General features: G+C 39.9%; 2 protein-coding genes and 1 pseudogene across 3 annotated transcripts; 1 reads left to right on the forward strand and 2 right to left on the reverse strand.

The window, feature by feature from the left end:
• Positions 1-306: 306 nt before the first annotated feature.
• On the reverse strand, positions 307-70,454 carry Tnks2 (tankyrase 2). 2 transcript variants are annotated; one of them, XM_090346274.1, is made up of 27 exons: positions 70,063-70,454; positions 56,430-56,654; positions 55,063-55,158; positions 54,616-54,652; positions 54,084-54,159; positions 53,237-53,331; positions 49,386-49,452; positions 45,921-46,107; positions 44,879-45,000; positions 42,694-42,785; positions 42,527-42,605; positions 38,158-38,329; positions 34,494-34,573; positions 33,501-33,646; positions 31,107-31,272; positions 29,509-29,728; positions 26,689-26,798; positions 25,976-26,164; positions 23,725-23,977; positions 22,293-22,375; positions 19,092-19,212; positions 13,572-13,669; positions 12,451-12,525; positions 11,068-11,173; positions 9,065-9,251; positions 5,320-5,476; positions 307-2,923 (listed from the first exon to the last, which is right to left on the reverse strand). In XM_090346274.1, exons 1-27 carry the CDS (start codon positions 70,259-70,261, stop codon positions 2,861-2,863), a joined length of 3,501 nt encoding a protein of 1,166 aa, XP_090202400.1. In that variant the 5' UTR covers positions 70,262-70,454; the 3' UTR covers positions 307-2,860. The 2 variants fall into 2 exon arrangements, with proteins under 2 accessions (XP_090202400.1, XP_090202398.1); XM_090346272.1 differs by lacking the exon at positions 25,976-26,164 and having other exon boundaries at positions 70,063-70,307.
• Positions 70,455-79,136: 8,682 nt separating this feature from the next.
• On the reverse strand, positions 79,137-80,155 carry LOC150054077 (nucleophosmin-like; annotated as a pseudogene).
• A 46,030-nt stretch (positions 80,156-126,185) lies between these two features.
• Positions 126,186-131,619, forward strand: Ppp1r3c (protein phosphatase 1 regulatory subunit 3C). Its single transcript, XM_090346275.1, has 2 exons — positions 126,186-126,285; positions 128,930-131,619. The coding sequence occupies exons 1-2, from the start codon at positions 126,272-126,274 to the stop codon at positions 129,867-129,869; spliced, it is 954 nt and encodes a 317-aa protein (XP_090202401.1). The 5' UTR covers positions 126,186-126,271; the 3' UTR covers positions 129,870-131,619.
• The last annotated feature ends 12,560 nt before the right edge of the window (positions 131,620-144,179 follow it).

Genomic DNA, 144,179 nt, shown 5'->3' on the forward strand with positions numbered 1-144,179 from the left:
TGTTTTATATGACATAGAAAACAAAAATATATTCCTCTTTATAAGAAGACATTTCCAGGAATGAGTTTTAAGGTGTAACCAAACATTGTGTTGGGTGCTATAAATATCTAAACACATTTTACAGCTATTTCCATGTTACAATATGTAAATGTATCCACAGCATTCAACAAATTTAAACTGCACTCTTTGTTACTATTAGACTCAAAACTATCTTGTTTTCCTGTAATTGTTTTATTGTAATAAATTTTCATCCATTTTTCAAAGACCACTCAACACATTTATACTACTCCAGTAATTATCATGCTACCCAGGAAAATAAATGGTTTATTTAGAATTAAATGAGGGTATGGAATGTGATACAAGTAAGACACTCAAGATGGGTATAATAGCACTAGTCACACAAAAAATTAAATTCATACAAAAAAAATCACAAGACAAAAACCAGCAATTCCATCATTATAAAGGAAGATGTTTCATGCAAAACATTAAAAATTCCACCCAAAACCCCGACTCCCAATAAACAAAACAAATACTTGAAAATATTTCCATGCTAACATGTTAATCACAATACAATTCATGGAAAAACATACAACCGTTAAACAATGCATTAGATGAAGTAACACAGTTTGCAATACTGCCAACTAGACCACAATGATCTCACATAACAAACAATTCCACTCATAGGGTGAGTAATATGGGTTAAATATTGAAAGAAGGTAAATGTAAGCTATTAATTCATATCCTCATTTTCTAATTATAGAAACTAGAACTTTAGAGAACCTGAAAAAATTATAAAATTTGGCATACTCCTGTGTTTCAAGAAATGACTTCAGGATCATATTTGCAATTAATAGACAGTTGTATAAAATCACTTCAAGTCAGGATTTAACCACTTAAACAATGATCACAAATTATCATAGAAACAATTCCAGAAATACACTTTTATCAACTCTTGTTCAGGACAAGAAACATGAAATTCTAGCACTGTATGTACAAATTTTAAAAGGCAAGTTAATTTAGGGGTTAAGTAAAATGCAAAACAAAGGTGAATTCGTTCATAGAATGAAGGGAAAGGTCTTCATTTATAAAGACCTAAGTGGGTAAAATGTCTTCTTGGTTTCTGAGGAAACTAGAAGTCAAAAAGTAAAATAGACCCTGCAGGCAATAGTTCAGGTCTCTGTTCCATGATTCATGAGTCCTATCTTTTCATAGAAAAGATAGTTTTACATTAAAAAGAGTCAAAAATGGCATTTCACAGGACAGCAATTCCCTGCACAGCTGCCATATAAAACATAGGCCTGGTAACCACAACTCCCACACTCTTGCCAAAGGTTGTGGTTCACAAACTGAGAGCATATTTCCAACTGGGCAGAACACCACAGGAGGCAACCAGGAGCAGGAAACACCTGTCTTATACTTGCCCATTCAGGAGGCAAAGACAGGAATGAGGAACCTCTATTTATGGTTCTGGATTGAGTTTACTCACAATGTACATACAGATTGGCTATAAATAAAACAGATCAAGGAAAAATGCTCAGGATAAAAAAAAAACCTACCCACTTGTTTTTTGCTATTGTTCCTCTTTTTAGAGTTAAGGTAATTAGAATTGATTGGGAGATTATCCAGGATTACCCTTCGCAACCCTGAAATTTAATTTCCTATTTACATTCTATGAAAACACTTAAAGCATTCAAAAGAGGATTTGCCTTTTTTAAAAAATTGTTATTATGAATTTGGCCTTTTCTTAAAAACAAACAAAAAAGGAGCACTTGCTTTAATTTTCATAGAATGACAATGAAAAAGTTTCCAGAGCGACAGAGAGTTTGAGTTCAGTAAACAAGCTTTTTTAGAATCAGGGTCTATCATAGTTCAAGTTCTTTGGAATGTATATCTTTTATATAAAAATGTAGGACAAATAAGACCCTAGAGAATTCATAAAAATCACAAGTGAGTAAGATTTTTTTTTTGTCGGTCATGGGGCTTGAACTTAGGGCCTGGGTTGCCATCCTTGAGCTTTTTCACTCAAGGCTAGCCCTCTACCATTTTGAGCCACAGTGTTACTTCTGCTTCTCTGGTGGTTAATTAGAGATAAAGAGTTTCACGGACTTTCTTGCCCAGGTTGGCTCTGAACCGTGATTCTTAGGTCTCAGTCTCTTGAGTAGCTATTATAGGCATGAGCTACTGGCATCTGGTGAGAAAGATTTCTAATGAAGGATGCTTCCACCAGCAAATTAAATCTGATAAATTAGTTTTTCCCAACTAAATATCAGCTAACAACTCAATATAGCCTCTGATCAAACATAAAGATCACTCAATCTTGGATGATGATCTAAGGATAATAACAAGATGGAATACAGACGAGCAATAGACATGAAAATGTTTGTAAACCGCTGCAGTTCTAAAACAGTAGACATATTACAAAGCAATGTAAATAAATATTGGGCTAGTACAAAAGCTCTTATTTACAGTTTTACAAATGAAACTGTATTCAGTGTAAATGCTGTGTTAAAAGAACACAGTACGGTATTAGTAAATGAGTTCTGTTGAGGGCATTACAGTTTCTGTTAGAATCAATGCACAATATATAAAAGGTTCAGGTAACTCTGTTTATAATTTAGTACAGACAAACCCAGTTAAACCTGGAATGGCATCTGTTAAAGTGCTGAAAAACAGGAAATATTTAGAAAACACTGTACATTATTAAAGCTTTATCAAGTCAGAATTGTTAAAACTCCTTTCACATTTTTCTCCTTTTGTTACAAGCCATGTGCAAGATGAATATAACCAGTAAAGAAATAAAACAGACCACTAGCTGCTTTGGAGATTTTAGGTTTGGTGGAATTAAGTTTCCTAAAACTGTTTATCCATCAACCATACCTTCAGGCCTCATAATCTGGTAAGTAATTAAATATTCAGGATAAGCCTGGAAGAGAAAGATTGAGATGGTTAAAAACAAATTTTGTTTAAAGTTAAAACTTTTAGGGAGAAGGTTCTAAATGAGTCCTAAAAACATAACCTGAGGGTAGGGATGGGAGGGAAAACAATGGGGGAAAATGACAAAAGGAGTGATATTGATCAAGACACACTGCAACCATAACCTGACTTATAAAATTATAACCTCTACATAATAACAGTAATAATAAAAAAGGTGGTTCCAGTGGCTTACACCTACAATCGTACCTATGAAGAAAATTAAATCTGAGAATAGAGGTTAGAAACTAGATCAGCCAGGAAACTCCATGAGTTTACTCAGCTCCCCAAAACCTAGAAGTGGAGCTGTGGCTCAAGTGGTAGAGAGCTAGCCTTGAGTAAAAAAGCTAGGCCCTAAGTTTTACCCAAGGATCTGGGTAAAAACAAAACAAAACACTCCAGGAGTTGGGTGCCAGTGGCCAACTGTAATCCTAGCTACTCAGGAGTCTGGGATCTGAGGATCACAGTTCAAAGATAGCCCGGGCAATAAAAAGCTTGAGACTCGCATCTCCAATTAATCACCAGAAAACCAGAAGTGGCACTGTGGCTCAAGTGGTAGATGGCTAGCCTTGAGCTGAAGAGCTCAGGACAGTGCCTAGGTCCAGAATTCAAGTCCCATGACTGACAAAACAGCAACAAAATCCACGATTCTTCTAGGGACAGTCTCTCAAAACAACATTATTTCAACTCCAATCCTTCAGACTGGTAACCAGCAAGTAGGTCTACCATGGGTAGTTAAGCACATGCCCATCTGTTTTTCAGTAATGGATACCTATTCAATTTAGAATACTCTGGGTCCAGTATTTTATTAATAGTATGAAAGGATTATACGCTTCTTCCCTATAAATCTTTTTTTTTTTTTTTTTTGAGTCAGTCATGGGGCTTGAACTCTGGGCCTGGGTGCCATTCCTGAGCTCTTCAGCTCAAGGCTATCGTCCTACCTCTGGGCTTGTCCAGGGCTCGTCAATTCTAGGGTACTGCCATACCCATTGAACCACAGCTCCACTTTCCATTTTCTAGTGATTAATTACAGATAACAGTCTCTCATTCTCTAGTGCCCAGACTGGCTTTGAGCCTAGATCCTCGAATCTGACTCCTGAGTAGCCAGGATTACAGGCGTGAGCGACTTCGCCCAGCTATTAATTACATCTTATAGAAGCAAAAGAAATATCCAGTGTAGTTGGCCAAATTTAAATAGTTTACATATATCAGTATATTTCTTTCTTTCTTTCTTTTTTTTTTTTGGCAGTCGTGGGGCTTGAATTCAGGGTCTGGGCACTGTCCTTGGACACTTTTTGTTCAAGGCTAGCACTCTGCCACTTGAGCCACAGTTCCACTTCTGGCCTTTTCTGTGTATGTAGTACTGAGGAATGGAATCCAGGGTTTCATGCAAGGTAGTGAGCACTCTACCACTAGACCAAGCTCCTGGACTCTCAAGACATAACACATTCAAGGTGCTCTTTTACCACTTGAGTCATATCTCCAGCTCTTTTCTGGTTATTTTTTTTTTTTTTTTTTTGCCAGTCCTGGGCTTGAGCTCAGGGCCTGAGCACTGTCCTTGGACTTTCTCAAGGCTAGAGCTCTACCACTTGAGCCTCAGCACCACTTCCGGCTTTTTTCTATGTATGTGGTACCGAGGAATCGAACTCGGGTCTTCATGCATGCTAGGCAAGCACTTTAACCACTAGGCCAAACTCCCGGCCCCATCTTTTCTGGTTATTTTTTTAAATTAATTTATTTTTTTTGCCAGTCCTGGGGACTTGAATTCAGGGGCTGGGAACTGTCCTTGGACACTTTTTGCTCAAGGCTAGCTCTCTGCCACTTGAGCCACAGTGCCACTTCCAGCTTTTTCTGGGTATATGGAACTGAGGAATCAAACCCAGGGCTTTGTGCATGGTAGGCAAGCACTCTCCGTAGGCTATGCTCCTGGCCTTGGTTTATTTATTTATTTATTTATGTATTTTTTGGTAGGTTGTGGGACTTGAACTCTGGGCCTGGGCATTGTCCCTGAGCTGTTCAGCTCAAGGCTACCACGCTACCCCCTGGGCCACAGTGCACTTCTGATTTTCTGGTGGTTAACTGCAGATGAGAGTCTCATAGACTATTTAGTGCCCGGCTGGCTTTGAACCTCAATCCTCAGATCTTAGGCTCCTGAGTAGCTAGGATTACAGGTGTGAGACACTGTACCTGGCTTGGTTTATTTATTTTTTTTGAGTAGGATCTTGAGTTTTTGCCTGGAGCTTGCCTTTAGCCTCAATCCTCCTCTGCATTCCTAATATTTAGAATACAGACATACCACCACACTGGTCCTGCAACATTTTTGAAGATAACCAAATAAAGCTGAATTACCTGTTCTCCTCTGTAAATCACATATTCAGCTAATGCTAGGCCATTGACACTGGGCCGACCAGTGACTGAGTGATGTCCAGGAGGTGAATGTGCCATTTTCATTGCACTAAACTGCAGGAAAGACTTTCCCAAGGTTACCCGGCAAAAGAGCAGTTGTCTAAAACACAAAATGGAAAAGGGCATTCTGAAGACAAATTTAACACAAATATTTGGAAATCATTATTGCATATATTAGATAAGCTTTACAGGCTGAGATCTGGAGAACTATAGTCTGAGGTTAGTCCAGTCAGAAAAGTCTTGGAAACAACTACCATAAGGTAGGGTGGCATTGCTCAAGTGATAGAGCACTTGCCAAGTCCTGAGTTCAAACCCCAGTACTGCCCCTGCCAAGAAAGTCTATTATTCTCTTTAAGATAAAGTTGCAGGGGCCGAGAGTTTGGCCTAGTGGTTAAGTGCTTGCCTAGCATGCACAAGGACCCAGGTTCGATTCCTCGGTACCACATATATAGAAAAAAGCCAGAAGTGGTGCTGAGGCTCAAGTGGTAGAGCTCTAGCCTTGAGAAAGTCCAAGGACAGTGCTCAGGCCCTGAGCTCAAGGCCAGGACTGGCACCAAAAAAAAAAAAAAAAAAGGTGCATTAAAAATAATTGGTTAAGGGACCGGGAGTTTGGCCTAGTGGTAGAGTGCTTGCCTAGCATGCACGAAGACCCGGGTTCAATTCCTTGGTACCACATACATAGAAAAAAGCCAGAAGTGGTGCTGAGGCTCAGGTGGTAGAGCTCTAGCCTTGAGAAAGTCCAAGGACAGTGCTCAGGCCCTGAGCTCAAGCCCAGGACTGGCAAAAAAAAAAAAAAAATTGTTAAATTATTGGGAATTGAACATGTTAGGCAAATGTTCTACCACTGAATATAAATCAGACTTATTTGTTTTTGTTTGTAGTGGGGCTTGAACTCTGGGCCTGGGAACTACCCCTGAGCTCTTCAGCTCAAGGCTATAATTCTACCACTTGAGTCACATTGACACTTCTGGTTTTCTGGTGGTTAACTGAAATCTCATGGACTTTCATGGCAGGGCTGGCTTTGAACAATGATCCTCAGATCTCAGCCTCCTGAATAGCGAGGATTAAAGTCTGAGCCACTGGTGCTCCTGGCTTTTTATTTATTTTGAGACCAGGTCTCACTGATTTGCCCTGGCTAGCCTTTAACTTGTGATCCTTCAGACTCAGCTTCCAAAGTAGGTTTACAGTAGATTATAGTGAAGTCACAATATCTAGCTAATTAATTTTTCCTTTTTTTGTAGGTCATGGGGCTTGAACTTGGCCTGGGCACTGTCCCTGAGCTCTTCAGCTCAAGGCTACCACCCTATGCTTGAGACAAACCCCACTTCCTGTTTTTGAGATGTTAATCGGAGATAAGAGTAACAGGTCCTTTTGTGCCCTGGCTAGCTTTGAACCTTAATCCTCAGCTCTCAGCCTCCTGAGTAGCTAGGATTACAGGCACGAGCCACCATGCCCGGCTTAATTTTTATATTTTTAACTTTAAAACCAGAATGTTAATGACTTTATAGAGATTCAAACTCTTATCATCTCCTTTACATCACAGCAAAAAAAAAAAAAGCAAAACCAAAAACCACAGACCAAGTTGGAAGGAGGGAATTTAAGGAACTTCTTTGGTAGACTGCAAAAGAATCACTATTCAACAAAGTCCAGTGATTTTACTTTTAAGATACATTTCAATGTCATTTACTTCTCAATTTGTTACCATTATGTCCAAACCATTAAAATTTCCACCTGGACTACAGTTTCCTACCTAGTTTTTTGCTTCTACTGTAATTTCCTATTTCTTATCAATCAGTGATCAAAACAAACCACTGCCAGGCCCTGATGGCTAGTATAATTCTAGCTACTCAGGAGGCTGAACTTTGAGGATTGTAGTTCAAAGCATGAAAGTCCTGAGAGTCTCATTTCCAACCAATGAGCAAAAATGTAGAAGTAGAATTGTAGCCCAAGTGGCCAAGTCCTAGCCTTGAGCACAGAAGCTCAAGAAGAGCATCCAGGTTTTGAGTACAAGCCCAAGCACTTGTGCAACAAAAACTTTAAAAACAAAATCATTTTGTCTTAAAGTCTTTTAGAGGCTGTACTTATGAGGGAAACCCTAATTCATTACAATAGCTCCATTTTCTCTAATTTTATCTTACTTTTTCATGCCCTAGGCACATTAATTTTCTCTGTTCATAAACACCAATCTTGCTTCCTGGCTGTTACTCATTCTCTGTACCATCTGAGATGGTGGTTATTTTACGGATTTTTCATTGGTAAACACTTACTCACTATTTAGAATTTATTAAAAATATTAACTTACTCAAGTGTCCTCTTACCATGAGTTTAAGTAGGTATTACTCCACTCTCCTTAGGCATGTGAATGACTTTCCTTAGTTTCAAAGAACCTTTCAATATTATTTCACTTTTTTTCTAAGCTTACTGTACATAGTCTTTCACCTCAATATTATTTTGTATTCAAGTTTTTTTTTTGGGGGGGGTTGGTTGTGGGACTTGAACTCTGGGCCTTGATGTTGTCCCTGAGCTCTTCAGCTCAAGGATATTGCTCTACCTCTTGAGCCACAGCACCACTTCTGGCTTTTCTGGTGGGTTAATTGGAGATAAGGGTCTCAAAGACTTGAGTGCCTGAGCTGGCTTTGAATCCTGATCCACAGATCACAGCCTCCTGAGAAGCTAGGATTATAGGCATGGGCCAACCATGACCAGCTCAGGGTTTTTTTGCCAGTCCTGGGCCTTCAACTCAGGGCCTGAGTACTATCCTTGGACTTTTTCAGGGCTAGATAGAGCTCTACCACTTGAGGCATAGCACCATTTCTGGCTTTTTCTATGTATGTGGTATGGAGGAATTGAACCTGGATCTTCATGCATGCTAGACAAACACTCTACCACTAGACCACTAGGACAAACTCCCAGCCCAGGTTTTTTTTTTTTTTTAAAAGGCACTTGGGTTGGGAATGTGGCTTAATGTTTGAGTACTTGCCTAACAACCATGAAGCACTGGGTTCAATTCCTTAGTACCAAATAAACAGAAAAAGCCAGAAATGGCACTATGGTTCAAGTGGTAGAGTGCTAGGCTTGGGTAAAAGAAGCTCAGAGACAGTGCTCAGACACTGAGTTCAAGTCCCAGGACTGACAACAAACAAATAACACCCTTCAAAAAAAACCTCCAAAACAGGCTCTTACTGGGTTGACCAACGTAATCTTAAACTTGGGTTTGCCTACTTTTACTATATTTGCCCTACTCAACACTTTATTTTGTCTATTTCTATCTTCCCCACTAGTACTAAGATTGAACTTTGGGTTTTTGGAAATGGAGTCTTATGAATTTTTCTGCCTAGGTTGACTTTAAAATGAGATTATAATCTATAGATTTTAGCCTGAGTAGCTATGATTAAAGATATGAAAGCCACTACAGTTAAGTGAGCCACTCAGCATTTTTTTTTTGTCAGTCCTGGGCCTTGAAATCAGGGCCTAAGCATTGTCCTTGGTCTTTCTCAAAGTTAAAACTACCACTTGAGCCACCATACCACTTCCAGCTTTTTCTACGTATGTGGTACCAACAAATTGAACCTGGGTCTTTGTGCATGCTAAGCAAGTACTCTACCACTAGGTCAAACTCACAGCACTCAAATTTCTTAAATATCTAACCAATTCTTATCAAAATAGATTAGAACAAGTGACCTCTTACCTGTGACAAATATAACAAGATCTGTCTTTGTGAACTGGACATCCAGTACCTCCTCCAATTCCATATACATACTGATTGCTTTTGGAAGAGTTTTCAGCAAAATAAATCCCAGCTCCAAACATGCCACCTATGTATGCATGCCTTTCATCAAAGCCTTTATGGATAATTGCATTCACAAAAGGAGACCCTGAAATACATATAGATTGGTAACATCAATTTAAATATTTTCTTGGAAGAAAAGGATAAACTAAAGTCTCTTAGAAGTTACTTTCTTTTTCTTATGGAGTACTGGGGATTCAACTTAGGGCTTCACACACACTAGTGTGAATCCTAAATGTTACTATTTTTTTCTTTCTTTTTTGACAGGCTCGGAATTCAGGGCCTGAGCCCTATTCTTGGGCTTTCTCAAGGCTAGACCTCTACCACTTGAGTCACAGCTTCACTTCTGGCTTTTTCTATGTATGTGGTACTGAGGAATCGAATGCGGGTCTTTGTGCATGCTAGGTAAGCAGTCTGCCACTAGGCTAAACTCCCAGCCCCCTAAACATTATATTCTTTTTTTTTTGGTGGTCATGGGGCTTGAACTCTAGGTCTGGGCCCTGTCCCTGAGCTCTTCAGCTCAAGGCTACCACCTACCCTGAGTCTGGGCATTGTCCCTGACCTCTTTAGCTCAAGGCTAATGTGTTACACCCCGGAGCCACAGCCCCACTTCCCGTTTTCTAGTGATTAATTGGAAGTAAGAGTCTCACAATTTTTAGTGCCCATTTTTTAGTTGGCTTTGAACCTTAACCTCAGATTTCAGCCTCCTGAGTAGCTAGGATTACAGGCATGAGCCACTGGGCCCAGTCTACATGTTATGTTCCTCTCTCTCTCTCTTTCTCCCCCTCCCTCTCCCCCCCTCTCTTTCTCTCTCTCTCTGGTGGGTCATGGGGCTTGAACTCTGGGCCTGTGCACTGTCCCTGAGCCTGGACACTGTCCCCGAGCGCTTCAGCTCAAGGCTACTGCACTTCCCCTTTTCTAGTGATTAATTGGAGATAAGTGTCTCACGATTTTTAGTGTCCATTTTTTAGTGTCCAGGTTGGCTTTGAACCTCAACCTCAAATCTCAGCCTCCTGAGTGGCTAGGATTACAGGCGTGAGCCCCTGTGCCCAGCCTACATGTTATGTGCTTAACACAAACCACCATCACAATCATTACCATAAGTAACATTCCAAAATAAATCTAAAAAACCTAACAAGAACAATATGTTTAACTGTTAGCCAATTTACCATTTTAGAATAAAGAATTTCTAGTTTGAATCAATATTTCTAATAGGTGGTGGTTCAAATGCCAAAGTTAGGACAGATTCAATTATAAAATTAGACTACTTGAAGTGTCAATGCAAAAATGATCAATATGATCAAATTCTAGACTCTAAACACATACAAATTCAGAATAGGGGCTGGGAGTTTGGTCTAGTGGTAGCGTGTTTGCCTAGCATATATGCAGCAATTCCTCAGTACCACAGGAAAGGCCGGAAGTGGAGCTGTGGTTCAAGTGGTAGAGCTCTACCCTTGAGGAAAGCCCTAGGAGAGTGCTCAGGCCCTGAGTTCAAGCTCCAGGACTGGCAAAAACAAACAAAAAACAACAACAAACAAGAACAACAAAACACTGATTTTTATATTTAATTTTGCTATAAAGTTGAAAAACCAATCAATACTTGGCAATTAGTGAAACTTAGAACAAAAAAAAAATATATCTGTGATGCTATAAATTCAATAATGATCCAAAACCTTTATAGATCTAATGAAAATGGCTCTTTTTGTTGTTGTTGTGGGTCTGGGCTTGAACACAGGGCCTGGGAACTTTTCCCTAAGCTCTTCTGCTTAAGGCTAGAGCTCTACCACTTTGAGCCACAGTTCAAAGTCATTTTTTAAATGATAAAGAAAATATTATTTAATACTTGCCAAAAGCTATCTTAATATGGAGAACAGTAGTAGAATTGGGGGGAGAAGGAATCTTACCATGAAATAGCATTCGTTCATTTGCATGGTTGTGGTTTTCTTCAGATACTTCTTTTCTCCGGTGAGTATACCTTTCCCACAGTTTCTTGTTGCAAACCTTTTGAATCTGTAATACCAGAACAATCAAATCTTTAGGTGTCCATAATGACCTTCTTCTTATCCAAAAGATGGGCCTCATATTTAGCCTCATGTTTTTTGAAATGTAGTTCTTAGTCAAATGAAGGTATTGCTTATTAAAATATATTTTATAATATCTTACAGAGTTAGGAGTATAATACCTTCTAGGAATCAAATACTTATAAAAAAAAAAAAGGGGGACCAATATATTCAGCAAGTTAAATCTGAAGATTGTGGTATGAATCTAGCCTGGGTAGCAAAGTCATCTTATCTCCAGTGAACCACCAACAAAGCCAGAAGCAGTAGTGTTAATCGTTGAGCAAAAATGCTTAGGCTCCGACTTAAAACTCAGGACCAGTACACACGTACCTATACACAAATCATGGTTTAGCTGGGAGTCGATGGCTTAGGTTTGTAATCCTAGTTATTCAAGATCACAGTTTGAAGCCAGAGTAGGCATAAAAGTCCAGGAAAAGCTGGCCAGGGTGGCTCATGCCTGTAATCCTAGCTATTCAGGAGGCTGAGATCTGAGGATCATAGTTTAAAGCCAGCCCAGGCACTAAACTCTGTGAGACAATTAATTGCACCGTCCTTGGGCTTTCCTCAAGGCTAACATTCTTCCGCTTGAGCCACCACGTCCAGCCTTTTCTATGTTTGTGGTATTGAGGAATTGAACAAAGTCTTTGTGCATGCTAGGCACTCTACCACTACGCCAAACTCCTGGCTCCAATTAATCACCAGAAAACTAGAAGTGGCATTGTGTCTCATGGGGTAGAGCAGTAGACTTGAGCTGAAGAGCTCAGGGACAACACCTAGGCCCAGAGTTTAAGTCCCACAACCGACCAAAAAAAAAAAAAAGTCCATAAGACATATCTCCAATTAATAGGCAAAAGTCAGAGGTGAAAGTATGGTTCAAATGATAGTGCCAGTTATTAGTAGAAAGGTGAAGCAAAAGAAAAGCCCCAGAGTTCAACTCTAGTACTGATATACATGGATGTATGCGCATACACACACATTCATGCAAAGGTCTTGAATAGATATTTTTCAAAGATACACGAATGGCTAAAGATGCTTATTATCACTAATCATCAGACAAATGCAAATTAAAACTGTAACTGCTACACCTACCCACAAAATGGCAATTAAATAAATAAAAAACAAAACAAAACAATCCCAAAGCCATAGACAGTTCTGGACAGATAATTATGTTCTTAACATTTTGGAAACTGCACCAGGAAACTTTATTTTTACTTTTACTAATTTTACCTTGAGAATATTGTATCGATTGAAGATGCCACCTGCGTGTCCACCATCTCTATGCTCTCGGACTGTACTTTGCATCTGATGGGAAAGTAATTTAAAACATGGGTATTAATTTTTATGTTTGACTTGGGGAATACAGTTTCTGATTCATCTGACTCTATTTGAGAATGTTAAGTCTTTAACCTTTTGTTGTTTAGAGAATATAAATATTATAAATTCATGAGTACTATCTTCTAGAGGTAGCTATTGGTCAATCATTTTAAAATATTATATAATGTAAACTAAAGGAAGAAAAAGAATAGGAGGTGATTAAACATATAGCTAATTGTTAATCACTTATCATACTAAAAATTAAAGCATTGATTTCTTTGGTCCTACTGATTTTAGACAAAACACAACCTGTATTTCAGTAAGAACTGGCCTCTTTTGAGTTTTAGAAATGTCTTACTGTGGCTGGGAATGTGGTAGAGTGCTTGCCTAGCACGCATGAAGCCCTGGGTTTGAGTCCTCAGTATTAAACAGAAAAAGCTAAGTGACACTGTGGCTCACATGGTAGAGTGCTAATCTTGAGCATAAGTAGCTCAGGGACAGTGCCCAGGCCCTGAGTTCAAGCCCTGGGACTGGCAAAAACCAAAAAATGATTGCATATTTTCTTACTAAACTTTCTGTGCTCAATTCACATGGCAGATATACTTTAATATGTAAATAGGGCATTATTCAAAACTTTCAGTGGACCTGAGAGCTCTTTATAAAGTATGTTAGACATCAGAAATATCCTGAGTTTGGGCAGGGAGTTTGGCCTAGTGGTAGAGTGAGTGCCTAGCATACACAAAGACCTGGATTCAATTCCTCAGTACCACATACACAGATAAGGCTTGGAGTGGTGCTGTTGCTCAAGTGGTAGAGCTTTAAGACTTGAGAAAGCCCAAGAACAGTGTGCAGGCCCTTAGTTAAGCCCTTGGATTGACCCCCCCCCAAAAAAAAGAAAAGAAAAGAACTATCCTGGGTAAATAATATCTACATATTTTTGTCTGAGGCACTTGGCTTTGTACATGCTTCTCCAAAAGAATGTTAGTCTGTACGACTGATCTATCTTTTCCATAATCTAGGGAATATGAACATACCTCTTCTTCCACAGACTGAAATTCTTTATCATCAGGAGACAGATCAATGAGAATTGTTCCACTACCAGAGTTGTTCAAAGTTAAATATGGGTTAAGACCTATGAAACAAAATTAAAATTTGAAGATTTAAGAAAGGCTAGGAGTACAAAGGGTTCCTATATAGCCTCTATCCGACTTGCTTTTGGTTATATAGTGTATGAGTATAGTACACATTTCAAAATTATCAATAAAGGCTCAATTTGGATCTCACTAGTTTTTTCTATGCATGGTCCCTTTCCTGATCAAAAGTAGGACATCACATCACTAATTTATGACTTGACAAATTCTAAGGGTTTTGCTGGAATATTTCAGAAAATTATTTTCTATATTTTTTGAATGTTTGGGGTTTTTAAAAGAAATTTGTGGTAAGATATATGTAACATAAAAATTTACTATTTAAGCCTTTTTTCTTTTTCCAGTCCTGGGGCTTGAACTTAGGGCCTAGGCACTGTCCTTGGATACTTTTTGCTCAAGGCTAGCACTCTGCCACTTGAGCCATAGTGCCAGTCCTGGCCTTTTCTGAGTATGTGGTCCTGAGGAATCAAACCCAAGGCTTTGTGCATGCTAGGTGAACGTTCTACCACTAGGCTACATTCCTGGCTCCAATGTGAGCCATTTTTAAGGGCTCAATTTAGTGATAGTAAGTATATTCACACTGGTGTGTGGCCACCTCCATCATGTATCTCAAGAACCTTCTCATCTTCTCAAACTACAATACTGTTTCTATTCATGACTTTTTTTTTTTTTTTTTTGCCAGTCTTGGGGCTTAAACTTAGGGCCTGAGTACTGTCTTTGGCTTTCTTAAGACTAGAGCTCTACCATTTGAGCCACAGTGCCAGGTCTGGCTTTTCCTATGTATGTGTTACCGAGGAATCGAACCCAGTTCTTCATGCATGCTAGGCAAGCACTCTACTACTAAGCCATGCTTCCAGCCCTCATGATTATTTTTTTGTAAGTTGTGGGGCTTAACTCAGGGCTTAGGTGCCTCAGCTGGTCTGTTCTTAAGCTCTTTTGCTCAAGTCTAGTGCTCTACCACTTTGAGCTACAGCTCCACTTATGATTTTCTGATGGTTAATTGGTGATAAGTCTTATAGACTTTCCTGCCAGGGCTGCTTTTGAATTGCAATCCTCAGATCTCAGCCAACTGAGTAGCTAGGATTGCTGGTGTGAACCACCGGCACCTAGCTTATCTGCTATTCTTTTTTTTTTTGCTAGTTCTGGGGCTTGAGCTCAGTGTCTGAGCACTGTCCTTGGGCTTTCTCAAGTCTAGCGCTCTACCACTTGAGCCACAGCACCACTTCTGGCTTTTTTTTTCTATGTATGTGGTACCGAGGAATTGAACCTGGGTCTTTTGCATACTAGGCAAGCACTCTACCACTAGGCCAAACTCTAGACCCCTCTCTGCTATTCTTACTGAGTTGCATATTTTCTTCTTCAAATTATTATTATTATTATTATTATTATTATTAATTAATTAATTTATTTTTTGGTGGGTCATGGAGCTTGAACTTGGCCTGGGTGCTGTCCCTCAGCTCTTCAGCTCAAGGCTACTGGCCTAACCTTGAGCCAAGCCCCATTTCCCTTTTTCTAGAGGTTAATTGGAGATAAGAGTCTCAGGTTCTTTTGTGTCTGGGCTGGCTTTGAACCTTGATCCTCAGATCTCAGCCTCCTGAGTAGCTAGGATTACAGGCATGAGCCTCCATGCCCGGCTTCCAGTTATTTTCTTTAGTGTAACATTCAATTATCCTATTTATTTTCTGTAAAATATGAGACAGAAATATGATAAAAGCATATAGTCTCAGGTAATTTTAAATCCACATTGAAGTCCATCAAGTTTCCTTCTGTTACTAATAGAGTAATAGATTCCTTACTGCAGCGATGAACTTATCCCTTTCTAAACATCAGTGGTCAAGATAATCCTATTTTTTTTGTTACCTTTAGTCTTATAAAATCCTCAAAAATGAGGGCCTGGAGTTTAGCCTAGTGATAGAGTGCTTGCCTAGCATGCAGGAGGACCCGGGTTCAATTTCTTGGTACCACATACATAGAAAAAAGAAGTAGAAGTGGTGCTGTGGCTCAAGTGGTAGAGCTCTAGCCATGAGAAAGTCAAAGGACAGTGCTCAGGCCCTGAGTTCATGGCAAAAAAAAAAAAAAAAATCCTTAAAAATGAAATTTCAGGGCTGAGAGTATGGCTTAGTGGTAGAGTGCTCACCTAGCATGCAAACAGCCCTGGGTTTGATTCCTCAGTACCATATACATAGAAGATGCCAGAAGTGGCACTGTGGCACTAGCCTTGAGCAAAGTGTCCAAGGACAGTGCCCAGACCCTGAGTTCAAGCCCCAGGAGAAAAAAAATGAAATTTCTAACAATCTTCTGATTTCTCTGGCATCTTTGTAATACAGCTCTATTTTAATTTTTACTCTATTTTAACTTCCAAACCTCTGCTGTTGTTGTTGTTGTTGTTTTATTTTTGTTTTTTTCCAGGTTGGGCAATCTTTTACCTCAGGGCTTCGACATGGAGATTAAGAGGAAGGAATTTCAGTTCCTTCCTTCCTTCCTTCCTTTTTTTTTTTGCCAGTCCTGGGGATTGAACTCAGGGCCTGAGCACTGTCCTTGGGCTTTTTCCTAGTGCTCTGTCACTTGAGCACAGCACCACTTCTGGCTTTTTGATTCCATGGAATCGAACCTGGATCTTCATGCATGCTAGGCAAACATTCTACCACTAGACCAAATTCCCGGCCAGACTACTCCAGTTCTGAGCTGTAGTCCAAAAACCGACGATTATCAAGAAGCCAGTCTCTGAGGAAGATTGAAGATAAGCAACCATGAAGACTATATGCAAACTATTATGCAGAATAAAGACTAGGGCAAGTGTTTGCCTAAGCCATAAGCACCCTAGCCAAGATATTCATCAGTATTGGAAGACCAGTAAGCACTATGAATCTAATGACTTGATGCACTGAATGACAAGTAAGGCTGGTAAGTTAAGAATATTAGAAGATGGGGCCGGGAGTTTGGCTTAGTGGTAGAGTGCTTGCCTAGCATGCACGAAGACCCAGATTTGATTCCTCGGTACCACATACATAGAAAAAAAGCCAGAAATGGTGCTGAGGCTCAAGTGGTAGAGCTCTAGCCTTGAGGAAAGTCCAAGGACAGTGGTCAGGCCCTGAAATTAAGCCCACAACTGGTAAAAAAAAAAAAAAAAAAAGAATATTAGAAGACTACTACAGGCATCTACTGGTTCTATTTTATAAGTAATTCTGGCTTTAAATGAAAACTAGGAAGGTGGTAACTTCATGCAGGAAAGTGACCCAGAAGTATTATGTTAGAAATGGCCATTGTGTCAACATCATGGAGTAGATGTTTCTACTCAGTTGTATAGCTGGATGTAGCAGGGTAACTACAGGACCAGAGGGAGTACATCTCTGCCATCTGGAGGTAATATATCTATTTCTGTCATTGTTTCCTGAGTCTTTCAATACAATTATAACTTGGATTTGTTCATTTTATATATACATTGCCTGCTTTTCTTTTTATTGAGCTCCTTCCTAAAAGACCATTGTTATCCCACTATTCACTCACAGCCACTATCAGATGAGTTGTTATTTTATTTTATTTTATTTTATTTTTTTTTGCCAGTCATGGGCTTGAGCTCAGGGCCTGAGCACTGTCCTTGGACTTTCTCAAGGTTAGAGCTCTGCCACTTGAGCCTCAGCACCACTTCCAGCTTTTTTTCTATGTTATGTGGTACCGAGGAATCGAACCTGGGTCTTTGTGCATGCTAGGCAAGCACTCTACCACTAGGCCAAACTCCCGGCCCCGAGTTGTTATTTGAATAGCCACAAGGACAGTCTACAACAGAGGTTCTATTTCCTCATTTTTTTTTTTTTTTTGCCAGTCCTGGATCTTGAACTCAGGGCCTGGGCACTGTCCCTGAGCTTCTTTTGCTTAAGGCTAGCTCTTTATCACTTGAGCCACAACACCACTTCTGGCATTTTCTGTGTACATGACACTGAGGAATCGAACTCAGGGCTTCATGCATGCTAGGGAAGCAATCTACCACTAAGCTACACTCCCAGCCCAATTTCTTCATTAAAAAAAAAAAAGGTAGTTATTTTACTTTTATACTAAATAACTAAGATTTCTCATATTTTAAGTATTTTGTCCTAGTTCATACTTGGCATGTAAAATCCATTTATGTTTTTTTTGTTGTTGTTGGTCCTGGGGCATAAATTTAGGGCCTGGCTGCTGTTCCTAAGCTTTTTTTTTTGCTTAAGTCTAGTGCTTTATCACGTGAGTGTGCTAGACCTCTACTTCTCTGGGTGGTTAATATGAATCACATAGACTTTTGTGTCTGGGCTGGCTTTGAACTGCAATTCTCAGATCTCAGCCTCCTGAGTGGCTAAGAGTACAGGTCTGGATGCTACCAGCATCCAGCTCTATTTACTTTTAAGCAACTGTATTCAATGACATTAGTTTAAAACATTCCTTTAAACATTTCTTAGCTTGAATCACCTAAATTTTTACAAGTGCTATTTTTTGCCTTAACAAGTGGACCCCATCCTGTCTAGCATACACTAGTCCCTGAAAATTCCATCTTTGCTAAGAAAGGTTTCTCTTTAATCCCAGCTGTTTCAAGTATAGACACTTCAGGGTAAATCACTCTTTCAGTTTAACAATAAAGTTAAAATGTGGTTTAAGACTTAAAACATTTTATTCACTATTTTTTTACCTAGACCTGATACACAAGAAATTTTAACGTCTGTTAAGTGAATAAAATGTGTGCTTCTCTTAAGCCCTAAATACTATTAAAAAACAAAAATATTATCCAACTTTGTATTCTTTAATTTCCTTGGTTGCCACATAATTCTTTTAATTCCAAGCTTAGCATTTTTTTTTTTTTTTGCCAGTCCTGGGCTTGAGTTCAGGGCCTGAGAACTGTTCTTGGACTTTCTCAAGGCTAGAGCTCTACCACTTGAGCATCAGCACCATTTCAGGCTTTTTCTATGTATGTATGTGGTACCGAAGAATCGAACCTGGGTCTTCGTGCATGCTAGGCAAGTACTCTACCACTAGGCTAAACTCCTGGCCCCAAGCTGAGCATTTTTTATGAGACTTACTTCATTATTTTATGTGATACCCTTAATGCCTACCTGTTATTAAGTAAAAAAAATGAGATAACTAAATTCTAGATCTTTTAGAATCACCCAAATTGAGAGATAGAATAACTTCAGAAATCATCACAATTTTCAGTAATTTGGACAATTTTCAAATTTCTGTATTGGGTAGAAATTTTACACAAGTAACACTGGTAGCTCATACATATAACTACTAGCAGATTCTTTATCACAAGTGTCCTGAATTTTAGTTACTGCTTTTCCTATTAAACAGATATACAGATTTTCATGTTATTATTTAGTACACTAAGTGATGTCATTATATAAACTGCTAAACTGATAACAAGCAATTAAAACAAAATACCTTGTTGTCCAGAAATAAGTCTTTCTACTCCTTTAATTAGTTTGTGTCTATGTCCATAAGCATTGATTCCAATTTCTTTCAGTTCCTTGTGTCCCATCTCCACTAACACATCCAAGGTGATCTTATAAAATAAATAAATAAAAAATTAAAATTCTTATTAATTTGGTAGACATTCATATATTGGGTATTGTTATATATAAGACATCTTCTAACATAAAACATTCATATATTTACTATATTTGCTTGAATAATTTAAAAACATTAAAATAAATCATCTACTAAACTGAATTTGCAAAAAATGTAAGTTGGCTTAGCAGCTAGGCATCAGTGGCTCACATCAGGAGGAGATCTGGGGATCAAGGTTCAAAGCTGGCCCAGGCAGATAAAGAAAAGTCTCTTATAGTTCTAGATACTAAGTCTCAGAGATTGTAATTAGAGATTCCCTCATTGACCACTTGTTTGTTAAACTTGTCATTTAAAATATGATGTAAACATAAGCCATATAATGAATGATTGTTGTTCTTTTTTTTTTTGCCAGTCCTGGGCTTGAGCTCAGGGCCTGAGCATTGTCCTTGGACTTTCTCAAGGCTAGAGCTCTACCACTTGAGCCTCAGCACCACTTCTGGCTTTTATCTATGTATGTGGTACCGAGGAATCGAACCCGGGTCTTCATGCATGCTAGGCAAGCACTTTACCACTAGGCCAAACTCCCGGCCCCATGATTGTTGTTCTTAAGGTATTATGTTATCTCTCATCACTTTCACTGTCCCTTGGTTATCTCATATTGTTACACTATCTCACTTTGTTATCTGACCTATCAGATATATTTATATTTGTTATCTGAAATTGGATAGGGCATGGGGGAAAACAAGATGAGGGGTGGGGGTGAGGGGGAGGGAAATGGGGACCAAGACATGTGAAAGGGTACCAATGTATGGGAATTAATGCACCATCTATCTGGCAAATATCATGTAACCCTTCTATTAATTACAATAAAAAAATATATGGAAAAAAAAGTCTCTTATATCCAAGTAAATAGCAAAAAGCTTATGAGAAGGCATGGTACAAGTGTCAGCCATGAGAGAAAAGGTGAAAGTACAAAGTAGATAGAGTTCAAACCCTAGTACCAGCACTAATCAACCAACCAACCAACAAAAACTTGGGAGTAAAATAGAAGTTGAGTTATATAAATGGTGTTTTCTACTCAGGTTGGCTTTGAGCTACAATTCTCAGGTCTTACCCCCTGAGCAGTAGGGATTACAAGCACGAACTATCAATATTTATAGCCATAGGTATACTTTTAAATTCATCATAGGTAAAAACATTTTATTTTTTACACTGTACTTTTCTATTCTCATTCTACAACTAACCATAGTTACGCAATTTTTCTATAGTTCCTCCAAAGTCTGGACAGCATGCTAAATGATACTTCCACAATACTATTCAAATTAACTTTTTAAAATCTGAAATGTATTATCACTTCATAAAATGGAAGCAATTCAGTCACTAATGACCACTCTCTTTTTTATGGTAAAGGATTTGAACTTAGATCTCTACTTTCTAGGAATGTACTTCACCACTAAAGCCACATCTCCAGCACTTTTCTGTTTTCTGTTTTTTTTTTTGTTAGTCTGGGCATGGGAGCTGTCCTTGAGCTCTTCTGCTCAAGGCTACCATTCTACTACTTGGCCACTTCTGTTTTTTTTTTGGTGTTTAACTGGAGATAAGAGTCCTATGGACTTCCATGTCCAGGCTGGCTTTGAACCGCCATTTTCAGATCTCAGCCTCCTGAGTAGATGGTATTACAGGCAAGAGCCATCAGCACCCAGCTCATATTTTCAGTTATTTTTCAGGTAGGTCCTGACAGTGACAGCCTGTATGCACATGTATGCACAGGCATGTACTACCATGCTTGCTTTATTTATTTAAAATTTATAAATTCTCTTTCTTTCTTTCTTTTCTTTTTTTTTTTTTTTTTTGGCCAGTCCTGGGCTTGAGTTCAGGGCCTGAGCACTGTCCTTGGATTTTTCTCAAGGCTAGAACTCTACCACTTGAGCCTCAGCACCATTTTCGGTTTTTTTCTATGTATGTGCACTCTACCACTAGGCCAAACTCCTGGCCCTAAAATTTATAAACTTTCTATGAAACTATCCCTTGACAGTTCAGTTCACAGTCATCTTTTTCTTCTTCCAGTTTCTAAACTCTATGACAAACATTAACTCTTTGATCAGTCTTATTTTAGCTCTATAACTAGACTGAAAGCTTTTCTTTTTCTTTTTTTTTTTTTGCCAGTCCTGGGCTTGAGCTCAGGGCCTGAGCACTGTCCTTTGACTTTCTCAAGGCTAGAACTCTACCACTTGAGCCTCAGCACCACTTTTGGCTTTTTTCTATGTACGTGGTACCGAGGAATCGAACCTGGGTCTACGTGATGCTAGGCAAGCACTCTATCACTAGGCCAAACGCCTGGCCTGACTGAAAGTTTCTTCAGGCACTAGTCTATAGTAGCTACATTTTCTAAATGGTAACAACAGCAAAAATATTCAATTTATTCTGACAGAACCGTTTTAATATGGGAATACACAGAAAAGTCCAAGTGGCATATTCCTCTCCACAGGAGCAAGCTAGTAGTGTCAGATTTAGAATGGGTATCAACTAACAGTTCAAGGATAACTCATGTCAAGTACTGAGTATCATAATTCTGCCATCCAAAAAAGTTGTCATACTACTATACATTTAATATAAATTCTAAGATCAAGCCAAATCTGGAGACTGACTAATTAAAAACGTTCTTGGGGCCGGGAGTTTGGACTAGTGGTTGAGTGCTTGCCTAGCATGCACGAAGACCCGGGTTCAATTCCTCGGTACCACATACATAGAAAAATGCTGGAAGTGGTGCTGAGGCTCAAGTGGTAGAGCTTTAGCCTTGAGAAAGTCCAATGACAGTGCTCAGGCCCTGAGCCCAAGCCCAAGCCTGGCAAAAAAAACCCCCAAAAAACCCAAACAAAAAACAAAAAAAAAAGTTCTCAAAGAAATGAGAGTAGCTTCATAGTAGAGTGCAAATTCAATCTCCAACCCCTATCAAACAAAACCCCATCAAAAACACTCTCCTTCACAGATTACAAAGGTCAAGAGGGTTCAAGTATGTCTCAAATTTTCCAGGATTTCCCATAAAATACTAAACAATATAATTCATCTACCTACCTGTTCTCTCTCGAATATGTCCATTAGGTGCTCAAGTCCAAGATTCCTTACAAATTGAGTTATGCTAAAATCTACTCCTGGAACTGGGAAATTCAAAAAAAAAAAAAACAAAACAAAACAAACTTTTACCTCAGAATGATACATATCAGCATTGTAATAATACAGTTCTGTAATGTCCCCACATATGTGAAGAAAATAAAGATGAAGCAAAATACTAGTAGCCAGTTAGGAAGAATATTAACTCAAGTCAGAAAAAGCAAGACTTGGAACATTTCCATGTTCATGGATATATTTAACCACTGGAGCATTCTCAGGTTAAAAGTTTCTCATTTTTTGTCTTAATTTTTCTTTCTTTTTTTTTTTTTTGTCGGTTATTGGGCTTGAACTCTGGGCATGAGAGCTGTCCACGAGCTCTTCAGCTCAAGGCTATTGACTTACCCCACCCCTGGAGCCACAGTCCACTTTTGGTTTTCTAGTGGTTAACTGGAGATAAGAGTCTCATGGCCTTTAGTGCCAGAGTTGGCTTTGAACTCGGATCCTCAGATCTCAGCCTCCTGAGTAGCTAGGATTAGAGGTGTGGTGTGAGACACCACTCTGGCTTGTCTTAATTTTTTTTCTAAACCTTATCTTTAAGATCAATGATTTAGGGCCGGGAGTTTGGCCTAGTGGTTAAAGTGCTTGCCTAGCATGCATGAAGACCCGGGTTCGATTCCTCGGTACCACATACATAGAAAAAAGCCGGAAGTGGTGCTGAGGCTCAAGTGGTAGAGCTCTAGCCTTGAGAAAGTCCAAGGACAGTGCTCAGGCCCTGAGCTCAAGCCCAGGACTGGCAAAAAAAAAAAAAAGATCAATGATTTATCTTTCAAAATGTAGTCTCTTTTTCAAAACAAAATCCATAATGTGGGCATGTTAATACATACTTGTAATGCTAGCATACAGGAGTCTGAAGCTATTTCAAGGTAAGGGGGTTGAGACAAATATCTTTGGATAAGGTAAGAGGAATTTTGACAGGTAAAAGGTTTATATCTAAAAATTAGTTAAGCAAAGTAAGATCAACTTTCAACTTGGAAGGACAAAATTTCATAAGGAATTCTATTAATAATGTAAAAAAAGAAACAACAGAAATCTATAATTTAGATTACGTTAATAGTTAAGTTACGGTTAAAAAATGACTTTCTACCATTCTAAATGACAATTATGAGGTTACAATGCCATTTAAAGTTACTGTTAAGTTGAACATCATGGTTTGAAGTCAGCCTAGGCAAGAAAGTTTGTGAGACTTTTTTCAATTAACCACCAAAAAGCTGTTTGTGGAGTGGAAACCCTGAGCAAAAAAGCTCAGAGACAGTGTACAGGCCCTGAGTTCAAGCCCCAGGACCCACCCCCTGAAACAAAACCAAAAACCAGCAGTCAGTATTACAGAACATCTTACCCTCCTTTCTCTCTAAACTAGAAGCACCCTCTGGTCCACTTGAACCAACTACTGAAGATAGTTCAGAAAAACTCCCAGACAAGTTGTCCAGACTGCTTGCTGCAGAAAGGCTTGATGGGCTGGACGGACCAGAAGACAGAGAATCTGCAGTGGCTCCAGGGCTTCTTACCCCACTGAGCACTTGAGGCTTATAGCATGAAGGCAGAGCAGAAGGAGGCATGGCTGCTGTCAAGAGGGCACTGACATCATCAGCCTAGGGTATATTCAAATAGAGACAAAATCGGTTATAAGCAAAATTTAAAATTCTATAATATCCAGTAGGATACAGTTAAAAACATGACAAAACTCAGTAGATGTGCGTTAAGACTGCTATCATATAATACTGATAAACACTTATTTTCAAGGTGAAGTGAACAAGTTGAAGCTTAGCTAAACTGTTATTAAAATATAATTCAAAACATCAATTCTAGGCCACAAATAACAAAATAAATCTTGTCAATGTGACAAAACATGAACAAATTAAAGAAAAATCAAATTTAAAAGGTCAGTTTGGTTTTTTTTGTGTGTGCGTGGGTCAGGGGGCTTGAACCCTGGGCTGTGTCTCAAGTGGTAGGGTGGTAGCCTTGAGCCACAGCCCCATTTCCCATTTTCTTTTCTTTTTTTTGGTGGGTCATGGGGCTTGAACTTGGCCTGGGTACTATATCTGAGCTCTTCAGTTCAAGGCTACCACCCTACCATTGAGTCAAGCCCCACTGCCCATTTTCTGGAGGTTAACTGAAGATAAGAGTCTCAGGTGCTTTTGTGCCCGGCTGGCTTTGAACCTTGATCTTTAGATCTCAGCCTCATATATTACAGGCATGAGCCACAGCGCTTGCCCACTTCCCATTTTCTAGTAATTAATTGGAGATAAGAGTCTCACATTCTTTAGTGCCTGGGCAGGTTTTGAACAGTGATCCTCAGATCTCAGCTAGCTAGGATCTGAGTAGCTAGGATTACAGGTGTGAGCCACTGTGCCCACCTGGCTAAAAGGTATTTCACCCTATTATAGTTACTCTCTAAAGCAAGCAGTTCAACATTTATGCATACACTAGTTAATGTTTGTATTTCATAGAAAATAGTGATGCATTTATTTCTCAAAATTGAAAACAAAAAATTTTGGCAATAAACATAATAATCTGTCAAATCTGCTAGAATGGAAAACTTTCCCAAACTTACTGATACATTAACTTGTTTCATTAAAAACACAAACCATTCTTTCACAATGTTTGGTTAAGATACTACGTAAAAACATCCAGCAAGAAGCAAATCAATGTTTCCAGTTTATACCCTACACAACACAATCTTTAACAATACTATCAGTTACTGTGTGCTTTTTATGTATCAGATGCCATACCAAGGACTTTAAGCATTAACTAATTTAATGCTCATATTGAGTAGATATGTTTTCTTCCTTACAGATAACATATCTAAACCTAATCAGTTAGAAAACCTGGTAGAATCTACAACTGCAAGTGATAGAGCTAGAATTCTAGGAGAAATTTTGATTTTAAAACTCATGCATGAACTCTTGGGGCGTTTTGTCTCTCTGCTACTTAATTAAGCTTAGAACGGAAAGAACTGAAGGAATCAAGCTATAATTACGATTTGTCGGCCTGCTGAGGAAAATCTATTTAAACTACAGATGCAGTTGAACTAAATTGGCTTCTCAATGTGGCGTCGAACAGTGGAATCTCAGTAGAAAACAATCTGTAGAAGAGACTCTTTCCTTCCCATCTCAAAGGCTTTCTTGTTCTTTTACTTTACTGCTCTGGCAAGAGAAATTATACTTGTGCCACAGAGGTCAAAGCAGAGGTGGAAGCTATGGTTGACAATCCTATTTAAATTCCAGTGGGAAAAGGAAAAATTATGCAGAAAGAAGTTGTGTGAGAAGAACAGGAAGTCTCTACTAGTATGCTGTGTGGGTATTCCTAAGACTGATGGTCTATATAATATTGTACTATATTACAGCATTCTTGAGGGGCTTGTTACTATTGCCTAAGCAGTTAATACTTCCATAGTACTTAGTTCAAAATTACTGATCAATAATTCTATTATTTAAATTTTAATACCAAAGTATTTCAAGATTTAAGTTCATAGAAAACCAGATTTTGCTACATTCACTATAAAGACATTATATATATATGTATATCTATCAAGTGAATTTTAAAAGGTGAGGAAAGCATTACGATTTTTCAAAGAGCCCATCACTTACTGAAACTAAATCTAAAGGTGTTTGTCCTTCCTGATTTTTAAGAGTAGGATCAGCTCCGTGGGCCAACAATAAAGCACAAAGCTGTGTTCGTCCCTTTTGGGCTGCTTCATGCAAAGGTGTGAAAGCCCATTTGTCCGTGGCATTGACACAGGCATTGTACTTTATTAGTAAAGCTGCTACGTCTACATGCTGTAAAAGAAAATACTACTGTTATGGTCTGACATATATTATTGTACTTTAGTTCTTAAGAAGAAATGAGGTCTGTACCTACCTCCACATTTTCAAATTTAACTCTGAATATGACACTAATTTCTGGGTAGCTGCTTAAAAATTACCAATTCATAAACTAGCAGCCTTCCTCAATTATTCAAACTATACCACTGATATTGGTCAACACTGACTATGATACTCAGGGTTGTTCATAGTCAGAAAGCAGGTACCTGTATCCCTATAAATTCCTCCAAAACCCTATGGATTTCCTGGGCACCAACAAATAAACACAATTGATTGTATCTTTCTAAAAGTAAGAGGGAAGTGTTAAGCAAGATAATAACAGCAACACAGCAAGCTTATAAGTATTTTAAGAGGTAAAACAATATGTAATTTAACTTTTACTTCTCTGTAAAATGAAAAAGTCAAACTAAATTCCATATGCACTCCAATACTGACTTTCAGTTGGAAAAATAGATTTTAAAAGGTTTCATAGAACTTACCCCATAAGATGCCGCATTATGTAAAGGAATAAGCCCTCCTTTGTCTTGAGCATTAACATCAGCTCCATGCTGTAACAAATACTCTGCAACTTCTAAATTATTGTAACCAGCTTAAAAAGAAAAATACACATCACTTTCAGTTGTAAATATAGTCATATACATGTTGTATATAAGCCATATATATATATATATATTTATAAGGCATAGATACTAAAAACAAAAAAATTAATGTAAATCTGATTTTTTTTTTTGGTGTGTTGTTGGTTGTGAGGCTTGAATTCTGGTCCTGGGCATTCTCCCTGAACTCTTTAGCTCAAAGCTAGTGCGCTACCACTTAAGCCACAATGCCACTTTCAGTTTTCTAGTGGTTAACTGGAGATAAGAGTCTCATGGACTTTCATCACCAGGCTGGCTCTGAACTGAGATCCTCAGCCTCCTGAGTAGAAAGGATAACAGGCGCGAGCCACTGGCACCTGGAATCTGAAATTCTTTTTTTTTTTTTTTTGCCAGTCCTGGGCTTGAGCTCAGGGCCTGAGCACTGTCCTTGGACTTTCTCAAGGCTAGAGCTCTACCACTTGAGCCTCAGCACCACTTCCGGCTTTTTTCTATATGTGGTACCGAGGAATCGAACCCGGGTCTTCATGCATGCTAGGCAAGCACTTTAACCACTAGGCCAAACTCCCGGCCCTGGAATCTGAAATTCTTACATCTATTAAAACTTAGCTTCTGAGGTCAAGTGTGCTGGCTCACACCTAAAATCCCAGCAGAGACTGGGAAGCAGACAGCATTATAGTTTAAGTCCATATCTGAGGCTGGCCCTGGGGAATATCCAAAACTGTTGCCAGGTGCCTACCTCAAGTAGTAGTAGAACGTTTGTAAGGTCCTGAGATCAAAGCCCAGTACTGCTAACCCTCCATCCTCAAAACAAAACAAACTTTAGAAAGCAGAAGAGAGACTGATATTGGTCTAAAAATGCTGGAATTTTTTGGTTGGTGGTAATATTCATTGGTTTTAGAGACTCCCAAAGCTGTACCTTCCTATCAAAGCCCCCTGCTTTCATGGTAACTTTTTATATAACAACTTCTTAACTTAGGTTTATTTTTTCAAGAATTTCAAGTCACAGGCATCTAAACACATAAAAACCAAGTTAGGACTATAGCTGCAACATGGGAGGCAGAACACCAGGGTGAATCAGAGTACTCATTCTCAGAAGGTCATATATATGCCCATGGTCTTTGCTGGAGAGAACTTAATTGTTCCTATCTCTGCTAGTCTAGTCTAATGAAGGAATCTACTCAATGCTCAAACTATTAAAACCATGAAGCAAAGTTTTTTTTTTTTTTTGGCTAGTCCTGGGCTTGGACGCAGGGCCTGAGCACTGTCCTTGGGCTTTCCTCAAGGCTGGTGCTCTACCACTTGAGCCACAGCACCACTTTTGGCTTTTTCTGTGTATATGATACCAAGTAATTGAACCCAGGGATTCATGCAAGCCCTCTACAGCTAGGCCAGTCCAGGCCCAAAGCTTTGTAGTTTGGAAGCACACATAATCTCCCAAATGCCTTTCTATCAGTAAAGTATGTTTTATTTGACATATAGTCTTAAGATAGAAAAAGCAAACTTTCAACTTCACTCTGACAACATAAAAACAGCTATCACTTGGAACTTTAAATGGAATTCTTTCTAGGTCTCAAGTATAGCATTTAATATTTCAGAAATATGTTGAGAGAAGTATCTTGTACACTCAACATTAATTTAAATATTACTGCTAAATGTTCTACTAAGCTACATTAAATAGACTGACAAGATTTTCATTTCTTATGGTATACAAAACAGAAGAAATATCTGGATTACTTAACTTTTGCTTTTGTTTTCAACAAGGTTTAGTTAACTGTGTCATTATGGAACTCTCCATAGGTATTAGCTCTAGCTCTACGATTTTCTTAACTTATTCTCTAGTATCTGCAATGCAGCTGATAACATTATACCAAAACCACATTACTGTATACCTAAACTAAAACCAACAGCACAATGAACAACAATTTCATGAATAAAAGTTAGAACACAGGTTATAGGTTCCTCAACTCAAGTGACTTAGATGTGAGGGTATTTGGAGATGGAGCCTTTAAAGAGAGAAGTGAAAATGAAGCCATTAAGGTAGCGACTAATCTAATCTCATCAGTGCCTGGTAAGACCTAAGAGAAAACAAATTTCTGTTGTTTAAGCCAGCTGAATGTTGATTCTGGCAAAGGTTTATAAAACCTCTTCCAGATTTAAAAGGTTATTTTGTGGTTTGTATTTAGCAGCAATCACCACAAGAGTGAAGCTTCAGTTTCCCATGAGGAAGGCTAGCTGAAACAAACTTATTTTTCATCTCAGCAAAGATCACTCAATACAGGATTCTTAATAAAAGATCCCAATGGCTGGGAGCTGGTGGCTCATGCCTGTAATCGTAACTATTCAGGAAGCTGAGATCTGAGGACTATGGTTTAAAGCCAGCACAGGCAGGAAAATCTGTGATTCCTGTCTTGAATTAACTACCAGTAAACTGTTGCCCAGGCCCCGAGTTTCCCAACGACTGACAAAAAGAAAAAGATCCCAAAGCATATGCTGTCTGGAAGAGCCTGTGTTTCAATTGTTCTCACTGAATTTAACATACAAGTACTTTAACTGGAACTTAATTAACAGCTTGAAATAGTGCTACCCTGGGAAGAAACATTAGAGTATTTGACATTAGAAGAGGCCTGTTTGGAAACTTCGAAGTTTAATTATAGACAATATTTTACTCTACCAATCAAAATCTGTGAAACTTCATTCACATACCTGCTAAATGTAAAGGGGTAGAATGTCGGCCTTGGGTATCACGGCAATTTACATTATCAGGTGAAGACAACTTCTTCACTCTGGCTAAACAACCTTTCTTGGCAGCGTCTAGCAAGGCTGCATCTCCCCTAAGTAGGTCTTGGATATCCGTATCTCCATCTTTAACAAGATCCAAAGGAGTATTCCCATCCCTATTTTTCTTTGTAGGATCTGCACCATGCTAGAGATGTGAAAAATAAAAAGGGAGAAGGAAGGGTTTTAGGTGAACCTTTCATAAATGAGAATAGTCAATGCAATCAAGCCAACAAAAAGCATTTTATACCTTAAGTTAAAACAACTGTTATTACTGTAAAAATGTATTGCAGGGTTTTAATAAGGCATTAAAGAAAAATTTGAGACTACATTAAAAAGAAGTATTTCTTTGAAAATTAATTGATGTATAGTCATGCTTTAGTTAATGGCAGGGAGAGATTCTAAAAAAATTGTGTTCCTATGTGATTTCATCATTGTGCAAACATCATAGCCAATACCACTTAGACTAATGTAAATAGTAGAGCTTTCTATTCATACATAAGCTACATGAAATAGCCTACTACTTCTGAGCTATAAGCCTATACAGTCTGTTAATGTACAGAATATCACAGGTAACTGTAATACAATGCAAAGTATTTTTTATTTTGCCAGTCCTGAGGCTTGAACTCAGGGCCTGGGCACTGTCCTTCAGCTTTCCCAAGGCTAGTGCTCTACTAGTTGAGTCACAGTACCATTTTTGGCTTTTTCTGTGTATATAGTACTGAGGCATCGAACCCAGGGCTTCATGCATGCTAGGCAAGCCCTCTACCACTAGGACACACTCCTGGCCCTGCAAAGTATTTTTGTACCTAGATATCAAAGACACTTTCAGCAATCTACAATAAAAATGTTTGCAGTCTAGTATTAACTGAATCATTATTTTGTAGATCATGGTTTTATTTTTGCCTTTCACGAAGTGTCAATCTATCTTCTAATGTTTTTGCTGTGAAATATCTGTTAATAGCTATACCACAATAATGCCATCAATTTTTTATTTTTTTGGTGGGTCATGGGGCTTGAATTCAGGGCTTGGGTGCTATCCTTAAGCTCTTCAGCTCAAGTCTATCACCCTACCCCTGGAGCCACAGCCCCATTTCCAGCTTTCTACTAATTAATTGGAAAGAGCCTCACAGTCTTTTGTGCCCTGGCTGGCTTTGAACTGTGACCCTCAGATCTCAGCCTCCTGAGTAGCTAGAATTACAGGCACGAGCCACTTCACCTGGCTAGTGTCATCAATTTTATCAATGTTAAATAAATTGGGTTTGTAAACTATATACTTCAAAGCATTTTAAAGTTAAATTACTAAGCTATACAGGAAAACAAACCTACAAATGTTGAGTTTGTCAATTAAAGTAAAAATGTTCTTGACATTTTCTCTCAAATCTACTCATTGAATCTGATAAGCTCATTTAATTATGTAACTTACTGCACTCTCTTATTAGTATAATTTCATACTAGAATTTCTATAAAAATAGTTAACATATGCTAAATAATTCACACTGTCCTTAGAAGTACTTGAAAAATACCTGGAGCAGGAGTTTGCAAATTTCATATTTTCCTTTGGCTGCAGCTTCATGTAAAGGTGTAAATTTCCATAAATCAGCTACATTAACTACTGCTCCATGCTTAACAAGAAGCTCTGCAACTTCATAATGCCCATAAGAGCATGCATTGTGCAACGGTACAAGGCCTCTGAAATGAAAAGGTAAATAAGTAAAACCAGGGAAAGATATGATTTAATTTCAGTAATTATACATAATGATGAAAGACATTTCTTGAACTAATCATTTTACTTTAAAGAACCTAAATCTTCTGGGTGCTGGTGGCTCATGCCTACAATCCTAGCTACTCAGAAGGCTGAGATTTGAGGATGGTGGTTCAAAGCCAGTCTGGGTAGGTACGTCCATGAGATTCTTATTCCAACTAACTAGAAGTGGTGCTGTGGCTCAGGGACAGTGCCTAGGCCCAGAGTTCAGGCTCCATAAGCAAAAAACAAACGGGCTGGGAGTTTGGCCTAGTGGTAGAGTGTTTGCCTAGTGCGCACAAAGACCTGGGTTCAATTTCTCTGTACCACATACATAGAAAAAAAAGCCAGAAGTGGTGCTGTGGCTCAAGTGGTAGAGTTCTAGCCTTGAGAAAGCCCAAGGACAATGCTCAAGCCCTGAGGTCAAGGCCCAGGACTGGCAAAAACACAAACAAACAAAAGAAAAAAAAAAAAAACCCTAAATCTACAGAAAGCAGAAGTATAATTTTTGGGGATGAGAGCTTAAAATTTTTTTTTTTTTCCTTTTGCCAGTCCTGGGGCTTGAACTCAGGGCCTGAACATTGTCCTTGGGCTTTATCAAGTCTAGATCTCTACCACTTGAGCCATAGCCATTTCCAATTTTTTCTATATATGTGGTACTGAGGAATCAAACTTAGGTCTTTGTGCATGCCAGGCAAACACTACCATTAAGCTAAACTCCTGCCTTAAAAAATTTTTTTTTTCTTTTGCCAGTTCTGTGGCTTGGGAACTCAGGGCTTGGATATGAGCTTTCTCAAGGCTAGTGCTCTACCATTTAAACTACAGCACCACTTCCAGCTTCTTCTATGTGATATTGAGGAATTGAACCCAGGACTTCCATGTATGCTAGGCGAACACTCTACCTCCAGGCCACTCCCAGACTTAAAATTTTTTTTTAAATGCAAAAAATGTGGCAAACATTCAGGTAACTCAATAGCATTATGTGTGTTTGTATATAAAAATTTACTTGAGTGTGCTTGTACTGGGGTCTGAACTCAGTACCTTAATAATGTCCCTTAGCTTTTTCATTCAAGGTGAGCAGTCTATGACATGAGCCACAGCTACATTTCTGTTTTTTTTTTTTTCTTTCTTGTTTCTATTTCACCTCTGGCTTTTGGGTGGTTAATTAGAGATAAGAGTCTCAATGACTTTGCTGTCTGGGCTGGCTTGGAATCAAATCTCAGCCTCTAGATAGCTAGGATTATAGGCGTGAACCATTGACATCTCAGTTAGAATTGTATTATTTTTTTAGTAAAAATGATTTCAAGGTAAATTTCAACATCTTCAATGAACAATATAAACATTTACTACATTAAAGATCAATACCACTCTGGGTGCTAGTGGCTTATTCCTGTAAACCTAAAGTCTGTGAGACTCTCATCTTCAATTAACCACCAGAAAACTGAAAGTGGAGCTGTGGTTCAAGTGGCAGAATGCTAGCCTTGAACAAAAGGCTAAGGATAGTACCTTGGCACTTAGTTTAAGTCCATGATGCTCCCCTCCCTCGAAACAAGACAGCAACACAACACCTAATAATGTCATCACCTTGGCTATTATAATGGCCATTATAAAATTTAATAATTTTATAAAATTTTAAGGTATTAGAGCCTTCATATAAATGCTAATCCATATAACATCCTGAAAGAGACACTACATTTAAACTGTTTTTTTTTTTTTTGCCCCCTTCTCTCTCTCTTTCTGGCCCCGCTCGCTCCGGTCAGGCTCGCTCCCTCACGCTCCTGGCCCCGCTCGCTCCGGCCCCGCTCGCTCCGGCCCCTTCTCGCTCTGGCCCCGCTCGCTCCGGCCTCGCTGGCTCTGGCTCGGCTCGCTCCCGCACGCTCCGGCCCCGCTCGCTCCGGCCACCACTCGGTTGGGCTCCGCTTGCTTGCTTTCGTTCTCTGTCGCTTGTTGCAGTCTCCTCTCTGTCACTTCCGGCTTGGTTGTGTATGTGGGATACCGAGGAATCGAACCCGGGTCTTTGTGCATGCTAGGCAAGCACTTTAACCGCTAGGCCAAACTCCCGGGCCCCTACATTTAAACTGTTATTTAAACAGACTATCCTAAAGAAAAAAGTTGGCAACTATCCAAAAATATTTTCCTCATAAGGCAAGGGACATGCGGTAGTTTTGATGCTTACCCTTTATCTTTAGCATGCACATCAGCTCCGTGCTGCAGCAGATATTCTACCACAGACACCCTGTTATACCCAGCTGCAAAGTGGAGTGGGGTAGACTGACGTCCTTCAATGTCTCTGCAGTTGACACTTTGAATAGTACACAGTTTCTGAAGGATTGAACACAATGCTATAAAAATCTTACTTGCTTCAACTCATATAGCAGAAATTTCAAATGTCTGACTTATTTTTTATCATTAGTTTTCTCAAAACCATTTATTTTTCTTTTTTTTTGTGCTAGTATTACGGCTTAAACTCAGGGCCTGAATGCTACCCTTTAGATTTTTTTTTTGCTCAAGGCCAGAACTCTATCACCTTAGCTACACTTCTACTTTTGACTTTTCGGTGGTATAAATTGGAGATACAAATCTCAGGTACTTTCCTAGGTAGGATTATAGGCAAGAGCCACTGGTTCCAGGCCTAAGTAATTTGGTTTTTGTTGGTTGTGGGACTTGAACTCTGGGCCTGGATGCTGTCCCTGAGCTCTTCAGTTTAAGCTAGCATTCTATGACGTGAGCCACACCCCTCAGTAAAAACTACCTGGTATTACATAAAATTTGTTTAAACTTGTGAATGTGATATTTATTGAAGTCGGAAACAAATCTTTCTTTCAATACTCAGTGTTCCCTATTTTCAAAAGTAGGTATTTCTTGGCTTTTTAAAGCAAGGCACACCTTCATTATAACAGTACAAATTCATTAAACAATGTCAAAAGAAAAACTCCAAGGTTGAGCTGGGGGTATGGCCTAGTGAAGAGAGCTTGCCAAGCATACACAAAGACACAGGTTCGATTCCGAAGTACCACATACATAGAAAATGCCAGAAGTGGTGTTGGTGAGAAGGCCCAAGGACAGTGCTCAGGCACTGAGCTCAAGCCCCAGGACTGGCAAGAAAAAACAAAAACAAAAACAACAAAACAAACTCCAAGGCTAACAGAAACATTCAATCTTATCTTACTTTTACAGTTTCCACATCTCCAGCCTTTGCAGCTTCCAGCAATTGTCGGTCTGCCTCTGAATTACCTAATGGGATACCCTCTAAAAAAAAGAGAGAGAAAGAGAAGAAAAGTTATAATTAACTTCTATTTAGAAAATAGGACCAAGCTTCAAGGGAGGTATCCTTCTAAAGAGTACAGTTTACTAGATTATATAGGAAATCTCAAAGTAGTAAGGAAAATTATTAAAGTTCCTAACAATTTTCTGAAACATACTGCATATAAATATAAGTGTAGTTACAAAATGTGAGCTGAGTGATACAAAAGAAAATAAAATAGATGACTGAGGTTGGTATGCCCTATAATCAAGCCATGAAATGCTGGCAAAAAGTATTAAATTAGGAGAATAATTTTGACATTAACTAGTTACTGAACTTGAATAAATCACTTTCATTTCCTGAGCTTCAATTTTTTTTTTCTTTCCTTTTTTTTTGCCAGTCCTGGGCCTTGAACTCAGGGCCTGAATACTGTCCTTGGGCTTTTTTCAAGGGTAGCGCTCTACCACTTGAGCCACACAGCACCACTTCCAGCCTTTTTATGTATGTGGTACAGAGAAATCAAACCAGGGTCTTTGTACATGCTAGGCAAGCGCTCTACCATTAGGCCATGATCCCAGCCATTATTATTATTATTTATTATTATTATTATTTTAACAGTTCTATAGAGTTGGAACTGGAAGCTAGGCGCAGGTGGTTCATGCCAGTAATCCTAGCTACTCAGGAGGCTGAGATCTGAGGATCGTGGATCAAAGCTAGCCCCCACACAAAAAGTTCATGAAACTTTTTTTTTTTTTTTTTTAACCAGTCCTGGGCTTGAGCTCAGGGTCTGAGCACTGTCCTTGGACTTTCTCAAGGCTAGAGCTCTACCACTTGAGCCTCAGCACCACTTCCAGCTTTTTTCTATGTATGTGGTGCCGAGGAATTGAACCGGGGTCTTCATGCATGCTAGGCAAGCACTTTAACCACTAGGCCAAACTCCTGGCCCTCATGAAACTCTTATATCCAATTAACTGCCAGAAGTGGCGCAGTGGCTCAAGGAGTAGAGCACTAGCCTTGAGCAAAAGAACTCAGAGCCAGGGCCTGGGCCCAGTTCAAGCCCTACAACTGACCCTCCCCCCAAGAAAAAAAAGAGTTTGAACTGGAGGCATGGTTCAAGTGGTAGAGTACATTCTGTAAGTGGAAAAAGCCTAACAGTAGTGCAAGGTACTGAGTTCAAAGCCTAGTATAGGCACAGAACAAAAACAAAAACTAAGCAAAACTTAAGAGAATAGTTAGGTAAATACTTCTGTATTTTAGAAATATTTCCTAGGGTATCACTTCAAAACCAGAAACTAAAATTGAAAACTCACTTAAAAGATATTAGGTAATGGGGCTGGGAGTTTGACCTAGTGGTAGAGTGTTTGCCTAGAATGTACTATAATGGGTGATTTTACCCAGCAACAGAAAAAGAGGAAATGGCCAGGTACAGTGGCTCATGCCTGTAATCTTAGCTACTCAGGAGGCTGAGATCTGAGGATGGCTATTCAAAGCCAGCCCGAGTACTAAAGAACATGAGACTCTTCCCCCATCACATACTTTTTTAAAATTTTTTGGTTGGTCATGGGGCTTGAACTCTGGGCGTGGTCACTGTCTTGAGCTCTTCAGCTCAAGGCTACCCACCTACCCCTTAAGCCACAACACCACTTCTGGTTTTCTAGTGATTAATTGGAGATAAGAGTCTCATAGACTTTAGTGCCCAGGCTAGCTTTAAACTGTGATCCTCAGATCTCAGTCTCCTGAGTATCTAAGACTATAGGCGTGAGCCTTTAAGCCCAGTGGTTATTTCCAATTAACCACTAGAAAATGGGAAGTGGGGCCACGGCTTTAGGGGCAGGGTGGTAGCCTTGAGCTGAAGAGCTCAGGGACAGCACCCAGACCCAGAGTTCAAGTCCCATGACCCCACCCACAAAAAAAAAAAAAAAGGAAAGAAAAAGAAGAAACGGGGAGCTACACAGACCATATTTCTAATTTGGACTAAAAAGTTTTTTTATTGTTGTTTTTTGTTTTGACTAATGCATGTTAATCTAAGGAAAATATTAAGGATTATAATATCTAGTGCTGACAAGGAAAACACAACATTAGTGTTAGTGGGAATGAAAATAGTACCTATTTCTAGAAGATATTATATACCTTTAAAATTCTAAATTATTCTAAGAAATGAGTTGGAAAGGTAAGTAAAGCTATATAATACAATTTAACATAAAACTGTCAAGACTATAAATTCTATCATTGGGGATCTGAGCAGGATAAGTACTCTTAATCTCTAATCAAATGTAGTATTTGGGAAAGTAAAAGTAAACCTGAAAATAGATTTGTAGTTAAATCAGTTTTGGCACATCCTAGGAGGCTATACCTATCTGCCTTCATCTAGTTAAAGCAGGGCATTGCGAATTGCGGTTCTCAGAAAACAGGCATAAGATCATCAAGAATGATTGTTAAAATGAGAAAGTAAAGGCTTGATTATCTGAGTTTTCTTCTCTTTCTTTTTTTTTTTTTTTGGCCAGTCCCAGGGTTTGGACTCAGAGCTTAAGACTGTCCTTGGGCTTTCCTCAAGGCTAGAGTTCTACCTCTTGAGCTATAGCATCACTTTTGGCTTTTTCTGTGTATGTGGTATAGAGGAACTGAACCCAGGGCTTCATGCATGCTAGGCAAGCACTCTACCACCAGGCCATGCTCTTCCCTCCTGAGTTTCCTTTTCTTTTTCTTTTTGTCAGTCCTGGCTTGAACTCAGGGCTTGAGCACTGTCCTTGGGCTTTCTCAAGGCTAGAGCTCTACCACTTGAGCCACAGCACCATTTCTGGCTTTTTCTGTTCATGTGGCACCGAGGAATCAAAATTGGGTCTTTGTGCATGCTAGGCAAGCATTCTACCATTAGGCCAAACTCCTGGCCCCTATTATTTGAATTTTGAGATCTGTGTTCAATCTATGTTAAGTGTGTAGATGTTTAAGTATTTTAAAATAGTGAATACAACACTCAATAAAATGTTTTAGTAGCTTCACATGCCTAAAATATGTAGGATCTAAAAGGAATGAAGCATACCTAGTAGTTATATTACTAGGACCGCTATATTAAAAAACTTACATACCTTTGTCAGTTGTTGGGCTTGAACTTAGGGTTCAGAGTTCGATTCCCCAGTACCACATAAATAGAAAAGGCCACAAGTGGCGCTGCTTGGCTCAAGTGATAGAGTTCTAGCCTTGAGCAAAAAAAGCTCATGCTGAGTTCATATCCCACAACTGGCAAAGAAAAGGAAAGAAAGAAAGAAAGAAAGAAAGGAAGGAAGGAAGGAAGGAAGGAAGAAAGGAAGGAGGGAAGGAAGGAAGGAAGGGAGAGAGAGAGAGAAAGAAAGGAAGGAAGAAAGAGGGGGAGGGAAGGAGAGAGGAAAGGAACTTCTTTTATAGAAAACTGAGAGCCATCTATTTAGAGAAACTGGATTAAAATGCTACTTGAACAAAATCATATGAATTAATGACTTTTGAGTATTAAGTATAATGAAGTGATTAGAGTAAGAAAAAAAATTTTCTTTTCCTTATCCAATCTTACAACACAGTACATATATAAAAGGATGATGATATAAGCACTTAATACCTTGAAGGAGTTGCTGCACATTTTCATTTCCCATCTGCAAGGCAGTAAAGCCCTGAAGGGATATAATGTTAGGATCACATCCATAGCTCAGGAGTAGACGACAAGTTTGTAGATGTCCGCAATGTGCAGCTCTGTGCAGGGACGTCTGACCAAGATTATCCAATGCATTAACCTTAACAATGCAGAAAAAGTTGAAGTTAGTCTGTAGTGCAGTTTTAAACTGGATACTACCAGTGTTACAACACAAGCAACTTGAAGGAAAATTCCTTTTAGATACTCCTATCTGTAGTTCTGCTTAAGTGTCCCAAACCAAATAAAACAAAAACATCTGCTAACATTATTGTAGGTTTAGTACCAATGCGTTTCAATCTCTTACCATTTTTGTTTTTGGTTGGTTGTGTGTCTTGGGCTCAGGGCTTAGGAAGTGTCCTCGAACTTTCATTCAAGGCTAGTGCCCTGCTCTACCACTTTGAGCCACAGCTCCACCACTCTGAGCCACAGCTCCACTTCCAGTTTTTAAGTGATTATTTGGAGATACGAGTCTTCAGGATTTCCAGCCTGGGCTGACTCTGAACCATACAGATCTCTGAGATCTCCAGATTTCAGCTCCTTGAGGAGCTAGGATTACAGCTATAAGCCACCAGCAGCATCAGGCTGGAAAACTCCAATTTTGACTGAAAAATTTTGAGACATCAAGTAATAGATGCTAAGTCAATGAATTTTACATGCTCTCCGGGAGATGTGGAGATTAACAACAGCTAGGAGCAAAACTAGATATTAATTAGCATTAAAATGCCCATGTCTTTTTCCTGTTTTTTGTGGTTCTATGGATCAAACCCAGGAGTTCAAGCTAAGCAAATTTGCTACACCATTAAGGCACAGCCCCTACCCTAAAAATTTTTATTTACTGTCTATCTCATTATCATGTAAAGTATAATCTGTATAAATGTAAGAGAACATCCACACAGTGGAATACTTCTCAGCAATTTAATGGAACAATTGTTGATATGTGAATGAATTTCTGATTTATGTTGAGTGGAAAAATCATTACATAAGAGTATATGATTCCATGTTTAACATGGCCTCAACAGGAAAATCTAATTTATGTCAGAAAGTAAAAATGGCTATTTTGTCAAGAGGTGAAGATTATCTGGGATGGGGTGTTAATATTATCTTTATTGGTGGGTAGGGGGATCTTCTGAGCTCTGACCACTGAACAATAATAACAAGCCCATTTTCTTCACCTCAACAGTTTTGGCTACACAGATGTATACATTTGTCAGAATTCATTTAAGATTTATACCTTTTCAAGGTACAAAATATAAATACGTATGTATCTAAACAGAACCAAAGAACATGTTAAGTTCTTACTGATGTGCATTTGGAAGTATCTAGTGATAAATCAATAATTGCAATTTACCTTGCTATATAGAAAAAACAAGATATCGATGGATATGTAATAAAACAAGATAATAAAATGTTAGTGACAAAATGTTATTATTTTTTTTTTTTTGCCGGTTGTGGGGCTTGAACTCTGGGCCTGAGCGTTGTCCCTGAGCTCTTCAGCTCAAGGCTATCACTCTACCACTTGAGCCACAGTGCTACTTTCCTGGTAGCTAACTGGAGATGAGAGTATCACAGACTTTAGTGCAGGAGCTGGCTTTAAACTGTGATCTTCAGATGTTAGCCTCCTGAGTAGCGAGGGTTACAGGCATGAGCCACCAGTGCCCAGGTTTTAAATTCTTTAAATTTTGAGATTCTTCACAAGGAAAAAATACTCGTACAACTCTATTTCATCTTCAACTCTGCCTCCTGACCTTAGATATAATTCAAAACATAACTGAGGAAATTAAGTTCTTCAGTAATCAACCCAAGTATCCATAATGTTTTTAGATATTGGCTGATTAATATTCATGAAATCAGAAAATAGCAACACCTCAATGAACATGAGAACTAGACTACGAAGTGCTACTCTCTATTCTTTGAGAATCTGAAAGGCTTATTTTAAATGTTGGGGGAAATTGAACTATTTACATACTCCAACTCACTTCAGTGTGAGAAATATCACTTTAAAACTGTATTTGGATACCACGGTATTATGAATAGGGTGACCAACTTGTCTAGTTTTCCCAGGACTTTCTAAGTTTTAGCAGTTAAAGTCATGTTTTTTGGGGAATCTCCATGTCCTGGGTAGAACTGAGTGCTTGGTCGCATGACTGTTTTGAGTTTCACAAATCAAATTTAGATTAAGTATGTATGGCTATATTCTTCAAGTAACATACCTCATATATGAAAAAAATGCAGTCAATGAAGGTACAGAACAGAAACAAATGAGATATGCCAAGCAGTCAAGCAGAAATAAACTTTATTTTATTGAAAAATTTACAATAGGAAAGATTAAGATTTGCCCACTATTAAGAACTCCCCCAAATCAAAGTGAAAATCAGGACAGTGAAAGGTAACAGAAAAAGAAACTGGAAAATTCTAAGCAGTTCTTTGAGTAGAAACCCAAGGAAGGGCAGATAATAGGTGTGGGTGGCTCACTCCTGTAATCCTAGCTACTCAGGAGGCTGAGATCTGAGGATCACTGGTTTGAAGCCAGACCAAGTAAAGTAGAAAAAAAGTTTGTGAGACTCTAACTACAATTAACCAGCAAAAAGTCAGAAGTAGAGGTATGGCTCAGAAAGTAGAGTAGTAGCCTTGAGCAAGAAAGCGAAGGAAGACAATGTGAGGCCCTGAGTAAAATCCCTAGTACCAATAGAACAAAAATTATCTCCCCCCACCCCCCCAAAAAAAAGAAAAAAGAAAAAATTTGGTTAGGAAAGAATTCCAAGGGCTATTTAAGGGAAATAAGGCCTCTGCTTTTTTGGTCTCCCTTTATCCTGAGTAGCTCCATTCTTTTATTATAGTACATTTTCAGTAAAGGTTTTGTTTGAAAAAGGCAATGATCTGAAGTAAAAAACTGAAAAATGAAGCAGGGTGCAGTGGCTCACACCTGTAATCCTACTCAGGAGGCTGAGATCTGAAGATCATGGTTCAAAGCCAGCCCAGGCACTAAAGACAGTGAGATTCTTATCTCCAATTAAACACTAGAAGATGGGAAATGGGCTGTGGCTCCAGGGGTAGGGTGGTAGCCTTGAGGAGAAGAGTTCAGAAACAGCACCCAGGCCCAGAGTTCAAACCCCATGACCCACAAACAAAATAAAAACAAAACAACAAAACAACAAAACTGAAAAATGCTGATATAACTATCATCTTATTATCTCTGCTTTGTGAATTTTAAGTGTTTTTTTCAAGTTTCTGAATAAGAAATAATTTCAAGCCTTAATGGAAGTAGTTATTCAGTGAATAAAATGTTTTGTACACAAATGCTAATGGACATTAATTAAGATAGGTAGATATTCTGTTCTTAGTCAAAGTATTTCTTTCTTTCTATTCAAGTTCTTTGGTTTTCTTGCAGAATCAACAGATTATTTCTTTTTATTTCTTTCTCTGTGTGTGTGTGTGGGGGGGGGGTCATGGGGCTTGAACTGGGACTGGGTGTTGTCCCTGAGCTCAGGCTACCACCGTACCCTTGAGTCAAGCCCCACTTCTCATCTTGTAGAGGTTAATTGGAGATGAAAGTGCCCAGGCTGGGTTTGAACCTTGATCCTCAGATCTCAGCTTCTTCAGTAGCAAGGATTACAGGTGTGGACTGGCTTTGAACCTTGATCCTCAGATCTGCGCCTCCTGAGTAGCTAGGATTACAGGCGTAAGCCACTGCACTTGGCACAAAGATTATTTCTGTGGCAAGTAAGTTATCATGGTAACCAAAAAATAGAAGATGAAGGTGAGAAACGACAATTAGAAAAAGATGGGTCATTATATATCTCTTGCTGGGATATGGCGTATGTACTGTTAGAAGTCCTTAAGCACTAAGTACTGGTAGCCAATATCTGTAATCCTTGCTACTCAAGAAAGCCGAGACCTGAAGGATCATAGACAGGCAGCAAAGTCTGCAAGACTCCATCTCTAATTATTCAAAAAAATGCCGGACTAGAGGTATGGCTCAAGTTATATTGTGTAAGCTGACCTGAATCTAGCCCTAGGAACATAAACACATGCACTTGCACATGCACATGCACGCACACTAAGAAAGTGAGAGTACTTAAGGATGAGTTTGGCCAATGGCATATAGTTAAAAGGAATGGAAAAGAATATAAATAATATGTAAATCTTGTAGCAAAAAAAGTATAGAAAAAGTTACCTGTGGGATTGTTCTTAAGTGTAGATTAAGAGGGGAAAAAAACTAAGAAAGTTTTAAAAAAGTCATCTGCTAAATGAAAAATAATATACTGAGTTACCAAAGATTACCAAAAATGAAATATACCTTTGCTTCATGTTTGACCACTACTTCAACAACATCATTGTGCGCTTTTTCAGATGCCACGTGCAGAGGAGTCAAGAATCTTAAAAGAGAAAAAATCAGCTGGACAATGAGTATATTTTCTAAAAACCAAAATATCAGTAATATTTAAATATGCAAAGTATACTTACTCTTTAGTCTTTTCATTGATGTTTGCTCCTTTTCTTAACAACAATTCACATATTTGCTTTCTTTTAGGATACGGAGATGCAGCAGCACAATGCTAAATAATTTAAATTGCAGCATTAATCAGATGATTTATAACTGATTTTATTTAAAAATACTCATGTTTCTTGGTGTTGGAGACATGGCTCAAGTGGTAGAGTGCCAGCTAACGGGCAAAGTGTCAGATACTAAGCTCAAGTCATAATACTGGACCGAAAAACCCTAAGGAACTTGTGTTTCCAATCAAGAATAATCAAGTAGGAACAGGGTGAGGTGGCTCACATCTGTAATCCTAGCTACTCAGGAGGCTGAGATCTGAGGATCAAGGTTCAAAGCCAGCCTAGGCACAAAAGGACCTGAGATACTTATCTCCAATTAACCTCTAGAAAATGAAGTGGGGCCTGACTCAAGGGTAGGGTGGTAGCCTTGAACTGAAGAGCTCAGGGACAGTACCCAGGCCCAGTTCAAGCCCCATAAATCACAAACAAACAAAAAAAGAATAATCAAGTAAAGGCCTAGAATTTGGTTTCCATCCTCAGATCAAGAATGGAAGGAGGGAGCAGGAGTTTTTGGTTTAGTGGTAGAGTGCTTGCCTAGTATGCACGAAGACCTGGGTTTGATTCCTCTGCACTACATACACAGAAAAGCCAGAAGTGGTGCTGTGGCTCAAGTGGCACAACACTAGCCTTGAGAAAGCCAAAGAACAGTGCCCAGGCCCCAAGTTCAAGCCCTGGGATTGGCAAAAAAATAAATAAATAAAAAAAATAAAAAAATCAAGTAATTCAACTTCTTTATTTTTTTTTACCTTTCTGCTCTTAGAAGACTTTTCATGTACATCACTGATTCTGAAAATCCTACAATTATGACATTATATCATTTATTGGACATTCTGGTCAAACTTTTGTTCTTTATTGTTGAAAATGCTGCTACTGTTGTGATGGAAAACTTAATGTGACAAATCAACTTTTATTGTTCTCATATTGCATGGTGACTGTGCTTTGTTTAGAAAGTTCTTTCAGTTTTGAGGATCAAACAAAGGGCTTTCATGCATGCTAGCAAGTGTCTACCATTGAGCTTATATCAACCTAGGCTGGGGTTGCTTTACATGACGAATATTCACTTGGCTTATATCTGTAATTATGGCTATTTAACAGGCTGAGATCTGAGAATACTGGTTCAGCCACCTTGGTCAGGAAAGTCTTTGACACTCTTATTTCCAATTAACCATTAATAAGGTGGAAGTAAAGTTGTGGCTCAAGTGGTGGACTTCTAGACTTGAACACAAAAGCTCAGCAGCAGTGCCCAGTCCCTAATTTCAAGCCCCCACAACACACACACACACACACACGCACGCACGCACACACACACACACACACACACACACACACACACACACACACACTCATCTGTTCTGAATTCTTTCTGCTTAGCAGTACTTATAAAACCATTGTTAAACCAACTAGTTGTGGCAGCAAAATAAGAATCTTGGATTTATCTGTTTGGAACAGTGTTAGAAAATAATTATTCTTGGTTGGAGGATACAGAATCTATGAGTATCAAAGAAAAGATGCTAGATGCCAATTGCTCATACCTGTAATCTTAGTTACTCAAGAGGCTAAAATTTAAGGATTACATTTGAAGACAGCCCAGGAAAGATAGTCCATGAGACACTTATTTCCAATGAATCATTCAGAAAAGCTGCTTTGTTTTTTTGGGAAGTGGAGCTGAGATGCAAATAGTAGAGCACTAGCTTTGACCAAAAAACTCAGGGACAGGGGCCGGGAGTTTGGCCTAGTGGTAGAGTGTTTGCCTAGCATGCACGAAGACCCGGGTTCGATTCCTTGGTACCCCACATACATAGCAAAAAGCTGGAAGTGGTGCTCAGGCTCAAGTGGTAGAGTGCTGGGCTTGAGAAAGTCCAAGGACAGTGCTCAAGCCCTGAGCTCAAGCCCAGGACTGGCAAAAAAAAAAAAAAAAAAAACAAACCTCAGGGACAATACTTAGGCCCTGATTTCAAGTCCCAAGACCAGAAACAATACCCACCCACCACCAAGAAAAACCCCTCCCAACTACATATATATATATATATATATATAATAAAACATATGTATATATATATATATATAATAAAATTTAAGTCTGAAACATTACCAATGCTGTTTCATGAGTTTGAGGATGTTTGAAATTGACCATTTCCAAAGAGAGGTGTTTTTTAATTCGTGTAACATCAGCTTCCCGGGCAGCTTGCAGCAATGAGTGTCCTTTAAATTCATCTAAATGAAGAAGCATTTAAATCTGTATGAGAATTAATGCAATTTCCATAATAATTCCTTTCCTGGAATTAGGATCTAAACAACTTCCCAAAATAGCTAGACTGAAGCTATACAGGTATTTTCTAAATATAATTCTTTTTTTTGGGGGGGGTACGGGGCTTGAACTGTGGGCCTGGGCGCTGTCCCTGAGCTCTTCAGTTCAAGGCTAGTGCCCTGGATCCACAGCCCCATTTCCCACTTTCTAGTGACTAATTGGAAATAAAGAGTCTTACAGTCTTTGCTGCCTCGGCTGGCTTTGATCCAAGATCCTCAGATCTCAGCCTTCTGAGTAGCTAGGATTACAGGCATGACCACCCCATCTGGCTAAATATAATTCTGAAAGACCCAGGGATTATTATCATTTTTTGGTCAGTACTGGGGCTTGACTCAGGGCCAGGGCCCTGTCCTTGGACACTTCTGCTTGTTTTTTTTTTTTTGCTCAAGGCCAGTGTTCTGCCACTTGAACCACAGCGCCACTTCTGGCTTTTTCTGTGCATGTGGTACTGATGAATCGAATCTAGGGCTTTGTGATACTAGGCGAGCACTCTACCACTATGCAACACTCCCAGCCCCCAAGGATTATATTTATATGATAGAAATCTTACAAATAAAAATTTTAATTTAATAGCTGATTAACTAGAAAGTCATATAAAAGATAAAACAAAACCCTAAAGTATGCCATAATACATATAAAAAAAGAGCATAATTTGATTTCAAAGAATGACTAGGTTGTCTTTTGACAACACCTAGAGTAAATACTAGCTTCCAAATTATTAAATATTAGATAATAATAGCCACTCATAGTTAAAGAAAATACTCTTTAAATATTTTCCCAAATAAACAGGAATTCAGCTTAGAGACACATCAATTTCTATACTCACATGACAATCTTTCTTTTAACTGTGGTGTGGGAGCCAAGTCTATAGCACTTTTATTGTGACAATTCAGCAGTGTTGGATCTGCACCATAACTTAGGAGAAGAGAACACACTTCAACCCTGTTCTTAGAAGCTGCTTCGTGAAGAGGGGTAAACTGCCACAAGTCCATTGCATTTACACAAGCACCATGCTAGGGAGGAAAGTGTATTTTAATGTAAATTTTTTATTTTGTTTTTTTCCAGTCTTGGGCTTGAGCTCAGGGCCTGAGCACTGCCCTTGGACTTTCTCAAGGCTAGAGCTCTACCACTTGAGTCTCAGCACCACTTTCTGGCTTTTTCCAATGTATGTGGTACCAAGGAATTGAACCTGGGTCTTCGTGCATGTTAGGCAAGCACTTTAACCAGTAGGCCAAACTCCCAGCCCCTTAATGTTAATTTTTATGACAATTTATAACCGCAATTTAGCACTGTGTAATTTACTATCAGCATCATTTACAAAGATTATGTTTCTCAGAAAAAACAAAAAACCCACATTTTTCCTGTTTACTGTTAACCTGCTAACAAGGATCTGTTCGAAATCTTTTTTTTTTTTAGGGGGCCGGGGGAAGGTCAGTTCTGGAGCTTGAACTCAAGGCCTGGGCACCATCCTTGAGCTTACTCAAGGCTAATACTCTACCAATGGAACCACAGTACCAGTTCTGGCTCTTTCTGTGTATGTGGCACTGAGGAATAGAATCCAGAGCTTCATGCATGCCAGGAAAGCACTCTATCACTAAACCATACTCTTGGCCTCCCTGTTTTAAATCTTAAAGTTAACAATGAAGTTTTAGAGTTAACCTGCATCTTCATCAAAACATTTTTTCCCTTTCTGGATGTATAAATACAAATACAGAGAAATGAACAGCTCTTTGTGTAATTAAGTGACTTTTGACAGATGTACATATCCATGATATCATCATCCACATCAAGAGTTAGACTCTTGGGCCAGGAGCATGGTAGAGTAGTTCTCTAGCATGCACAAATCCTTGGATTGATTCTTTAGTACCACCTATACAGAAAAAGCCGGAAGTGGTACTATGGCTCAAGTGGTAGAGTGTTAGACTTGAGAAAAAAAAATATCAAGGACAGTGCCCAGGCCCTGAGTTTAAGCCCCAACACTGTCAAAAGAAAAAAAAAAAAAGATTTAGATTCTTCCATTACTACAGAATTCTTCCTTGTGCTCCTTTACAAGCAATTTCTGGCCCAATTCTGACTTTTAGCACTATAGCAACATGCTCTCTAATTTTAAAAAAAAGGGTGTGTGTGCGTGTGTGTGAAAGCACAGCTATCTATATGTACTAAGACAATCAAATCTGATGTTTCACTACTACTCCAAATGTTTTTTTATAATTAAAGAATTTATTAACATTGAGTTTTACATCATATTTCAAATGACATGTTTAACAACTAAGTATTCAGGAAGGGAATCTCTATATACAATCACTGGCAGTTAGATTTTAGAACGTAATTAAAATTAGGATGAGGGTTTGTATATCACAAATACATATTAATCTATGTAATAAAACGTTATGCCTATGGAGTCATACATTTTTATGTCTATGTAGTTATGTTTATACTACCAATACCATGTCCATAACATTGGGTATGCAAATATTGAGTCCTCGCTCTTGTACTGTTTGGATCTAATAGCCACAGATTAAGGATACCATGTACCTTTTGTTCCTTTGGTATTGACTTGTCTCACTCTACACGATTTGCTCTAGAGTCATCCACTTCCCTGTAAATGCCATTATTTTATTGTTGAATTCCATTGTGTGTGTGTGTGTGTGTGTGTGTGTGTGTGTGTATATATATATACACACACCCCACATTTTTTATATCCATTCATCTGCAGTAGGGCATCTGGATTGTTTCCATCATTTGGCTATTATGAATAGTGCAGAGATGAACACAGCTGAGCAGGTGTCCTTATCATATCCTAGGTTATGATGTTCAGGATAGATGCCTAGGAATGGTATGGCGAGATCATAGGGAAGGTCTATTTTCAGTTCTTTAAGAAACCCCCACACTGCTTTCCAGAGTGGCTGAACTTGCTTACAATCCCACCAGCAGTGCAGTAGGGTTCCTTTTTCTCCACAACCCCGCCAGCATCTGTCATTGTCTGAGTTCAAAATCTTGGCCACCAAATGTTGTTTTAAAAGAAGCAAAAGTATCACTGCTACAAATGCATGATACCACAGGTACATTGCCAATTAGAAAGCGCTTGTACAGTACATTACAAACTACCTATTATTATAATGTTGTTTCTATAGGAAAAATGTATTATTACATGATGGCATATGCCCAAAAGGAAATATAAAGGCTCCCAAAACAAATATTTTCCTTCTTTTCCCTTGTCAATTGCTAAAAGTAAGACAAAAAACTGAGGGCCTAGAGAACTGGATTCAGGGCAAGATAAATCATAAGAAGGTGGAGGCAGGCATACATGAGCACACACATTCATATGTAGAGAAATTGGAATGAGTAATCTTGGATGGGTCAATCTTACAGAAATAACAGGTAGCTTAATACATGATTCAGTAAAAGTTGCTGGCTGGGAGTCGGGCGTAGTGGTAAGAGTGCTTGCCTACTATGCACAAAAACCCAGGTTTGATTCCTTGGTACCACATTCATAGGAAAAGCTGGAAGTGGTGCTGTGGCTCATACAGTAGAGCACCAGCTTTGAAAAAGCACAAGGACAGAGCTCAGGCCACGAGTTTAAGCTGAGGGACTGGTAAAAAATAATAAAAAAAAGTTGCTTCCTCACCTTTATAAAGTATAGAATCAATTTGCTATTCACATGACAGTTGTGTTATTTTATATTTAAAATTATACAGTAATCTCAAAAATTTGAAGGCTGCCAGATCAATCCCATATATTTTATGATTATAAATATTCCTCTGTCTACCAAGCACTCAGAACAGAAATGAACCATGTATTTTTAAGAACTTTGTATAACTATAGTGGCTCATATCTGTAATCCTAGTTACTCATGAGGCTGAAAGCTGAGGACTGTAGTTCAAAGCTAGCCTGGGCACAAAAATCCGTGAGACTTATCTCCAATTAACTGCCAGAAAACTGGAAGTGGATCTGTGGCTCAAGTGGTACAGCACCAGCCTTGAGCTGAAGAGCTCAAGGGACAGTGCCCAGGCCCAGAACTTAAGTCCCATGACTGACTAAAAAGGAAAGAATCAGAGGGCCAGGAGTTTGGCCTAGTGGTAGAGTGGTTGCCTAGCGTGCAGGAAGACCCAGGTTCGATTCCTTGGTACCACATACATAGAAAAAAGCCGGAAATGGTGTTGAGGCTCAAATGGTAGAGCTCTAGCCTTGAGAAAGTCCAAGGATAGTGTTCAGGCCCTGAGCTCAAGCCCAGGACTGGCAAAAAAAAAAAAAAAAAAAAGGTCTCACAGAAAGGTAAAAGAGAACTAACCTTGACCAGAAGTTCAGTTACTTCGTAATGACCGTAAGAACAGGCATTGTGCAATGGTACCAGGTCGCTACAAAAGAGAAGGGGGATAACTGTGTAATAAGTGATTACAGATTCTCTAGCCCTAGGGAAATTACAAATTAAAATTTATTTAATTTGAATTAATTCTGCTTTAAAGGTCAGATGATTTGGTGATCTCCTAATAAAAAATTGGTAACATCCATAGGGAACTTAAGTCCAATAGGGTTGTAAGTTAAAATAGTCCAAATATTCTAATTCCCAAGTTTCTTCAAAACCATCTTCCTCCCATCCTGCTACTGCCATTGAGTTAATTTGGTCTTTATTGCTCTGTATTACTGAAATAGTCTCCAAACTATAGCTAAAAATTTCTAAGCTGTCAATTACTCCTTTTTCAATATTCCTATAGTTTTTCCTTGCTTTTTGGAGACAATTCTAAGGCCAGTTCTGAGTTTGAGCTCAGGGCCTGAGCAATGTCCTTGGGTTTTCTCAAGGCTAGAGCTTTACCACTTGAGCCACAGCACCTCTTCTGTTTTTTTTTTTTTTCTATGTATGTGGTACTGAGGAATGGAACCCTGGTCTTTGTGCATGCTAGGCAAGCACTCTACCACTAGGCCAAACTCCTGGACCATTCTAAGGTTTATTTGGAGATAAGATCTTTCTGTAGAGCCTAGGCTGGCCTGGAACTTCCTCCAGGGTCCTCCCACTGAGTAGAATGCTGAGATGACAGATATCATTTTGTCTGGCATGGTTCTACCTTCTTCACATGTACACTGCAGACTCATGAGAGTGTTTTCTTTTTCTGGCTTTGCCCTTCAATAATAATATGCTGCTGGGGCTGGGAGTTTGGCCTAGTGCTTGCCTAGCATGCACGAAGAGTGGGGTTCAATTCCTCGGTACTACATACATAGAAAAAAACCGGAAGTGGTGCTGAGGCTCAAGTTGTGGAGCTCTACCTCTAGCCTTGAGAAAATCCAAGAACAGTGATCAGGTCCTAAGCTCAAGCCCAGGACTAGCCACCCCCCTCCAAAAAAAGTATGCTGAACTCAGTTCTATGTATATCTCTACACATTCTGAACACTATAGATCTCTCTCCATCTTCTGATCTTTTATATATTCTTTTCTTACACAGCTCCAACATTAGCATTATTCCTTGAAAAAAAAAATTTTTTTTTCCTGTGCTGGTTTTGGAGTTTAAACTCATGGCCTGTGCTCTATCATTTGAGCCACAGCTCCATTTTCAGGGCTTTTTTTGTTTTGGTTGTGGGACTTGAACTCTGGGCCTGGATGTTGTCCCTAAACTCTTCAGCTCAAGGCTAGTGCCCTACCCTTTGATCCATAGCATTACTTATGGTTTTCAGTGATTAATTGTAGATAAGAATCTCATGGAGTTTTTAGTTCCTGGGCTGGCTGTGAAGCATGATCCTCAGATCTCAGCCTCTTGAGTAGGTAGGATTACTGGTGTGAGCCACTGTGCCTGGCTTTTTAAAAAAATGGTTAATTGGAGATGAGTCTCTTAGACTTCCCTTCCCCTGCTGACTTGGAACTACAATCCTCAGATCTCCAGTAGTTAGAATTATAGGCATGTGTCACCCACAATAACTTACAAACATTTTTGAACTACTGTAACTGCTACATACCTCAACTGTAACATAATTCCTTTATGATTACAGCAGAAGAACTTCCAACTTAACAAGGTACAGTGAAACCTTATAATCCTGCTTTCTGTCTTTAAGCTTCTCCTTGAGCATCACTCATGAAAATTGCCATAGCCATTACCATAACAGCTTCTAGTAATTGATGGCCACTGTGATTTCTTTTCTGGAAAGGTTAATGGCTTTCTACCTTATCATGTTTAATAGAAGACTCTTTACTTGCCTGGGCACCAATTTCATTCCCATTTTACTTGAGTTCCATCATGAAAGTATAACTGCTCTTTCCAAAACAATTTTCTCTCTTGTACTTCAGTATGTATACTGGTTCTAACTCATTTAGCTTCAGAATTTGAAATACAATTTCCTTTTTATTCCTTTCTCTCACATTACATCAGACTAAAAAAATTTTATGCTTACATCTATCAGATATTGAAGCTCTAGGTTCAATTCCTAGTACCAACCACCCCCAAACAAATAACAACAAAACAAGTACATAAAATCCAAAACAAAACACTAACATTGTAAAACTGACAAAAGAATCTATAGTATAACTTAGTTGAACATAATCATTAATATCATCATGAAAACTGCTTTGTTCTATCTAGGTCTTCATTTTTTTCTCTCATTACTATTACAGATCATCACTACATCTAAATTTCATACTCTTTTTTGCTTCTAGCCTCCTTTCTCCAATTTACCTTACATACTATTCCAGAATGCATGTTCTTAACATCCTCTTCGAAACATTATTATCCTTCTTTGTGATTACAAAATGCTTAGGGTTGTAGAATGAAGTATGAATATCTAAAACCTGGTTTTCATGTATTTCTCCAAACCTAATTTTGTTTCCCATGTGAATTACCTGCTTCTTCAAGCTAGTCTAGTCACCTTTTTTTTTTGTTGTTCTTTTAATTTTTTTTTTTTTGGGGGGGGTCATATGGCTTGAATTCGGCCTGGGCATTGTCCCTGAGCTCTTCAGCTCAAGGCTATCACCCTACCCATGAGCCAAGCCTCACTTCCCGTTTTCTAAAGGTTAACTGGAGTTAAGAGTCTCAGGTCCTTTTGTGCCCAGGCTGGCTTTGAACCTTGATCCTCAGATCTTAGTCTATTGAGTAGCTAGGATTATAGGCGACAGCTACCTCAGATGGCTCTAGTCACTATTTCTTAAATGGGTTATACTATCTCCTTCTCTTGCAATGTGATGTTTCCCCAACTCTTTGCTTTTCTCAAATGAGACTACATCAAGTACCCAAAACCATTATTCTGAGACTTCCCAGCCATTTTCTACCCATTACTGACAGTAACCTCCCAAAAACTCTTTTTTTTTTTTTTTTTTTTGGTTGGTTGTGGGACTGGGCCTGGGTGTTGTCCCTGAGCTCTCAGCTCAAGGCTACCACCCTAGCCCTTGAGCCATTCTGGTGGTTAACTAGAGATAAGATTCACATGGATTTCATGCTCGAGCTGGCTTTGAACTGTGATCCTCAGATCTCAGCCTCCTGAGTAGCTAGGATTACAGGTGTGAGCTCTACCACTTGAGCCTCAGCACCACTTCTGGTTTTTTTCTATGTATGTGGTACCGAGGAATCAAACCGGGGCCTTTGTGCATGCAAGGCAAGCACTCTACCACTAGGCCAAACTCCCGGCCCCTCCTTCTCCAATTCTTAATAAGCACTGAGATAAGAACTCTTTGGGTCCAGAAGCATGGCCTAGTGGTATAATGTTTGCCTAACATGCACATGCACAAAGCCGTGGATTCGATTCCTTGGTACCACATACTCAAAAAAAAGAAAAAAGGTGTAAGTGATGCTGTGGCTCAACTGGAAGAGCGCTAGCTACCCTTGAGCAAAGTGTCCAAGAATGGTGCCCAGGCCCTGAGTTCAAGCCTCAGGACTGGCCCCCCCCCCCAAAAAAAGAGAAGTTTTTGACTTGTTTATAATAACTTATGGTTTATAATTCCCTATGACCACAGAGCAACCTGTATATCATTAAAGCTCAAATATATTAATACTATTTGATTCAAAAATGCTTTTTGAAATGTACCCATTACCTTATGAAATGGTAACTCCTCTGTACAAAACCATAACAACAATAAAATTTAGAAAACAATGTAAATGCTTTTCATTAAGTTACAAAGTATAAGGATTGTTAACACTTAAGACCTCATTTTCTTCATAGACTTACCCTTTATCTTTAGCATGGACATCAGCTCCATGTTGCAATAACAGCTGTACAATCTTCACTCTGTTGTATCCTGCTGCCAAATGTAATGGAGTTGACTGGAATAGCAATCAAATCAATTAATAAAACTTATAAAATGATGGCTGAATAATCTGTGTGAAAAGAAAATAAAACTAGAAATCTAATTATATTTTTGTTCTTTAATAAGTAATTAGGTTTTATAAATCTAATATGTGTTAAAGGCAAAAAAATTAAGTTCACAGTGGCATACAAGAAGCAAATAAATATGATCAATCAAGTTTCACTAAATTTAAGAATTTGAAGGTCTGGGAGTTTGGCCTAGTGGTAAGAGAATTGCTTAGCATGCTCGAAGACCTGGGTTCGATTCCTCAGTACCACATACACAGAAAAAAGCCAGAAACAGTGCTACATGGCTCAAGTGGTAGAGCTCTAGCCCAAGGACAGTGCTCAAGCCCCGAGTTCAAGGCTCAGGACTTGCAAAGAAAGAAAAAAGAATTTGAGTACAAATTAGTGACTAAGAATTGGAAAGGAAATATCAATGCTCTTATAAATTAATGCTTTAATTTATGAAAGGATAAATATATCTTCCTATTACCAGGAAGCTTAAAAAGAAAGCACCTTCAGGGCCAGGAATTTGGCCTAGTTGTAAGAGTGCTTGCCTAGCATGCATAAAGACCTAGGTTCGATTCCTTGGTATCACATATATAGAAAAAACTGGAAGTGACACTGTGGCTCAAGTGGTAGAGTTCTAGCCTTGACAAAGCCCAACGACAGTGTGTAGGCCCTGAGTTCGGCCCCCATGACTGGCAAAAAAAAAAAAAGAAAGTACCTTTCTGCCATCACTTGCATGGCAGTTGACATTTAATGGTGTAAGCAGTCCCATCATTTTCTCTTCATTGCCACTCCTAGAACACACAAAAAATATATTAGCTGTTTGTATTTTATTTCGCCTACCTAGGAACATATATTGCAACCAGTAAATAAAGTCCTCTTTTAAAGTGTGTTTATTGTAGAGTTTGGGGTATGGTTTGTGTGGTAGAGAACATTAATTTGATAAGCACAAGGCCCTGAGTTCAAATCCTAGTATTGTTAATTTTTTTTTAAATTAAACACATTTCTCTCTCTCTCTCTCTCTCTCTCTCTCTGCCAGTCCTGGGCTTAAGCACAGGGCCTGAGGACTGTCCTTGGATTTTTCTCAAGGCTAGAACTCTACCACTTGAGCCTCAGCAACACTTCTGGCTTTTTTCTAAGTATGTGGTACCAAGGAATTGAACCCGGGTCTTCGTGCATGCTAGGCAAGCACTCTACCACTAGGCCAAACTCCCAGCCCAATTAAACACATTTATAACATTAGTACATACCTGGCACTTTCCAAAAGCTCATCTTTCTTATAGTCTCCTGTGAATTAGAAGAAAATAAGCACAAATTAAAAAAAACCAAAGACAATTTTATGCAAGAAGATGCTCATTATATTACATGTTTGTAAATAAATTTCTAAGAAATGCAAAGTGGTTGATCATTAGCATAGCATTAAGTTTAAAAATACTTATGGGGGACTGGGAACATGCATGAAAACCTAGGTTTGATTCCCTGGTACCACATACACAGAAAAAACTGGAAGTGGTGCTGTGGCTCAAGTGGTAGAGTGCTAGTCTTGAGAAATCCCAACAACAGTGCTGAGGCCCTGAGTTCAAGCCCCAGGACTGGAAAAAAAAAAAAAAAAAACCAAAAAGCAAAAAAACAAACACAAACACAAACTTACAGGAAAACAAAACCAGAAAAACCCCAAGGAGGGTACATATACTCACCAGTCAGTACTGCTTTGGCAGATGGGTCTGCTAAATCCAATGCTGTCCTTCCATCTGTATTTCGAATGGTTGGCTCAGCTCCATGCTGTAGAAGAACTGCAAAGCAAAAAACAATTCAAAATAGTAATCATGACAACTTGATTTTGATAAGTCACTTTCTTAAAGATTCTGGTATATTTTCACAGATTAGTCACAATTAAATTTCCTGAATTAAAAAAAAATTCTGGTATAAGTGGGTGCCAATGCTCATGCTTTCATCTTAGCTACTGAAAAGGTTGATATCTGAAAGTCAAAGTTTGAAGCCAGTTTGGGCGGAAAAATCTAAGATCACCTTTCATTTTAAAAATTATCTTCAGTAGTTGTACAAAGGAGCTGGCATTTAACAAAGTAGTTTATGAATACAATATATATTGATTAATGTTACCCCTTTTAACATTCTCACCTATTCTTATCCTACCTACTCCTTCCCTCACTCTTCTGTAGGATATATACTGAATTCTTGTCTGCAATTTCCCCCTCTTTTCATCTTCATTTGTCTACCCTTTCTTATCTCCAATTAACCAAGAAAAAAAATCATAAATAAAATTGTGGCTAAGTGGGAGAGTGCCAGCTTTGAATGGAAAAGCTAAGTCATGAGTTTCAGACTCTGAGTTCAAACCCTAATACAGACAAAAACAAAACAAAAACTAATAATATCAAGCTTCTTAATCTAGAATGAAAAAAATCTTTAAAGAAGTCCCTACCTGCCTTTCTCCCACTAAAAAGACTCCAGGTAAGTGGCCTTTACAACTTGACTCCAGTTACTTCACTAATCATTATCCAATATCACTCAACAATTTCCTCCATCTTGTCTTTATCGAAGTCTTTGATTTTATCTTCTAAAAAAAAAAATCCAAGTTTCAAGAGGAAGGGAACTCTATTCTCCAAAGAAGTTTAAGTTTAGTAGCATAAAAAGGACATTCAGTGAATAGCTCCTCCACACTCTTAGTACTGGTGTTTGAAATCAAGAGCAATCTACCACTTTAGCCACAATCATATCCCTTTTTGGTTTCCTAATGCCTAGGCTGACCTGGCCCATAAGACTTATTTATTCTTTAGGCACAGCTGAAGTGATAAATGTACCCAGCTTTTTATTGGCTGAGATGGGGTCTTTTGAACTTTTCGACAGGACTAGCCTCTAACTGTGATCATCCTGAGCTCTACTTCCCAAACAGCTAGGATTACAAATCATGAGCTACTGTATCCAGTCTGAAGTGTTCATAAATATTTAATTTCAGTCTGGAAGAATTTGATGCTATCAACAATAACATCATTTTAGACTTAGTAATGATAACATTTGGAAAATTCTGAAATTATAATAGTCTTACCAATGCAAACATCTATTTTCCCTTTAATTGCGGCTTCGTGGAGAGGAGTGTAATTCCAATTATCTCGAGCATTTGGGTCTGCACCATGTTGCAAAAGGAGATTGACTACTTCAGCATGACCAAAAGAACATGCATTGTGAAGGGGGATAAGACCCCCATCATCACGTGCTTGGACATTTGCACCATTCTGAAGCAGATACTCTACTACATCTTTCCGTCCAAAACCTAGGAGAAAGCAAATTATATATAAACTAGAATCACTAAGTGTAGATCATGTTAAAACATTCTAGGATGGACAACAATAAATTCAATCAAGAGCACTCAACAGTTTATTACTGAATTGTTGAAAGGTGACTCTGAAATCTTTCTTTAGTAGTTTTGGTAACTTAGTAGTGCCTTATCTGGTGCTGGCACTAACTTCAAAGAGATCATAAAATTAATAGAAAAACTCAAAACTTCAAATGTTTTTCAGTTTGCAGTTTTCTCCACATCTACCTCATAAAATGTTTCTGTCAAAAGTGAGAGGCTATGAAAGCAGGAAAAAAAAAATGAGCTTGGAGTTGGGAGGTTAAGCTCAGTGGACAAGTACTTGCCTAGCAAGTGCAAAGCCCTGAGTTCAGACCTTAGCTATGGAAAGAGGGGAAAAAAGGCTTACAACTCTTATTTGTCTATGCATTGACGTAAGAGAGAGGTGACATAGGTAAAGAGTGAAATCAATTATCTTCAAAGGAGCTCTATACTGCCAATTATAGCACTGGCAATGTGAAGAAGGAACAGTCCCTTTAGAGATAGATTCGCATCTCTAGTTCTGCTCAAGTGCTCCAAACCAAATAAAACAAAAACATCTGCTAATTGGTTATTGTAGATTTAGCACCAATGGGTTTCAAACTTATCATACGTTAGTATTTAATAACTTTTTTTGTTGTTGTTGTTGATTGTGGAGCTTGGACTCGGGGCCTGGGACGTGTCCCTGAGCTCTTTCATTCAAGGTTAATGTTCTTCTCTACCACTTTGAGCCACAGTTCCACTTTCAGTTTTTAAGTGATTAATTGGAAACAACAGTCTCACACTCTTTTCTGCATGGCTTTGAACTGTGATCCTCAGATCTTAAGTCTCTTGAGTAGCTAGGATTATAAGTGTAAGTCATCCAGGGACTGGCTTAATAACTTCTGAAAGCTAATTGTGAAATGAAAAGATATTTCAGTGATATGAGAAAACATGGAAGGGTGTGTGTGTGTGAGTGATATGTTAAAACATGGAAGGTATCTGTGTGAATGAAATACTTTACCCTTCTAAAAATTCTTAGAATCAAGTCTACATACAACCTTTTTTAAGATGACCAGCATAGAAGTAGATAAGAAAGACTTAAGTTTCAGCGGGGCACTGGTGGCTCATGCCTGTAATCCTAGCTACTCAGGAGGGTGAAATCTGAGGATCGCAGTTTAAAGCTAGCCAGAGCACAAAATGAAATTCTCATCTCCAATTAAGGAGCAGAAAACCGGAAGTGGTGCTGTGGCTCTTGGGGCAGATCAGTAGCCTTGAGCTCAAGAGCTCAGGGTCAGCACCCAGGCCCAGAGTTCAAATCCCACAACGGACAAAACAAACAAGAAATCCATGCATGCATATTAATGAAGCTGACTAGAGAACATTTATTTTCTATGTTTTGTTGATAGTACACTTTCAAATTCTCACCTTTCACTGTAGCTCTTTCTCATATTTTCAGTCATTACTCTCTTTATCAATCTGTCCCTTCTCTATTAGGTTACAACATAGGTATGCATTCAAATTACTTTCATTTTATAGAATGTATTCTCTAAGAACTCACATTCCCATTTCTGAGTGGGAATAACAGTTTGTACAGACCTATTTATTCCTCTCCAAAACCCAACTGGCTTCCGAATCTTTCCTGCAACTACTTCCAACAAAGGACATTTAATTCTCATATTGCCAAATGCAAAGAACACATCTGAGCCAGGCACTGGTGGCTCACTTATGGTCCAATATGAGAGTGATGTTTTACCAATGTAAAGGTAGACCAGTAACATAGTGTTAAGAAAGAAAAGTACAGACACAAAGAGACAAAATATGCCACAAAGCCAGGTGTGGTGGTTCACACCTGTAATCCTAGCTACTCAGGAGAGGCTAGATCTGAGGATCGTGGTTTAAAGCCAGCCTGGGCACTAAAATCTGTGCCCCTGAGGCTCTTATCTCCAATTAACCACCAGAAAACTGGAAGTGGCACTGTGGCTTAAGTGGTAGAGTGGTGGCCTTGAAATGAAGAGCTCAGGGACAACCCCCAGGACCAGAGATCAAGCCGCATGAACAACAAAAAACATACCATATCTGATCTGTATCTGATTAGACAATTCAGTGAGATTCAATAATCTATTTTCTCCTTTCCTGAAACACCGATTCAAAGAATCCACAGCAGCATACTCTCTTGATATTCCTCAGTCACAACTGATCAAAGACTTGAAAAGAGTTGAGTTAGCCATACTGTAATGCCTTTGATTAAATGTGACAATGTCACAGAAGCCTATGGTGACCATGAAAATTCACATCCATATGTATATGCTGGTCACTCCCTACCCTACTCTTCTTTTTCTTGTCATCTGGAAATATTCTTTTTTTTTTTTTTTAAATTGGTTGTCTTTCTCATACTCATAGAAGAGAAGTACCTCAAAAGCAAGGATTTAGTTTGTTCAGTGGTGTGGCTTAGAACACCAGAAAACTACCTGGCACACAGCTATTATTTCTTGGCCTTTTGCTAAATGAATGACTGAGGAATATCAGGAGAATGTACTGTTGTGGATTCCCACTAGGGGGAGTGTGGGAGGAGCTGGCCTACAGGTCAGTGAAGATGAAGAAAAAGAACAAATTTAGTTAAAGATGCCTTTGAAATATCAAGGTAAGCATTCTGGAAATTAGACTGCAGATTTAAATTTGAGGGTTGTGTAACTAGATAGTACTTTAGACTATAAGTATAGATAACATCATCTAAGAAGAGAATAGAGAATCAAATCTTAAGGAATCTCAGTGTGCAGAAACTGAGTAGAGGAAGCAAGAACCCCCAGGGAGACACTGTTAGGTCCACCTGGAAGAAATGACTTCTTCCCTTGGCTCTCTCCCCCTGCACCCCAGAATTCCCTAGCACCTGTAACCCTGGCTACTGGGGGCACGGGGGTTTGGGGGCAGTGGGAGGTTCCCCAGTCTGATGTATTTCCCTACATCCACTTCCGCTGTGGCCACACCCTTCCCCCTATATAATCTCTCACTTCCTGAAATAACCGCTTTTGCTCACCCGACTCCATGTTGGGTGGCAGGTCTGCTCTTTCCTCACACAATAAACCCTCTTCTCGTGAACTGCGTGGAGTTTCCTTTCAGCAGACCTTACAGATAGGACATGTCCAAACTTGAACTCCTTGTTTTTCATCACTAGTCTGTTTCATCTGCAGCTTTTCCCCATTTTAGTTGATGAAAAAACTGCAATCAATCCCCAATTACTCAAGCCAGACATCTTGAGGTTATCCATGACAATTTAATCTTGCTCCTGCTTTCTCATAGTCATAGTCCGACCCTATCCAACCCATTAGGCAACTGTGTTGGCTCTACCTTCAGTTTACCCAGAATCTGCCACTTATTATTCTGCCAAATACCACCAAGCTGTAGTCTAGGCCACTACAATCTCTTGCTTACTTCTATCTATCCCAACAACAGCCATATGGCAATATAAGTCATGTCATACTACTTATCAGGTGAAAACTCTCCATATTCCTCCAAGCTAAAGAGGAAAAATAAGGCCGGGAGGTTGGCCTAGTGGTTAAAGTGCTTGCCTAGCATGTATGAAGACCCGGGTTCGATTCCTTGGTACCACATACATAGAAAAAAGCCGGAAGTGGTGCTGAGGCTCAAGTGGTAGAGCTCTAGCCTTGAGAAAATCCAAGGACAGTGCTCAGGCCCTGAGCTCAAGCCCAGGACTGGCAAAAAAAAAAAAAAAAAAAAAAAAAAAAAGAGGAAAAAATAAAAGGCCAAAGTTCTTACATAATGGTGTCTGTATCTGGCATCCTCACATAGCCGCATTTCCCATTATACTAAACTCATTTCTCACTCCACTCCCCCTAGTGGAGGAAGCCTAGAAACAGATGAAGAAGACAGACATTGTCAATTAAGAGGTATTTGTTCCAAACATTAATAATCTAGCTAAAGACCAAGTAGTAATCTCTGCCAAAACATCACTGGAAAGAATCCAGTAAAATGGCTCATACCTGAAATTCAAGCTACTTGAGAGGCTGAAATTGTGGAAAACCACAGGACAGCCATGTCAAGTGTTCATGTGTTCATCTCAAGCAGTAAAAAGCTGAGTACGGTCATATACCTGTCATCTGAGTTATGGTGATAAACATAAAAAGGAAAGCTATGGTCCAGGTAGGCCTGGGCAAAAAGCAAGAATCAATTTCAGAAATAACTAAAACAAAAACAGCTGGACAGGGAGGATTTAAACAATAAGTCGTCTGCCTGCCAAGAATGGCGACCCTGAGTTCAAACCCAAATTTGGGGGGAGGGAGGAAGAAGAAAAGGAAATAAAAAGTCACTGGAAAGAGAAGAGGGTTGCTTGAAGTCCATATTAAAGACAGATTACTGAAACTAGTTTAAGCTGAGAAGGAGTTTTGGGTAGAACAAGTCAAGTGACTATGTCTATATAGTTACCAAAATTCCAAAATACAAGTATCTTCTATGCATCAATATGGTTCTCCAGATATTACCAGTTTTTGTGTGTGTGGGGGGGGGAGGGGAATCACAGGGCTTGAACTCGGCCTGGGCGCTGTCCCTGAGCTCTTCAGCTCAAGGCTACTGCCCTATCCCTTGAGCCAAACCCCATTTCCCCTTTTCTAGAAGTTAATTGGGTATAAGAATCACAGGTCCTTTTGTGCCTAGGCTGGCTTTGAACCTCAATCTTCAGACTTCAGACTCCTGAGTATCTAGGATTATAGGAGCGAGCCACTGCACCCAGCCAGATATTATTAGCTCTAAAATCAGCCAGCCAAAGTGGTACATGCCTATAATTCTAGCACTAAAGAGGCATTGAATCAAGAGTTTTTGGACAATGTGAGATACACAGCAAGACCCCTGTCTCAGAAAATCAGAAAGACACCTCAAATTAGTCCAGAGACAGCAGAGATCAGTGTGTATTTAGTCACATGTAAGTGGAAGTGAGATAGTAGAGTATAAAATTTTAAATGTTTAAAGCTACATTTTGAGTAGTAGCCACTGCCTCTGCCGCCACTGCAGCCACCACCAGGTACCAGGGGATCACAAGTGTAATCCTGGCTATTCAGGAGGCTGAGATTTGAGGATTTTAGTTCGAAACTAGTCCAGGCAGAAAAATCCTTGAGATTAACATCTCCAATAAATGACCAAGAAAGTGGAACTGTGGCTAAAGTGGTAGAGTGCTAAGCTTGAGCAAAAAGAAGTCTGGGGACAATGCCCAGGCCATATGTTGAAGCCCTAGAACTGGCACAAGAAAGAGAAGAAAAAGGAAGTTACGACCCTCACTACTGGGAATTTGGTAAAGCCTTTCAAGGACTTCACAAATTCTCAGGGGAAATCCCTTAAGAAAACCTCTCTTAGAGGTCTTCAAGTACTTCTGTCAAGTATCCATTTATTATTGAAAAGTTAGCTTTACCAAATATATTTCAACCTGGAACATGAACAGGTATATTCTGAGTCAACCTAATACCCTATAGATCTTTTTACGAAGGAATCAGAAACCTAAGGTTGGAGGGCTTCATAGATGTTTAGAACACAGTTTATTTTATAATTATGGAACAACGCTTATCTTCAAACATTGCTTTATGTGTAAAAACCTCAATGAAATAATTTATCCAGTATAAATCTATTAAAAGGTCCTGACAGTGTCACAAAGATAGCCAGGTTCAAAGTATACTTGTTGAGCAGTAAACTGTATCATTTAAAACCATGGTTGGTTTTAGGTCCTGTTCATTTCTATTTATACTGACAAAGTCAGGGTCTGGCACACAGTAGGGGGTTTGAAAAATATCTGTTTCATCCTTGTTTTGTACTTTGTTGAAATAGAAGGCAAAGGACTCTTTACAGGGAATATGGAGGTAATGACTAAGAAAAGCCAGGTACAGTGCGGCTCTTAGCTACCTGGGAGACAGAAATCAGGAGGATCATAGTTTAAGGCCAACCTGCACAAAAAGTTTATGAGACTTCATCTCAACTACTAGCTATGTTGATAGTAGATACCTGCCATCCTAGTTATGTAGTAAGGGACAATTAGAAAGAATATAATAAAAGGTCAATCTAAACATGGTATGAAATTCTACCTCAAAAACAAACACACAAAAGACCTGGTAGAGGGTATGTGCCTTTGTAAGTCTCTGAGTTTGACATTCAGTACTGCTATTTTTTTTTAAAGTAATTTATTCATTTCATTTTTCTTCTTGTCAAATTTCTTTACTACATAGATGAAATTAGCTTCAGCAGTTCTAGGGAACTGTCTTGCCAGCCATGACTACTGTTAACATGACTGTATTTTGCTGCTATATTAGAAACATGCTTTCATTTCAATGGCTTCCAAAAAGCTTTGAGGCAGTTATAAAGTCACTAAAGAGAAACCAACTTGGAGGTTCCATGAGTGTCATCCCCAACTTCTCTTTCATAGTCCAAAGGTGGGATCAGCTATTGATAACACTTGTGGTCCAATATGAGAGTGATGTCTTACCAATGTAAAGGTAGAGCAGTACCACAGTGTTAAGAAAGAAAAGTTCGGAAACAAAACATGCCACAAAGCCAGGCATGGTGGTTCATGCCTGTAATCCTACCTACTCAGGAGGCTGAAATCTGAGGATCACGGTTCAAAGCCAACCAGCCCTGGCACTAAAGTTGGTGATACTCTTAGCTCCAATTAATCACTAGAAAACCGGAAGTGGTGCTGTGGCTCAAGGGATAGGGCAGTAGCCTTGAGCTGAAGAGCTCAGGGACAGCGCCCAGGCCCAGAGTTTAAGCGCCATGACCAACCAAAAAAAAAAAAAAAGAGCCAGGAACAGACAAGTTCTGTGGTCTGGGAGATAGAAAGATATATTTAAGCAGCCTTCATCTTTGACTTAAGATAGCCAGGACTTGGGGCTGGGAGTGTGGCGTAGTGGTAGAGTGCTTGCTAGCACAGATAAAGTTCTGGGTTTGATTTTACAGTACCACATACACAGTAAAAAGCTGGAAGTGGTGCTGTGGCTCAAGTGGTAGAGTGCTAGCCTTGAGAAAAACCCAAGGACAGTACCCAAGCACCAGGCCTGGCAAAAAAAAAAAAAAAAAAAAAAAGATAGCCAGGACTACTGTTGACAGTACAGTTGTCATTTTAAATTTTTGAACTAGGGGCATAGCTTAAGTGGTAGACTACTTGCTTAGGCAGCATGAGGCTGTGAGTTCATGCCCAGTACTGCTAAAACAAAAACAAACTTATTTAATTTACCTGTTTAAGTAGAGATGGAGTTTAAACTCAGGGCTTCACTTTTTGCTTTAGCTAATTCTCATGCTTTTGCCTGAGGACAGCCTCAGATCTTAATCCTCTGCCTCCCAAGTAGATGGGATTATAGGGGTGTACTACTTCATCCAGCTTGCTCTTTTTATTTTCATTGCCAGGGTAAAGTATAGAGAGGTTACAGTTACATTCATCAGGTAGTGGGTGTATTACTTCTCACACATTGATAACCCTTTTCATGTTTTTGTCTATTTCTCTCCCTCCATCCTCTCCCAAACATCTTGTTTCCCCTCTCCCATCCAGCTTATTCTTTATGTTTTTGTTTGGGTTATTTAGAATAAAAATGCCATTTGGTGGTAGGTAGAAATAGTGACTCCCAAGAATGTTCAAATCCTTGGACTCTGAATGTGACCTTACATTGAATTGAGAAATGTGCAGGGCACGGGTGGCTCATGCTTGTAATCCTAGCTACTCAAGAGGCTGAAATGTGAAGATCATGGTTCGAAGCTAGCCCAGGCAAAACAGTCTCTATGAGACTCTAATCTCCAATTACTACTCAACTATTAGAAGTGGTGCTGTGGTTCAAAGTGTTTAAGCACTAGTGTTGAGCAAAAGAGCTCAAGGACAGATAGTACCCAGGCCCTGGGTTCAAGCCTCATGACATTTTTTTTTAAAACTGTGTTTACTTATTATTTATTCATTAATCTGCTAATGCTTAGGTATGAATTCAGGGCCAAATTAAAAAAAAAAAACAACAAAACCAAAACTCAAACAACAAAACCAAATCCCAAAACAACTCATGTGACTACATCTTGTGTACCTCTCATAATGACAACATTGGGTAACATCCAAAGAAGGACCATACCAATAACAATAACATCCTTAGTGACTGACTTCTCAAAACCTTGAAGTGAGTCAGGCATGGTGGCTCACACCTGTCATCCTAACTACTCAGGAGGCTGAGATATGAGGATCACGGTTCAAAGCCAGTCTGGGCACTAAAGTCCATGAGACTCTTACTTCTAATTAATCACCAGAAAAACTGGAAGTGGAGCTCTGTGGCTCCAGGGGTAGGGCGGTAGCCTTGAGCTTAAGTGCTCAGGGACGGCACTCAGGCCCAGGGATCAAGTCCCAAACTAACAACCCCCCAAAAAACCCCCCAAACAACAACAAAAACCCCTGAATTGAGAGGAACATTCCACCTTTCTGAGCCAGTCAGATAATAACCTATTGGTTAAACTGCCCATGCTATGCAGAAATCCTCTCTACAACTAATCTGGAAAGATGTCATTCAGCCAATGTTGAATGTCAGTTTCATACCTAAACAGATTGTTGAGGTCTGTTTGACCTCTTGTGACCTTTCTCCTACTGGCATTTAGTTCTTACTGTTGAAGCAACACTAGTTTTTTCCCAAGCTTTTCCACCTATGTGAATAGTAACACAGTCTAGTCTTCTTTCATCTCTACAATAACTTCAGCTTTTTTATTTGTATTTTTTGCCAGTCCTGGAGCTTGAACTCAGGGGCTGGGCATTGTCCCTGAGCTTTCTTGAGGCTAGTGTTCTACCACTTGAGCCACAGCACCACTTCCGGCCTGCACACTACACTCCAGGTGCTCTGATTTTGCTTCCCTCCTCTGAAAAACAAAATATCATATATAACAACTCACAAAATAGATCATTTAAATTCACTCTAACAGCCCAAACAAGGCATATGGAACAATAACATATTACACATCAAACAAAATACGTGTCATTTTACTTAACCTAGATTCTACAATGCATTTTCAATTTTTTGTTCCTTATAAAATTTTAATGTGTATCATCTCTTTTCATCATTTATGGGTTTTTAAAACCTAATAAATAACTTATATTTTTCTCCACTGAATATTTCTCTGTACACTCAAAAGAATATTGCTGTGTATGTGTGTGTGTGTCCTGGGACTTCAACTCAGGACTTATTCACTGTCCCTTTGTTTTGTTTTTGTAGGTCAGAGTACTTGGTCTGAGTACTGTCCCTGAGCTCTTCAGCTCAAGTCTACAGCCCTACCCCTGGGCTTGGGCACTGTCTGAGCTCTTCAGCTCAAGGCTACCACCCTTACCTAGAGTACCCATTTCCCATTTTCTAGAAGTTAATTGGAGATAAGAGTGTCAGGTTCTTTTGTGCCTGGGCTGCTTTGAATGTGATCCTCAGATCTCTGCCTCCTGAGTAGCTAGGATTATAGGTGTGGGCCACTGCTGGCTCCTTTGATTGCTTTTACTCAAGGCTAGTGCTCTACCATTTAAGCCATAGCTATACTACCAGCATTCTTGGTGGTTAACTGACATAAGAGTTTCATCAACTTTCCTGACTTGTTTGGCTTTAAACAGTGATCCTCAGATCTCAGCTTCTTGTGTAGTTAGGATTACAGGCATGAAACACCAGCAACTGGCCATATACTTCTTTTTGAATATTTGATTCTTAAGGGCACAGTTCTACCTTTTTAACTCTTGACTTCTAAAAGTCTAAGAATTTTTCTTTTCTTTTCAAATTATGAACACCCCAACAACTTTCTTCCCAAATTTGTTACCTCTTATTTTTCAGAAGTAAGTTCAGAGCAGATACTTCCCAGGACTTTCAGATACTCTTCCTTTTATTAAATTTAGAACAAAAGCTGTTATCTTTACCTTGCCTTTACAAGAGTTGTGATACATCACACAAAAAAATAAGCAAAATCATATCCTATATGTGTCTGTGTATGGTGGGGACCAGATAAAGAGTGAATGAAAATATTTTTGTGTTTTTTTTTCCTCAAGAAATAACTTCATTACTCCTATTCATTTATAAGTATACACACACACATTAATGAACAGTTAACATAAGAAAATTTCCTGTTTATGTCAGTTACCTTTTTCATTAACAGAATTTAACTCCCTTAGGGTAGCAAATGATTAACTGAACCAACTTTTTTGGAGGGAGATGAAAGGATAAAACAAATAATTTTCTAGGCTGTTCATCTTCTGTGGCCTGTATACATTTCTCATTCCTACTTTGTGGGGAAATAAAACAAACAAGACATAAAGCATGAACAAAATGCTCTAAATTTTAATTGCCTACTCTGGTATTGATATCATCATCTTCTTTTTTCTGTGTGTGTCAGTTGTGGGGTTTGAATTGGGGGCCTGGGCGCTGTCCCTGAGCTTTTCTGCTCAAAGCTAGTGCTGTACCACTTTGAGCCCTAGTGCTACTTCTGGTTTTCTGTTAGCTAACTGGAGATAGGAATCTCAAAGACTTTCCTGCCCAGGCTGGCTTTGAACCTCAAACCTCAGATCTCAGCCTCCTGAGTAGCTAGAATTACAGGTGTAAGCCACTAGTGCTTGAAGGAACAAGGAACTGCAGATAGTCACACAGTACTACGACCTATGGTTAAGCAGCCATTATGCTTACGTACATATAAATATTACTGATAACTCACTGCTCACAAGAGATTATAAAATGCATTCTCCAAATACTAACAGAAAATGCAGCTGGATACATATGCTTAAGAAAACTGCTGAGGGTGCAGTTCAGTGGTAGATTAGGTGCCTGGCGTGTATGTATGTGTAAGGCCTTGGGTTCCATATCTCGTACAGGAAAACAAGTACGAAAATAGGTGTTTCTTGTTAATCTAATAATTTAGATTAAAAAAGTGACAATGTCATCTTTTTTATTCTGGGAAAGGGGAAGTATTGGAATTTGAACTCAGGATTGTGTGCTTGCTCCATCACTTGAATCACATTTCTGGCCCACTTTTACTTTTTTGTCCCATTAATTCGTTGTGTATGTTTGTGATATACATGTGTCCTTTCTGTTTTGTTTCTTTTTGGTATTTTGGTCTTCCATTTTACTTAAACCACGTGAAATCCCCTAGGATGACAGGTGTGCCTTACCACACCAGCTTTTCATTGATTGATACACCCCCCTCACCTCCAAACGTACAATTCTCCCAATCTCAGCCTCAAGTAGCTGGAGTTATAGTCTCTGTACCTGGTTTATAATGTCAACCTTCAAAGCTTTACCGAATGTAAACACTTCAGTATTCCTTTTTTGTATCTTACTTCTTAATCCTATAATCAAAGCCTACGAGATATGAATTTGGCTCTTAAAAAGTTCTTCACTTTGGGGCCGGGAGTTTGGCCTAGTGGTAGAGTGCTTGCCTAGCATGCACGAAGACCCGGGTTTGATTCCTCAGTACCACATACATACATAGAAAAAAAGCCAGAAATGGTGCTGAGGCTCAAGTGGTAGGGCTCTGGCCTTGAGAAAATCCAAGGACAGTGCTCAAGCCCTGAGCCCAAGCCCAGGACTGGCAAAAAAAAAAAAGTTCTTCACTTTGATTTGAACCGATGTGAAATTACAAATGCGCTATGAAAATGTTGAGACTGAACTGAAGGTAGGATAGAGGTGGACAAGGTCAGTGAGAAGTTAATATCAGAACCTCACACTTCTAAATATTACTATTTTCAGATATGAACTAATTAATACATCAAATTCTTGAAAGGTAGCAACTAAGATCATTTTGGTTATTTTTATCTCATAGGTCAAGAGAACATAATCTAGGTAACTTTACCCTTTGGATTATGTATCAGTTGGCTGCAACAGTGTGCCAAATCAGTTGGCTAAATGGTCAAGCAAGACAATTCAAATTAGCTGAAGGAAGACAGGCAGCACTAGCCACCAAAATCTTATGAAAAAATGACTCAGATTTGACTTCAAGACCCTTTTCCCTGGCCACAAGCAGTTTGTAGTTCTTCTTCCAAATATGGATCTCCAAAGGGAATCAAACAAAGGTTTAAAAAAAAGTGCTACAAGGTAGCATTTATATTTAAAAAATGGAAACAGGTTAAAGTACACAAATCTCCAACTAGCAGAAGTGTAAAGCAAAGTCTGTGGACAAAGAAATCTTTCTCCTAGTCCTCCGCTCAGCATTCCTGAACTAGATGAATACGACCTATTTAAAATCTCTGATTTTTTCAAAATAACTGTTTTAGACAATCATGATATATTCCAAATAAAACACCAACACTCTCCTAAGTATAAGGGCCTACTCCTGTTTCCAACCACACTGGGGATTTATAAAGTTAACATATCCCCAAAGTGAAAAGACATAAAGGCTTTTTATGGAAGTCAGCAGTGTCTTCCATCACTAGCTGTTTCAAATGCTTAAACTGGGTCAGGAGCATGCCTAGTGGTAGAGTGCTTGCTTAGCATGCATGAAGCCCTGGGTTCCATTCCTTGGTACTACATACACAGAAAAAGCCAGAAGTGGTGCTGTGGTTCAAGTGGTAGATCACTAGCCTTGAGGAAAGCCCAAGGACAGGGCTCAGGGCCTGAGTTCAAGCCCCAGGACTGGCAAAAAAAAAAAAAAATCAAATCATTTAAATACTTAAACTAAATTTAATCATGAACTGAAAAATGATATAAATCTTACAATCAAGGCAAAGTGAATCCTAACTTAAAATTCTACATCTAAGTTACAGTACCGGCACCATCTTTTCCCTCATCCTAGCCCATTCCAACTTTGTATGTGTGTGTTAAGAGACCACAAACTCAGTCTAAATCATAAAATCATACCTCAGTTCCTCCAAACTTGCCTATTTCCAGTGTAGTCTCCAAACGATTAGCTACTCTGATTAACAGGCAACATTAACGTGTCAAGTGCCACACATTTAATAAGGGCCTGTAGGATCTTAACTCAAAATGCGATTAAGAGTCATACAGTGCACGATGGGCAGTTTGGAGACAGTTAGTCTTACAAATCCTTGCGGGTTAGGGGGTGTCTTCCAGGGCAACAAGACCGGAAGTTACTTCCAGGTACTGTTGACGCTGTAAAACAAAACAATGCCCAACCTCCAAGCTAATCAAACAACGCCCCCATCCCAAGAACGCAAAAGCAATCTGTAATGAGAGAGAGAGTGTGTGTGTGTATGGGAGGGGTCGTTCGGGAACACCCCTAACCTTCTCCAACCCCCCCAGGAGGAGAGCCAATCGCCTGGACCAGCGTTCTGGGAGAAAGGTCCGGGGTCAGAGGGGCCTCGCGTGGTCTCGGGCTGGCTGGCGAGCCCCGGGAGCACAGGCCCGGGGGAGGCCCGGCGGTGCAGGGCGGCTCCGGTTACCTGCGGCGAAGTGGAGCGGCGTGGACTTCCTGCCGGCCGTGTCGCGGCTGTTCACCTTCTCCGGCGTCACCAGCCTCTTGACTCGCTCCACGTCGCCGTTGCGGCACGCCTCAAACAGCTCCCGGGCGGCCGGCTCCGCGGCCTCGGCCCCCGCGCTGGCGCAGGCCGCGCCCCCGCCGGCACAGCGGCGGCCCGACATGATCCTGGCCGCCGCTGTCGCCAGCAGCAGCAGCAGCGCCAGCAACGGTAGCAGAAGCCCCGGCCCCGAGAGTAGGAGGAGGGCGAGGCCCCCGGACGGAGACGCGCTCAGGGCCCGGGCTTCTCGGCTGCCCGCTGTCACCGGACCTGGTGCAGCAGTCCCATGGCTACGCCGTAGGGCTCCTGGGGTTCGGTTCGGTGGCCCCCAGCAGCTGCCCCGCGGCGACGGAGGCAGCGTGAACGCGTCGCCCGACCCCGGAGCGACGCGGTGGCGGAAGCTGGCCAGGCCCCCGCCCGCCAGCTCGAAGGAGCGCTGGGAACTCACGTGACGTCACCCCGCGCGCGTGCGCAGTCGCCGGACCCGGCGTGGGGGCAGGTGGCTTTTTTTTTTTACCCCCCTCTTGAGTCTAGCGATGCGGAGGGGCTTGTGGGAAATCCGGGGGGAGAGCGCCGGGCGGCTGGAGGACCAGGGGGGCTTCGCCCCGCCGCCATATTTACGGCTTGCTCCACGGAAACCTGGAGACTGCCTAACGTCTTTTATTTTTTTTTTTAAGGCCTAGACTTCCCAGGGTGAATTTCCTTACTGCTGTTGTCTCGCTGGAAAAAACAAAAGTTTTGTTCCGGTGTTGGAAGTAACTCTGTTGCAGGTCTTAGTGCGGACGTTTCATGCATTCCCAGCTTCCCCAGTACCTCTCTCCGGTGGCATTCCCTTTTCCTCCCTTGACCCTGCCCGGGCTTGGTATCTTGCGAACCAGCCGCCTCTCAAGAGTTGAAGGGATTGGCTTTTCGCTTATTGAGAAGTTGGGGTGAGTCGCTGCGAGGGAACTGAGGCCACTCGCGGAGTCCCCGTTGTAAGGGACTGGCCGGGATGGCGGCCCCGACCAGGCCCTGGTCAGTGGTGATTCCGGGCGAGGGTCGTTGGTCCGGGGCCGCGTACGGCCCGGTGTACAAGCCAGTGCAGAGCCGATCACGGCGCGGGGGGGGGGGGGCTGACGCTGAGCATGCACTCCCCGCCCCCCGGAAAGTTTTCTGGGTTGTAAATCTTTCCCGGGACCCACGAACAGCTAGCACATCTCATTCCAGCTGCAGGTGGTGACATCGACATACCTGACCTTGTCTCAAGTACATACAAAATCACACGTGCCCACCTTTGGCGTGCCGGCAAGCATACCCCTCCTCCTTCCCTGTGACTTAACCTGTTTTTCAGGAAATCCAGTTTTTGTTGGTGAGTGTTGACTCACTCCCTTCCATCCCCCCCTCCCCAGCATTTTTATAAATGTGAGCATTGTGTGTACTCGATGTATTTAGCATAAATTTAAATTATGTTGCATATCGACAGAATGAACATCCCTGAATGCACTTCAGAACTAGAACTCTCCCGATGTGACTGATTTTTCTTGCCTATGTCATCCATTTGCCAAATATATTTACAACTTGTATTATTAGTATTCATAATTTAGTAGTTTCTGCTTCCTGTGTATTCACTTCTAATATGTATATCCCTAAATCACATATTGTTTAGTTTTACTTGTTTATTTTTTTTCACGTAGTTGCTTGTGAGATTTATATATTCCTTTATATTGCTTTACAGATCTGCACTTTGTGAAAACACAGATTTACAATTCCATTGGTCACTTTTTGATTGCCAATTTCGTTACTTTGAACAACCGTGTTGTGAACATTCTTACATGTTTCTGGTGCATATGTGCAAGAATTTAGTAGGAGATACTTTCAGATATTGTGACCACTACTCATGGTATAAGAAATGCAGTTCACAGGAATGTAAGACAGGTCTTGTCCCAGCTTGTGAGCCCTAGTAGAAAGGTGAAGGGCAAAATACTTTATGTACATGTTTGAAATGGAGTAATGAAGCTTGTTGAGACTGGTTTGGGAAGAGGTTAAGGGGATCAAGTCTGATTAAGTTATATTGAGTGCATAAATGGACATGTCACAGTGAAACCTCTACAACTAATTGATGCTAATTTTAAAATATGGGGGTGAACCAGGCACTAGTGGCTCACACCTGTAATGCTGAGATGTGAAGATCATTGTTCAAAGCCAGCCCAGGTAGGAAAGTCTGTGCAACTGTTTATCTCCAATTAACCATCCAAAAGGCTGGAAGTGGAGCTGTTGCTCAAATGGTAGAGTGCTAGCCTTGATATTTTTAACCAGTAAACATAAATCTCAAAACAGCATTTGTCCAATGTCACTAATTACAATTGTGTGATTCTTAGTAAATATATTAGAGAATTCACTCAAAAGTGGTGAGCCCTAGCTTGAGAAACACTGTAGGAATGGACTAAGGGAGTATCCATGTTCACTTTGTGAGGCAACATGAAAATTTTAAGAGGGACCGTGAATATACACCCTTACCAGCAGCATGGAGGTGGGTTTGTGTTTTTATTCACAAAACCTTGGTATTTTCAGGTTAAATGCTTTGATTTGGTGAGTATAGATAGAATTTCAGAAAGGTTTTAGTATTTTTTAGAGTAGTAATCACTAGAGAAATGCAAATCAAAACTGAAATATCTTTTTTTTTTTTTTTTTTGCCAATCCTGGGCTTGAGCTCAGGGCCTGAGCACTGTTCTTGGATTTTCTCAAGGCTAGAGCTCTACCACTTGAGCCTTAGCACCACCTCTGGCTTTTTTCTATGTATGTGGTACCGAGGAATCGAACCCGGGTCTTCATGCATGCAAGGCAAGCACTTTAACCACTAGGCCAAACTCCCGGCCCCTGAAATATCATCTTTAACCTATTAGATATGGCTGTTGTCAAACAACAAAACTTTCAGATGATAACAAGTGTTGATAAGAATGTGGACCAGTTAGAATCCTTATGAAATCATAAAATGGTGCATTTATACAGAAAAAAATATGGTAGTTCCTCAAACACAACATATGATTCGCTTCTGAATACATATGTCCAAAGAAAGCACAATCTCAGAGATCATGAACACTCATGTTCATAGCAGCACTACTCACGATAGCCAAGATACACAACCCAAATATATCTGAATGGATGAAGAGATAAGCAACATGTGGTATATACATACAGTAAGGAAAGTCTTGACATACACGCCACTAATAGGAGAATCTTGATATAATAACTGAAATCAACCAATCAAAAAACACCATTTGTACGATGTATATTTGTGTATTTGATGCTGAGTGCTACCATAGTGAAATGCCACAAGGCAGATGGTCAAAACCATATGCACTTATTTCTCACTGTTAGGGAGGCTAGATATTCAAGATTAAGGTGTTGGATGATTTGCTTTGTCCTAAACCTTTCTCCTTTGCCTTATTATGCTCTCCCCTGTGTGTTTCTCTGCACTTACATCTCTGCTATCTCTTGTGTATTGAATCTGCTTCATAAAGATAGCAGATTGAATTGGAGACCCCTTGTATGATCACATTTAACCTCTCTCTCTCTCTCTCTCTCTCTCTCTCTCTCTCTCTCTCTCTCTCTCTCTCTCTCTCTCTCTCTCTCTCTCTCTCTCTCTCTCTCTCTCTCTGTCTCCCTCTCTCTTTCCTAGTCCTGGGGCTTGAACTCAGGGCCTGGGCACTGTCCTTGAACACTTTTTGCTCAAGGCTAGTGCTCTGCTACTTGAGCCATAGTGCCACTTCCAGCTTTTAAATAAATAAAGCCTTACCTCACATGTCACATTCTATGATACTGTGGATTAGAGCTTCAACATAAGATACTAGTGGTGGTAATTGTAGTGTGTGTGTGCAAATTCAACATGATGTATCTACAAAACTTAATAGAAACAGAAGGCAGAATAATGGTTATTAGAAGTAGGAAGGAGGAAGTGAGAGTCATTGTTTAGTGGCTATAGAGTTTCAGTTTTGTAAGATGAAAAAGTTCTGGAAATTGGTCACACGTCCATTTTTAACATACTAAACTGCATACTTAAAAGCAGTTATGGCCTGGTTTGGTGATGCACACTTGTAATTCCTTTCTTAGGAGGTGGAGATAAGAGGATTTCAGTCCACAGTTTGAGACCAGAAAGGAAAAATTAACTGTATTTGCAAACAAACTAAAATCATGTACTGGGGGCATGACTCAACTGGTAGAGCAGAGACTCTAAACCCAGGAACCCCACTTCCAAAACAAATTATGGTGATAATGAGGAAAACTAGCAAATAAAATGTCTTAGTCTATTTGTTGTGCTATAACAAAAGACCTGAGACTGGTAGTTAAAAAAATATTCCTTACCATTCTGAATGTTGAGAAGTCTGAAATGAAAGTGTTAGCATTATGCAGATGTCTTGCCCTCTGCTTCTGAGACAATTTCTTGTTCCTTTATCCTCTGGAAAGGTGTAACACCGTGTGCTCACAGAAGGGAGAGAAGGGCAAAAAAGTGCTTTCTTTATACTCAAACCATTTTATAAAGGCACTAAATCCATTCATAAAGATAGAGCCCTCAGAACTTAGTCACATATCAAAGGCTACCTATCTATTTTAATATTGTTGCATGGAGGATTAAATTTCAACATGAATTAGCTGGGCACCGGTAGTTCACGCCTGTAATCCTAGTTACTTAGGAGGCTCAGATCTGAGGATTATGGTTCAAAGCCAGCCTGGTCAGTTAATCTTCAATTATCTACCAGAAAACTGGAAGTGGCACTGTGACTCAAAGTGGTAGAGTGGTAGCCTTGAGCTGAAGAATTCAGGGAAAGAAAATTCAACATGAACTTTGGGAAAGATACCATCTCTCAAGCCATGAAAGTACCTTTTCATGTGTTTATTGATATTTATATTTCCATATAGTAAAATGCCTATTTGCCTATTTATATTTGGTCCTTTTTTTTTTTTTGGTTATAAAATGTTTCAACCTTTCTTTTCTAGCCTTTGCTTTCGGAATCCTCTTCATTCTCATTTATTTTCATTTGTAACCAGACATAATTCTTCTAAGATCAACTTGTTTTTAATATCTTGGCCAAATTCAATCCATCACAACCATACTGTATGATTAACGTTTTTTCCTCAGTGTCTTCCCCTAGACAAGAGGTAATTATTACAAAGATTTGGCTTTATGCAATGCATAAGCTTGTAAAACAATTTATTTCTGGCTAACACTAGTGGCTGAAGTCTGTATGGCCAGCAATTGAGAAAGGATGAAGAGTATAGTGGGAGAAGAACAATATCAAAACCAGAATCAGCTCAGCTCTTCCTGTCTCAATCTTGGTCATGTGATTGTCTAGGAGAAGAAATTGGTGGTCCCTTTCAATGGAGCTGGGGTAGCTGACAGAATCCAGAGGAAGTTGCAGTAATGATGGCCCTACAAATGTTGATCCCATAAGAAGCTGAGCCAAGAGAAAAGTGGTGATATGCACCTAAGCCATAAACATGCCTCTGCTAACATCTAAACATAAAAGTTAGAGTACTGCTTCTGTCCTTCAAATCACCTGCAAAAATAAATGAAATAAATACATATTAAAAAATAAAATTTTGGGCCAGGAGTTTGGTCTAGTGGTAGAGTGCTTGCCTAGCATGCATGAAGACCCAGGTTCGATTCCTCAGTACTACTTACATAGAAAAGCTGGAAGTGGTGCTGTGGCTCACCTGGTAGAGTGCCAGCCTTGAGGAAAGCCCAAGGACAGTGCTCAGGCCCTGAGTTCTAGCCCCAGAACTTGCAAAATAAATAAATAATAAAAAATAAAAACTTATCCTCCTAACTGTATAACAGGAGCAGTTGCAACTAGATTAAATCTAAATGTAGCAAACAAAGTCCCAAGGAAAAAGTGTAGAATAATGTGGAACAGTCTAAATTTTTTTAAGTACCCTGATAATGCCTTAAAGGAAAAATTTGATATATCAAACTTGTTTCTCAAAGGTACCATTAGGAGTATAAAAAGTGAGCCTCTGGAGTGGAGAAGATAGTTAAAAGTATATTTAGATGGACCACTGACTTAATAAACCTCAAATACACAAAGGACTCAACATGAATTAATATAAAAAGAAAGTATTGGACAAAAATCACAAAAAAATTGGACATTCCTAAACAAGCATGGAAATAATTCCACTGGTCTTCGGGGAAACGAAAAAAAGCGTGATGAACTCTTAGTGTACATCCATTGAAACAGCTACAATTGGACCATTTTTCTACTTTTTTCTTCTATTTTCCTTTCTCGCCATCACTCTTTTTGATCCTCATGTAGTAATTTGCTATTTTAGAAAAGCAGCCTGACACCTCTTGCTTACACACGGAATACTAGTATTAAGGAGACTGACATCTGGAATATCAAGGTTTGAGGCCAGTTTGTGCTGAAAACTCATTAGACTTATCTCCAAGAGTGGAATTTTTGATGAAGTGGTAAAGCATTAGTCTAACAAGAAGCCCTGAGTTTGAATCCTTGTGCTTTCTTCCAAAAAAGAAGGAAAGCAAGAAAGAAAAAGAAAAAAATATTCCAGCCTCAAAATTAATTTTCTATTTTCTTAACAAGCACGTTTTAAGCATAGTGGCTTTTTTCAGTGTGATGATGAGAAAATAAAATCACAGACAATTTATATGAGTAATTCTACTAAAGAGCTGCATGTTTGCTTATTTCTGAAATTTGGGCTTTACATTTGAAAACCACATGGAGGAGCTATTACAATTCTTGGTAAAGACAGCCATCTAGTGGAAGTAGTTCTAATTTTTTAAAAACTAGCAAATAAAATGATTATGATCTGAGCTCAAGCCCAGGACTGGCAAAAAAAATGATTATGATCATAAATGAGGTAAACCATGCAACCTTTGTTTCTTTGGGTCTGGCTTACTTTGCTTAATATAATTTTTTTACAAGTTTTTCCATTTCCTTATGAAAGGGACAATATCATTCTTTCTGATGGAAGCATAGAATTCCATTGTACACACATGCACACACACACACACACACACACACACACACACACACACACATCACGTTTTCTTGATCTATTCATCCACTGAAGGACATCTGGGTTGACTCCATGTCTTTTTCTTTTCCCTTTTTGGCAGTCCTAGGGCTTAAGCTCAGGGCCTGGGCACTATCCTTGGACTTTCTCCCATCTTTTTTTTTTTTTTTTTGGTTGTGGGACTTGAACTCTGGACCTGGGTCCTGTCCTTGAGCTCCTCAGCTCAAGGCTATTGCCCTACCCCTTAAGCCACAGTGCCACTTCCTCCTTGGGCTTTTTCAAGGCTAGAGCTCTACCACCTGAGCCACAGCACCACTTCCAGCTTTTCTCCTGTGTATGTGGTACTGAGGAATCAAGCCTGGGTTTTTGTGCACACTAGGCAGGCACTCTACCACTAGGCTTAACTCCTGGCCCTGATTTTATATCTTGGCTATGGTAAACAATTGAATGTGTTCTAAATACATTTCTAATGATCTTTTTACATTTTATCAACCATTTCTTGTAATTTATATTGGTGTTTATTTCTTTTTAAAATATTTATTTTGGGGCTGGGAATGTGGCTTAGTGGTAGAGTGCTTGCCTAGCATGCAGGAAGCCCTGGGTTTAGTTCCTTGGTACCACCTACATAGGAAAAGCCAGAAATGGTGCTGTGACTCAAGTGGAAGAGCCCTAGCCTTTAGCGAAAAATGTCCAAGGACAGTGTCCAGGCCCTGAGTTCAAGCCCCAGGACTGGCAAAAAATGAAAAACAAAAACAAAAACAGTAAATGCTGATATTTCCCAGAAAAATTTAACAGATTTAGTTTTAACTTCTATAAAGCTGAACAGATGAAACTTGTTCACTGAACTATCTTGACTTGCGTTAATGCTTTACATCCCACATTTGTATTAAAAATTCATGTACAAATGAAAACAAAAATGCTGCCAATACTGGTTTCTGTCTTCTGTTTTTCCCACTTGCAAGCATTTACTAAGGTACCTTTTGACAACATGGGGAATAACATCTAACATTCAGAAATACCAATAACAGGATGAGAACTCTTTTTGAGAAGATAATATTTCTAATCAGAGTTGGCATTTAAGCACATTCTCTATATATGTGGCGTACTATTTGAATATATTTTGGCGTAATTGTCATACATTGGGCATGGATAGCACATCAGTTAGTATCTTCATAAAGTCTAACCAGCTAGACCTTACTTACCTCTTGCAAATCATCAATAACTGTTTTTTGGAAGCACAGATCTGCTTTAAGTCTGGAGCTTCTCCCATCAGAAACTGAGTACAATGGACTTCTGATAGCTTCTACGTTCAAGGAGTGCCAGTCTGAACCTGTAACAATGATGTTTCTTCACCCTTCCAGTAGGGGGCACACTTGCAAGCAGCTTTTGTAGCACTTGTTTGCTGGGTGCTTTACCTGTGATGGTCTTGTGATCTGTCTGCTTTATAAGTCATAATACAGACCTTTTACCTTCAGCTGGAGCTCTGGGAGGTAGAGGTGATGCTGGCATTGGAGCACATCTGATGAGTTTTGTCATGTGCACATAGGTATGAAACCATTACTAGGTTGAGGCCCCAGTGCAGTCTCATTTATCGCTTAATTTTTTTCTCCATGGCCTCCTCTCTACATCCTATCCCCAGGCAATTACTATTCTGCTTTCTGTCATCATAAATTAGCTTCCGTGTTCTATAATTTTCTATAGATGGATTCATGCTCATGAATTTGTTTTTGTCTACTCTCAGATAGTATAATTATTCTGAGGTTTATTCATGCTATATGCATTGTTTTTTTTTTGATTAAAATACTGAGTTTATTTCACATGTACATTTTGTATCCCCCACCATTTCCACATCTGACCATCACTTCTACTATGGCCCATCATAACATTCCATACATACTTAAATCCAAGCGCAGGGTGGAGTTCCATCTTTAAAAACTAAGCAGGCATTTTGGACAACACATTCTTGGCAGCAGAGCCTGAACAACATTTATTAAACAGCGTAGGGAAAGTTCTCACTTCACATTATAAAAAGGACAGCCAGATATCAACTCTTACAGAAAGGAAATAAGACAGAAAATTTCAACAAACTGTTCAAACTACTTTCTTAAAGAGATTTCCTCCATTGCCAGAGATCTTGAATAGCCTCCTGGTCAATCATCCCGAAACAATTCTTCACATAGTTGATGAACTTGGCTTCCACTTTGGGGAGAGAACCACCTTTTTCTATACTTGCTTGCATTTTTGCTTTATGTCTTCTACTGAACTAGGTCCTTTTGGTGTTTTAGGAGTTTTTTTTTCCTGTTTTTTGAAGGATTCTTGACCTTTTGATTTTGGTGTTGCTGGTTTTGAATCTTTTCCATTCTGGTTTGATTTTTGTGCATTTTTGGCTGGAGTATCTCCTATAGATTTCTTCACTGGAACTTTTTTTTCTGCTTCCTAGTCATCAAAATCCTCCTCCTCCTCCTCCTCCTCTTCCTTCTCGTCCTCCTCCTCCTCCTCCTCCTCCTCCTCCTCCTCCTCCTCCTCCTCCTCCTCATCCTCATCCTCATCTTCATCCTCCTCCACATCTTCCTCGGCAAGTTTTACCTTTTTCTGTGGAACCTTGCTGCCACCTCCAGGGGCAGATCGCTTTCCAGACACACTCAGGAGTTTCACATCCTCTTCCTCCTCTTCTTCTGACTCTGCTTCCTCCTCCACAGCAACCAAGTGCTGCCCACTGATGTGCACAGGTCCTGAGCCACACTTCAGCCTCAGCACCCCAGGGGGTGTTATTTCAAAGCCCCCCAGGGAAACCGTCGGCTGTACAGACATGTTCAACGTTGCCAGTGTAGCTTTAATTCATAATTCATCGCTTCTGCCTCGACGATATGTAACTCATCTTTTGCTCCAGCCCCTAAACTAACCGTTCTTAGTGATAACTGGTGCTCATTTTCATCATTATCCACCTTAAAGTGATCATCTTGGTCAGCCTTCAGTTCTGGGGCCGCAGGGGGCCCATGTCCATGTCCATCAAGTCCTCCGTGGGCGGCGCGCGGTGAGGGCGGACGGAGGAGAGGGCTTTGCGGACCAGCAGAGACGCAGGACGGAATCACGCCAAGGCATTGGTTGTTTTTGAATCACTGAGTAGTATTCCATTACATGGATGCATCATAGTTTGTTTATTCATCCACTCACCTGTTAAACCTTTCAGTTGTTTCCAGTTTTATTTTCCCATTACAAATGAAGTTGTTAGGGACATTCACAAACAAGTTTTTTTTATGATTATATGCTTTTATTTCTCTTGGGTAAGTATCTCACTCATTATAATAGGTGCTTATTTAATTTAATTTTTAATTTTTGTTTAAAAGCATTGAACACGTGGTAAGGTTTGAACTACCTTTATTTTTTGGCCAGTCCTGGGGCTTGAACTCAGGGCCTGGGCACTGACCTTGAACTTTCTCAAGGCTAGAGCTCTACCACTTGAGCCACAGTACCACTTCTGGCTTTTTCTGTGTAAGTGATACAGAGGAATGGAACCCAGGGCTTCACATATGCTTGGCAAGCACTTTACCACTATGTCACAATCCTGGCCCTGCATTACTTTTTACAGTGACCACTTGAACTACTTTTTTTTTCTTTTAAAATTAGTTAGGGTCTTGTTATGGATCCTAAGCGGGCCTCAAACTTCTGATCCACCTGTCTCAGCCATTTGCTAGGATTACAGTGTGTGCCCAGTTTCAGCCACAACGTTGCTTTGAGCTAGAGTCTTGCCTTAGCTCCTAGTGCTGGACTTACAGCTGTACACCTGTAACCCTTTCTTCCTCCCTCATATGGTTTTTGTGTTTTTAATTTGTTCACATGATAAATTATATTAATTGGATCATATAGTAAGATAGTTTAAAAACTATACTGTTAATTATAATTTTCAATATTTGATTTGGGATTTACCATCCCTATTTATGTGTAAATTATATATTTTTTCTTTTAAAATGTTTAAATACCAAGATTATGCCATCTGGTAAAAGGAATTGGGAAATATTTTTTTCTCTTTCTGTACTTTTAAGCACATGAATTATTTATTCCTTTTTAAAATGTGCAAGAACTAATTTGGGAAACCAAATGTAACTGTAACCTGGTATCTCTGGGGGAATATTTTTTCCATATTTAAAATTTCCTTTTTTTGCATTATTTTATCAGATTTACTACTTTTTGATAATACATATCATATATATTTTAATTTGACATATAAAAATCATTTATTTACTTATTTATTTATTTTGTTGGTTGCGGGACTTGAATTCTGGGCCTGGGTGTTGTTTCTGAGCTCTTCAGTTCTATTTTATTTATTTACTTTCATTTATTTATTTATTTATTTTGGCCAGTCCTGGGCTTGAGCTCAGGGCCTGAGCACTGTCCTTGGACTTTCTCAAAGCCAGAGCTCTACCACTTGAGCCTCAGCACCACTTCTGGCTTTTTTTCTATGTATGTGGTACCAAGGAATTGAACCCAGGTCTTCATGCATGCTAGGCAGGCACTCTACCACTAGGCCAAACTCCTGGCCCATGAGCTCTTCTGTTCTTAGGCTACTGCCCTAACCCTTGGCTTCGGCGCTATCCCTGAGCTTTTCCAGATCAAGGCTACTGCCCTGCCCCTTGAAGGACAGTGCCGATTCCGCTTTTCTGGTGATTAATTGGACTTTTTAGTGCTGGGCCTGGCTTTCAACTGCAGTCCTCAGATCTCAGACTTCTGTGTAGCTAGGATTAACCATCAGTGCCCAGCTCCTTTTGTTTCTTTAAGGATATTTGTGATGTCTTTTAGTGCCTACCTCAACAACCAGGATGACTTCCTTATTTGAAGATTATTTTTCCGGGCTTGAACTCTGGGCCTGGGTGCTGTCCCTGAGCTCTTCAGCTCTAGGCTACTGTCCTATCCCTTCCTTGAGCCACAGTGCCACTTCCAGTTTTCTAGAGATTAATTGGAGATATGAGTCTCACAGATTTTAGTGCTGGGGCTGGCTTTGAACTGAGATCCTTAGATTTCAGGCTCCTGAGTATCTAAGATTACAGGCATGAGCCACTGCACCCAGCTTTTAAGATTCTCAGGGGGCTGAGAAATGAGGACTGACATTTGAAGCCAGCTTAGGCAAGAAAGTCCATGATAATCATTTCATTAGTTAACCAACAAAAAGCTAACGTGACAGAGAGCTAGCTTTGAGCAACCTCAGGGACAGCATCCAGACCCTTAGTTCAAGCCCCAACACCAGCAAAAGACCCTTAATCACATCTGAAAAAAAAACCAAACTACTTAAGGTAACATTCACAAGTTCCGGAAGTTTGGTGGTAATATATTCTGGAGCCATTGTAGTATAACTTGATCACGCACTGTAATTAGTTATTGGTAGTGTGCAACAGGACTCTGACCTATTTGACATCCTAGTTTGTACTTTATATGAGCATTTCAAAGCAGCTGTCTCCTGTCAGGAAGCGGTGGCAATGAGGCAGTGCTGTGGGTAGGAATGTTGGACCCACAGTGCAGGCAGGGAGGCAGTGCAGTCATCTAGTTTCTCTCCACTTCAATTTCATCATTTAAGATGGTGGCTCCTAGCACTGGGATCAGCAGTGATTAGTGCAGGCCTCTGAGGCACAAGAGAGGGTCAGATCCTTTGGGGGAAGGTTCCCAGTGTGTTACACCAAGGCTTTCTTTAAATTAACTAAGGAGTTAGGTTAGGGCTCTAAGCATGAGCAGCTTTCAGCACCTAGGGAGAACTGAGAATTGGTGGCTGAAATGAAATACCACCAAGACTGGTTATCTGCCTGAGCCACCTTTTTTTATTTTTATTTTTTTTTCTGAGCCACCTTTTGTTTCCTGTGAAGAAGTGTTACTGAGAAGGCCCAAGTGATTTCATAGATTTGAAGAGAAACTCTTGAGAGACAACGATGGCTATATACATCTTGAAGTGTGTGTGTGTGTGTGTGTGTGTGTGTGTGTGTGTGTGTGTGTCTGTGTGTGTTTGTGTGCTGGTAATGGGGCTTGAACTCAGGGCCTCCTACTCTTGCCCAGCTTTTTGTGTTCAAAGCTGGTGCTCTACCACTTGAGCCATAACTCCACTTCCAGGTGTTTGTTGGTTAACTGTAGATAAGAGTCTTTCAGAATTGTCTCTTCGGGCTGGTTTCCAATGACAGTCCTTGCATCTGAGCTTCCCAAATAGCTGGATTACAGGCATGTGCCTCTGACACTGGCTCTTAAACATTGTCTTGTATCTTAGTCTTTACATTGTGTCCTGAAAAATTGACATTCTAAACACATAACACATGTAGAATTCTTTCGATGTTTTCAGGCAATCAGTGTCATAATTTCCATGAACAGTAGTTAACTGAGTCCTTAACTTTCATTTTCTGCCTAGGAAGCAGGAAATGTGTCTTTCTTTTTCCATTTCCCCCCACTTTAACTGTTAAACTAAAATAAATCCCTGCTAAAACTTAAAGTAGCTAAAGAATTCACAAGATGATGGAAGTGAAAATGTCTAATTATATTAAACACTACGTAGATAGACTTATTCAGAGGGAAATAATATAATTTGAAAAGTCACTGCTGTCAGTTTTAGATAATGTCAGCTTAAATAGTGGAGTGTTAAAAAAAACAACTGGAGAAAGGCACATGCACAGTATATAACATAATACTGCCATAAAAGCATTCAATTTCCATTTCCTGACAAGAATGGAAAGGTCATAACTAAGAAGAAAATCACTGTAACTTTGGTTGAGAAAAGCAAAGAGGAAACTTTTTTCTTCCCATTGCCAAAGATGAACTGGTTTTGAACCAGTCATTCCTGTTCAGGATGATTTTATGTCCAGCCCTGAGGATGCTTCAAGAAAGCTGGTCTTTAGCTTTTATAATATGAAGGCACCATCAAAGTGTGTATACAAATTTACAAATATTCTGTTCTTTTTTAAAGAGAAGATCTTAGAGCAGGGTGCCGGTGGCTCATGACTATTATCCTAACCATTCAGGATCCTGACATCTGAGGAGCAATGTTTGAAGCCAGCCAGACAAATACAAGAGACTCCTATTTGCAAATAACCAGCAAAAAGCCAGAACTGGGGGCATGAATCAAGCAGTAGAGAACCAGCCATAAGCATCTAGCACTGGTGAGAGGTCTTGAGTTCAAGCTTTAGTACAAAGGAAAGAGAATATCAGTATGTAGCTCAGGCTGCCCTTGAACTCTCAATCTACAGGTTGGGTTTTTAGCTGGCTGTCCACTGTGTTGGGATTTTTAGCTGTACACTGCCATGCTTAGCAATTTATAAGCTTTTACTATTTAAACTTTTGCAATAGTTTAAAACCTTTTAATTGTTTATGAACTTTATTTTAACATTTTATTATGAAAGCTTTACATAAAAGCTTTAAAAGGGCAGGAAGCATGGCCTAATGGTAGAATGCTTGCGTAGCGTGCATAAAGCCCTGGGTTCAATTCCTTGGTACCACATATGCAGAAAAAGCTGAAAGTGATGCTGTGGATCAAGCCTTGAGAAAGCTTAAGGACAGTGCCTAGGGACTGAAGACAAGACCTAGGACTGGCAAAGAAGAAAAAGCAAATTTCATCCATTTGTTGTCTACAAGAGACACATTTTGCCAGCAAAGGCAGACACACTCTCAAAGTGAAAGGTTAGAATAAAAATTTTCAAGCAAATGGTGCAGGGCTTTATGAGGTTTTTGTTTGCTGAAAACCAAATGAGAGTTCTAGATACTTTGGAAAGGGATTCGAAGATCAATAGATGTTTTGTCTTCAAAAAATAAAGATTAGCTACAGAGACTGGATGTGGGCAGAATGCTGCAAGACAGTGAAAAATGTTGGGATAGTCTAAGTGCCAAAAGTTCTGTGAGAATGGAGGTGGGGAGAGCTTGGCACTTACTCTCTGGCATGGTGAGCTCCTGAAGGAAGCAGCAACTGATCTGGGTCTTTAAAGAATAAGAAATTTGTAAGTAGAAGGCAGTCTGAGAAGTAAGGTCAGGAGACTGTGTGAAAGCACCAGTTGAATTTGGCTTTCATGAGAATATGCAAAGCTTATGAAATTGAAACACACTTTTGAAATCCATTTTGGAGTTTTTCATTGGCTAATGACATGCAATGAGGGGAGAATACTTAGTAAAATAAACAACAATCTTATGACATTCTGGTTTACTAGAGGATAGTTGCTAATAATTTCCTTCCTGATAGCACATTAGTCAGTTAGGTTACTGTAGGTGATTGAATTGGATCATGTTTTGTGTAGTACTACCAATGGCTTGACTGAGCTAATGCCTATATCCAGGAGAGACAATCTTATGAATATACCTTACTTACGGAAATAATAAAAGTATGCCAAAATATTTTTAAAATGATGACAATCTTTATAGTTTTTTAAAAATGTGAAATATTATGAAGTATACCCATGTTAAAGGGACTGTTAATTATGATATAGCATGATAAACAGATTTAAAAATAATTATTGATAAATTATTATTTTGGGTTATACAGGGGTTTGAACTCAGGGCCTAGCTTAGCTTTTTTTTTTTTTGGTGGGTCATGGGGCTTGAACTCTGGGCCTGAGCGCTGTCCCTGAGCTCTTCAGCTCAAGGCTACCACCCTACCCCTGAGCCACAGCCCCACTTTCTGTTTTCTAGTGATTAATTGGAGATAAGAGTCTCATGGACTCTTTAGTGGCCAGGCTGGCTTTGAACCTTGATCCTCAGATCTCCACCCCCTGAGTAGCTAGGATTATAGGTATAAGCCAACATGCCCAGTGGTCACTTAGCTTTTTTGCTCAAGTGAATACTTTACCACTTGAGCCAATGCTCCACTTTTGGATTTTTGGTAGTTAATTAGATATAAGGGTTTTTTTTTTTTTTTGGATTTATCTTCTTGGGCTGCTTTTGAACCTAGATGATTATATCTCAGCCTACTGAGTAGCTAGGATTGTAGGTGTGAGCCATTAGCTCCCAGCTCTACAACTTTCTCTTTTTTCCAGTCCTGGGGCTTGAACTCAGGGCCTAAGCACTGTCCTTGGGCTTTTTTTTTGCAACTTGAGCAACTTGTATGTGGTACCAAGGAATTGAACCCAGGTCTTCGTGTATGCTAGGCAAGCACTCTACCACTAGGCCAAACTTCCGGCCCTCTACTACTTACTTTTTTTTGTGTGTGTGTGTGCCAGTTCTGGGCTTGAGCTCAGGGCCTAAGCACTGTCCTTGGACTTTCTCAAGGCTAGAGCTCTACCACTTGAGCGTCAGCACCACTTCTGGCTTTTTTCTATGTATGTGGTACCAAGGAATCGAACCTGGGTCTTCGCGCATGCTAGGCAAGCACTCAACCACTAGGCCAAACTCCCTGCCACTACTTACTTTTAACAGAAGAATTTCTTGAGGGAACAAACCAAAATCATTTGGGAGATGAAATATTACCAAGATAATGCATATTCTCTGGTAGGATAATTTATAAAAAAACCACATATTTTCACTGGGCTCTGGTGGCTCATACCTGTAATCCTAGCTACTCAGGAAGCTGAGATCTGAGGAATGAGGTTCAAAGCCAGCAAGGGCATGAAAATCTGTGAGACTCTTATCTCCAATTAACAACCAGAAAACCAGAAGTGGCACTGTGGCTCAAGTGGTAGAGTGTTAGCCGTGGGCTGAAGAGCTCAGAACAGTGCCCAGGCTCCACGACTGAGAAGAACAAAAACAAACAAAACAACAAAACCCCATATGTTCTTGGATTCAGGTGTCATGGCTTATTGAAACTCCCCATATAATCTTCATCCTTAATCTCAGTATATTATAATATTGGACAGAATATTGCAGCAACAATTTACATCCAATAGCCAAGCACAAGATGAGAATATTCTCTGGGCCTCAAAAGCATCCTAGGTGGATGTCTCAATGGCCCAGGTGTCCATCTTTTTTTTTTTTTGCCAGTCCTGGGCTTGAGCTCAGGGCCTGAGCCCTGTCCTTGGACTTTCTCAAGGCTAGAGCTCTACCACTTGAGCCTCAGCACCACTATGTATGTGGTACCAAGGAATCGAACCCGGGTCTTCATGCATGTTAGGCAAGCACTTTAACCACTAGGCCAAACTCCTGGCCCTCAGGTGTCCATCTTGAAGACTTAATATCTGTGTTCATTGAGGCTGGAACCCTTGTAAGACTGGGGGAGCAAAATCCAAGTCCTCGCCATGAAACTAAAATCCATTCCTTTACGATGGTATTCTTAGCGTAATGGGACCAGAGCTATTTGTCTACTTACTCAGAGAAATAATCCCACACATCTATCTTGAGAAATTTGAAATCCCTTGTGTCTTGTTCATGAGCGGAGTTATAATTTATATGTACCCTAAGTGTTTCCTAATCCTCAGGCCAAGAAATAACATTAGAATTGATGCCAAATAGGTGTCAGAGGAGAGAAAGAAGTATCAAATCTTCCAAATCCCCGCTGGACATGTACTCACAGTGAAAAATACAAACTGATAAAGAAAATCTCTGTGAGAGTCATTAGGCCAAATAAAGAATTACTAACGTACATATTTGAGATAAACAAACGGAAAGATTCTGAAGTATGTTCAAAAGTGATAAAAGGAGCGCTGTGGCCAGTCAAGTTGACATAGAAAATGAACCACTGCAGTTTGTGGGCATGTACGTTCTTAGCGGCTGATGATCAGCATCCTGAGTTTGCAGTTCATTGTCCTCAACCTGTATCTTCTTGTTTGAATCACACAAGAAAACCTGGAACATTAATTTCTTATCTTGGCGGGAGTGAACTGGGCAGGGCTGGAAGGCCTCTGGCCTGAGGCACCAATGGAAAGTCCGGTACCTTCCTCCCTTGCACTAGCACCATGTAGCCCTTGCATGCAGCTCAAAGCGTTACAGAACGGTGAGGCAGTTGATGCCACGATTGTAGGCCTATTTATGATGCTCCTGAGGTTGCAGAGTCAACTGTGAGACATCCCTGGAGGAAGGGAAGACAGAAACTGAGAAAGGAAGCAGTGCTCTTGGCCAAGTCTTTCATTTTCCTTAAAGATAGACTCAGGATTTTAAATAATGTTGTCATTTTTCTTAATAGTCTTATTTAAAAAAAGAAAATCTAATGCCAGCAGAGGGGAGTTTTCTGCTCTTGTCTTTCAGGTTTGACTTCAAGCACTGAGTGTGATATTTGGAACATTGAGGCTCATAGAGTTTAGAGAATTTAGTGTATGGGGAGAAAGGGATGTCTCTGATATAGACTGATAAGGAGAGAAAAAACATTTCTAGAAATAGATGGGTGGGGTTACTGAGGTTCTTGCAGAAATGTGGTACCGAGGAATCTTTGTGCATACTAGGTAAGCACTCTACCATAGGCCAAACTCCCAGCCCCAAAGAAAGATTCTTTACCTGATTGTACTTCTATCAATAATTCTCTTTCCTGGAGAAAAAGATTATGGTGTAGCTGTGGGTGTTTTCAGTGGTAGAGTTCTTGCCTATCCCTGGGCTCAATCCTCAGTACCCTTTCCTCCTCCCCACCCCCCAAAAAAAGTTTATAATAAATAAGACACAAGATAAACTTAGTGTCAGAATTTTTGAATTTTAAGGCATGACTTTCCAAGTTCCTCTAAAATATTTTCTCTTCCCAAGATCTTTGCCTACTCTTCATGACAGCAATCTACCTTATAGTACCAATGTAACGAACAGGTTGCGAACAAATCATGCATGCTCTGAGGACAACGCCAGTTCTGGAAAGTAGATGTTTTGGATAATGTCAGTACCTGCAGTGATTCCTCATAAAGGAAGCACTTATCGTTTCAAAAGAGATTGGAGAAGAGTACAATGAATATAAGTTCTTGAACAATGAAGCTTTTTGATTTGATCTAAAGGAGCCATAAGTTAGCAGGACTGTCTAACTTTCTTAGTTTTTTTTTTTAACTTCAACCATCAAAATGGTTGTTTCAAGAACATAAATAAACAAATCTCAGTACTCACTGTGTCTTTTGGGTTATGCCATCCTCAATGGGGCCTGACCTCCTTTTCGAGGCCCTTGTCTTGGGTAACACCATGGAAAACCTGTATCCTTAGGAGTAGGAAGTGTTCTGCCAGCAAGACTTTTTCCTTTTTCTCATTGACATCATTTCCTTGCAGTTGGCCAGCCAGAGGCTTTGTCAGGCTGCACTCAATGGAATTTCCGAAGGACAAGTATTCAAAAGAATAACCCACTTGAAAAATTTCAGGCGTACTTACTTCTACAAGAACTACCCCCGTGTGAAATGGAGCAAAACAAAAACAACACACACACACACACACACACACACACACACACACACACACACACACACACACACACACACTTTTCAAAAACCACCTATCAACCATTGAAAATTTGTTTTACCTAATATTATAAACTCGGGATTTACTAAGGAAGTTCACCATAGTGCCAGTTATTCTGGGAGCTAGGCACTTACTAGTGAACAAAACAAAGCTGCTACCTCCATGGATATCCCACTGCTGTTAGAACAGATAGAAAAGAAACAAAATGAATAAGGAAATAATACAAATAGGAAAAGATATTAAGTGGTATTGAAAGACATAAAGCCAAGCAAAAGGGAAGTTGCTATTTTATTTATTCATTTATTTATTTATTTTTGCCAGTCCTGGGCTTGAGCTCAGGGCCTGAGGACTGTCCTTGGACTTTCTCAAGGCTAGAGCTCTACCACTTGAGCCTCAGCACCACTTCTGGCTTTTTTCTATGTATGTGGTACCGAGGAATCGAACCTGGGTCTTCACACATGCTAGGCAAGCACTTTAACCACTGGGCCAAACTCCTGGCCCTGGAGTTGCTATTTTAAATTGGATTCTTAAGGATGTTTCTACTGAGAAGGCGCATGTAGTTAAGACCTGAACGAATGTAAGGAATGAACCATGTAACTCTCTGAAGAAAGAATATTCCAGCTTAAGAAATTATCAAGTGCAAAATCAGTGCAGAATCCATGCTGATTTAATTAAAATCAGAAAACAGAGCACTTACAATGAAAAGCGGTAGCTTCTCCCTCCCCCCCTTTTTTTCACCCATCCTTCCTGTAGCCCTGCTACCCAAAGGCTAATTTCAGTTCTAGTAACCACCAGCACTGAGCTATACTCATGAAATCCCATCTTGGTTTATTACTATTAGGTATTATCTATTCAATTTCTATATTGATGAGGATTCTACACTCTTTTGACACTCTTCTACCTCTTCTTACTCTTCCCAGTGTTTGAAAGACACACATGAGTTTTGGTTATGACATTAGTTAGCATTATGAATTAAATATATTTAAACCTTTGTTTATGGTTCCATTGATTTTGGGAGGAAAGAACAGCTGGAATGGTGAAGTGCAGACAGATCACCAAGTTGGGAAAAGATCAGAAGACTGGATAAGGCACAAAGTCCAGCACCTTTGGAAAGGTGCACAGAGTTCAAAGCTGACCAAAGTCTAGAGTAGGTTTATGGACAAAGATGATGAAATATACATACAAACAGATTAACAGTGACAAGTACAAGTGGTTCTTGGATTGGTGTGGGGAACTATTCATAGAAGACTACAGTGGAAGGATAAGTAATTTGAATATTGAGAGTGAATTGTGAGTCACTGTGATTCTTCCTTGAGCAGAGAAAAATTGTCCTTTCTATGGCAAAGTTATAGCTTTTAGTAATCTGTCTCTAATTTACTTGTGTGATAAGCATTCCTATAACTACTCCTTCTATTTTACTTTACATTCAAGAATGTAGAATTTGGTTTATTTTGACTTTTAGAAAAGTTTTGCTGTGGGGGGGGGAGGGAAATGGGGACCAAGACATGCGAAAGGGTATTATTACAATTCATTCTAATTTATGACTAAAAGATACTTGTATCTCCACCAGAAGGTGGAGTAAATTATATAAATTAAGGTATAAGTATAGAGTGGTGTAATACACGGTCTTAAAAATGTGTAAATATGGGGCCAGGAGTTTGGCCTAGTGGTAGAGTGCTTGCCTAGCATGCACAAAGACCTGGGTTTGATTCCTCGGTACCACATACATAGAAAAAAGTCATAAGTGGTGCTGAGGCTCAAGTGCTAGAGCACTAGCCTTGAGAAAGTCCAAGGACAGTGCTCAGGCCCTGAGCTCAAGCCCAGGACTGGCACAAAAAATGTGCAAATATAACAAAGACATGATGCAATGACTGAATTATTGATAACTAAAAATCAAATTATACTGTTTTTTCTATGCCTCTCTCTCTCTCTCTCTCTCTTTCTCTCTCTCTGTCTCTCTCTCTCTGTCTCTGTCTCTCTGTCTCTGTCTCTGTCTCTGTCTCTGTCTCTGTCTCTGTCTCTGTCTCTCTCTCTCTCTCTCTCTCTCTCTCTCTCTCTCTCCACACACACACACACACACATATTGGGTGGTGTTGGAATTTGAATCAGTGCAGTACTTCAAGTTTGCTAGACTGGCACTCTACCACTTGAGCTACACCTCCAGCTCTACATTTCTGCTAGTTATTTGAGATGGAGTCTAGTGAACTTTTCTGCCCAGGCTAGTCTAGAACTGCAATTTTCCAGATCTTTGCCTTCTGAGCAAGGATAAAAGAGGTGAGCCTGGGAAAGGGAAAGTGGGAGAAAAACATGGGAAGGGGTATCAATGTTCAAGAAGTAATGTACCCACTACCTGACAAATGTAACTGTAACCTCTGTATACATCACCCCGACAATAAAATACAAGAAAAAAGATGTGAGCCTGAATACTCAAGAATAAGTTTATTTTATAAATAGATGTTCATAACTATTATATAACAAATAAAACCATCAATATTTCTTGGAACTGATAATTATAGAATCTTAGAGATCATGTTCCTTTAGATGTAAACTTTATTTAAAAATGTATCCCCTAGTGTTATTCTGGAGCTTACAGATAAGAACAAGAACAACAATAGTTCTCGTTATTTCTGTGAAGATAACTGAGGAAGAGGGAAGAAATGAGCAGCACAGCAGCTCTCCTGGAATGCCAATCATATAACAAAGTCCTCTGGGTCACAGAATTTACCGGGATAAGTCTCATGTCCAGCACTATTGCCTACCCTCTGGGCTTCTGGAAACAAGTGGTGAGGTGATTGTATCATGGGTCAAGGTTGGACATTTTTCTTAAATGCATTTTTTCCACATCATTTTAGGACAAAACAAAATTTAAAACCCTTCTAACATTATTTTAAACATGGCAACACAGAACTGCTCTCACATAATACTAGCTAAATAAACTACTACCTTAGTGAAAAATTACATTATATTTAAAAATGTGTAGCCTGTATTTTCAGGCTTCAAGGGAATGTATCATTTGCTTTGAGTATGGTAATTGAGTCATTTTAATTTTTTTTTTTTGCAGTCCTGGGGCTTGAACTCAGAACCTGAGCACTGTCCTTGGGCTTTCTCAAGGCTAGTGCTCTACCACTTGAGCTACAGTGCCACTTCTGGCTTTTCCTGTATATGTGGTACCAAGGAATTGAACCAGGGGCTTTGTGCATGCTAGGCAAGCACTCTACCAGTAGGCCACACTCCTGTCCCTGCATGATCTCTTACTAGTTATTGTAAGTGCTTCACTGTAGTCCAGAATTACCACAGTGTAATGATTGCACCATATGCAACAGTATGGACAGTTGTAGAGTGTGGATGTGGGGCTGGGATTCCCTCCTGGGCTGTAGGGTAGCACAACCTACATACTTCTCTGTGACCTGGAAGGAGCCTCATTTCTGATTTCCACCTCTGTGGGGATGCACAAAGAATTTGCTAGGTGAGTCATTGAGGAGCCAAAAACTGTGATGGAGCAGGGGGTGGGCATGGCGGGCATTTGAGGGATATTCCTTCACTTCGTGGAATCTCTGAATACATTTTCCTGCTACTGGTTATCACTGTACACCAGTGTATCCTAACCTTTAGTTCTACATTTGGACACAAAATCTTTAAAGAAATTTGAAGAAATAATTAAGTAAAAATCAGACCATGAAAAAGAGATCAAAACAGAGACGAATGTAGACGACAGTTAGAAACAAGAGTCTTTGGGTTGGGAATGCTGAGACGGTCTGAAAATCAGTCTAAAATCAGATCTAAAAGGGTATATGGACAGGGTGTGGTCGCAGGCATCTGTGGTCATTCCTACTCTGGAAGCTGAAACAGGAGATTACTTGAGTCTAGGAATTCAAGGTCAGTCCAGATAACATAAGAGACTTGGTTGTATGTATATGTGAGTGGAGAGAGTATATGGATTTTATGAGTCAGAGGCCAATGTGAGACAGTAAGGTAGAAAATAGAGTGCAAAATTTCCGGTTAAAGGTCAACTATTTATTTATTTTTATTGTAATTAATAGAAGGTTTGTCAACTATTTATTTTACATGTGCAGTATGGGCATGACATTGCATTCTCTGGTTCCCCCACACCCCATACTAATGCTAAGGACCACAGGGGAAAGAAGTACTTGGAAGTTCTGATTCCCAGGTGTGAGTGAGTGTTATACCAGATTAGACTACTGAAGAAGTGGGTTTTTACCTGGAATTTCCAAGTTTGCACTGAAACAAAAAGGAATCTGAGGCAGCCATTAGGGATTGGAGCACGAAGTTTCAGAGTTAAAGAGTTAGGCCATGGACCCAAGAGGCCTGAGTTCAAATTGCTCATCTGCCACTAGCAGTTTTATGACACTGGACAATTTCTATAACGTGGTGTACATGGTATATGTGGCTCTGCAGAGTATTGTGCCAAATGAGAATGCAGCTGGGGAGGACTTTGCAGAAAGATGGTATGAACGAGGAGGGTCCAGCCAGCAGGGGCAGGCCAGGTCCTGACCTTCCTGGGCCTGCAGGGGAAGGCTGGGAAATGGGTGTTCTTGGCCAGAGAGAGGATGTGGGCAGGTCCTGGCAAGGGGCATTGGCAACAAAGCTGGGGTTTCTATTATGTCTGACCACCTTTCTCAGGAATACCTAATGGGACTGGAAAAAGTCCAGGGGGGAGAATTAACTAGTGAAGGGAAAGGAGCAGGTTGTGAGAAGATCCTCTGAGGAGATAAGGATTCTTTCACACAGAAAGACAAAGATGAGAGGCAATGAATGGACCTGTAAGAACTGAGCCACTTTACAAGGCTGTCAATGCCAGACCTGTGGGCAGTTCCACAGAGGCTTGGAGCAGTTGAATGTACTGGACATGGTGACCAAGATAGCCTTATTTTTAAAGCATCCTTTAGTAGCTGCCATCTCAGAATATGCAAAAATAGAATTGCCTCACCTACAACTGGTAAGACCAGTGGGAGAAGCCAAGGAAGAAGAAAATAAAAATCTGAATGCAAAAGTTTACACAGTATGAAACGGGCTCCAACAGTACACTTCCCAGTTGAAAAGATACTGAAAAGTAGTTGTGAATAATTGTATGCTATAGTATCTTTTCTGAACAGATGCTACAAAATTCTTTTAATATGTTCAGCTCACTTATCACACTTTATTATAAACACATATATTTAGAATTGCCAATAAAAACTCAGCTTAACTTTCTTGGGGTTGTAAAGCAGGAGAATCCACAGCAAATCCTGAAGGAAACCCAGATGGTCAACCAACTCATTATCTTAAAAGATATTATGTAGTCAGGCTTACACCTGTAATCTTAGGTACTCAGGAGGCTAACATCTGAGGGTTGTGGTTTGAAGCCAGCCGGGGCAGAAGAGTTCCTGAAACTCTTATCTTTAATTAACCACCAGAAAACTCGAAGTGGTATTGTGGTACAAAGTCTTAGAGTGCTAGCCCTGAGTTTAAAAGCTCAGGGACATTGACCAGACCCTGAGTTCAAGCCCAATGACAATGCTAACTGCCACTGCCGCCGCCACCATCACCACCAACGAAGACATTGTGTGTATTAGTTCTGCTAGGCAGGATGGCACTGCTTGTATTTTAGCCAAACAATTTTAGCATGAAGTTATTCTTTGGTGTAGATCAGTATACAAACAGTATATTTATACTTTCAATTCTTCTGTCCTGGGGTGTGCACTGAGGGCCTATATGCCGTCCCTGAGCTTGTTTTGCATTTTTGGGGGGTGGTCAATTGGTGGTAAAAGTTTCATGGACATTTCTTTTTGCCCAGGCTGACCTCAAAAACACCATCCACAGATCTCAGCCTCCTGAGAAGCTAGGATCATAAGTGTGACTGACAACTGACAGGCCTCCAGTGATACGGTGATTCTTTACGATGAAGGTGTTAGTGCTTATATTTCCTCTAGGCAGCTAGAGAGATCCTTATGACAAGATGCTTTGGCATAGGTTCCCGTGAAGTTTTTCTGCTTTTCTTATATAATATGGAACAAATTACTCTTCTTGCCACCACTTTGCCTTAGTGAATTGTGTGTGCCAGTGTGAACTTGACCCTGCATTTCTCTTTGTATGGTCAACACATGCTCTGGCTTACAAACATGCCTCTGTGCTTTGTGGGGCCTAGTTACAAACTCACATTTCTGTATTGTTTGCTCAATAATGCAGCTATCCTGACTTGTAATTTACATCACTTTAAATGGTATAAAGCTGCTCTCCTGCCTTACCTAACTGCTTAGTTGAGCACAGAACAAAGGTAATATAAAATTCAGGGTTTAGGCACAAGCTGGGATGGGAAAAAGACTGAGCCGTATAAAATGGGTAATTACAGTTTATGACTATAATTCTATGGTGCTTCTTCCTTTTAGAAGTATTTCTCTAGCTTTGAAATCAGTTCATCTCCATTATTCTTGAGGAAAAAAAGAATGAGGGGAGGGCTAGGATACAGCTCAGTGGCAAAGTGCCTAGCAAGTGCAATGTTCTGGGTTTGATCCCCAGTACCAAAAAAGAAAAGCCCCCCCCCCCAAAAAAAAGAATGAGGGGAGGTTGGGTGCTAAAGTTTTAGGCCAAAGACTGATGGTTATACAAATTAATTAGTACCTTGGGCACATGGGTTAATCTCTCTGAGATTCACTTTTCTCATCTGTTGTATGAGAAGATTCTGTGCGGCATAATTAACAGAATTGTTGTGAGGGTCAAATTAGAATGTATATGCAAGATTTACAAATGCTAGGGTACAATATTCTAGTTTGTTTAAAAAAAATCTTAGTCAAGCACTGATAGCTCACGTTTGTAATCAAAGCCAGCCCAGGCAGACATCCCAGAGACTGCTAATTCTGGTTAACTAGAAAAACCCCTAAAAGTGGAGTTGTGGCCCAAGTAGTAGAGTGTCAGACTTGTGAAAAAAAGCATGAGGTCCTGAAATCAATAGTCAGTACTGTCTAAAAAGAAAAAAAAACCCAACATACAAAAAAACCCAAATCAAAAGCAAAACTAAAGACTCCTAGCCTTTCCAAAATAATCCTTGGTGACCTCTCCTGGCTTGTAATTCTGAATCTCATTTTAAAATTCTCTTCATTAGAGGACTAAGTGGAGAAATGTATATCAACCAGCACACACAGGGGATGAGTCAATATTGCCAATTAAATACTATTTGTTCCAGAGTGGCCTAGGGGGTCCTAATTCAGGGCAAGGACAACCTCTCTGGTGTCCATTTTTACATAGGCCCTGATCTCATGGTCTCCCAAAGGTTTCATCTCCAAATACCATCACAGCGGGATTAGGACTTCAATGTAATTTTTGGGGGGCAGGGTGGGGGGAGGAACAAAATTCAGTTCGTAGCAACATAGTCCATAAATATCTAAGTTGAGGGCCTCTTGTGTTCCTTTCTTAGCCATCTGATTGACCATTTGAAAATATCTCTCTGGATTCAGCTCTGGTGGATTCAGTTTAAGGCCAGGTTTTTAAGCGCTGCTTGTTTGGAAGTGGGTACTTGGGGACAGACAGAATCTCGAATATCTATGTCCCCAGGATCATCAAGGTACCAAGGATAAGAGAATGAGCAGGACCCAAGCCAGTCCTTCCTAAGTGCCTGAAAAAGCTGTTGCTCTCAGGAAAGCCCATGCTTGCTTGAGAACTGTGGGAACTTATATAAATAATGGCTTCCTTGAATTCAAGCTCTGCCTTTTCAACTGCAGAGTTACCGGCAAGAGCACAGCTTTCCCCAGCCTGAGGACCTGTGTGAGCTAGAATACCTCAAGGGCCTTTGGGCCACTATTGTGGGAGGGAGGCAGGAAGCAGAAACAGAATCCATTAGCATCCGCACCAACAGAGCCAGGAGGCTGGAAAATTGTTCCTCTCCTACAAGGAGCCTCATATGTGCAAGCTATGATGGGATCCTGGCCAATACACCTCTGTGTGAGTCTAACCCTGGTTGAATGTGTCTGGGGGTGTTTGTGTAATCTGCCTATGTCTTGGCCCAAAGCAAGCCATCACTGGCTTGGTTTCAGGAGCCCCTGGGATGAGCTGACCCAACCCTGGGGTTTCTGTAGAAAAGAGGCTGGCCACTGAATATATTTACTCATAGGTTCTTACATAAATGCTGGCCCCTAGGTCCCTAAGCAATCTTCAGCCAGGGCCTGGGGACTAGACTGTTCACCTAGATTTTTGCAGCACTAAGAAAACTTCATGGCTCCAGGAAGCTTGTCTGTGAGGGATCCAAGTGGGAGGCTATCACCTCACTGAGAAGCCTGATGGCAGTCCAGCAGTATTCTTGGTCTCTACATGTGCCCTCGTGTTTGATAGCCCGAATGAGAAAGAGAACAAAGATAATAAGAAGTCAACATTTAGTAGTCATTTCCTACATGAGGTATAGCAGGATTCTTTTGTGTTTAATACTCTGACTAAAGTAGGCAGAAACATGCTCTATTATATAGGTTAAAAAAAACAACTGAGGGACAGAATAGCTCAGCCACTGACTGGTCAGAGGTCATACAGCAAAGTGAGAGGCAGAGCTGAATTTGAACAGAGGCAGCTCATGTTCCTCACCACTGTATTACACATCCTAGTGAATCGGAGCTCAATCCCAAACCAGCTGCTCCAACTCTCTACTCTTTACTGGACTCAATCATTCTAGGCCATCTTGAATGCCATCACCTTAACAAGAACTCAGAATGATATGACTCATGAACACCTAGGCTGAGTTCCTGGTGTGCACCTTTCCTTTCTAGGTACTCCAGAGGGTTCTGCAACTCTGAAATATCAGGCCACAGGCTGTATAATACCTGTAGGATCCTATACTTCACTCTATGCTGTACTTGTCCAGGAATGATATGTCTCTTTGCCCAGCCATGCCTGGCACATATGGGCTTTCAAAGGTCTCTGGATGTAAGCATTTTCAATGCTCTTGTTTATCAGCAGATTTCTGAGTAGAAAGGTTTTATATTCTTGACAGTTGTACATGAGAGCCCTTCTCCTACTAAATACTTTGTCAGCATAGAATACTTTTGAAAAAAAGTGACTGTTGAAAAACATTTATTATTTTGATTTGCATTTTAGTATGAAAGATTAAACATTTATCAAGTTTATTAACAACGATATATCTGCTTTCCCTACCTTGATGGTTTATATTCTTAGCCAGGCACAGTGGCTCATGCCTGTAATCCTAGCTGCTCAGGAGGTTGAGATCTGAGGATCACATTTCAAAGCCAGCCCGGGTACTAAAAAGTCCATGAGGCTCTTATCTCAACTTAAACACCAGAAAACCAGAAGTGGCGCTGTGGCTCAAGGGGTAGGGTGGTAGCCTTGAGCTAAAGAGTTCAGAAACAATGCCTGGGCCCAGAGTTCAAGTTCCATGACCGACAAAAATAAAGTTATAGTGTTTTTCTTTTTCTTTTTTTTTTTTTTTTTTTTGCCAGTCCGGGGCTTGAGCTCAGGGCCTGAGCACTGTCCTTGGACTTTCTCAAGGCTAGAGCTCTACCACTTGAGCCTCAGCACCACTTCCGGCTTTTTTTCTATATGTGGTACGGAGGAATCGAACCCGGGTCTTCATGCATGCTAGGCAAGCACTTTAACCACTAGGCCAAACTCCCAGCCCCTATAGTGTTTTTCTTATTGACTTATAGAGATTCTATATGTACTAAGAATATTGTTGCAAATAATTTTCTAATTTGCTAGTTGTGTTAATGCTATTATTTGAAGTACAGAAATTTAAAAAATTCTTTTCATGTGTCTCATTTTATTTAGGAAGTTATTTACTACCTAGAGACAGTAAAATCCTACCTCCTCCTCCTCCTCCTCCTCCTCCTCCTCCTCCTCCTCCTCCTCCTCCTCCTCCTCCTCCTCCTTTCTTACTTCATTTTTTGTAAGTTGTAGGGTTTGAAATCAGGGCCTAGGCTCTGTCCCTGAGCTTTTTCCTTCAAGGCTAGTGCTCTACTACTTTGAGCCATAGTTCCACTTCCAGTTTTCTAGTGGTTAATTGGCATAAGAGTCTCACAGACTTTTTTTTACCTAGGCTGGCTTTGAATCACATTCTCAGAATTCAGCCCCCTGAGTAGCTAGGCTTACAGGTATGAGCCACCAGCTCCTGGCTTCCATCTATATTTTCTTAGGTTGACTTGTATATTCTCTGTTACACATTTTGAATTTACCCCAGCACAAGATGAGGCTCTGAGCTGATTTTCCTCAAATACTTGATTTGTATTACCATGTGTTTTAAAGATTATTTTAATTTAATTTGAACCAAATTTTGCCTGCTTGTTCTTCCATACCTGTTTTAAATTTATTTGTCCTGAATAAAAACAAACTTATTAAAATTTCACTGTTGGTAGGTGAATTCACATATTTATAACAACCAGGAATAGTCTATATATTTTTAAAATCAAATATCCTATATATCTGTTAATGTAGGAAGGGGAGGTGTGTGTGGCTCAGTAAGTAGAGCACTAGCTTTGTGGAAAAGAAGCTCAGGGACAGTGCCTAGGCCCTGAGTTCAAGCCTCAGAACTCCAAGAAATAAAAAGCAAAACAAAAACAGCAAGAAAAGGAAAGAGAATGTATGTTATTTGTAAATCAGTAATGATGCGATGATTTGGCTTCCTGAATTGCTAAGTGGTGTATGAAAATAAAAGTTGCACTAACTGTAACGAGACAGTTTATCAGTGAATGAGAAATTGGAGACCTCAGATTGCATCTCATTTTCTTCACCAAATTCTTTCTTTGCCAAAATTATGCTCCAGTCCATACCCTATTCCTTTGTTTGCTTGTGATTCCCAAGATCGACAACTTTGTTGCTCATTTAATCATTTTTATGTTTGCCTCAGGCCCTTGTTGTCTGAATGAGCCTGTACTTCCTAACCTAAAGGTGGAATTTTCTCCTGGTTATGTTTTCAGTCCTCTGGGTTAGTTATACATTCATGGACTATCTTGAGAAATGTTTTTTCTGGGTTTAACTAGGCTATTGGGACCATCCCACCTGTGTTATGTCCTGTTGACTTTGACTCACTGTGCTTTGAACTTGTGGGTATACATAAACAGAGTCATCCTAAGAAGAACAGAAAGGAAGTTGTGTCTCCTTTACTACCACACATATCCTAGGTCCTTCTGGTAGAAGATACTGATGTCCTCTGTTTGTGGCCTTACTTTATCACTTGGCTCAAAGTGGAATTAATATACCTTCTCATAGCTCATTGAACTATGAGAATTTATAATCCAATCACCTCTCAGTAGTGCTATCAGTTGGGGAACAAACCTTCCATATAAGCGCTTTTCTTGAAACAGCTCATATCTGAGCCATCACAGGCAGCTAAAAAAAAAAACAAAAAACAAAACTCCTGTAAGAGAAATTAAGAGTCCTTTCTGAGTTAAGATTACTTCTAAATGACAAGGTACCAAATAGTGTCATGGAGAAGACAATAGGTATGCTGGTTGAGACTTCAAGGATGTGTACTCAGGAGGTAAGAAGTCAGGGAAGCAGTAATCTCATAGGAGAATAAAGTGGAAAAGATGTCAATTATGATGGGCAAAGGTCTAAATAAAAAACATCAGTTATTACTTTTACTGTTGCCTTAAACATCTGATAGTTCATGACTGTATTTGCTTTGGCCAGAATTTTTCAGAAGGCTAGAAAGAGTCAGGATATTTTTATTTCTGTGTCAGGAATAAGTAAATCATCTTAGTTGTTTGTAAGTAAACAAATAACAGATTAAAAAGTCAGTGCCTGGTTACACGTTGTCTGCTTTATCATAGAATCTCTATTTTCTGTTCTTTGGTTATCTGTGCGGATACTTTCTGGGGGGTACTTTCTTTGCTGTTTTCAAAAAGCACGTCGGAGGCAGTTTAGGGAGACCAGGGGAGGTTTACTGATAAACTGTGCTACGTGTGAAGGTTTCTGAAAAACAGAAGGGACACAGCAGTCTTTCAGAGGTCATTGTTCTATTCTAGAGAAAACCTACAATGTGATGCAATCTTTAGCAACAGAACATGTGTACAGGTTTAGGGGCTGGGGTGGGGATAGCTGTTTTCTGTCCTCCCTTCATAGAAACCCACTGAGAACTTCCCAGTTTCCCTGCTCCTGGTTTTGGCTGGATTACTTTTTGGATTAGGCAAAGATACAATCATGGTCAATAAGACCTCTAGTTTAAGAAAAGTGCCATTATTACCAGAAGTGTTAAACTGGTAAAGGAAATTTCTTAACTCCATGAAACTTTGTAAAAGGAGAATGGAAATTTGCGTTTTCAATACAACCAAGTAGAGTGGTACTTCTCTAACAAATGCAGTGGCTTTGCAAAAGATAGTTTTACAATGGCAGAATGTAGCTCTTCTGTGTCTCCAGCCCTAAGCATGAAGGAGACAAAAGCTCAAGAAGGGGACAGTGAGGTAAGAATAAATTCACAGGCTTCCAGTTATCATCCTGGGAAGTTGATAGGACTCTGCTGACATACACATTAGAGAGTGGGCCACAGTGCACCTTGTCCTGGATGAAATCTCCAGCACTCTATTAACACACACACACACACACACACACACACACACACACACACACACACACACAGAGCTATTTTCAAAGGACACAGTACTACATTTAATATCATCTTACTTTTTTTTTTCTCATTTGGGTATGGAGTGAAGAATGTGCATATATCTGAAGCACTTTCTTTTTTCATTCTTTCTGTAAACTGCCAACACGATAGCCACAAATCTCCAGTAACTATCTTCAAACTATAATGCATGCCTGTAATCCTAGTTAGAATTCATCAGGTATTGGTGGCTCACGCCTATAATCCTATAATCCTAGCTACTCAGGAGGCTAAGATCTGAGTATCAAGGCTCAAAGCTAGCCTGAGCAGGAAAGGTCATGAGATACTTAGTACCAAACAAGCAGCAAAAAGCTAAAAGTGGGGTTGTGGCTCAAATGGTACCTACTTTGAACAAGAAAGCCAAGTGAGAACTCAGGCCCTGAGTTTAAGCTTCAGTACACACACACACACACACACACACACACACACACACACACACACACTCGAGCATGCACATTAAAACACTAGATTTTATTTAAGAGTCTCCCTCAAGCTGTACCTATGTTAGGCCTGGAATCCTCTGTGGAGAAAATCCTAGTTGGCTTCCTCATCTTGGTCCTCCCACTCCTGGTTTCTGCCACTTTCTTCTAGGCTCCAAGGATCTCATTAGGAGAAGGGGTAGGGAGCACACAGGTCAAGGGCAGGCAAGGTCCTGCTCTGTTGCTACCAGTGTCATCTGACACTGTTACTGTGATACAGCTCAAGATGACCCTGGCTTGAGGGATCTGCTTTGAAATCCAAGGTCCATCCTTAGATGACAGAACATTTGTCTAAGCCATTTCTCTTCCTGAGCAATCCTCTGTCCATAGGGAACACTCACGTATCACCTGTCGCAACAAACATTCCAACAACTGACAGGTTTGTATTCACTCACTCTTTAATTTATTTGCTTTGGCTAGTGGTGTATGTTTCTCCTTTTCTTTTCTTTTTTTATTTATTTTTTTCACATATTTTTTATTGTAATTAATAGAAGGGTTACATACTTGCCAGATAGAAGGTGCATTAATTCACATACATTGATAACCTTCCACCTGTCTTGGTCTCCATTTCCCTCCCCCCACCCCCACCCCTCATCTTGTTTTCCCCCCTTCCCTATCCAATTTCAAATAACCAAATACAAATATATCTGATATATCAGGTAACAAAGTGAGATACTGTAACAATATGAGATAACCAAGGGACAGCAAAAGAGATGAGAGATAACATAGTACCTTAAGGACAACTATCATTCATTATACGGCTTCTCCTTTTCTAACATCAGATTTGTCCACCATTTTCTGTGGCCCTGTAGGCTCTAGTGAACCAATATCAAGCATTTGTAAATGGGTTTCTTGAAAAGCACGTTGGTTTGAGGTGACAGAAACACATCTTGCTCCCATTTTTCCCCCATGGGGTAGGAAACTACAAAACTATCTTTTAAAAAAAAACAAACATTTTAATTTCCAGCCATACATAACTCTTGTTCTTTTATATCTTAGAGGCACATGAGGGCTGAGGGTAATAAAGTCCTTTGTGGAGTTTTACTTTTTTAAAATTTTCATGTTTATTTTTTATCCTTTGTGAGTTTTAATTAGGTAGTGTTTGCCAATACCACGAAAATATCATTTTTAGTAGAACAATAAATTATACATTTCTATCATCCTCAAAAGTTCCATTTTGATAACTTCCTTTCCTAAGAACTTGAGGGTTCTTTATGTTTAATTGGGAAAACTAAGGATTTAGAATGTGGATGAGCTGAACTTTTAAATTTATTGTTTCAAATTATTGCTAACAATTCACTAAAGGGCCATCCATCATTATAAGTGAAATATGAGGCATTCCTTTAGTAAGGTGATCCCAAATACAGTGGGTTAGAGGTCTCGCCATACACTGTATTGACTCATTGATCCCATCAATTTTTTTTTTCGCTACTCCCCTGACCCTGACCTCAGAGACAAACATATGTAGATACAACAGTCACATTTATATGTCATTTCTTGACTGAAGGAGAAAAGAAAATGAATCACACAGTGTCATTTTCTTGAAGGGAGAAACAAGGAAGGGACTAGATTCAGATGTTTTCCATATGTTGCTGGAAATTTGATCTAAAGTTTCCTGAGCAGTTGGAGGTAGAGACTAGGAATCATTGCAATTCTTTATTTAAACTCTTGCTGAGCTGTGTGAATTCTAAATTTGAAAATTGTAGGAACTTCTTCAGAAGGACTGAGGTGCCCATCTATTTCTATCTTTTGCTTGCTGAGAGAGAGAGAGAGAGAGAGAGAGAGAGAGAGAGAGAGAGAGAGAGAGAGAGAGAGAGAGAGAGAGAGAGAGAGAGAATACACTCCATTTTGAAGGAACTAAAGGATTTATTATTGATGTGCAGTGGTTTCAAATTTTAGTGTTGATTCAGCAATAAGCTAATTAATTGAGCAAGTATTTCTTGCCTTAGTACACTCAGTGGACTTAGTACACCCAGTATACTATACTAATCAATAGGGAATTTGAAAATGAATAAAAGTGATACAGTCTTTACCCTCACAGAATGATAATCTGGCATCAGTAGTGTCATGTGATAAGGACAGTTGTAGAGGTCTAGACCATGATGGGACCAAATAAGAGGCATTTAATTCAGACTGGAGTTTTGGTATTAGTGCCCCAAAGGCTTTTTTGGAGAAAGTCACATTTACAAAGAGACCTGTAGGGTGAAAATGTGTTCGCCAGATGAACAGGAAAGAATGTTTTTAGTAATATACACACTTAAAAATGTAAGTAGATGAATCTATGTTGAGATACAGAATTCCTTATTATCCAGAATGTAGGTCAGATATTCAAATGCAAGCATTTGAAGGAATTGGCAACAAGCAGGCATATTGGTACCCAGTGTTCCTCAAGATGGCCTGGCAGACTCTGTGATTGCCTAAGTCCTCAGTTGTCTCTGATCATAGCCATTGTAATATCCCAAGCCCTTACAATGGAATCTGTTGCTGACAGTCCATAAGCAGGATTCCAACAATAGAACCCAAAGAGGACACAGAAGGAGCTAAAGAAGGGCATGTTCTAAAAACTCTCTACAGTCTCCATCCTCAAGAAGGAGTGAACTGGGTTAGGAGTGTGGCCTAGTGGTACAGTGCTTCACTAGCATGGACAAAGCCCTGGGATTGGGTCCTCTGTACTACATACACAGAAAAAGCTGGAAGTGGTGCTGTGGCTCAAGTGGTAGAGGGCTAGTCTTGAGCAAAATTGCCCAAGGACAGGGTCCAGGCCTGGAGTACAAGCCCCAGAACTGGCAAAAACAAAAAAAAAGAAAAAGAAAAAAGAAAAAGGAAAATAAAAAAAAGGAGGGGGTGGTGGTGAATGTGTGTGTGTGTGTGTGTGTGTGTGTGTGTGTGTGTGTATGTATTTGTGTATTTATTTGTCCTATGGCCCCCGAGGATAAACCTTCATGAATAGAGTTAGTCGAAACACTTAGCTCTTTCTAGACGATTTATCTAGAATTGCAGAGTTGTCCCTGAATTTAAGCATTAGGATTCACATGGAAAGTGCTCAGTAAATGATCATCAAAACAATTCATTGGTAGGCAAGTTTGCCTACTTGTTCCCCAAAGAGCATGGGGACACTTATACGCTTAGGTTCCTGCAGCCTCCCTTTGTCTTGTACGTGCTCCTTTCCTCTTGGCTGAATAGATCCTGGTTTTTCCTTAATGCCTGGCTGCATGTGATTGTTTCTCAAATTCTCTGTGTAGAGTGCAAACTCCCTCCTGAGACTCCTACAACCCTAATCCATGCCATGGTCTACTTTATCAACCACACTGCACTGGTGTGAATTTTTTTTGTTGCATTTATCCCATTTGTTGACCTTATTTTGGAGTCTGGAGTGTCTTATTCATCTCCAGTTCTCCATTGCCTTCCTGGGGTGGGTTAATAGGTGTATTTTGCATAAAGAAATCCTCTGTCTATATATCAAATACTAATACATAGTGTTCCTCTCTGGCATACTTGGGATCCTATTTCTTAATAGATTTTCCAACTCAACTGCCAGCTTTTTAGAGTCACCTTTCCATTTTGCAGATTAGTTAGTGCTTATATTGGGCAACTCTACCTAGAGCCTTGGCTGGGGTGCATGGGACTTCCTTCCACGCTACGTTTCTATTTGTGCTCCTTGGCACCATCAGTTATTAAGATGAGAGAATCTCACTTGCTTCTTGATTTGAGAAACTTGAATTGAGGAGCTGACATGGCCAAATAAGGAGTGCTTCTACAACATAGAGCAGGGCTTGTGTCTGAGGCCCCAGACTCCTCTTCTCTCTTCTTCCAGGCTCCTTTTCTCTAGAGCAGGAGAAACTCTTACGAAGAAGAAAGGCTCTTGTTAGCCTGACCCAAGTCTGTTGGGAGACTCTGGGCATATTAAAAATGGTGAAATACTACATGTTTTAGTGATGATCTAACCTATAAAATCACAATGTGATTGCATTCTTTTTAGGGGTGAATTTTATAAAAATCATAGCATGTAGTTAAGTCTGATGTCCAGATAGCCTCAGTTCAAACCCTGGACTGTCCTTTATTAACTGTGTGATCTTGGGCACACTGCTTGGTCTTTTTGTACCCCAATTTCTAATCTATAAAATGGGCCCAGTAGTACCTACTGGTGTGAAGGTTCACATGACGATTAAATACTTTAAACATGTACCCTAAACTAGTGGATTAGTGTGCATAACACGAGTGTTAGTCATTATTAACTTTGTCATTGTTCTAACATACTCCAAGCACTGTCAATTGCTGTACTAAGTGAAGCTTTATCTTGAATGCTATCTATTTTTTTACTCTTGTCCGGGTATTTTGGTAGCTCTCTAAATTGTTTCTTCTGCAGACAATTCTACATTAAAGGCTCTTGGTGAATTAGGTCTGGGCCAGGTGTTTCTTTGGCATCTTTTGTGAAATGAGATGATTGTCACTGCTTTTGAGTGGGTGTGCTCCACAAAAACTTTCCACCCAAGGGAGATCTCCTCAACCCGAATGGCTCGTTTTTTCCCCCTTTAAATATCAGATTCTATTTTATGCTGGCTAAAGTTGAGAGTGGCTGAGTGTCCTCAGTTGGCATGGCACAAGTTCTACATTGCTAATAGGCTCCCTGGCACAAAGTAAAATGCCCATGTGCCAGTACTTTCAGTACCCATAGAGGGCTGTGCTAATCTCTTTCCCTAAATATAGTTGTGGCTGTCACCATCCAACCTGTGGGTGGTGTGCAGTTGCCACCTGCATACCTTACAGGATTCACGTGTCTTCCTGCTGCTACCCCAGTCAGAGATTGGCATGTAAGCGTGATAGAAAAGTGTTAAGGAAGCTGATCCCAGGCAGGACATCCTGAACTCTGCGCTCACACTGAACTTGGCTGTGACCTTGACTCCTACCTCCCCACTAGGGCTCAGATGCTAGATGTCAGAAGCCTGTTCTACATCCTGCTCAATCTTGGCTACAGTCCAGCATCACCAATTATCTCTTGCCTAGCAGCAGCGAGGTGACAGTCACAATGAAGAGGTGTGGGGGTGGCTGTTCTGTGCTTCTGGGCTTGGACTGCTCTGGAGCATGACTGCGAAATCTTTGCCGCTTCCAACCCAGAAACAGTGGAAGTGGTACCTTGTGGCTTAGAGGCATGAAGTGCAAGGAGAGGAAGGAGTTTATTTTCAGCAAAATATTCCAAATTATGATGAGAGCAGTGGGGAGACTTCTATCAAAAGCCCTCTGGGTGCCTGGTGTGTGCCTCTGGGGTGCATCGTTAGCTGCTAGCAAGCATACCACACTGTACACTTAGAAGGCGGGGGCAACTGGCTAGGTTGAATGTAGCATGCCTGTTGGTAGTTTCTAGGCCATTTTATTTTCCTTAGTTTCTCTTCTGGTGGGAAGAGACTAATCACATCAGTAGTTTGCTTGCATGCTCTACATTTCTAATGTGTTTTGCCTAGAACGAACCATCAGGTGTGGAGGAAAAGGAGGACAAAGGCATGCATATATGGAACTCTCTGAGATTCCAGCCTGGTGCCGACTGGGCATTTGCTTGACCTTGAATTTCTCTAGTGTCTGCCTGGAAATGGGCAACACTTAAACAATTTTGTTGTGAATAATGAAAAAGGCCTAATGAACTAGATCTAAGTAGTCTTGTACTTTTCCTCTGTGTTTCATGAGGAATAATTCTCTAAAGATGTGGCTTCTAAACTATGTTTTTGAAGTCAGAGGAAGAGGAATTTTTTGTTGCCTTATGCCTCTCACCAGCATGTAACATCAACAATAACTCTAGCAGGGGCAGGGAGTTCTGCATGGTTTGTTAGTTGGGCCAATAGGAGCTCTTTGTCTCCAGGCATCTTGGAAGTAGCTTGGCAGACTTCCAATGCCCTTGATGCTTAAGTTCTCTCTTCAGCTTCATTTCAGTTATCTGTCTCTTTGGAGATCCCAATTTTGTCTCTTCATTTTGTAAGGGGGGGCTTGTCTTTGGTGTAATGGGATGTTGTGAGTGAGCCTTTGACCTAAAAGTCAAAAAGAGCTTGAGCAATTTATTTGGCATGATTTAGGTACTGGGTTGCATGGATGCATGGGAATCTGGACTCTTCTCATTGGCCAGTCTTGGATGATGATTAGTAACTGGTTGAATCATTTGTCATATAATAAATATGAACTACATATCTTCTATTTGCGGTCAACATCCCTAAGGGAACTCACGACTATTGTTTTTAAATGAGAAGATGAAATAAATAAATATACAAGTTAACAAACAGATCATTTCCATGAGTGGGAAGTGGCATGGAGACAGTATAAACCCTCTGATAGAAACTAGATCCTCTAATGTAAAGCTAGATTTTGGGACCATACTCCGAAGCGCTGAAGGAGGTGGTCTATTGTTTCTTGTCTTTGACATACCTGCCAGATAGATAGGTTGCAGTGTCACCATCTTCTAGGAGCATCTCTTTCTGTCAAGGATCCCTAATTGCCAAACATCTTCACTTCCATGAAGTGTATCCAGTAGAACCTGCCTTTCTCTCTCTCTCTCTCTCTCTCTCTCTCTCTCTCTCTCTCTCTCTCTCTCTCTCTTTCTTTTTTTCCTTCCTTCTTTCCTTCCTCCCTCCCTCCCTCCCTCCCTCCCTCCCTTCCTCCCTTCCTTCCTTCCTTCCTTCTTTCTTTTTTTAAAAACATTTAAAAAAGGACTCCTATATTTAATGCTATAATCAGGAAAAGGAAAGTATTCAGGAACTGTTAGCTTGTAAAAAATATGATGTCGCTGGGAGTTTGGCCTAGTGGTAGAGTGCTTGCCTAGCATGCTCGAAGGCCCAGGTTCGATTCCTCGGTACCATATACATAGAAAAAAGCCAGAGTGGTGCTGAGGCTCAAGTGGTAGAGCTCTAGCCTTGAGAAAGTCCAAGGACAATGCTCAGGCCCTGAGCTCAAGCCCAGGACTGGCAAAAAAAAAAAAATATGATGTCACATTTCCTGCTAGAGCTTTGAAAACCACAGTACAAATATACAGGTGTGGAGGGTGTTCTTTGGACTATGAGTCTTCTTGGCTTATCTCTTTTGGATCTTACTACTGAGTCCAGTCCTTGGCTCAGCCAATCTGCCTAGGCTCCACTCTGTGGCCCTGGTGACCACCTGGTCTCTCTGCTACTCCATCCAACTTCTACTTGTGGACTCGCCCCTCTCCTCTGATTCTTCTCTCTTGAGAGGCATGCTTGACTGATCCAGACAGTTGTTCTCTCTTCCCTCATTTTAGTGAATGTGAGCAGTTTCATATGATAAGGTGTTGGGGACTGACTGTGGGGTCAATGACCTTGGACCTGACCTTGGACCTACACAACTGTATACACAAGGAAGTAACTCTGATCAGGATAACTTTAAGCAATGTCAATCAGTTCTTATCAGGATAACTTTAAGCAAAGTCAATCAGTTCTTATCAGGATAACTTTAAGCAATGTTAATCCTTTCTCATTTATCCTATATGTGACTTGTTTACTATTTTGTATGAATGTAGCCTCTGGCAGTTCCCTAGTTTTAAGAAGAGTATTTAAGGTCGGAACTTAAACAGGAGAGTCTTAGGCGGCAGTCTGGAGCTCACAGTCTTCTTGGACTGCTGACTTGGGCTGTAGTCCTCCCGAACTCCATCTGTTTGTCTCTCTTTTAATTTTTCCTAGTCCTTGCCCCTATTTCAGGAATCCCAATCTGCGAACCCTGGTTTGCTGCCGGCTGGCCCCGGCAATAAGGCCTTTCCCCCGCTCCTAATCCCTGAAACCTGTGTTCCTTGCTACAAATATTCAAGCCCAGGTCTTTCAAGGCAGCCTCCCTTCTGAAATGTGATGCCTGATGACAGGTTCAGCCAGACACAGTGGGAGAGTGTTTGGCTTCATCTTTCATCAAAGGAACACTTGGGAACTTGCAAAGATATCGAGCTCACAATGGGTTAATTTCTGATTTTGCTGGCCAATACCTCTTTAGCCCACCAGAAGATTGTCCTTCACACTGAAATCCAGCTCTTTTGAGCTCGTTTTTTTTTTTTTTTGTATTCTGGCTAGGACAACAGAATTGTATTTCCTCAGGTTCTGGAGGCTGGAAGTTCAAGGTCCATGTGTCATCAGGATTGGCTTCTGATAATTCCCCTTCTTCTAGGCTGTTTCCACAGAGTCTCTTCTCTATGCATACTTGTGGGGGAAGCTTGCATTCGGGTGACTTTTACTTAACTCTTGTATTTATTCATATTTATTTGTTCATTTATTTTTGTGTTGATGTTAGGGCTTGAACTCAAGGCTTGGGTGCTGCCCACTAGATTTTTAGATCAAGGCTAGAACTTTATCCCTTGAGCTATGACTCTACTTCTGGCTTTTTGATGATTAATTGAAGAGAAGAGTCTTATGGACTTTAAAACTACTGGGGCTAGCTTTGAACAATGATCCTCAAATCTCAGTCTCTTGAGTAGCTAGATTTAGAGGCATGAGCCACTGATTCCTAGTTAAATAATTTATTTTCAAATTGAGAAAAAATGCATATCATATACATGTAATATTATTTGAATATATTTATAAACTATGAAATAGATAAATGGAACTAGTTAATACATGTTACCTCATGTGCTTATAGTTTTTGTGGTAGAATACTGAAAATTTATTCTTATGTTTTTTAAGAATACAATACATTGTTATTAACTGGAGTCATCACTATTGTACAGTAAACCTCTGAACTTACTCTTCTTGACTTGCTGAATCAACCAATCTTTCTTTCTTTCTTTCTTTCTTTCTTTCTTTCTTTCTTTCTTTCTTTCTTTCTCTTTTTCTTTCTTTCTTTCTTCTATCACTTCCTGTTTTCTGGTGGTTAATTGGAGATAAGACTCTCACGGACTTCAGTGCCCAGGCTGGCTTTGAACCGTGATCCTCAGATCTCAGCCTCCTGAGTAGCTAGGCTTACAGGCATGAGCCACTATGGCCGACTAATTTTTGTATTCTTTCACCAAATCTCCCCATGCTGCCCTTGAATGCTTGAGCTGCTGACTGAAAGTCATACCTCCCAACTTGGCCTCCTGTCAGCAGGTCTTCTCACTCTTTGGAGCAGGGATTAGCTGGGGTGGGTGAGAGTAGAGATATGATATTAGTGGATCTGAAAACTGATTCCTGCCCTTTCCGGCTCTTGCATGGACAGGTATCAACAATGTGAATGTCCTCATATAGTTTATAAAACACCTTCAGATATTAATGCCCTGATAGCAAAGGACTACCACAACTTTGAGAGAGGACAGGGAGTGACTACTATGTTTTGTATGTGAAGTAACAGAGATTAGTATCTTATAGAATGAAACACAAATTTGGACTTAACATCCATCCAGGTTTTTATGTCAACTTGACCTTTACCAAAGAAGTAGATAAAATCTCCCACCGATAAAGGCCAAGGGACATCTTGATGGCTTTGTTAAATAAAGATGTGACACGGCAAATTCATTTATAGAAATCATGTTTGCTTTGAGGTTACAAACAAAACGCTAATTTCTACAAGACTGTACTTGGAAGCTTTTAGCATTTTTGTTTTACAGATGAGAAAACTTATACCCATGAAGGTAACTTGCTCAAGGTTATATGAGTGTCATAGCAGATTGTCACTTGATTCTCTCCCCAAGAGAACCTCTGTTCTATATTTGTAGCTCTTTTGCTATAAATAGAAAGATAAACTTAGTAGGCAGGGTTTCTTAATCATTTTCTATTTAGAAATATAGTTATTGCTATATTCTAGTGGCTCATGTCTGTAATCCTAAGTATGCAGGAGGCTGAGATTACAGTTTGAACCTAGCTCAGCAGGAAAGTCTGTGAGACTCTTATCTCAGGTTAACCACCACAAAACTGGAAGTGAAGCTCTGGCCCAAATGGTGGAGTGCCAGCCTTGAGTAAAAAAGCTAAGGAGTGGGGTCAGGAACATAGCCTAGTAGTAGAGTGCTCACCTACCATGCATGAAGCCCTGGGTTTGATTCTCCAGTACCACATACACAGAAAAAGCTGGAAGTGGCTCTGTGGCTCAAGTGGCAGAGTGCTAGCCTTGAGCAAAAATTGTCCAAGGACAGTGCCCAGGCCCTAAGTTCAAGCCACAGGACTGGCAAAACAAAACAAAACAAAACAAACAAACAAAAAGCTAAGGAGCTACACTCAGGCCCTAAGTTCAGTGCTGCCAAAATATAAATAAGAAAACAAACAAGATGTTCCTTTATGCCAGGTATGGTAACTCAAGCATACTATAGGCGCTTGGGAGATGGTCCAGTTAAAAGAAAGAAGTTGTTGGACATGATTTTTAAAAAGCTATACCTATGTTTATATTTTGTAAAAATCAGGTAGAAAAAGGACTACAATGAGAAAACTGATCATATGAAAGCTTGTATAGGCTGGAGGTAAAGCATGTCTTAGCATGTAGTAGCCCTCACTGTAATTCTCGGGCCCCAAACAAAACAAAACCAAAACCAAAAACCAAAAATTAAAAATAACAAAATGACTAAAAGACAAAGCAGATTACAGACAAGAACATAGTATCTATGAAAACATCTTGAACAGAACATATAATGAAACATAGAAACCAATAGAGCTGCTTGCTTTTGTTCCTGTATGTGCCCATAAGCATACCTCTTATTTCTCTACTGCTTTTGTGCTTTTCTAGTAGTCTTCAGGCTCAAAGAGTGCTGCTGTTTGTAACTGTACCTTTCATAATTGAAGTATTGAACTTAAGAAATGCTCAGGCTCTGAGGGGTCCCGAGCTAACAGAACATGCACAGTGGACTGTGGGATGAGACAGCCTACTGAATATCCATATACAGAAGGCTGAAACTGGATCTCTGTCTTTTACCTTATACTACTATCAATTCAAAGTGGATCCAAGACTTCAATGTAAGACCTAAACCTTGAAATTGCTATAGGAAAGAGTACGAAAAAACACTAGAATAGATAGGAACTTCCTGGAGAATACTCCAAGGGTTCAGAAAATGGAAAGAGAATTGATAGATGAGAACCCTACTGCACTGCTGGTGGGAATATAAATTAGAGCAACTATTGTGGAAGTCAATATGGAGATTCCTCAAACAAAACAAAGCAAAACCACAAAAATAGGACTACCCTATGATTCAGTGGTAGTTATTAGAAAGATTGCAAATTGGCATACAATAATGAATGAATACAAGTTCATTGCAGCTTTATAAACAATAACCAAGTTATAGAAGTAGGTCAGATGCCCCACTGCCAACAAATTGATCAAGAAAATTTCGTATAAACCTACAATAGAATTTATTCATCCATCAGGGAGAATGATAGTGTGCATTTTCACAGAAATCGATCTGAAAAAAGCATGTTGAATAACGTATGTCAGTTTCAGAAAGACAAAAGTGATATTTTCTTACATACATGGAAGTTAGACCTACAATAGAAACAGATATGAAAATCCATAAAGGGCCATATACCTATACATGCAAGCAGGATGACTAAAGTATGGTTTATGTAAGGATGAGTTTCCATGGTGTAACCTCCTGAACAGTTAACAGTTTAACAAAATGAATCTTAGCAGACTGAAACATGTCTTATTAGAGGGGTATAAAGCCTGGAAAGGTGAATGAATGGAGAGAGGACTAGTGGGTGAATATAATTATAATACTCAATAAACATACAAAATATGACTAGAAAACTTTAGGAGATGGGTACAGATGGGCTAGATGAGAGGGGGAGAAAGATGAAGGAATGTCACTGATCAAGATGCTTTGTGCACATAAATGAACATGTTAAATTGAAACTACTACAACTATTGAAAGACAACACAAAAGTGATTATAATCAATTTAATTTTATTCAATTTCTATCAATTCTCTGACTTTTGAAAGCCCCAATTCTAATCTTACCCCAGTAAAACCTTCACTTTTAATGATATCCTAATACACTTTTTTTTATTTTTTGTGGGTCATGGGGCTTGAATTGGCCTGGGCACTGTCCCTGAGCTCTTCAGCTCAAGGCTACTGCCTTACCCTTGAGCCAAGCCCTACTTTACGTTTTTCTAAAGGTTAATTGGAGATAAGAGTCTCAGGTTTTTTTTTGTGTGTGTGTGTGCCCAGGCTGGCTTTGAACCTTGATCCTCAGATCTCAGCTTCCTGAGTAGCTAAGATTACTAGCATGAGCCACCACCTGGCTTCCCATAATATGCTTCTTAAAATGCTCTCCTTTGCAGGCAAGATTAATAGGCCCATGTTTCTGTCTGATACAGTCTTTTCAGAAAATCTTGGTGAAAACTCTAAAATTAATAAGGTAGAGGCCATATTTAAGTCTATATTGATTTATCTTACTTTTTTATTTACCAGTCCTGGGGCTTGAACTCAGGGCCTGACCACTGTCCTTGGGCATTCTCAAGGTTAAAGCTCTGCCACTTGAGTCACAGCACCACTTCTGCCTTTTTATATGTATGTGCTAATGAGGAATCAAACCCGGTTCTTCGTGCATGCTAGGTAATCACGCTACCACTATGCCAAATGCCCAGCCCTCACTTTTTTTTTTTTTTTGCCAGACCTGGGCCTTGAACTCCGGGTCTGGGATCTGTCCCTGAGCCTCTCTGTGCTCAAGGCTGGAGCTCACTTGAGCCACAGGGCCATTTGCAGCTTTTTCTGTGTATGTGATACTGAGGATTCCAACCTAAGGCTTCATGCATGCTAGGCAAGCACTCTACCACATTCCCAGCCCCGATTTATCTCATTTTAAGAAACCAGTATTACTAAAAGAAAAAAGAGAAAAGAACAGCTGGTTATGATGAGTTTCTAAAATCTGTAATGCTTCATTACCATGATTGTTTTTATTACCTGACCACTTCATTATAAGAAATTGCAATGTATTCCTTTAAACAAGTCACTGGGTTTGAGCTGAATGTGATTCAGAAAGTTTAGTAACTGAGAGATAACTGGCTCTGCCTTAGCTGGAGGGCTTAGCTGCATGGTGTGAGCAAATACCAAGTGACTCTCTGTCACTCCTCATCACTGGTTGAGTTCCCTGATGGCATGCTACAGAGTTCTGGTGTTCATTAATGAACACATTGCAAGTGTTTACTTGCATCAAGCAAACATTCTGGAATGCAGTTGGCTGGTGCTTTGGGGGAATGAATGGAGAGTCAGACCCAGGTTGCCCTTCTAGTCTATTATAAAGAAGATAATGCAGAATAACTCATAATGCCATGAAGTATAGGTGAAGATGTGATTGGAAATACACTGAAGCACCTCTCCTTTCACAGAGGGAGGAATTTTTTCAAGAGTATGGGAAAGGCAAAGCTTTGTGGAGGAGGTTACATTTGGAGCAAACCTCTTACTTTCTTAGTTTTTGTTTCATACTCTAGAGATGATATTTATCTCATAGGGTTATCATGAGAATAAATTAAAACAATTTGAGGAAAGGTACTATAATGCTTGTTATTTAGTAAGTCAGCAGTATAGAGTTTATTATTTTTTTGAGGAGAAGCATTAGATCCAGGATTAAGTATAGTGTTTTGAAGTCATGAAGGTCTGGGTTTAAATCAAGTATGAGGTAGTTATGCACACTTAAAATTTCTAAACCTCAGATTTCTCATCTATAAAACAGAGTAAATGAGGAGGGATGGAAATGGGGACAAAACCATAAGAAGAGGTATCAATGTGTGTGAAGTAATGCACCTTCTATCTGGCGAATAAAACTGTAACCCTTCTATTAATTACAATAAAAAATTAAAAAATAAAACGGAGTAAATGAAAATACTAGTTCATAGATACATGGATTAAATAAATAAGTTAATTCTAATGACATAATGCTTGAAAGTCGTAGCTTCTTAGAAATTGTTAGCTGTGGTTGCTTATTTATATTTTGAACTAGGCCTTAGAGGAAAGACAGAGGATATAAAGTATAAGGCACATTCGGACCAGTAAGAGGGCCATCTAAGCTGCACGAGAGGCCCAGTGCCCAGGGCTGGGTGATCTTTAAAGCCAGAATGAGGAGTCTCTTGTCTTTCTGATCAATGAAACCTCTCATTTATGTGTACTGTGTTCAAGGTCTTGTTGGCATTCCTTGTTTCTTGCTTCCTCTTAGTTATATCATGATCGTCTTTTGTCATCTTTGTGATGGCAGTTGCATTCTAACTAGATCTCTGGTTCTCCTCTTGCTCCTCTTCCTGGCAGCTTTCTATATAATAGCTGGTAGAGCTATTAACAACAACCAACCGACTCGATTACACATTTCACCTGTTTAACCTCTTCAACAGCTTCCTATGGCACTTAGAGCAAAAATCCCAAGCCCTTATCATTCAACACCTGCTTGATATAGACTCTCATCTGTCACCTCTAAAAATATGCCTTTTGTTATCTTTAATCATGAAAGACATATTTTTGAATCAGTCAGATTTTAGCAGGAAAATGACAAAATCAATTGAAATAGGTAATTACAAGGCTGTGAACTAGATTTGAGGGATCAAATAAATAAAGGTCCCTGCGGTCATAGGTCAGGGAGCTGTTAGCATCTCTAGCTCTGAAGGACAATTGGGACAGCCATGGAAGAGTCTGTGGAGATCAGCAGTGGATGGAAGCCATGGCTGAGAGGAGAGGGGTGAAGGCACCAGCACCACCTGTCAGGTTGGAGGCTGGGGAATCAATGCCTTGATGTCCTTTTCCTCTCTCCCTTTACTATCCTCCTGGTGTCTAACGTTGATCAAACCCACGTAGAAGCAAGAGGGCATGGAAACCTACTGAGTCACACAAGTGTGTTTCCCCAGGCACAAAGTCTATGGCAAAAATGTGGGGCACGCATCCGGGGGGACAGTTGGAAGTCTCTAGTAAGCCCTTGTGCAAGTTTGTTCGTTCTTTCTTTCTTTCTTTCTTTCTTTCTTTCTTTCTTTCTTTCTTTCTTCCTTTCTTTCTTTCTTTTTCTTTTTTGTTGTGGGTCATAGGGCTTGAACTAGGCCTTGCTGCTGTCCCTGAGCTCTTCAGCTAAAGGCTACTGTCCTATTCCTTGAGCCAAGCCCCACTTCCCGTTTCCTAGAGGTTAATTGGAGATAAGCGGCTCAGGTCTTTTTGTGTCCAGGCTGGCTTTGAACCTTGATCCTCAGATCTCAGCCTCCTGAGTAGCTAGGATTACAGGTGTGAGCCACCGCGCCTGGCCCTTGTTCAAGTTTTCTAAGTCATTTTGTACTTCAAATACATTATTTCCTTCTGTTTCCCCAGACTTGCCCATTCACCTAGCTAATGCGAATGCTGCTCTTCATTTTTTTTCCTTCTACTTTCAGCCTGAATATTGTTCATTAAGGGAAGAAGACTTCCTTGATTTCTTTGCACTTAGGTCATGACTCTTTATCACAAGCTCTCATGACACCCTCTAGTTAACTTTTGATATGCATATAGAGATTGCTTACTAATTAATTATATAATTATTTGCTTAGTAAAAGTCTGTTAGACTGATGTGAGGAAATAATACTAGAGGCTACTTAAGCCAATCTCTTTTGAATGCCTACAATGTTCTAAATGAGTGCAATTTGGTAACTGTCCTAGGAGTTCATAGTTTAATAGAGGAGATGGTTTATGTAGACAAATAAAATCATCATGTACTACAAAATCTATTTTATCTGTCTGAGTAAATTAATCTTTAAAGTCCCTGAAGAAGAACAGGGCATTCTGTCTCTGTTTGTAGACATGGGGGAAATTTCACATTGACCCTAGAACTTGAAAAATGGGTAGGGTTTGGCCAGATGAACGACTTCTAAGCAGAGGGAAAGGAAGAGCAGGAACAAACAGGAGACCATGGTGCATCACAGCAGAGATTTAATTGGCCTGTGTACTTTCCACAATTAGAGTTTTCCAGTAGCCAGCAGAAATTTCCAGGAAGTTTTATAGTTGGTCAATTGTAACCTTACATAAGCAATAAAATGAGATTAAAAAAATAAAGGAGGCATTGGATGATAGAGGAGGAAAAAGATATTTGGAAGCCAAGAAGAAAAGTTGAACAATAGTAAGAAGTAATAGACATAATGTTTTATTACATAGATCAATATGTATCTATGACATACTAACCCTCAACCTAATTTTATTTATGGTCTAAAATCTAAGTGCCAGTGATTGTATATAGAGAATCTCCTCTTGAATACTTATTTGTTAAATACATCATTTGAAATATGATGTAAAAATCAATGTTAATAAATTCTTTAATTAAAAAAATTTGAATAAAAAAAGAAGTAATAAAGAACAAAGAATGACACACACACACACACACACACACACACACACACACACGAGCACATAATTCTTGATGAACTGTTATTTAAAAGAAGCCAAGTGTCTGTTGGTCCTGGTCTTAGCACTCAGTTTGTGATCCGAAAACAATCTGTCAAGTCCCAGGACAACTTGTCCTTTTGCTGGGGTGCCTAGGTTTGGGGCAATAGGTGGCTGAGTTGGCACTGCTCTGTAGTACTTTTGAAATAACTTTTCCCCTGACTGCCAACTTAATAAGTTTACTACCTTACTTAGGTTTCTTTCTTTCTATCTTTTTTTTTTTTGGTTAACAACACTCTTGACTGTTTCTGAAAGCATCCTTTGACAATTTTTTGTTGTTGTTGTTCTTGCAACTTGTTCTTTTGCAGCTTTCAGTTCACTTCAATGTCATCTCAATTTCTCTATTATAGGATTGGGAAGCCAGCAATTTGTTTACATGTTCATGTATTTAATTTATCCAACATGCCAGATGTCAGAGATATTCAGAAAATAACACATTGTCCTTGCCTTCAAGGAGCTAACACTCGAGGCCACAAACATAAAACAGATTTTATAAAAGTCGATGCTAAGTGAAAGAATAAGAAATAGTCTCAGGATCTTATAGAAAATACAACAGGATTCTCTGAGGTGGAGAGATGGCAGGCTCCCTGGGGAAATGACATCTAAGAAGAATCTAGAGGAAGGACTAGATGTTCATCCTGAAAAGGTGGCTGGTTGATTGGTGAGAGAGCAGTATAGGCTGAGAGATAATGTCTGAGCACAGGTATGGCCAGAGAATGACACATGGTTAGACAGGCAGGGATCAGGAATGAATGTCAGCAGTTTGTTTCTGTTGTTTAGTTGGTTTTAATAGATGAAGATGAGGGGTATCTATTTTAGGATTTTATGGTGAGAGCCATACACTTTAGATACCATGTTAGTTGTGATGAATTTGAATCTAGGGTGGGAAAAGCTGGGTAGAGACTGTTACAACTTGAGGGAGAGGTGGGGAAGAGCGAGGTTAAGGAGAAGAGGACACAGATGAAATACTGAGAGATATCCAGAGAACTACTGTGCAAGTAAAAGCATGTAGGGCATGAAAACTGATTAAATATGGGGTAAGGAAGAGTCAGGTGTCCCAACAGAGTGCTCAGGCACAGATCATAGCTTTATACCTGTGAAGGAACCAGCTATGATTCCTGAGACAAAGTGTGCACATGAGAATTGGTATTGGTTTCAAGAGATGACTCTATCACTCAGTAGCTATGACCCTCAGCTTTACTGAGCCTTTGTTTCCCCATCTAGGCATGGAATGATAAATGCGATTTCACAGAGTTTTAAGGAAGAGTAAGTGACACATGGGTTGTAAAGTGTGCAAAGCTGAAAGAGCAAACCACATGTAAAATGTTATTACTCCAGTGCGGCCCCTGTGGTGTTTCAATAGAATCTTGCATTTCTGTGTGCAGTTTTCAGAATAATAATAGCCTCTTCCAATATATACCATGGTGAAAACGTGTTCAGTAAATAACATCCTAAATTTGAATTGTGGGTGGAGGGGAGGCGGAGGCAAGACAAGTCATCTTTGACTCATTTTAAGCAACAGCCTCACCTTTAACTTAATATCATTTAATTAAAAGTAAACATTATGAGCCGGGCTGTGACTCATGCCTATAATCCAAGCTATTCAGGAGTCTGAGATCTGAGGATTGTGGTTCAAAGCCAGAACAGGCACTAAAATCCATGAGACTTTTATCTCTACCAGAAGACCAGAAATGGCACTATGGCTCCAGGGGTAGGGCTGTAGCATTGAGCTGAAGAGCTCAGGGACAACCCCCAGGCCTGGAGTTCAAGTCCCATGACTGACAAAAAAGTAAACATTATATTGTAATCATATTGTACCAGAAATGATATTATTATATATATAAAAGAATTGAGCAAGCTGGGTCTGGTGGCTCATACCTGTAATCCTAGCTACTTAGGAGGGTGAAATCTGAGGACTGTGGTACAAAGTCAGCCTGTGCAGAAAAGTTCCCATGAGACTCTTATCCCCAGTTAACCACTCAAAAACTGGAAGTGGCATTGTGGCTCAAATGTTAGAGCACTAGCCTTGAGCACAAATAGGGCTCAAGGACAATGTTCAGACTGTGATTTCAAGCCCCACAACTGTTTTTTTTTTTTTTTTTTTTTTTTTTTTTGCCAGTCTTAGTGACTGAACTCAGGGCCTGAGCACTGTCCTTGGGTTTTCCTCAAGGCTAAAGCTCTACCACTTGAGCCACAGCACCACTTCCAGCTTTTTTCTATATATGTGGTACCAAGGAATTGAACCTGGGTCTTTGTGCATGCTAGGCAAGCACTCTACCACAAGGCCAAACTCCCGGCCCACATTACTTGCTTTTAGTAATATGGATTTTCTTTCTTCCTTCCCTTTTTCAGCATCAAAAACTCATGATCAGCAGTTGTCTAGGCTCTAAAACTGTAAAATGAAAACTCAATAATGTGTATAGGAAAGCAAGATTTAATGCTATTTTTTTGTTTGTTTGTTTTTGGTCAGTTATGGGGCTTGGACTTTGGGCCTGGGTGTTGCCCCTGAGATCTCAGCTCAAGGATACTGCCCTACTCCTGGAGCTACAACGCCATTTCCAATTTTTTGGTTGCTAATTGGAGATAAGAGTCTCATGGACTTTAGTGCCTGGGTTGGCTTTGAACTATGATGCTCAGATCTCAGCCTGCTGAGTAGCTAGGATTACAGGCGTAAGCCACCGTGCCCTGGCTGATCGAATGCTATTTTGCTCAGCACCATCACTCTGCTCTGTAATATTTTTGGGGTATTCGGAAGTACACTTGGTAGCCCTCAAATAATTTCCAATTTTACTAATTTACTTCAAAGTTTAACTATTTTTAGCTAAGTTCCAATAGCTCCCTCCTACAATCCTAGCTACTCAGGAGGTTAAGGTCTGAGGATCGTGGTTGGAAGCTAGCCTAGATGAGAGTTTGTGAGATTCATCACCAATTCACCACAAAAAAAATGGTGGAAGTGAAGTGGTAGAGTGCTACCCTTGAACAAAAAAGCTCAGGGACAGCACTTAAGTCCTCAGTTCAAGACTCAGGATTGGTACACACACACACACACACACACACCACAAAATGAACAATTTCTCATTTAAAATATTCAGCACTTTGTTTATATCAAACAAGGCTTGGAGAAACTTGGCTTGGAGATGTGTTTTTTAAAGTTGTGGTTAACATTCTAGAAGAGTAATGACACTTCAGACAAAATATTAAAGCCGTAGGGCAAATAGTTGATTCAAGGGGATCTGGAAAATTGCTCATCCTTCTCAACTTTCTCAGCAGAAACTTTCCACTCCTCACTCCACATGAAGCCATTGCATAGAAATAGGTCTCTGACATAAAGTCCTGGCCTAAACTAGGCCTGCCTTTTCTCTCTGAGGAGAGAATAACTTAAAAGAACAATTTACATGTTTATTTTCCATAATCTTATGATTAACGTGAAGAAATAATGGCAACTTAGAAATGTAACTAACCATTAATGTGATTAATTATTAATCTCTAAATCGCTCAAGATAATCCAGGAGATTTAAGAAGTCTTGATGTTTGTCTGTATCCCAGCTACCTGGGAAGCTAAGGCTGGGCATTTCCTGAGATCAGATGTTTGGAGATGGTGCTGGGGTAGCTGATTGGATGTCTTCACAATGTATTAGTGAGATGGAATCAGTGAGTAGCCACTACAATCCAGCCAGGGCAATAAGAACAAATGTAACAGTACAGCTTCAGTCTCCCGTGGTCCTTCCTCCAACCCCTCTTCCCGCACAATCTGGAATCTTCCTCTCTAGTGAAATTATTCCTCCTGTAGTTAGTTACCCAATATGTATTGCTTCTCTTTGGCCATCCTGGTCCCCAGAAACCATTATTTCGACTGAAGTTTTGAGGCACATGTAGCAAATGTCTATAAAGTTCCCACAGCTCATTGTTACCAAGTAGGATTATGACTTTTCACCTCTCCATTTTTTTTTCCTAGCTGATCAAGAGGGGCCAAATGTATCATTTTTTTTTGGCCTTATTCTCTTCTCTTTTTCCTCACCTCACTGAGATATCTCACATGTCTCAAGTGGTTTCCTGAACTTTCTCTAACCCCTTCTTTTCGCTTTTACATCTGTACCTAGGTTATTCTTTGCATTATGTACCTATAGAGATTTTGAGAGATGGGACATGAGGTGAAAACAAACAAAAAAAGAGGTAGTGAAAAAAATCATACTTGAAAATGCCTTCAGTATAAATTGAATGGCTCATAGAATAATCTATCCATCCATATTTTTAATTTCTTCTTTTTTTTTTCTTTTTGCCAGTGCTCAGGGCCTGAGCACTGTCCTTGGGTTTTCTCAAAACTAGAGCTCTACCATTTGAGCCACAACACCACTTCTGCCTTTTTTTTCTATGTATGTGGTATCGAAGAATCAAACCTGGGTCTTCGTGCATGCTAGGCAAGCACTCTATCACTAGGCCAAACTCCCGGCCTACTTTTAATTTCTTCTTTGTCATTTTTTTTTTTTGATCTGAGTACAGGACTTGAACATGATGTCAATGGATGGCACTCAACCATGCCTCCAACCCCTTAATTTCTTCTCTCGCCCATTGGAAAAATGTCTTGGAGTAAACTGGTGGGACATTACCATCATTTCAATTGTGACTTCCTTTGCTCTCAGTGGCCAAGTCATAAGCTCTGTCCTTCTCTAAATGCTGCAAAGATGATACTGCAACATGTCTAAATTTTGCCTGTTTTCCTAGCCTTCCTGAATCTCAGTAAGTCTTCAGAGCTTTCCTTTGAATCTCTTTAGCTACCATTAGAGCTTCTTTTTGGTCTTTTTACATACCACAGTGGTGAGTCCTGTTCAAGTCAACTTACATACTCACAGCCTGGGTTCCAGAGGCTTTGACTCTGGTTCTGTTTCCTACTAGTTGAGTTATCTTGGAGAAGTTATTCCTCAGTTTCCTTATCTGTGAAATGGGTTTTTATCTTATAATATTTTTATACAGAACACAGGGTTACTACATGTAACACTAGGCCAAAGTGAACATTATTAAACTGCTTTTGCAGAAAATGAGTTGATGCTCTGGAAACACCTGTCTCCCCCATCCCCACAGAATATCTGGCAATATTCTTTTTTTTTTTTTTTTTGTGGGGCTTGAAGTTGGCCTGGGCACTGTCCCTGAGCTCTTCAGCTCAAGGCTACCGACCTACCCTGGAGCCACAGCCCCACTTCCTGTTTTCTAGAGATTGACTGGAGATGAGAGTCTCAGATCCTTTCGTGCCTGGTCGGTGGCTTTGAACCTTGATCCTCAGATCTCAGCCTCCTGAGACTTGCTTATATAAGCCACACAATTTTTGAAATGATTTCAGAAATGAAGATTGTAACATCCTCAAGGTCAAAGGGCTATGGTCATGAGTCCTAGTAAACCCTCGTACAATGTTCAAAACACAGAACAGCTCCATAACCTTAAATGGATGTATGATTAAGATGAAGAAGACAAAACAATGTTTGGATGGTGCCAAACCACAATTAAAGAAAACCCATGGACAGTGATAAAACTCCCCAGAACTCCTAGTCCACCCCATCTGTATTGGCACAATTCCCAATCTCATCCCATAATGGAGGACAGTAAAACCCAAAGAGGAGACTGCAGAGGGAGGGCCTGGATCATGCAGAGGAAAGATTTACTGGGGGCCTCCTTGTTTCTCAGTCTTTTGGAGTTGAAATGGTGACTTCTGTGGCATTAGTCAACACCAGGGGGCAGGAGAGAAAGCAGAGTGAATAGAAATAACCTTAACCTTCAGACAGTGGGAGTAAATGGTATAAGAAGTTAGCTATATTTATTTTGATCATATGAATCTTCTGTCTTTGTCTGAGGTCCTCCTTTTTTTTTTTGCCAGTCCTGGGCTTGAGCTCAGGGCCTGAGCACTGTCCTTGGACTTTCTCAAGGCTAGAGCTCTACCACTTGAGCCTCAGCACCACTTCCAGCTTTTTTCTATGTATGTGGTGCCGAAGAATCAAACCAAAGAGTTTCTTTCTCTTCACTTTAAGATTCCATTTAAAAACACTTCCATTCCACTTTTTCCCAGTTTTGTCTTGCTTTTAAGACACAGTGATTTTTGTACATTCTTATTTGACTGTTGGATGTTAGGTACTACAGAACTAGAATGTGGATTTCATAAAAATAATGTATACTTGACTTAGAAATTCAATTTTATGGTTGTAATTGATGCTCTAAAAAATATCCCCCAAGCTAAACAAAATAAGGAAACATCAGTGAAAGTAGTGGGATATTTTAATATTTTATTTCTTCATCACTGCCAGAGGACTTCAGGACCATACAGAGGACCCAGTGAGTGAAAAATATCATTTCTGACTTTTTCTCTTCCATGGAGAAAATTGAAGAATAAGCTGATACAAAGTGAAATTCAGTGTGTGTGTGTGTGAACTCTGCCTGGGCGCCGTCCCTGGGCTCTTCAGCTCAAGGCTACCATCCTTGTCCCTAAGGTCTTCAGCTCAAAGCTACCCTTGAGCCAAGCCCCCCTTCCCATTTTCTAGAGGGTAATTGGAGATAAATGTCTCAGGTCCTTTTGTGCCCGGGCTGGCTTTGAACCTTGATCCTCTGATCTCAGCCTCCTGAGTAGTTGGGATTACATGCGTGAGCCACCAAGCCCGGCTTTCCTTTTACTGGGACTTGAATTCAGGGCCTGGGCACCGTCCTTTATCTTTTTTTCTTCTCTAGGCTAGCACTGTAATCACTTGAGCCACAGCCACTTCAACTTTTTCTGAGTAGCTTATTGGAGATAAACCTCGCATGGGCTTCCCTGCCTGGCTTTGAACCTCACGCTCTCTATCCCAGTCTCCCGAGTGGCTGGCATTACAGTCGTGAGCCCCCGACCCCGCGCCGTGTGCAGCGGAAGTGTCATGTAGTTTCACGACACCTCTCTGTTTTCGGGGACACGCAGGCTTTCGGCGGCTGCAGCCTACTGCGTGGCGAGTCTGTGGATTCCCCTAACCTAGAAAAGCATCCAGGCAGTTTTGTGATCGTGTAGATTCACGGTGCGTGGACAACAGCATCTCTGGCTCGTGGCATTACCTGCGGGCATGCTGCCCTGCCTGGCCCCGGGACACTGCTCTGTCTGTCTGGCTGTGGAGTCCGGTCCTCTTCCCCCCCCTACATCAGTCTCCCCAAGGGGCTTCCACAGACTGCAGGAGCAGCACACCCTGCCAGGAGGCGAGCACGTTCGCTGGCGGAGGCTCGCGCTCCAGCTGCGCGCTGATTGGTCGCGCCATCCGGACCGCGGCTGGCGATTGGCTCCAGGGATCCGTTCACGTGGCTGGGCGTTGGTAAGAAGCCTGGTGGGCTGGGCCTCCCGCCGTCTTCTGGGCTGTCTTCTGGAGCGGTGGTGCTGGTCCGTGGTTACTGCTTGAGTGTGGGCACGGGCTCTGTCAGTCTGCGGCCGCTCCCCGCCCCATCCAGCCTCATGAGTTGCACCAGGTAAGTCCAGGGCAACTCTTTCTCCACGAGTGGGGAAGAACTTGCACTTTCGAAGTAGTAGAGGTGCGGAGGTGGCGGGGGGTTGTGGAAGGGGGTAGGTGGCATTTTTGTCTGCAAAGGAAGACCTTTGCGGGGGTGGGGGGGAAGGTACGTTGTTAGGCTGTCTGAGTTGAATCTGGCGCCTGCAAGGCTTTGGGGATGCGCAGATTGTCGAAGTGCATTACATTTTTTTTTCTTGCACTTTTTTTTTTTTTTGCTCATCAGCATCTTAAATCAGAAATGGTCGTAACATGAGTCAGCTTTAGTTTGGATCCCCTCTCTGATGCACTGATCTCTTAGAGTTCTAACTGTCTCAAGTACTTGGGGGCTGCTTAATTTTTGACAGTACTCTGATATTCTTGGTTAGCTTGGGGGACGGAAATTACTAGGTAAGAACTGCATTCATTTCTTCATTTCTTTCCCACTCTATGGTTTGTGGTAGCAAACTCAGCCTAGTAGTTAGAGCAAACTCTTGGCCAGGGAAATAATCGAATACTAAAACTGTCTTTTCTATAAATGTTTTTTTTTTTTTAAATTTCCATGAAACTACTTGAAGTCACTTCCAGACATAACTTAGTGGATGACTTCTCTAAAAATTCTACCTAGTAACTATTATTTGTTTGCCCCAAGGTTGCAGATCTTCAAGAAAAATACTAAAGCTTGTAAAGTAATTCCATGGCTGCTCTTTATTATCCCTTTTGTAATAGGGATCACTCACCCAAATGCTTATAGCTGCTGTGGAGAGTGTTACCAGTTACTAAAGCCAGACTGAGAAATGTCATGTACTGTGTTCACTCTGAGATGGGTGGGAATCTTGGCTCACTAATTTAGCTATGAATGGGAGGGCCCAAGGCCAGAAAACAAAAAACCCCTCCTTGATAGGTGATTTTTGGTGCAACACTGCTGAATATATATAGGTTTAGATAGGTTTAAATAGCTCTTATTGTCTTTCTTAAAAATGGTCCTTGTTAGTGGGTACTGGTGGCTTGTACCTGTAAATCCTAGTTACTACTGGAAACAGAGATCTGAGGATAGTGGTTAGAAGCTATCCGGAGCAGGAATCTCCTTGAGACTCTAAACTACTTAAAAGAGCTAGGAGTGGTACTGTGGCTCCAGTAGGTAGAGTTCTAGCCTTGAGCAAAAAACCCAGAGACAGCTCTCAGGCCCTGAGTTCAAACCCAAGGACTGGCAAAAAAAAAAAAAAGTCATCGCTAAAATACTAAACAAAAGTACAAAGCCTTCCTTGTAATTGTTACCTATAAATTATTAACTTTTTAGCATATTTCCTTTTAAAATATTTGTAAGTTCCAATGTCTAATATATAATAAACAATTCAATTCTCTTTTATTTTAGCATTTTTTTGAATTCTCTTATTAAACTTAAATTTTATTTTTGTCAGTCCTGGGGCTTGAACTCAAGGCCTGGGCCCTGTCCTTGAGTTTTCTCAAGGCTTGTGCTCTTCCACTTGAGCCATAGCACTACTTCCAGCTTTTTCTAAGTGTATGGTACCAAGGAATTGAACCCAGGGCTTCATGCATGTTAGGCAAGCACTCTACCACTGGGCCACACTTGAATCAGATTTTTTTGGGGGAGTGTGTCATGGGGCTTGAACTCAGCCTGGGTACTATCCCTGAGCTATTCAACTCAAGGCTACCACCCTACCCTTGAGTTAAGCCCTACTTCCCATTTTCTAGAGGTTAATTGGAGATAAGAGTCTCAGGTCCTTTTGTGCCCAGGCTAGCTCTAAACCTCAGATCTCAGCCTCCTGAGTAGTTAGTATTACAGGCATGAGCCACCACTGGCTTGAGTCAGATTTTTTAAAAGGTAAATTTTATTGTATATATTTAAAACATACAACTTAAACTAGTAAAATAGTTACTATAGTGAACAAATGACTATATCTAGCATCACAAACAGACAACCAGTTTTAACTCAGGGCTTTGTGTTTGCTAAGCAGGTACTCTACCACTTAAACCATTCCTTCAGCTCCCAGTTTTCCCACTTAAATGTCTACTTGTTATATGCATCTCTCTATATGAAATATTTAGTCTGGAAAGCTTTTCCTTAAGTGTAGACACTGTTGGCTTATGTTTCTACTGGTTATTTGAAAAAAGGAGGAAGAACATAAGAAACAGAGTACAAAGATATTTCTAATTTCCACCTCATAGTCTTTTACTCCTGGTTGCTACTTAGAGTTTTAACATGAAATGTAATCAGTTCAACAGCAGATTAAGCAGTGAGCTAAGGACTTGGAACTATGATATTGGGAGAATCTATCTGATCATTAATCTTTCTGGGGAAGCTTTAAGAACATGCTCACCCCTGTCATCCTAGCTATCAGGGAGCTCAGATCTGAGGATTGCAATTCAAAGCCAGCCCTGGCAGGAAAGTCTGCAAGACTCTTATTTCCAATTAACCACCAGAAAACGGAAGTGGTGCTGTAGCTCAAAGTTGTAGAGTGCTAGCCTTGAGTTCAAGCCCCAGACCACCACCACCACCACCCAATGAACACAGAAACAAAAAACCCCAACTAGGACCTAGATATTTGGGACCAGGCTGAGCATTTCAGATCTAGTTCCAAGTTCCCTGCCTTTTTGTATTCCAGAATGATCCAGGTTTTAGACCCACGTCCTCTGACAAGTTCCGTCATGCCAGTGGATATGGCCATGAGACTTTGCTTGGCTCACTCACCACCTCTGAGGAGTTTCCTGGGTCCGTACAATGACTTTCAACGAAAAAATATTGTGAGTAAATTGAAGCCTTTAAAACCATGTCTCAACCTCAAACAGCAAGCCAAATCACAGAAAGAATGGAAACACTCACACAACCAAGCCAAGAAGCGGGTTGTGTTTGCCGACTCCAAGGGCCTGTCTCTCACTGCAGTCCACGTCTTCTCGGATCTTCCAGAAGAACCTGCATGGGATCTCCAGTTTGATCTCTTGGACCTTAATGATATCACCTCTGGTTTAAAACTCCACGAGGAGAAAAACCTGATTTTAGATTTTCCTCAGCCTTCAAATGATTACCTCAGTTTCCGGAATCATTTTCAGAAGAACTTGGTCTGTCTGGAGAACTGCTCTTTGCAAGAACGAACCGTGACTGGGACCATCAAAGTGAAAAACATGAGCTTTGAGAAGAGGGTTCAGGTCCGCATTACATTTGACTCGTGGAAAAGCTACACGGATGTGGACTGTGTCTACATGAAGAATGTGTATGACAGCTCAGATAGCGACACCTTCTCCTTTGCCATCGACTTACCATCCATCATCCCCACTGAGGAGAAGATTGAGTTCTGCATTTCTTACCAAGCAAATGGGCAAGTCTTCTGGGACAACAACGAGGGTCAGAATTACAGAATCGTTCATGTACAGTGGAAACCTGATGGGGTACCAACACAGATGGCACCCCAGAACTGTACATTCAATCAGAGGTCCCCTAAGACTGACTTGGACTCAACCATCTTTGGCAGTCCCAGATTGGCCAGTGGACTGTTCCCAGAATGGCAGAGCTGGGGCAGAATGGAGAATTTGGCCTCTTATCGATGAATTAAGCAATCTAGTGACTGATCTTGACCTGTCTAGTCTCCATGCAATTCTAGGACTGTATTGCTTAATATTAGGAAGCCTTTGCTACTTTCCATTGTGAGGTTTAGGTTTGTGTCTTTGGGGCCTGGCAACAGAAAAATAGGAGTCACTTGAGAAGTTAATGTTGGTATCCGTACTCATTAGTTTGTTCTAGATGATCAACTAATAGGCTGGGAACTATTTCTGTTTAAAGTAATCCTTATTTTTTCTTCCAGTGCCCTTCCAGTCTTCCCCCTCAATTCACCAGCTTTCACATTGGGCAAGAGAAAGTTGAGGAAGGACAGATGATGGTGATGGAAAACTGTGTTAATGGTATAAGGAATGTGTGAATGGGATGTATGCAAATAGCTTGGAGGCTCAAGTCAGAATACATGTGTAAGTCTGAACATTCAATGGTTGGTGAAGGTTATTTTTGTGTTTTGAAGTTGGTTTTACAACTTTTTCTTCTGGAGAAATAGCTCAGAAGAGGGGGACAGAGATCTATTCTATGTATTCATATGAAGAAAAGCCAAATAAACTTTTAGGATATTGGATGGTGTTGGGAGAAGATGAACTATAATTTTGGAGACTCAAGACCTTAAGTGAAGTCTAGCTATTTGACCATGGTCTATTTTTTTTTTTTTTGCCAGTTCTGAGGCTTGAACTCATGGTCTGTCTACTGTCCTTGGGCTTTCTCAAGGCCCAGTGCTCTACCACCACCATTTCTGGCTTTTTTTTTTCTATGTATGTAGTACCCAGGAATCAAACCTGGGTCTTCGTGCATGCTAGGTAAGCACTCTAACACTAGGCCAAACTCCTGGCGCGACCATGGTCTCATTTTTTTTTTCTTTTTAAAAAAGGTCACGATTTGGGGCAAGTTGAACTGAACCTGTCTTTGAAGTCCTAATGTGACAAGTGACTTTGTGATCAAGGCATCATACTTGGGTTCTTGGTATAGAACATTGTAGCCAACTAGTTATGCCAATGGCTAAGAGCATTCAGAAATCCATATATATCAAAGATGATTCTTTACAAGTGCCTTGATGGAACCAAAACAATGTAGTTGTTTAACCCAAATATCTGATAATGCATGAGTTTCTGTCCTTTCACAAAGAAAGGTCCACTCACTGGCATTACTCCTGAAATACTGTTGTACTTTCAAGAGTGTCATTAGTGTACACAACTCACATCCTTCATATTGAAGGTCACTCATCTTCCTGTCATGCTTTTCTGATGTAATGTTTGAAGTGGGGTCTGACACTATGAATCTGGAATACAGTACCCTGCACATAAGGAGCAGTCTACTGTGTTGCCTGTTTTTGTGTTGTTTTACTTGCCTTTGAAGTTAAATGCTGCTGCCCTCCTTTATATATATATATATATATATATATATATATATATATATATATATATTTAAAGAAAGGATGTGAATTTTTTGGAGTGTGAATTTTTTTTCATGTCTGCAATACATCCATTCAGTAAGATCTTGAGGACTGGAGTCTTGAAATATTTGATTCATCTTGTGCATGTCTGTTGAGAAATGTGAAGAGAATGCAATTCATTTTAACGTGTGTGATCTTCTTTGCTGAAACAATGCTGTTAGAGTAACTCGGCTATGATTGTACTTGAGCTTTGGCGAGTGTCCATAATTTTTCTACTGCACATATTCCAGTTTCTTCTAGCCATCATTTAGGAGCTTCTCACTTTAAGAATAAATGTGTTTAATAGAAGACTTGAGACTGTTTTCTGCCTTCATCAAATGCTCCACAGACATTCATCTGTTTGGGAACAACCAAGCAGAGTTAGTTTGGTTCAGAAAGCTCATCCACCTGATAAGTATTCACGTGGCCACAGTCGCTGGGTGATCACATTGTCCTTCCACCTGACCCATGGGTCTGGAGCCCAAGGGCAGGGAGTCTGTCTGCTGTGAATGCCTTTATCTGTTGGTACACAGCTCTCTCTCCTGGGTCAGGGTAATCTTGGAAGTCTCACCTTAGCTTTAAACTGGGAAGGAGATGGTACAGCAAGGGCTGAGGGCTGCTGCTTCTTGAGCTCCAGCACCTTTCTGAGGAGCCCAGTTCTGAGTTACAGAAGGGGAGTCCGGGCAAGCGCAGTGACCATCATTTCTGGATTAAAGAAGTGAAGGACAACAGATTCAAGAACTGTAGTTACTGTTCTAGTTTATGCCTCATATGGAAATGGCTTCTGTACAACCTGTCTTAAAATGAAGGAATAGTCAATGATCAATATTCTACAACGATCCAATTAAGAATAAACTTTTATATCCTAATAGCTACTGCATCAGTGGGTTATAAAATCATGTCTACAGGGTATATCTGACCATTGATGTATTTTATTTGACACACAGAGTTATTTTCTTATTTTTATTAGCTTACATTTAGTTAAACAGCGGGATCTTATTGTCCCGTTTCTATACATTACAATCTATTTCACTCCATTTATTACTCTCCCTTCCCTGCCAACATAGGGTTTTTAAAAATAATTTATTGCTAAGACATAACAATGGGAAAATTACATAAAATATGGATTTCATTTTCTTCTAAAAATTACAAGGTCTTTTCTCATAGAAAGCAGCAGTGGTGTGGAGTTGACTAGCAGCTACCCTTTCCTCATTTAGATGAAGATAAGGCATCTTGTCTGATGTTGTCAGAGTCTCTCCCTGTGTCATCCTATACTGTCAGCTTGACTACCATCTGCAGTGCAGCTCATAACCTTATTTTGTCCCTTCTGGTTCTCTATTCAAGCTGATGGTTGGGTGGAGAATGCCTTTTCCAGGCAATGGGCAAAGTCAAACCTAGGTTTAATGGGAATCTTGAAAACTATGAGATTCAGATATCTAACTTTATAAAAGAAAAAAAAATAGGGGAAGTAATGAGTCCAAGGTCCTGTTTCACCAATTCCAGGCTGAGTTGATCAGTGGCTTCCAGCCTAGTTTTTCTTCCTGTTCTTCACATGTCCTACTTAAAGTTTCCTATAGAGACCCTTCTTTAGTGGCCCCCCTGTCTGAAAAGGGGGGTTTATATTCAGGTAAGCATAACTCTGGCCAGCTCTTGGGGCCATGGCTATGCCAGCTTTACCTGATGTTTGTGTCTCTGGATTGCTAGGGTCGAGCAGCAGGGTGCACCTTCAGATTTTCCTATCAAATGGAATTATTTCATATCAGATTATCTCAATAGGAGCAACATCCCTGTCTTTAAAATCTAGCATGGGAGAAGGGCTTGATTTGAGGTACATGGTATTCTCTGCCAAAGAATGTTTCATTTGCTTAAGGAAGAACTCTTCTAAATTTACAATTCTGCTTTTAGTCTGGTCTAAATGTAGGAGTGAACCATTCACTTTCTGGTGGGAGTTCAAAAGTTCTGCTGGTCTTGTAGTCTGCTAAGGGAGAGCGTTCTTTGGTATTCATATCCAAATTCTCCATAGAGTTTTCCAATATCTACTAGAAGCGGGAGCTGAGGAAACGCTGCTGCTGTTGGGCAGGAATCTCACACTCAGAGCATGCTGTCTGCGGATGCCTGGTTTCGTTAATTTTTTTCCTTTGTTGGTCCTGTGGCTTGAACTCAGGGATTGAGTGCTGTCTCTGGCCTTCTTTGTACTCAAGGCTAGCACTCTGCCACTTGAGCTACATACAGTGCCACTTCCAGCCTTTTTGAGTAGTTTATTGGAGATAAGAGTGTCGTAGATGGAAGAGGAGCAGTTTAGTCTAGTGACAGAGTGTTTGCCTAGCATGCATGAAGACCCGGTTCGATTCCTCGGTACCACATACATGGAAAAAGCTGGAAGTGGTGCTGTGGCTCAAGTGGTAGAGCTCTAGCCTTGAGAAAGCCCAAGGACAGTGCTCAGGCCCTGAGTTCAAGCCCCAGGACTGGCAGAAAGGAAGAAAGGAAGACAGACAGACAGACAGAAAGAAAGACAGGAAGAAAGGGAAAAAAAAGTCTCATGGGGACTCTACTGTCCAGACTAGCTTCGTATTGGGATCCTCAGATCTCAGCCTCCTGAGTAGATAGGATTACAAGTTTGAACCACCATCAGCACTGGGCATGGGCATCATTTTTGAAAATGCCCCAGGCTGTGTTACAAGATATATTAAGGCTGAGGACCCCTAGTGTAAGCTGTTGAAATGTTCAACTGTTACAGTTTCAGAGTCATTCCAAACCTGATCCTTTCAATATTCCCATCCTGCCTGACTATCTGCTAAACAATCTGAAGGTGGTCTTCTTTGTTTTACTATTCTCTCTTAATATTCAGTGATCTTTTGAATACAGAAGTGTAGTAAATGCTGATGACTTTGGGCACAAGTAATATGATGCCCTGACTCAATATGAACAATAAGGGAAATTTATGATGTCCCAAGTCCCAAGGAAAAGTGTTTCAAAGTCTGGCTTATGCTGAGGTTTATTTTATTTGGTGAAAATGATGGGAATGTCTATTAGAAAAGAACTATGGATTTTGTCAGAAAGTCTGATTGGTCAGTTAGGGCCTTACTACAGTAAGAGTCCACGATGTCTCTCAGGTGATCTGGCCCTTACTGGATTCCAAGATGGAAAGTGATTATGGGAGAGAAAGACGAGCATTACCATCTTCCCCAAGACCAATCTTGGAGGAGGTTTACAGAAATGGAGCTGTGGCTGAAGTGGTAGAATGCTATCCTTCAGCAAAAAAGCTCATGGACAGTGCTCAGGCCTTGACTTCAAGCCCTAGTAGCAGTGTTCTACTACTTGAACAACCACAGCTCCACGTCTGCTGTGTTGGTGGTTCATTGGAGTTAAGAGTCTTGTAGACTTTCCTGACTGTGCTGGCTTCAAACAGTCCTCGGATCTCAGCCTCTTGAGTAGTTAGGATTACAGGAGTGAGCCACTGTGTCACCATTATTTGAAATGTGTGAATAAATCTTAACCAGAAGCTCTTCCCATCTTTCACTGCAGAGATTCCTTTTATTCTGCCAAACAGAATTAGTACAGATTCAATGCAGGATTGCAGTCTTGTTAAAGCTCTATTCATTCATTTGTTTACTCGGTTCCTAATTTATGGCCTTCTAAGAGATGGATATAAATACCGAGGTTCTTGTTTCTGGAAGTCTCTAAATTCTAATTCTTGTTTATTCAGCATACCAGAACTGCCAAAACCTCTGCTGTTTTCCAGTCTTTTTAATGAACTCGAGTGGCTTCTGATTTAGCAAATACCTGAAATGAAAGATGGGTCCGGTGTTAGGTTCAGTTTTCTGCACACTCCCTCACCAGGATATTGATTGGCTTTCTTAGATTTTCTGCTTTTCAGCTCTATGAGGCCATCTGTAGCCCTGTCCATGCCATTGCCTTCTTCCCAGGCAAAGCTCAAAGTTCAGATTCTTGCCTTTACCCAGAATGAACAGACCATGCATGTTCCATTCTAGCAAAGAACTTTCCTACATTTTGTCCATACCCTGAGAGACTCTAGAAGGCTGAGTTTAAAGACAATGGGCTAATTAGACTGGTGAAGGATATTTCAAAACAGTCTAACATTCAGTGTGACATACTATGGGTTGCTATTTACTAGAGTTACATTGAGAATTTGTAGCAAAATTACAGAATGGATAGATTTGAAAAACTTGGAGTTGGTTGAGGAAAATACATGTTAAGCTGGAGCTACTGAACACTGTCTAATGAAATTAGCACAGTCAACAAGAAGCAACCAAACATTAAAAAAGATGCTCTTATTATTGCCACTTGAAACATAGTGCCAGAAACTTCTGAGCTAGGCAAGTAAAAGTAAGAAAGAGATAAAGATGGGATTGGAAAAAGTAAGAAAATTGACCTTGTGTATAGATGTTTACTTATGTAGAAAATCCAAAAGAATCTACTAATCTATTAAATCATTAGAATAAACATGAGATTATCAGGGATGTTAGACATAAAGGTTGTTATAGTCTTTTAAGTTGGCTGTCAATGCTTTTCTCCTTCTTATTAGACACAATTGTACCCGTGTTGTTTCCTTTAATCATTGACTGTAATAGAAACTGTTAGTGTATCACTACTAAGGTTAAGTAATCAAAGGCACTGTATCTTTCATTTTAGTTGATCTATCTTTCTCACTTGTTCTGACCAGCCTTAAAGGGGAGTCTCATATATCGAGAAACTGAGGCACTCAGCTAAAGTAGTCATAGGAGTGTGCTTGGAAGCCTCTAGCTCGAGCCAAGTCTGCAGATGAGTAATTCACTGGCTGACATCCATTTTATGTAACCATTTTTTATAGCCATTTTAGGTGAGGTCCTGAGCCAAAACCTGCCTCCTTACGCATCTCCTGAAGCATAAGAAATAAACTATGAGGGCCGGGAGGGTGGCCTAGTGGCACAGTGAAACTTTGGGTTCGATTTCTTGGTACCACATACACAGAAAAAGCTAGAAGTGGTACTGTGGCTCAAGGTAGTAGAGTGCTAGCCTTGAGAAGGCCCAAGGACAGTGCACAGGCTGTGAGTTCAAGCCAGGAGTGGCACAAAATAAATTAAAAATAATTAGAAAAATAAAACTACAGGAGGCATTTGTGGTTTTAAAACATTAAGTCACAAGAACAGATGACTTCAATAAGTCATTCTCTAGTAGTTCAGGCAAGTTATATCCAAAAGGCCCATGTATTAAAGGCCTGATCACAGCTCTGTGGGACTATTAGTAGAAGGATGTTAGGTCACTGAGAGAATGCCCTTGAAGGAAAATTGAGACCCCAGAATCCTCCTCTCTCTTTCTGCCTTCACAGATTTTGCTGAACCACAGGCACCTGGTTTCAGGCCCCAAAGCAATTAGGTCAAATGATAATGAACTAACACTACTTAACAGACGACACAAAATAAACCTTTATACATATTATCTCAAGCATTTTGTTGGAAAGCCAGTGCAGAGATAATACAAAGATTAATGCCTTGGGCTGGGAGTGTGGCTTAGTGGTAGAGTGCTTGTCTGACATGCACGAAGACCAGGTTTTTGCCCAAGGATTGACAAAAAAAAAAAAAGATTGATTAATGTCTAAAAGAGAATTGGCTTTAAAATAATACTTAAAAATAATAGCAGCAAACTTACAAAATCCTTTGGAATTGATATAGCAAAAGTTTCACAAGATCTTTTTGGAGAAATTATTTAAAAAATGTATTGAAGCTGATGTTGGTAGCTGACACTTGTAATCCTTGTTACTCGAGAGGCTGAGATCAGAAGATAAATCCAAGAGACTCTTAGCAAAAAGGCAGAAGTAGAGATTAGCTCACATTGATAAAGCATGAGCCTTGAGTGAAAAAGTTAAGGAAGAGTGTGAGGCCTTGAATTAAAGCCCTAGAACTGGCATCTTAAAAGAAGCTGGGGTTGGGAATGTTATTGCCTAGAATGCATGAAGCCCTGGATTTGATTCTTCAGGACCACATAAACTGAAAAAGCCAGAAGTGGTGCTGTAGCCCAAGTGTTGGAATGCTAGCCTTGAACAAATGAAGTTTAAGGATAGTGCGTAGACCCTGAGTTGAAGCCCTAAGACTGGTTAAAAAAAAAGGCATGGAAATTATTTTAAAAGACCTACAAATGAAAATCTTCTATATTTATGGTTTAGGTGATTTCATGTTATAAGTCAGTGTATCCTAAGTCAATGCAAATCCTACAAAATTAGGAAGAGTTACAGCTGGTAGAATGCTAGCCAATGAGTGAAAGCATCAGGTACCAAGTTTGAGTCAGTTTTCTTATTTAAAAAAATGATTTTTATTGAACATGTATAAGATTCACCTTTACATGACTAAACACAACTTTACAAATAAAAAGTTGCTTTTGTTAAAAAAATGAAACATTTTCTGGATTTAGTGTACAGATGAAACAAAACTATAATATATGCACATGAAGGTCATTTTCCAAGTATTAAAACAGAATATTGATGGAATCACTTCAATTAAATTGTTTTTTGGTGGGGCTAGGGATCAAACCTGGGCTCTACTACTGAGTTATTTACTCCAGCCATCAGGAACATTTTTCATAAACACTCAGGTGATTACTCACACATTTCCCAGTTTTAGACTTACAGGAGGGAAAAAAAGATGGGCGAGGGAGGAGTTGTGTAGGGGAGAGATGGATGAGAATATTGAAAGTTATGACATTGATCAATTTATATTTTATTCATAAACTGTATTGTTAAATAGCAACTCCTTTGTACAACTATTTAAAGATATTTTAAAAAACTTTAAATCCTTAAGATGAGATACTAATCTACTTTAAGAATGCCAGTCAAAAACAAGATACTAATAGTTTAAAAATTGTTTTTGAGGATCTTCTCAAATTGCTTTAAAAAAAGTTTTAGCAGAGATTTATTTTTAGTATAACAGGACTGAAGTAGGGAGAAGTACAAAAAAAAAAAAGAGGGAGAGACATTTCCTGTTCCTTTTGCAGGAAGTGGGAGTTAAAGACTCCACAAATGCTTCAAAAATTTGTGTGAAAGGAGAGATAAGAGTCAAAAATCAAAGAATATCATGGGAGACTTGCTGTAGCAAACATCAGATTTTCCTATAAAGTATTGGGACAATTTCCTGTGGAACACAATTTAGAGTCTAGAAATCTATGTATACATGTACACATGTCTAAAGACTTGGCTTTTTCAGAGCTGGAAATTATGCTGGATGCGAAGAGAATGGACTTCATAGTAATTGGGCTGGAGTGAATGGTTAGCCACATGGAAAATTATGAAACCAGGCTTCTACTCGTTGCCTTGCAAAAGAGTTCCAAGGAATTTAATGATTCAAGATGAGAAAGAAGGAAAACCATCTTAAGTATTTCTTTTGAGAAAATGTATAAGGTTTAGGAACTTGGAGTCCAAAAGGATATCTGAACTAAAGAAAATATAAATCAGGGGCCGGGAGTTTGCACGAAGATCCGCATTCGATTCCTCGGTACCACATACATAGAAAAAAGCAGGAAGTGGTGCTGAGGCTCAAGTGGTAGAGCTCTAACCTTGAGAAAGTCCAAGGACAGTGCTCAGGCCCTGAGCTCAAGTCCAGGACTGGCAAAATAATATATATATATATATATAAATCAAAATGAAACAACTGGTAAATTTAACAACATGAAAGTTTAGAAAGAAAGTTAAACCGGGTAAGGTAACCCATACCCACTCCCAAATGCTAGAATCTTAGCATACATAGTACATAAAGAAATCTGTCACTTAGGAAAAAAAACCCTATAGACAATTAGGTAAAATGAGTTTGAGATTTTTACAATAGAGGAAACCTGGATAGAAAACATAAAAAGATCTCAACCTCATAAATAGACCAAAAATGCAAATTAAAACTACAGTGAGATCCTACTTTATACCTACCTGAACAGCAAATATGAAAGCATGTATAAATATAAGTTGTGGACCAGCTTATGGATATTGGCTCTTATACCCTGCTGGTAAGAATAGAAACTGATGGATTCTCTGGGAAATAATTGCAAAGTTGGGATGCATATTAATTCCACTTCTGCATGCATATTCTACAGGGAAACTTGTGCATATGCATCAGGAAACAGAAGCATGCTCACTGGACGGTCTGTTGTTTATAAGAGCAAGAACTAAAAAACCAGCACCAACATCCATTGGTACATTGGATAAATTTTTATTGCATGATCCTAATGAAATATACAATATAAGGAAAGAGTAATGGCAGCTATGCCTGTCAATGTGACTGAGTCTCTCAAACATAGATGGAACATAAAAGGTAGGTTACAGAAAACACATAAAGTACAATCTATGTATAATTAAAAATCACACCAAACAATGGGTTAATTTTTCATAAATATCTATCTGTCTGCCTGTCTGTTTGCTTAGCTATCTAATGAATGAAAGCTAGGGACTGATAAGTAGAATTTGGCTTAGTTAATTCCAGGGACAAAGATGGAGGGGATTTGAAAATGATGCCAAGAAGGTCTAAAAGTATTGCTGATCATTTTTTCTAAGCAGACATTTTTTGTTCACGTATATTATTTCACACGTAAATAATATTTTATAATAAAATCTAAACATTTTATTAGCACTTTCTCATTTTTTATCCTGTATAAGCTTTTATTTTCTTTTCTCCATTCTTTTTTTTTTTTTTAAACAGGGAAGAGTAGAAAGGTATGGTCTCTTTCTTCCAAAACCCTTGAGAACAATAACTTATTTTTGGAGTACCTGGTATTTGGAAGCATTATTTGGGCAGCCCTTAGGGCATAGCCTAATTTAAAACATCAGATAGTTGTATGTGTTGTGTCTAGCCTTTGAGATTTTGAGACCTAAGATTACATCAAGTGGAGTGGACTATTCCCATTGTGCAGCTGCAGACATGAAAAGAAAAACAACCTTCTTAGGTATTACTATTAAAGACTAAACCAGTTATTTTCTTGTTTTTAGGGCTTACAATAGAGTTCCAGGTGACAGAAAGGACATTTCTATTTAACATGGTAACCTTCTGAATAATGCCTGTGTAATAGCTGCAACAAGTTCCTTGCTGACACTACCGTCTACAACTAAAAGCCATCTACATTCTCTGCCTTTCTGATTCCCCACTCCCAGTCCTTATTTATCAAACCAAGATTTCGTTGAAATAGGGAATATAGAGGCTTCCTCCTCCTTGTGAACAATTTCTACAGTCTTGTTATATCATTGTCTACTTTCAGTATGCTTGGAAACAATGATCAGGCCACATTAATGCCTTAACTTGCCATTATGATAACAATGGTAACAAATGATAAAGTTGTCACACACACAAAAGGAGACACCATGGAGGCAGGTGGTAGGAGCTTCTGGCTTGCTACTGGCAAAGCTTCTCCTAGCCCTTTGTCTCACTTATGGTCTGTCAGTAGACAGCCTATGACAACTCTTGGTCCACTGTGCAAGAGGAGCTGGTGAGTCATATGCTTATCCTTATTACTTCTGCAGATATTTTGTCCTAGACATTTATAATGTTGACCAGGTCCAAAGTACCCCAAACTGGCTGTAACCAGAGGCACATAAAGTCTCAAATGTCCAGTTATGTACACCGTTGGATGATGCAATTTTCAAAACTAACCTTTGTATGTCTTAGGCCATAAACTTCTTGTTCATATGTCTACATGTGAATTTGCAGCAGACTGTTTTCCTTGTGATAGCTGGCCTTGATGACTTAGATTGCATGGAATTAGACCTGCCATCTGACCAGAATCTTGAGCAATTTATGTAGATGCCCATTGTCATAAAATTACTTTTAGCTCAGAGGGTTAAGTTGGAAATAACCACTGGTGACATTGAAATGCCCTCTGAGTAGTCACTGTGCTTCAGGGCTGCTGTCAGGCAGAGGTAGTCACTGGATGCCTGCTAGTTAAGAAATGATGTGAGAATTAGATCCTGTAAATTCTCAAAGTGAGTGGCTACTTGGAAATGTTCTTTTGTCTGTCTAATTTCCAATGTCTAATCCTTGCTACAAACAGGTCTTTTTTTTCTTTTTACTTTATTACATATAATTCTATGTTAATACATACATCAACATACGTTAATATATTATATTACACGTTATATATTATGTTAATATATTATATGATAACATAATCATATGTTAATATATACGTTAACATATAATTATATCTATACATTATACCCATAATACCACACATAGCTAAGGGGCCTTATATAGTGAGATTAAGGGGCTGTCAGGGGAGGTAGAGAGGCCTAAGAAGAGATAACTTCTCTGTCTTAGTGAAGCAGAGAATTGTGAGGTTTGGGGGAAAGATTACATTTCAGTACATACTGAGAAGGAATAGCATCTGGAGCCAATTATTCTATAGATAATTGGAAATGCAGATGAATTTAGCGCTGGACATATGTTACGGTTTGACTATGAAAGGGCTCATGTGTTGAGGGCTTGGTCCCCAGCTGGCAGTGCTATTTTGGGACATTCTAGAAACTTTAGTAGATGGGCCTTAGCTGGAAGACAGGGGTCACTGCGGGGTTAGGGGGTGTCCTTAGAAGGTATCTTGTCCCTGTCTCCTCCTGTCTCTTTTTTCTGTTAGTCATTTTCCTTCTAGTTGAATTTCCCATGTTGTCTCCAAAATGAGACAGGAAAATGAGTTCTTGGTTTCCCCGTTTACAGGGAAGGTCAAGAGTCCACTATCAGCAGAAGCAGCTACAGAAGACAGACAGACAGACATCTCTTGGAAGCCGTTTTAAGATTAAAAGGGACCAAAGTCATTTAGGATGGAAAATGAGGCAGGACAAGCAGATAAGGAGACGGGAAAATGATCTTATTTAAAAAAAAAATCAAATATTGACTCAGAGGTTAAAACCGGGAAGTAAACTGAGAAAGCAGAACACTCCAACATTATGTTACAGAATTAGGAGACATTGGAAGGGCCCATCTACATATGCCTTCTCCTTTGAAATACCTGACAGGCTATATAAATCTGTCATGCTTTGACATGGTTAGAATCTGGGTAGTCTTCACGAATGAATGAAGAAGGAGCGAAAGGCATGAGGATCCTAAACCAGGCACTGGTGGTTTGGCCTAAAATCTTCACTACTCAGGAGGCTGAGATCCGAGGACTGTAGTTTGAAGCCAGCTTATGCAGGAACATCTGTGAGACTCTATCTCAAATAAACTACCCCAGGAAAACAAAAGCAGGAAGTAGATCTACGGTTCAAGTGCTAGTCTTGAACAAAAAAAGCTCAGGGACAACACCCAAGTGTTGAGTTCAAGGCTCAAGACTAGAACATACAATAAAAGAGGGTCCTGGAGGCTACCTTTGTTTGGGGTGGATACCATCCCTCTTACCCACCTACAAGGCTCTGAGGATACCTCCTTGGTAGACTGACATGACTATGTGTCATTCCTCCAGCTCAGAGAGTATAAAAGTTGTAGGTAGAAACCATGATCGTGAGTCTTAAACTCCTTTTTCCTATTTGGGCAACAGGAGCTACGTCTCTCTTGTTCTATTTTCCCCTACCTTAACTTCGTTGCATGAAAATAAATCCTTGCTAAAACTTTCTAGAAGAACAAAAAGAAAGACAGAAAATACGGTAGCCAACAAGCATGTGAAAAACATGTTTAATATCACTAATCATTAGGAAAATGCAAATGAAAAAATCAAAATAAACCAGGTTTGGTGCACAATTGTTATTCCAGTTACTTGGGAAGCAAATATAGAAGGGTTAGGGTTCAGGGCTTGTCTAGGAAAAAGTACAAGAACCTGTCTGAAAAACAAACTAAAAGCAAAAGAATTGGAGACATGGCTCAAGTGGTGGAGTATCTGCCTATCAAACATGAGATCCTGAGTTCAATGTCCAGTACTGCCAAAATAAAACAAAAGACTCACGATATGATCATTCATGCTTGTTATTTATAAAAAAGACACAAATAACATGCTGACAAGAAAGTGGAGTATAAGAAACACTGTTAATGGTGATATAAATTACTATAACCATTGTGCATAGCAGTAGAAAAGTTTTTTAAAAGTTAAAAACAGTTCCTTTTGTAGTTATCTATCCCAAATTAATTAAAATCCATTTATTGAAGAGATATCTCAGTTCCCCTGTTCATTACAGCACTATTAGACAATAGACAAGATATGGGAACAAGCTGTATCGATGGATGAATGGATTAAAAATGTCATTTATATACACAAAGAAATATTACTCAGCCATAAAGGGAAGACATCTTTGTCATCTGTGACAACAGATAAACTTGGAGGATATAATAAGTGAAAGAAGCTAGGCCCAGGAAGATAAAAAAAAAACAACATTGTCACATTCATATGTGGAATCCCAAACTGAGAGAAGCAGAGAGAAGAATGTTGAATACTAGAGACTGAGGAGGGGGAGGAGAATAGAGGTGATAGAGATGCTGAACAAGGTATAGAATTTCAGTTGCATACATAGCATGAACAAATTCTGGTGATCGTTTCCATGGCATAGTGATTATAATAACAATGTCTATCTTAAAATTACTAAGAAAAATCACAAATATTCTCATCACCATGTGAAGCATGGATATATTAATGAGCATGATTTGATCATATATATATATACACACACATTTACCTATTAATTTTTTTAATTAAAAAAGATATACATAGCTCAAACTACAAGCAATGATTTTTGAGTAGCACATCTGTTTATAAAGTTAAGGCTAAGAACTTCAAAAGGGTAGGTAAGAGAATGCACAAGACCCAACTCTGAGTATGAGACCATGGAGAAGGGGCTTACAGAATTTTCAAAGCATGTGACTAGGAATCAGAAGATCACAGATGAGAACAAAGCAAGGGAAAGTGTGCGAATTCATGCACTTGGAGC

The sequence above is a fragment of the Megascapheus bottae genome, chromosome 15, assembly GCF_031878675.1.
Source record: "Megascapheus bottae isolate mThoBot1 chromosome 15, mThoBot2.hap1, whole genome shotgun sequence".
Classification (NCBI taxonomy): Eukaryota; Metazoa; Chordata; class Mammalia; order Rodentia; family Geomyidae; genus Megascapheus; species Megascapheus bottae.

Coding starts and splice junctions, on each gene's coding strand:
- Tnks2 (XM_090346274.1), bottom strand. CDS start 70,261: ATGTCGGGCCGCCGCTGTGCCGGCGGGGGCGCGGCCTGCGCCAGCGCG. Junction 49,453..53,236: donor GTCCATGCTAAAGATAAAGG/GTAAGTCTATGA, acceptor TCTCTTTTGTAG/CGACCTGGTACCATTGCACA. Junction 42,606..42,693: donor ATCAATGAAAAGACTAAAGA/GTAAGTATACTT, acceptor TTCTCTTTTAAG/ATTCTTGACTCCTCTGCACG.